Source organism: Ictidomys tridecemlineatus, chromosome 16 (assembly GCF_052094955.1).
Source record: "Ictidomys tridecemlineatus isolate mIctTri1 chromosome 16, mIctTri1.hap1, whole genome shotgun sequence".
NCBI lineage: Eukaryota > Metazoa > Chordata > Mammalia > Rodentia > Sciuridae > Ictidomys > Ictidomys tridecemlineatus.
Window position 1 is genome coordinate 29137910 of NC_135492.1, and position 144179 is coordinate 29282088.

At 37.3% G+C, this 144179-nt stretch overlaps 1 protein-coding gene and 1 pseudogene across 1 annotated transcript; both read right to left on the minus strand.

Moving 5' to 3' along the window:
- Positions 1-8353: 8353 nt before the first annotated feature.
- LOC144371404 (uncharacterized) lies at positions 8354-102017 on the minus strand (annotated as a pseudogene).
- Positions 102018-110641: 8624 nt separating this feature from the next.
- Positions 110642-111769, minus strand: LOC144371405 (uncharacterized). The gene has a single exon (XM_078033730.1). The coding sequence runs from the start codon at positions 111767-111769 to the stop codon at positions 110642-110644; it is 1128 nt and encodes a 375-aa protein (XP_077889856.1).
- Between the last annotated feature and the right edge of the window lie 32410 nt (positions 111770-144179).

Sequence of the window (144179 nt, forward strand, 5' to 3'; positions counted from 1 at the left end):
GAAGGAGTCATGTCAGATATGGTGCTGTCACTAAAGTCAGGGGTGGCTCTATGATACATGCACCATCATCTGTGTTGCAACCATCTAGTGAGGACTGCTCAGACAGTGGACACGAGCTGGTGGTCAGGACAGCAGTAGAGAGAATTACAGGAGCAGGACACCCCACTGAAAGTCAGGGTTATCTGGACTCTCTGGGTGGGCACATTCCAGGGTAAAAGTGAGAGGAAGAAACATCTCTTCTCCCATATGCAGTGTGAGCACCATCCTGTTCATAACGGGAGAGAAATAGGATCTGTCACCCCTAACAACACATGTGCAGACTTAATGCTTGGGGTTCACTTCTACAGTGAAGTTCAGCTTCACCACTACTGCCAACCCTCCCCATGTCCTTTTTGTATAAACTAACAGACAAAAGGGAGATAGGGAATTGAGACTAGTCTTGCTTCAAGCAAGTGAGCTTGGGACTGATCACAGCTTTGGCAGAAACCTCTTACTTGTGCCTCTTTGTGTGCTGGGAATCTATAAATAGCACCAGGGAGAAATGACTGACACCTCAGAGGGGCGACACCATCACCCAGCACCTCTGTTGCAAAACACACTCTCCAGTAACACGACGAGCAAACCCTGGGAAAGACTTGACTGAATGAATGGCAACTCTTTGTGAGAAGTAGATATGAGAACCATGGATTGCTTTTGTAAATTGTCAGGGTTTGAAAATACAGCTCAGGGTAAACACTTACAGCTATGATATTTATATTACAATCATTTTAAATTTGTTCTGAGAAAAGCCACTAGAAGAGAAATTGTTCTTTAAAGTCAAGAAAGAAGAAGCCCCAGAGGTGCTGTGCTTCTCTGTGGGCACAAGTGCATGGAGTACTGCATACAGGGCATAGGTTAAGGGTGTCTGCATGGCAGGCCACTCCTCATGCTAGGCGTGTGAGTGGTAAACTGCTTACCCTATCGGCACAGCTCTGGGCATGAGGCCATGTGTTGCAGTCCCACTCTTTAATTGTTCAATGCAAGGACGATTAGACATTGCATTGGTGGCCGCCTATATTTTGCTTAGGCACTGCCTGAGTACATATACATGGTAACTGCACAATAAAATCAGGCCTTCTTCTTGATTGGTCTCTGGAGGTCTTGATTAGAGACTCCACAGCCACTCTCTCCTCTACCCTGTTCTGTGGACCTTCTCAGGGATGAGAGAGCCCAAGCACTTCTCTGCAGACCCCAAGCTCTCATTCTGGAAAACCTACACGATCCTGCAGGAGGGTCTTTTTCCCTCCTGCAGGAAGGGTCAAGTTCAGCTTTCAGCTTTCCTGCGTTATATTGCTCTGTGTGTCTAGGGTCACATTTATCTGTGCATGGTAATGACATGAAAAATTGAATTTTGGAAAAAAATCTGAAAGTGACCAGGGCAAGATGGGTTTCAAGTGTCCCGAATGTTCCTCTAAGCAAAATTGAATTTACACATTTCCATTATTAGATATTTCAAAAGGTTTTTAGTGATTAAAACAGAATGGACTAATACATAAAAATATTCTTTCAAATTCTTGTGAATTATATTCACGAGCCTATAATTTGGCACCATGAATTTGAACTTACCAATATATTTATTTGATTTTTTAAAATATTTAATGTACTTCCTTCTGATCATTGTCCATTGTTTGACACTTACCAACTGAAAATTCTTAACCATGAGAGATTCCATTCTATAAAATGAGGTTTTGAACATAGAACCTCATTTCCCTCTAAAGATTTCAAAATGTACAATTACTCAAACCATAATTGTTCTATGAGTTATGAAGATGACCAAAGCAAGATTATCAATGAAAATATTAAAACTTATCAATTCCATGGTAATGAGTATAAAATTAGTAGTGTTTAAAATCTCTACATGACATACCATATGTCATGTCCCATGGAGTTATTAAATTGAAAAATGAAGAAGTAAAACTGACATTCCCTATAAGAAAAATTGACACATTTTAGCAGGATCTCAAAAAGCAAACATCTTTAGAAGACAATATCCTCATTACACCACACAGAATATGATCCTCTGGGATCCAACAGTTCTAATAAGCCCAGAGGACCATGTTCTGTGTGGTGTAATGAGGATATTGTCTTCTGAAGATTTTTTCTTCTTTGAGAAGCAAAGAAGCTACTGGAAAAGCTCACTAGTAGATTGAATTCCCTCCTCCAATGCCCTTTTTAGAATCCACACAAACTCTGCTTCTGAGGACACAGAGGTACTTTGTAACCTGAATAAGCTGAGCAGAGCACAAACCCTTGTAAGTTTTTTGGAAAAGATATGTTTAAGTTCTGTCTCTGCAGATTTGTAATTTTAATGTCTGTAGAAAGGCAAGAAGTTCCCACTGGAGAACACAGAACTGTGGCTTCCCTAGTGAGACATGTCATCTCTCTTAATTTTATTGTCTTCTCTAATGGACAACAGCAATCCAAGAGATCTGGGCTTCAAACCCTTAAAGTTTCCTGGACAGATCTAGAAAAGGATCTTGATTGAAATTATTTTCTGATGTTTATAAGGAAACTTAAATTACTCTAATTCTGGTCCTAAAATAAAATTAGTCCAATCCTGTCCCACAACCTATAATGCCTCTACTTTAATGTGACGGACTCCTGGCACCCCCATAATTTCCCTGAAGCTCTGAAATGTGTGATGGGCCCCTCTTTCCTAGTTTGTACATGGAGAACACCTTTTTGGGGGTAGTGATGGTTTGGTACGTCATCCTTTCGAAAGTGACAGTCCTGTGGCTCAAGTTCTAAGTGAAATATTAAAATTAAGAAAAGAAGAGGAAGACCTATAGGTCACATGTTGTAGAAATCACAGGCAGATGGAATCTCGTTAGAGCCTAGGCAGAGTCCAAGCTGGAGTCCACTCTTAAAAAACTACATGATCAACTCCACCTTCTCTGAGAGAAAAACCATGTAAAAAGCAGGCTCAGTCTTCTGGGTACTGTATATAAATATACATAAAAGCATTAAAGCACTGTATTAAAAAAGGATTCCGACTATCTAGAGTCAAAAAAATGGACAGTCATTTCAAGCAGACCCACTTATGTTCCAATTGTAGAAATCAGAAGATAGTTCTTGAACACTGCCATTATCAACATGTGAAGGGTAAGTACAAGCATGATAGTGAATTAAACATTTATTTTTTCTAGAGGTAATGGAAATTTGGACTAAATGGAAATATATAAAATGAAAACTAATATCCACAGACAGAAATGAGGGATGAGGGAGGTTGTAAAACTGAAGAAGAGAGTCACAATAATTGCCAAAGCAGGAGACCTCCAAAGCCACATGAGAGAGAAACATAAAACAGGAAAAGGGTACAAGTCATTGAACAAGTATTTCAGCATATGAACAGTTAGGAAAGACACATCAGGGGTGGAGGAAAAGAATCCCCTCATGCAGCCCCCATCCTGGACCAGCCACATGAAAGTTTTGTGCCTTCAGTAGATTGGGCTCTGCCTTACTCCCTGGCATAGCCTATTAATCAACAACGTGCCACCTGGTATTCTGTCCCTCATACACACTGACTTCCTTGGAGGCTTCTGAATGTGCCATGGCAGAAGGTTGGCCAGTACTCTCAACTTTGTGTAGCCAAGGAGAGCTCTTTGGAGAGGTGAAGAATTGCATACCACACCTTTGTTGTAATGTGGACATGCTCTGTAATTAGGTGTTGTTGAGTCTAGTCTCTTTGTAGCCATGATTTTTCATAGAGAGGAAAATAATTTCATCTCTAATTGTGAGGATTAGGACAAAACATACTGAACAAGTGGGTTCCAACCAGTTGAAGAAGGATCTCTGGGGAGCTCACATGGTGGTATTTGCCTGTAATCTCAGCAGCTTGGAAGGCTGAAGAAAAAGGGTCATGAGTTCAGAGCCAGCCTCAGTGAAAAAAATTTACTAAGCAGATCAGTGAGATCCTGTCTCTACATAAAATAAAAATAGGGATGTGGCTCAGGGGTTGAGTGCCCCTGAGTTCAATATAACCATTAACAAATATATGAAAAAAACATTCCACCTAACTAGCAATTAGGGAAACGTAAATCAAAATTACTTTAAGATTTTATCTCACTTCAGTCAGAATGGCAATCATTAATAATACAGGCAACAATAAATGTTGGTGAGGTTGTAGGTGAAAAGGAACACTCACACATTGCTCATGAGATTGACTCCAAATTGGTGCAACCACCATGGAAAACAGTATGGAGATGCCTTGAAAAACCAGAATGGAAACATCATTTGACCCAGCTATCCCTCTTTTTGGACTATACCCACAAGACTTAAAAACAGCATACTACAGGGAAACAGCTGCACCAATGTTTACAGCAGCACATTTCACAATAGTTGAACCATAGAACCAACCTATGTTTTCTTCAACAGATGAATGGATAAATAAAATGTGATATGTGATATATATATATATATATATATATATATATATATATATATATATATATATATATATAATTTCCCCCACCAATGGAATATTACTTAGCTTTAAAGATGAATGAAACTATGCCATTTGATGGTAAAAGGATAGAGTTGAAGAATATCATGCTAAGTGAAATAAGCCCCACCCCCATCTCCCTACACACAGAAACACAAAGGCCAAATGTTCTCTCCAATAAGTGTATGCTAATTCACAATGGGGATGGGGAAGAGTAGTTATTTAGATTAAGTAGAGAGGATTGCAGGGAGGGGAAGGAATATGGGGATAGAAATGATAGTAGAATGAAACAGACATTACATATAATACATAATATACATAGATGCTAAAGCAGTCAACAAGGGCAGGGGAGAGAATAGAAATTCAGTGGATTAGACAAAGTTGGATTGAAGAAAAGAAAAGGGAAATAGGAGTACAAATGACAGTAGAATAAATCAGACACAACTTTTCAATGTTTATATATAAATACACCACCAGGGAAGGTCCACACCATGTACACCTCAAGAATGGAATGCTAACTAAAATGAGTTTTACTCCATGTATAATATGTCAAAATTTGCTCTACTATCATGTATACCTAAAAAGAGTAATAAATTTTAAAAATGACAAGGGAAAATTTGTATACCAAGAAGTTTTGTCAGTTAAAAACTATTCAGTGAATGGTAATGTCATTAAGGTTAAATAAAAGTATAAAAGAGTACCTTGAGCCCATACAAAACAACAATGGTAAATAGAGTTGCTCAAGTAAGTCTGCCCAACTATCAATTACCCCAAAATTTTTGGTTTCCACCTTTTTTCTATTTGTTTTAACAATCATCATAAGAACAATACTAGCAAGTTGATCAGAGAGGAAACATTACATAGCAGTGTTAAGAATACTATTAATAGTGCTGTGTGCACTCAAAGCATTCTAAATTTCCTCCCCCATGCAATAAAAAATGATGCAGTTGAAAGATACATTACTTACTGACGACATAACACATACATGTGTTTGTGACATTCAGTATGTGGGCAGCTGCTAAACTTGGCAGGTCAGATCCAATAGATAAGGAAGACTCTCTTCACACCAGACAGTGTTTCCTTGAATAATACTATGAAAGCAAGAGAGAAAGCAAAAGTGAAAGACACAGGCAACTGTATTGCCAGACTAGGAAAACCCAACCACTGAATCTATCTACTGGAGAGTCCCAAAGAGCTTTTCAGGGTCCTGATTGGGAAGTTCTGGGCAGAGCATCCTCTCCAGAGGTGAGAGTCTGAAGTCTTGTTCTCACTTGTATTGAAAGTGAGGCCGAATAAATACAAGTTAGAACAAAAAAAACTTCATTCTAACATCTTGCATGACCTGGTGATCTCCTGAAGAACACCAAGTCCTCCCAAGAACAGGTCAGATCCTAGAGGAGGGAGTGATAGCCTTGAGATTACTAAATAAATTAAGATTCCAATGAGTGAGCCACCCAGGCAGATGAATTGAGAAATCAGCATTCTTTATCTATTTCATCAAGGACTGCAGACATCATTCAATCAGGAAAAGGGAAGATCTTTAGTATTTTCTTTATACCCCTAGGACTGAATCTTCTCTCCTGGCCTTATAAATAGTTTAAACTCTCATATGTAAAATGAAGCAGTTTTCTGCATAAAATAATGTGGAGATAAGCAAGAAACCTAGATATTTTACACTTTGGAATAAAGAATGGTATGAATATTATTCTCCTAGAACTTATCATTATATTTCAATATTTATTTTCCCCAATAAAGTTAAATGAAATGTTGGTGAGTGGTGTTTTGTTGACCCAAAAGGCTCACATATGCAGAGAATATTGTGTTTTTACTTTTTGAACAGGACTTGTAGATGAGAGTCTAAGGTTTATTTCAATCAAAATTGTGTTTCTCTCTCTGTGGTGTAATGGGCTCTTGGAGCTATAAGATCTGAGGAGGGACATCGTTAGTTTATAGTATCTTATAATTATTGGGTTGCAGAGGGTTCTGGGAGACCATAAAAATATTAACACAAACAACAAAATCTATCTATGATAGATATCTATGCTATCATATAATCCAATAAGTATAACAAACCTTATATTGAAAATTATTAAGTAGAATTAAAGGGTCTCTAAAATCAAAATATATAATGAAATAAAAAATGTGCAGGCATAAATGCTCCTACAGTATGACTTTTTTTTTACAGTCATCATTTTACATGTTTCTATTTAAATTTTCTACTGGGTATCCAAAACTAAAGAGTTGGTACCAAATTGTGATGTATTTCCTACACTAGAGGTGAGTATAGTCACCTCAGTAATGAAAGTCATAGAATTCATGAGGAACTGCATGGTTTCTTCAGTCCAAGAGTCAGGATGGGCCTATGGACCATGTGGATTCCTCAGAAAACATTAAGACTTTTTCCCCCTTCATTAATCCTCTTTATTGCCCGAATACGCATGTTGTCTCCTAGTCTCTTGGGTCTTTCTCCTCTCCCTGATTGGGAGCTTGTATAACTCTCCGAAGTTATAGATCCCTTAGGGTGTACTGCTACTCTATAAGGTGAAATGTTAAACTCATAATTCAAACTAGGAATATCTGGGTATTATTTTAGTATCCCTAGTATCCTTTCTATAACTCTCTTAATTTTCCCATAATTACAAACAAGAGAGTATATAATTTACATGAATAATATTCTGCAAATAATACTTGATTAAACATATGAAATAGTTATTGGAGACTTTATAGCATTATTTACCCAACAGAATGTGTTACTATTGCATCGATCCATTAGCAAAGTGAATCGTGGGAGATGTGTTACCTAATAACATCATTAAATGCATGACAAGGTTAACATTAAGAAATTCACACTTTATTTAGCAACAAATTGCATCTGTAATGAAATATAAGTAAAAACGCTCTGTAAAACTTGCATGGTGGACCATGCTGCAACCCTAGGGATGTGAGAAGCTTTACAAGTTCAAAGTCAGGCTCCATAATTAGTGAGGACCTATGCAACTTAGCAAACCCTATCTCTAAATAAAAAAGAAAAAAAAATCAGAGGATGTGGTTTACTGATTAAGTGCCCCTAAGTTTAAAGGGCTCTGAAAATTTTAAATTTTAAATTTAAAATTTCATATAAATCTTAAGAAACTTATGAAATAATCAACTCTGAGAATTATTATTTCTCCAGTTGTGAAAAATGAGACTCTTTAGTAATTGTTGATTTATACTAAAATTATATAGTTTTAAGGATGCACAATTCTATACTTGTATTTTCTTATTTCTACAATATCAGCTAAAAATGCTAGAAAAATTTCAGCAAATGTCCAAAGCAATTACCCATTTTCTACATTTAAATGATATTTTCCCTCCTAGGTCCCAAATACTTCAAGGGATGGGCTATAGATAAGAAACTTACTACAATCTTTATATTTGTAAAGGTGTTTTTGTAAATACTTTGCTGTTATCTAAGGTACACACTTTGGACAAATGCTACTCAACATTTGCTACAGATATGAGGTCAGTAATTAAAAAATGTCAGAAATTTGAATACAGACTTGAACACAATCTTTGGGTTTCTATATGCTATAAATCCTCCAGTGTTTTAAAAATGATGGATCAATGGCCAAAAGCTTTACAAAAATTTTTCCACATGTCCTCTTACTTATATGAATTCTGAGGTGCTGAGTAGGGTGTGAACAATTATTGGAGACTCTGTCACCTATTTTATATTTATATGATTTCTGTGCTATCATATCTCTGGTGTGAAATAGTATTGAACTACTGTGAAATACGGTTGATTCATCCTTAGAGACATTGATGCAATGTTTTCATTGTAAAATTCTCTCCAGTATAAAATCTATAATGTTTAGTAAGATGTGATCTTCAATATTAAAAGCTTTGCCATTCTTCATATTTATAGGACTTCTCTCTAGTATGGGTTCTCTGGTGTCCAGTAAGTGATGATTGTTGATTAAAATCTTTGCCACATTCTCTACATTTGTAGGGCTTCTCTCCAGTGTGGATTCGCTGGTGCTGAGTAAGTGGTGATATTTAACTAAAACTCTTGCCACACTCTTTACACTTGTAGGGCTTCTCTCCAGTGTGGATTCGCTGGTGCTGAGTAACTGATGATTTTTGACTGAAACTCTTGCCACACAATTTACATTTGTAGGGCTTCTCTCCAGTATGAATCCTGTTGTGGCTATCAAGATTTGAGTTTGTATTAAAACTCTTGCCACACACTTTATATTTCTAGGGCTTCTCTCCAGTATGAATCCTGTTGTGGCGATCAAGATTCGAGATTATATTAAACCTCTTGCCACACACTTTACATTTGTAGGGCTTCTCTCCAGTGTGGATTCACTGGTGCTGAGTAAGTGATGATATGTGATTAAACCTCTTGCCACATATTTTACATTTGTAGGGCTTCTCTCCAGTATGAATCCTGTTGTGGCAATAGAGATGTGAGATGCTATTAATAGCTTTGCCACACTCTTTACACTTGTAGGGCTTCTCTCCAGTTTGGATTCACTGGTGCTGAGTAACTGATGATTTTTGACTGAAACTTTTGCCACACAATTTACATTTGTATGGCTTCTCTCCAGTATGAATCCTGTTGTGGTGATCAAGATGCGAGTTTATATTAAAACTTTTGCCACACATTTTACATTTGAAGGGCTTCTCTCCAGTATGAATTCTCTGGTAATTTTTAAGGCTTGGTTTTTTGACTGAAACCTTTGCAAAATTGTTTACATATGTAGGGCATAACTCCAGGGTGTGTCCACGGGTGAAAAATAAGATTGGAGCTTTTATTAGAAGTTTTGTCACATTCTTTGCATTTGCATGGCATATCTCCTGTATGAAAACTGTGATGTTGAGTAAGGTTTTTGCGTGCATTGCATTCTTCACATTGGTAGGTCTTCTCTGCAGAATAAATATTTTGGTGTTGAGTAAGGGTTGAAAACCTCTTAAAGTCTTTCCACACTTTTTACATTTACAGGTCTCTCTTTCAGTATAAATCCTCTGATACTTAACAAGTTGTAACTTTTCACTAAAAGTTTTTTCACATTCTTTAAATTTGTAGAATTTATCACTGTTATACTACCTGCTGTGTTTAAAAAATATATCAAAGCATTTGCCTGCTCAATATCTTCTATATTTATAGGGCTTTTTTTCTCTATAAATTCTCTTGTATTAAGCAAGCTCTGCACTGTGGTTAAGAGCCCTTTCACATATCTTACACTTGCAGGTATTGTCTTGCCTAAGAATATTTTAATGAATACTAGTTTTTGATCACTGAAGCAAGACTTTCCTACATTTTTCATCTTGGTAAATTTTCTTTAGAAAAGAACTAGGATTTCTCTATATTCATAATTTTTATCACCAATGTAAATATACTGGTCATTACTGAGGGTAGAGACATGGATTTTGTGTTACTTCTAGCATTATCTATATAGTGCACTTTCCAGAAATCTGTATCAAAATTTTCATTGAGAAATAGTGGGGAATTAGAAATTTTTCTACAATTTTTATTTTATTTTTTTTTATTTTTTATTTTTTTTTTATTTTAATTTTTTTTTATTGATTGTTTAAAACATTACAGAGCTCAAGACATATCATCTTTCATACATTCGACTCAATTGAGTTTTGAACTCCCCAAATACATAATACAGACTCACTTCTGTTACATACTCACATTTTTACATAATGGCATATTAGTGACTGTTGTATTCTGCTACCTTTCCTATTCCCTACTATCCCCCCTCCCCTCCCCTCCCCTCCCATCTTCCCTCTCTACCTCCTCTGCTGTTGTTCAGTTCTCTAATATTTTATCCATTTGGGCACAAGGAGAAATTCAACTTTTGTTTCAGAAAAATGGACATTTTATAAAGAAACTCTCAAAAGGTTCACTTTTAGAAATATCTTTTCTGTGTAAATGTTTGACTGGAATTTTATCTCAGTGCTACTTTTATAATTGACCAAGTTAAAAACTAATGCATGGACTAGATTTCAAATTTTCCACTTTGCCTTTCAGTTCAAAAATGGCTATGGATTTATTCTTAAAATATATATAAAACTCCTCAAAATAATTGGAATACATTGAATTTTTGTTTCAGATATTAATTTTCTCTGGTGTCTTTTGACCATAAAATTTTTATCATAAATAGAAACTACTGATTGATTTTGTCTATTATAATACAATTTTTGAACTTTACTCTCACCTATATTTTCCCATTGTTTTCTTGGTTGTATATAGTCAAAGTCACACTTTCCACATCTTCCCTCTCTCTCTTTTACTCCCTGCTCTGGTAAAATTTGCTGAGGATGATGAGAAGTCATGGCTGTGATAAATAAAAAATAACAAACATGTTTACTTACTGTACTGGGCTGAGTATATTTTGCAAACCTAAGAAATTACAGCAAAAAATAACATCAGCAGGGGAGTGGATTATTAAATCCAAGCCCATCATTACTGTAGAAATAAAGAAATCAAATAAAAATACACACAGAAAATTATTTTGAAGATTTTCCTAATCATCTTTGTGTTCACAGTATCCAAGAGGAGTACATTATTATGGAGAGTAATATAGCAGAGAAAAATACATTGTGTTACACAAAGATTTTCCTCCTTCAGAATATATTTTAAAAATCTACCAACTTACTTCTGTTTCATTAAAGATAAAAATATAAAATATGTAAATATTTGGTGACTGTTCAAAAAGGGGTTCCTGCTTACCAACAGAAAAAAAAAATGGCTAAATCGACTGTAAGCAAAGTTATAAATCACTCAAAGGGAATAGTTAATTATCATTTAAAAGAAGTTTACTGAACTAAACCAACACACAAACAACAGAATAAAAATTCGTCAAGAATTGTTAATAGTAATAATGAGAAAATGTATGTTGAAAGACTTTCATTTGAAAAGGTCTGAAAGAGTCAAGGGTGGTTGTATATAGCAACATATGATGTTGAGCTAGAGGATTAAAATTTGAAGGCCAAAGTAAAAAATTCAAAGTGTTAAATCGCCCTTTATTCCTCTTTCCAGTACTAATAAACACATCTCAGAAAATAGAAAATATGAAACATCCAAGAAGCTCAGTTTTCTCCAAGTTGTAAAGACTCAAAGTAGGTTGTAATCCAAGTTTAAAAACTCAGGATACCAAGAGCATCTAGGAGAAAAAGATGGGTCACCTAGAAATGTGTAACTATATAATTGTGAAATTCTTAGTCAAAACTTCACTAGAAAGGAAGGAATTCGAGACTATCTATATACAAGGGATAAAAGAATAAAATTATCAACCAAGACATTATATTCACAGCTACTACCTTTAAAAAGAGAAGGAAAATGAAGTCTTTAAACATATAAAAATATACACACTATTCATCAACACTGGATCTGTTCTCCAATAAGTACTAAAGGTAATTTTTCATAATAAAATGTAAGTGCACACCATCATAAGTCATATAAAATTTTAACATTTCTTGGCAAATACAATTCTATTTTATTGTAATTACGGGTCTCGAAACATGTAATTTTGCAATAGAATTTGAAAGAAAAAAACATACCAACAATACTGTTAATAGGCATATATACCTGTAACAAAAATATAATCTTAAAAGGACACATAAATATATTCAATTTTTTAACAAAGTGAAGTCAAGTTGATACTCATACAAAGTATGAGAAGGAGATTCTTCATTTTTAGAGATTTTGTTGGTAAATGCAAGATTACAAAATTCTGATCAAAACAAAACTTGGATATCTGAATTAACTCTAAATATTGCAACTGTAGGTAGTCTACAGGATACTCTAAATCTAAGAACACACACATACTGAAAGCAAAAGTATATAATAATGACACAAAAGTGATTGAACAAAACCTGGGCTCTCTAAATTATAGTACACAAATCATGGTTTAAGACAGTTATAGGAAATAGAAGACATTTTAAATTTAAAAAAAGAAACTATAAAAAGAGGCAAAAGAGAGAAAAGGACCCTTTCCCTAAGTTCTGAATTAAGAGTAAATACATTTGCTACATACTTCATACTTTGCAAACACACAAAGTAAACACTGAGAGGGTTGAATGAAAACAAAGAATCACTGTCATACTAAGAGACATCAATCCCCACTTACTGAAAAGGGAAATACAGTGAAGCAAAATGGTAATTGCAAAGCATAAGACTTTGAAAATATTTTGAAACTACTATAGACTTATAGAATCCCTGTTCTTAATCACAAGTGGGATACTATGCTGGTTAGATCAATTTTATATATTAAAAAAAGGTTAATAAATATTTAAGTGATAGTTATTTTGTAACCAACATGGAATAAATATTTGAAATCAAAAGTTGTAGGAATTTTCAAAAATCCCTAAATATGTGTCAGATGATTGAACACTCTTTTGCATGCTGTTGTTCAAAATTGAAAGATTAAATTTAAAGATGTTTATACTACTTAAAGTTAACTAGAGGCTCCATGTAGTATTCATCAACCTTCTATTGTTAAAAAAATTTTCCAGAGAAATTTATCCTTTAAATTGTATGAATATCTTCTAAATACAAATAAGACTATTTCCGTGCTAAAAAATATACTAAATGTTACAGTATTCAATTGTAAATGCAAACATGGAGTCAGGTAGACGGAGTTCTTGGTGAGTGTGGCAATAAGCCCTCATATCAATAGCAAATTAAAAACATTGCACACCAGTGTTGTTACATTGTTGTTCAAGAAAGCTATCATGGGGGACACAAACCAAATATCTCTTGAAAAGAAAGATGAGCCATATTGGAATATAGAAATTATAGAACTTTGAAGTCAAAGAATTTATTCTAATTATATATTTTACAATATGTATGTACACTAGGTTAACTGAAATGTCACAGAAAGAATACTGCAGAATTCTATGAACATAACATCTCTAAACTAAAAATGAAGCTTTCTTAAAAAACAGAATAGTTTTGTGATGAGGAGACAAAAATAAGCCCTTGCTTCCTAGGCATTTTTTTTTTGAGATGTAAACTTTGTAGACATATATTGCATAACAATTTGAATTACTGTTACTGAACTGTATATTTAAAATTTTGGAGACAGAAGGTTTTATTTTGTGGTTTTGATTACAATGAAAATTAAAAGAAAGAGAATTGCAAGATTTCTCAAAGCTACATTTAAAAGAATGTGGTCTTTATCCTTGAAATAAGAACAAGCTCATCAATATACAAATGATGAGCATGCAAGTAATCTCAGCTACTAAGAAGTCTGAGCAGACGAATTGCAAATTCAAGACATCCTCAATAACATAGTGAGAACCTCTCTTTAAATATGAGTGAAAAGGAGCTTGGGTTGTAGTTCAGCATGAGAGTATCACTGCCATCAATCCCCATTACACTTGTACATAGAAAACTTCAATTTCTATGTACATGGGCAAAAAGAAAAGCCAATCAACATAAAATTAAAAAAAAAGTCATCGACAAAAAATGTTTAATATTTATGAAAGCAAAAGCACATATAATATTATTGGCAATACAAACAAGAATCATACATATCTCAGTTTGTGAAGCAATTAACTGATATGAGGAAACCCAGTCCTTAAGAGGGAACCTACTGTATACAATTAAAAAAGAAAAAAAACCAATAAAATTGTAAATATCTACCAATGTATTATTTTACAAATCCTCTAACTCAAATAACACTTACACCATCTCTCAAAACAGCAGTCTTTGTCCAACTTGGCATTCATTCCATGGCAGATAATTTCACAGAAAATCCATTACACATATCAGAAAAAAACACTGATAAGGAAAATTTAGTGAAAAAATGTACAAATAACATTAGAGAAAATGACTTGTGATAGAAATGTATTACAATGGGTGGACCTAGAGGTCTTCACAAATGTGCAAAACTTTCCTGCAAATAATGGAAAAAGGGCTGGAGTTGTAGAGTATTGTTAGAGAGCTTGCCTAGCATGTGTGAGGCCCTGGGTTCAATTCTCAGTGCCATATATGGATAAATAGGAAATTTATTAACAACTAAAAATATTTTTAAATTATGGAAGACCTGTCAGATAATATTGAAACTCAAAAGGCAAAGGGAGTGTTTTGTTGTTAATTTGAATTTATGGAGGAAAAGCAGGATACTATATAATTTTAAAGCACAAAACACAAGACAGGGTTTTCTATGATAACAAGAGAAAGAATTCAAAGCTTCTCGAAAATATTTTCTGCTGGATAATGTCTCAATGAACCTTTTTGAATTTAGGCTTCCTCCCCTACCTCAACTATGTCCTCTGCTATATGTGGGCCACAGGATTTGACATCACTGCATTCCTCTAAGTCAACCATATGTCAAGTGAAAGATATATATCATGCCACCAAAGGTAAACATTAAGGATGAAAATAAACATCATTAACATTGTCTTGTCAGCACCAAGAACTACCCCATCTTCTTTATTGAAAGCATAAATCTGCAACACATTCTTGTGGAGAAGTTCCCAAAAGATATACTTCAAGGGAAGAAAACTAAATAATGATAATTAGGAATTTTGAAGGAAAGTTATGCTCACCCACAAAGACTAGGTTGCTGTAGTTCTCCAACATCACTTCTCTATATAAATTCTGCTGAGCAGGATCCAGGAATTCCCATTCCTCCTCAGAGAAATCAATAGCGACATCCCCAAATGTCAATGGATCCTGAAATAAAAATTGTTAGATAAATAGAACATGGACCAAACCATTATTCAGTTTTTAATATGAATTAAGAGTTAGTAGAACTGACTGTCATGTAGGAGAGTGAATTTAATTATGTAATAAGATACTTTGCATTATCTAATTCAGAGGAAAATACATGAGTCCAAAAAAAGTATATATATTCCATACCAGAGTGAAGTAAAGGATATATACCATAATCCAAGCAATGAATAAAAGCCCAACTTTTTTACTTTTCTGCCATCAGTGAATGTGAAATTTGGCAGAAATTCCAGATGCAGATCAGACTTTTCAGAGATATTCTCATAAGGTGATTGTGCACAAGGGAGACAAAAAGAATGGTAAAAAAGCTTTTGAAAACAGTCTGGTTCCTATTCTCTCTGCTTTCTATCCATGAGATACATTGAACTCCCCAATACAATTAGTTTCAAGTATCATGCATGACACATTCCCAATGTGTAAAATATTCATAAAATAACAACATTTGAAGACAAGTAAAGTGACACTTCCACCTCGTGAAAAGACAAACTTGAATTATTTCAAGTTCTATAAGAAGTTGAACGAGTGAATCAATTTGGTACAATAGAATGAACAATGGGTTACAAAAGACTTCAAGGAGGAGATTAAAAAATTCTTAGAGGTAAAAAAGAACACAGACACAACATATCAAACTCTCTTGGACACTATGAAAGCAGTACTAAGAGTAAACTTCATTGCATGGAGTTCATTCCTTAAAAGAAGAAAAAGTCAATAATTGATCTCATACTTCATCTCAAAACCCTAGAAGAACAAATCAACAGAAAAAGCATTAGATGGCAAGAGATAATTGAAATTAGAACTGAAATTGAATTAAAGGAAACAATTAAACCTTGACAAAAAGTTGGCTCTTTGACAGACCCTATGCTAATGAATACAAAGAGAGAGAAAATTCAAATTACCAGCGTACATGATGAAAAAGGCAATATCCCAACAGACACTATAGAATTATATATTTAAAAATTATCTTGAAAATGTATACCCAAATGAAACAGAAGACACTGAAGGCATCAACAAATTTTTTAAGTCATATGATATGCCCAGATTGAATCAGGAAGACATACACAATTTAAACAGACTAATATTAAATGATGAAATACAAGATGCCATAAGAAGCTTACCAACCAAGAAAGCCCAGGCCCAGATCGATACACTGCCAGTTAAACAAGATCTTTGAAAAACAATTTCAAAAATACCAATATCCTTAAATTTATTTCAGAAAATACAGAAAGAAGCAGCACTTCCAAACTCATTCCATGAGGCCAATATCACCCTGATCCACAAACCAGGCAAAGACAAATAAAAGAAAGAAAATTTCAGGCCAATATCTCGAATGAACAGAGATGAAAAAAATCTGAATAAAATTCTGCCAAATTAAATACAAAAACATATTAAAAAGGTCGTGCACCAAGATCAAGTGGGGTTCGTCCAGGAATACAGGGTTGGTTCAACATATAAAAATCAATAAAGGTAATTCATCACATCAATATACTTAAAAATAAGAATCATATGATCATCTCAAGAGACACAGAAAAACCATTTGACAAAATACAGCACTCTTTCATGTTCAAAAAATTAGAAAAACTTCAGATAACAGTAAAATACCTCAACATCATACTAGCTCTCTACATTAAGCCTAAGGCCAACATCATTCTAAAGGGAGAAAAACTAAAGGCATTCCCTCTAAAAACTGGAACAAGACAGGGGTACTCTCTCTCACCATTTCTATTCAACCTATTTTTTGAAACACTGGCCAGAGCAATTAGACAGATGAAAGAAATTAAAGGAATAACTACAGGAAAAGAACTTAAATTAGCACTATTTGCTGACAATACGATTCTATACCTAGAAGACCCCAAAGCACCACCAGAAAAATTCTAGAACTAAAAATGAATTCAGCAAAGCAGCAGGATATAAAATTAACCCACATTAAAAAAAGGCATTTCTGTATATCAGTGGCAAAGCCTCAAGAAAGAAATAAGAAAACCTACCCCATTTACAGTAACTTCAAAAAAAGAAAACATAAGATACTTGGGAAACAACTTAACGAAAGAGGTGAAAGATCTATACAAGGAAACCTACAGAACCCTAAAGAAAGAAATCAAAGAAGACCTTAGAAGATGGAAAGATCTACCTTACTCCTGCATAGGCAGAATAAATATTATCAAAACGACCATACAACCAAAAGCACTATACTGATTGAATACAATTATGAACAAAATCTCAATGACATTTCTCATAGAAATAAAAAAGCAATCATGAAATTCATCTGGAAAAATAAGAAGCCCAGAATAGCTAAAGCAATTATAAGCAGGAAGAGCAAAGCAGGTGGTATGACTATACCAGACCTTAAACTATACTACAGAGCAATAGTAACAGAAACAGCAAGGTATTGCCACTAAAACAGGTCAGTAGACCAATGGTTCAGAATAGAGGACACATAGACTAACTCACAAAATTACAATTATTTTATATTAGACAAAGGTGCCAAGAACATGCATTGGAGAAAAGATAGCCTCTTCAACAAATGGTGCTGCGAAAACTGGGAATGCATTTTCAAAAAAATAAAATTAAAACCCTATCTCTCACCATGCACAAAACTCAACTCAAAGTGGATCAAGCACATACAATTTAAACCAGACACTCTGCATCTAATAGATGAAAAAGTAGGCCATAATCTTCATCACATGGGGCTAGGCCGCCCCAGCTTCCTTAATAAGATGCCTATAGCACAAGAATTAAAATCAAAACTCAACAAATGGGATGGATTCAAACTAAAAACTTTCTTCTCAGAAAAAAAAATCTGAGGTGAACAGATACCCTACATCCTGGAAGTGGATTTTTACCCCTCACACATCAGATAGAGAACTAATATCTAATATATAAAGAACTCAAAATGCTAAGCACCAAAAAATCCAATAATTCAACCAACAAATTGGCCAAGGATCTGAACAGACACTTCTCAGACAAGGATGTAGAATCAATCAACAAATATTTTAAAAAATGTTCATTATCTCTTGCAATTAGAGAAATGCAAATCAAAACCACTCTAAGATATCATCTCACTCCAGTCAGATGGCAGCTATCATAAAGACAAACAACAAGTGTTGGCAAGGATGTGGGGGAAAAGGCACACTCATACACTGCTAGTGGGACTGCAAATTGGTGCAAACAACATGGAAAACTGTATAGAGATTCCTTGGAAATCTGGGAATTAAAACACAGTTTCACCCAGCTATTCCTCTTCTCGGACTATTCTCAAAGGTCTTGAAAACAGCATACTACAGGGTCACATCCATGTCAATGTTTATAGCAGCACAATTCAGAATAGCAAACTGTGGAGCCAACCCAGATGCCCTTCACTGGATGAATGGATAAAAATATGGGACATATATACACAATGCAATTTTACTCAGCAATAATAAAATCATGGCAAATGCAAGTAAATGGATGGTATTGGCAAAATGAAGTTAGGGCAAACCCAAAAAATAAATGTTGAATGGTTTCTCTGATATAAGGAGGCGGACTATAGTGGGGTAGGGAGGGGGAGCATAGGAGGAAAAATGAATTCTATATAGGGCAGAGGGGTTGGAGGGGAGGGGAAGAGGCAGGGGATAGCAGTGATTGTGGAATGTAATGACACCGTTATCCAAAGTACATGTATGAAGACCCAAATTGGTGCCAACATACCTTATATAGAACCAGAGATATAAAAAAAGTGTGATATATATGGGTTAAGAGTTGTATTGCAGAAAGAAATGAGTACATATATAATGGCATAAATTAGCATGAATATACTTTCTGTACAGAGATACAAAAAATTGAGCTCTATGTGTGTAATAAGAATTGTGATGCATTCAACTGTTGTCATGTATTTAAAAAAAATTTTAAAAAGAAAGGTATTGAAACCCATTGGGGAAACGATGAGCCTACTTGGCTATATATCTTAAAAACACAGAGCTGGAAGGGAAGATGCATGAACAACATGAGAAACCAAGAAAGAATGTGCCCCAAACAAAGATACTACATTATTAGAATCCATGGTCAGAATAGCAGGATAAATGGGAGAAGGTACATAATTTTCTGTGAATTAAAGGATAATATGAGAGAAAATACAGAAATACAGGCAGCAAAGGATCATTTTGATACAGAGCTACATAAGGAAATACAGAAAGAAAAAGATTCCTTCAATAAAGAGATAGAGGTTTTGAAAAAAAAAAAAACACCACAAAACAGAGATCCTTGAAATAAAGGAAACAGTAAACCAAATTAAGAACTCAATAGGAAGCATCTGCAACAGAATAGATCACTTGGAAGACAGAACCTATGACATTGAAGGCAAAATATATAATCTTGAAAAAATTAAGTTGACCTCAGTGAAGATGGTAAGAAACCATGAGCACAAGATTCAAGAATTGTGAGATAATATGAAACTACCAAATTTAACAACTATTGGAATAGATGAAGGCATAGAGGTCTAAACTACAGAAATGGACAATCTATTCAATAAAATAATACCAGAAAAATTTCCAAACATGTAGAGTGAATTCGAAAATAAAACACAAGGATCATATAGGACACCAAATGAACAAGATCACTACAGGTCTACACCAACGCAAATGATAATAAAAACACCTAGCATACAGGAGAAGCAGAGCATTTCAAAAGCCACAAGAGAAAGGAATCAAATTACATATGGGGAAAACCAATCAGGATCTCTGATTTCTGAACTGAGACCCAGAAATCTACAAGATCCTGCAACAATATAAACCAAGCTCTGAAAGAAATGGATGCCAACCAAGAATCATACCCAGCAAAATTAATTTTTGATTAGCAATTAGATTTCGATTCAGATGTTATTTTATGACTAAATAAAAACCTTCCATCATACACAAAATTAAAAGAATTTACAACCAGAAACCTACACTATAGAACACCCTTGGCAAAATATTCCACGAGGAGAAAATGAACAACAATAAAAAAATCAGAAAAGGGTAGTTTCACTCTAAAGGAAAAACAATGAAAATTATGAAATAGTAAAGAGTAATCAAAGACCTTAGAAGATGGAAAGATTTAACTTGATCTTGAATAGGCAGATTAATATTATCAAAATGACCATACTACCAAAAGCACTATACTTGATGAAAAAAATGTGGCTTATATACACAATGGAATATTACTCATGATTAAAAAAAAATCATGGCACTTGATGGCACTAAATGGATGGAGTTGGAGAAGATAAATCTAGGTGAAGTCAGCCAATCACCCCCCAAAAAAATGCCGAATATTTTCTCTGATATAAGGAGGCTGACTCATAGTGGGTTAGGGAGGGGGAGCATGGGAGGAATAGATGAATTCTAAATAGGGCTGAGGGGAAAGGGAGGGCACAGGGGATTAGCAAGGATGATGGAATGTGATGAACATCTTTATACAAAGTTCATGTATGAAGACTTGAATTTAGTGTCAATATACCTTATATACAAAGAGACGAAAAATTGTGATATATATGTGTATTAAGAGTTGTAATACTAAAAAGTACATGTATAATGGCATAAATTGATGTGAACATACATTATATACAGAAATATGAAAAATTGTGCTCTATGTGAAATAAGGATTATAATGCATTCCACTGTTGTCGTGTATTTAAAAAAATAATAAAAACCATTAAAAATCATGATCTAAAAAACATCTAAAAAAAAGAAAACAAACAAACAAACTAACTAACTAACTAAGATAGGATGCACTTGGTGCTACACACCTGATATATCCCGTGGTCTGGAGGCGGAGGCAGGGGGATCACAATTGTGAAGCTTACCCTAGCAACCAAGTGAAACCCTGCCTAAATTTAAAAATAAATAGGCAGTAGTAATTTTAAAAAATTAAGAAAAAATTAGAATTTTTAAATGAAAATTTTAAAAGGACTGAGGATAGTGTTCAGTAATAGGGCACCCTGGTTCCAATCCCCAGTTTCACAAAAGGAAAAAAGAATGAAAAAAAGGTCCATTTCAAAGTTACAGAAAAAATATTTTTAAATTTATAAATTATATATATGAAAACAAAAATTCTATTCCTCAAATGACACCATTAAAGAGAACAAGGAGAAGTGACCGATGAAAGAAACAAATTGCCTCACCTTTAACCCAACTTTTCTAAGAAAGGAGAACAGAGACTGCTAGAGAAACGCAGGTAAGAGCCGTGAACAGCTCCTTCAAATAGCAGGTATCTAAATGTCCCTTTATCACAAAGCAATCAACGTCTTTAGAAAGGAGGGACTGCACCATAAAGTCACAATGAACACAAATTGAGATAGTGTTGAAGAACATGTGGGGTTATCATGAAGGTCCAAAGAAACAGATGTGGACCCTACAGCACCTGTCCATATGGGGACACAGCACGCTCCTCCAGAGTCGAGACCCAGGGCCTGGTGACAGAGAATGTGCATTTGGTAATAGATAAATTATAAACTATGAAAAATAACTATTTCTGGCAATCAGCCACATTTTGTTTGCCATATTGCATACAGTTTGACCAATACTATAAAACACCATGTCAGTTTTATATAGCTGTCACATAAATGTCACATTTCACATATAAGCATACTTAAATAGTACATCTGCAGAATTTGAAAAAAAATACAAATTCAGATAAGCAAAAGACTAAATTACACATCCTGAGTATAGATGATAGGACTCCTCATTATAAAGAGGACGGCTTCCCTCAGTTTCATCTATGACAACACCCCATCAAAATTTCACCATGATTTCCTTGTAATTGAAGAAGGCACCAAAGCAAACAGTGTGAAAATTTTCCTGGAAGGTTAAATCCATATAAAATTAGCCAAGAATTCTGAACTCTAAGAGCAAAAGCAGGAGCTATCATTACCAGGCACTAATGCATGATATAAAATTATCATATTGCAGTAATTTGAGGACCAAAAAACAATTACAAAGCAGAAATTTCATAGATGACTCCATATGTATGTAAATGTCATTTTTATTATGAAGTGACATGAAAATGCCTAGATAAATGCCACCATCTCCAGCAAAGGATTTGATGTGAATGAACAAGACAACCCAACGTGAAGGGAGGTGTGGGAACTGAAGGTGCAGAGCACTGGTAGGGCTTGGGTGCAGGACGTGCGTGGTACTGGATTATACTCCAGCATCCCAAAGAAGCACATATTGAGTAGGATTATGTTTCAAAATTATACCAGAATAGGAGGCTCCTAAATTCCCTTCACACATGGATACACCAAATAAACACCTACTTCTGTTTTGAGTCTCTCTTAAATAAAGTTATAATGGACTCAGAGACCTATGCATTGGACCACTCAGAAAATCTCTACCATCCAAAGGGCAGGCAAAGTTGGGGGACACGTGGGCATTAGTCCTGCCTTGAGCAATGTGCCACATAATTGGGACAGAATACCCCAATCCAGTGGCACCCAGAGTAGAGGAAAACTGATTGGCGTCACAAATGGAGCACATGGGACACAAAATGACTTGTGGCTGGGAACACAATTTGTCTGGTGCTCATAGAAGAAAGAGCTGGATATACACAAGTATGAGGATGAGAGAAAAGGGGTGGTTTTTTATGGCTGTGGAGGGTCACGAGCTTTATCCATGGGACAATGGCAGAAGGGTAGTGAGATCAAGGGTCCCAGTTTATTCCTAGAAGAGATTTGCAGCATGATCTGCAACCTGTGGTTGCTAACAGTTGAGCTCATCCCTAGCCAGTCCCTAAGGGTAGACAGTACAAATGCAGTCCACCCAGCAGCCCTGCCTGAGCCCTCTCCCCCCGACTTCAGTAATAAATCCAGGTCTAACCAGTTCTTTCTGGAAGAAGGATCTTCAGGCACTCAGGGTCCCAATATTTTTCCCATTCCATGAACTCCATCCTAACCCACCAAGCTTTGGGAGCAGTGGCAACTGTGCATGTGCATATCTCAGAAAGGAGGGGCTTCACATTAGTGTGCAAGCACTTCCCTGGACTATGATCCCCCCTCCCAGGAGGGAAGCAAAAGCTGTCAAAAGCACAGCTCCCTGTTTCTTTCTAGAACAGGCTCACACCACCTTCTTGCAGTGAGCACAGGCAGCCTGGGTTCTAACCAATTGCATCAGGAATTCAGCCCCCAGCCAAGTAGGACAGCTTCTCAGTCTGAGTGCAGCTGTGGGAAAGTCTCCTATAAAACAGTCAAAGGAACCAGTCCTCCAATGACATGGATATGGAGAAAGAGACCCGCTCACCTGGGGCTAGAATATAAGCTCAGTGCAGGCATTTTTGAAAACATCATGGAGTTCTTTAAAAGCTAACAGAAAAAAAACAACTCTGGATGCACTCCCAGAGAAACTTGAATCAGTGTGTTAATAAATGGCTGCATGCCCATCACTGTTCCAGGATCCACAGGAGCCAGGTTGAAAGAACTTCTGAAGTGGCTTCTGAATAAGGAGACTCCTCCCAGTCACAGGGCTATCACCTACTCTCCTGAGAAACTGCTTCCCCTAAATGCACCTGCTCGTAGGTCAACAGGTGGATGATATATACCAGATGTTTAAGAGAACTCAGATGAGCCAGGTGTGGGATGCTCATGTCAGGCAGAGCCAAAACAGGACCAGAAAAATATCACAAAGGGCAGGAGACCCCTGGGACATGCAGTCCACAGGGGAAAACCTAAGCCCAAAGACATTCTGACAAGGTGTCTGGCCTGGGAGAGAAAGAGGGAATACACACACACACACACACACACACACACACACACACACACAAACTCACACATTTTTTCAAATGTCAAGTGGTTTTGGGTGTACTTTTCTCTCATGTAAAATGCTCATAAACAGAAAACAAAACCTTTGCTTTTTATTTTATTACAGTGGGGACAGGGGACTGGAATTTGAGGAATTCATTGATACAAGTGTACAGATTTCATCTGGGAGACGGGATTGTGGAACTGACATTTTTCTTCCCTTTTATTTAGAACATTCAGGGGGCCCAGGCAGAAGGGCAAGACCTGTAATCCCAGCCACTCAGGAAGCTGATGTATAAGTTCAAGGCCAGACTCAGCATCTCAGCCTCTGTCAGGAGATAAATGATAAAAAGTACGAGAGATATAGCTCTGTGGGAAAAGACCTCTGCATTCAATCTACTATGCTCCCCATGCCCCCCCAAAAGAATGAAAACCTCAGGGGTGAAAAAAACCTGAGACCCCTGCAGATCCCAGCCCGCTTCGGTAGGAAAAGGGCCCATGAAATGGTGATTCTCACGGTCCCAACACTCTGAAATCCACCACAGAAGAAATTCAGGGAGAAGACTTGAGCTGCCAATTTGTACAGGAGATACCCATGTGTTTAATAATGAGAATAAAAAGAATTCAACATCTTTAAAAACCCAAGAAATGTAAACTAAAATCCTATCAGAGACAAAATTAAATAGTATCAATGATGATAGGAAACAAAAGAATTCTAATAAACTGAAAGAGTTTAAGTGCTTCTTAACTATTTGTAGAAACTCTTTTGCTAATAAAGACACATGATACACCCCCGCCGCAGGGACTTGCTGAATCAGTTCATAGGAACAGGATAATAAATTAATAGTCATGGTACGTTCAGCTTAAAAATAGTACAAAATACCATGGGTAAGTTTTACACGGGTGCCATATGCATGTGGTATTATGTATAATTATGATGCACTAATAAACAATCCAGCATGCTTTACTCTTAATGGAAGCATCCAGTCCTACAATTCATCCACAAAATTAAATATATATAAACTTAACCAAGAAACTTTTGAATTATAAGAGAAAAAGAGTTATTACCTAACATGTACATTGTGGAGCTGTACTGTTACAATTATCATCTAGGAATCACGACGTAAATAAAGTCCGCCCATGAACCCACGTGGATGTGAAAATCCTATACTTAATTGCAACGGAAAAGTCATTATCAATCAAACCCTAACAAGGACAATCTAAGCAACTTAGCTAGACCCGCAGTCAGAATAAAAACTAAAAACTACCAGGGACATGGCTGAGTGGTAAGGCACCCTTCTGTTAACTACAAAACAAAAAAACAAACTCCACAAAACTAGCTCAGGAATAAGCAAGGTCCCTGTTCACCATAGCTCCCCTCCTGCATGAAAAGGGTGTTTGGAGATTAGAATTTTTATTTATTTATTTATTTATTTATTTATTTATTTATTTTATTATTTATTTATTTATTTATTTATTTATTGTTACTGGGCATTTAACTCAGAGGCCTTCAACCACTGAACCCCATCCCCAACCCTATTTAGAATTTTATTTAGAGGCAGGGTCTCCCTGAGTCTCTAAGTGCCTCATCCATTTGCCTAGGCTGGCCTTGACCTCACAATCCTTGTGCATCGGCCCCCTATCCCCAGCCACTGAAATGACAGGTGTGCGCCATCCCCTGGCTTGTAGATGATTATCCTCTGGTTCCACCTGTCAATCACCACAGCCCAGGAAGAGGCCAGGCAGCCAGGCTCACCTGCCACTTAGGACTGGAGCAGGGGCTGAGGCTGGCCCAGGGGATGGGGAGCCTGGAGGGGTCTCTGCCACTGTCACGCTCTCCACCCGGCTGGCCACGGGGACTTAGGGGCGCTGTCCCCAATGGGCTCAGGCCTGTGGACGCGGAGAGCCCCTGGAGTCGGGGTTGGCCAACTCAGGTTCTGCCACAGTGGGTCCCACCTGATGGCCTCCCTGCCCCGCCTCCCTCCGAGCCTCCCTGTCCAGGCACCAGATGCCACTGCACACTCACCTTTTCCTGGTGCCCAACAGACAAGCCTTCCCTGGGAAGCTTCAGCTTCTGCATGGCAGGGCCAACCAGGATCCCGGGCACCGAGCCAAGCCTGGATGCCAACTGCTGCCTGTAGGTAAACTGCGCAGACCCGGGAGAAATAAATCCCATCCCGAGCGCAGGGGCCCGCCCGCCCCCTGTTCGCTGGAGGCGCTCATGATTGGACGATGCTCAGCACGGGGGCTTCTGATTGGACAGGGCGTCAGTCTCCGCTCTCCCCAGCCTGAGCCCAGCAAACCTTCTTTTTGAGTGACAGCGGCAAGAAGGAGGCCAGAATGGCGGGGTTTGTGTGCAGCTTTTTTTTTTTTTTTTTTTTTTTAGATTTGGGCATTGGGTTAGGGTTAGGGTGACCACATTTCTAAGTTCTGTTGGGTTTTGATGTTAGGAAATTGAAGTCATTTCTTGAAAGTTTCACCACCTGGGCCTCCTCCTATAATAAGACCACACAGAGCGTCTTCGGGGTGCTGACTTTTCCTCTGTTCATCTGTGCAAAATTCTCCAAGCAGAACTGGCCTTTCGCCCCGTGGGAACTCTCCAGTGCATCATGGCCAGCACTGGTGGAGGCTCATGGTGGTGGTGGTGGTGGTGGGGGCTGGCATGCGTCTTGGAGGAGTTTCCCACCGGGTTGGCAGCATGAGAGCTGACTTTCCTCCAGCTGAGTTGAATCTGTGTCTGGAGCCCACATTAAGCTGGAGGCAGAATAAGGAGATCAGCACAGAAGAGACCCCCAGAGCGCAGACCTGGGTAAACCCCAGCTGCACCATGGCTCCCTCTCCCTCTGGCCACTGGGGGTTGAATTCAGAGGCCTCAACCTCTGAGCCCCTTCCCCAGCCCTAGCTTGAAGTTTAGAGACAGGGTCTCATTGAGTTGCTTAGCACCTTGCTATTTGCTAAAGCTAGCTTTCCATTCGCCATCCTCATCCTCAGCCTCCCTAGATGCTGCAATGACAGACGTGTTACATTCTTTTTTCTTTCTTTCTTTTTGAGAGAAATGCCTGTGGTAGCCACAGGATAACAGCCTTGCACAGATCAAGGCCACCCTGGGTGCTCTCCCTGGTTCCCAAAAGTCCCCTGGATCCCAGGCAATAAAATCCTGCCTCCTCCAAAAACCAGAGACCCCTGCCCAGGTGTGCATCCTTATATCAGCTGAATACTCTGCACTTGACAAAAAAAAAAAAGAAAAGAAAAAAGAGAGACCCTACCTGCTTGTCTTGATGCAAACGAAGCCAATGTGTTTCCAAAGCGAGCTCTGGTCTTGTCCCCCCAATTCAGTGGTGCAAAAAGTCACATAATACAGAGAAGACTTCGTGTTAAGGGGGGCTCCAGGGTCTGTCTATTAATGAAAAACAATTTGGGCTTGATTGGGAGTCTAGGAAAGCCAATTCCAGGTTTTCCTAATTTGGTAAATAACTGCATAGATTCGAATGCACCCTGCTACTTTCTGCCTTAATTAATCATGGAGGCCTCAAGGTTACCTGCCCCCTAGGACCCCAGCTCCTGCAGATATTAGCCTGGGAGATTTTTTTCTCCATACAGCACCCTGAAACTCCAACTTCCCTTCTGACTCCAACATCTTTGGCAGTATCCAATGGGGGAGCGATTTAGAAAATTCTGTAATGTACCTAAAGATATTTCCTCATCCGACTGTGATGCTATCAATTTGGTCCTATGGTCCTGTTTAGTATGTTTTATGTTTTTCTATTTTGTTGGTTTTTCTTAGTTATACATGACCAGAGAGTCCATTTTGGTAAAATTATCCAAGCATAAAATATACCTTATTCTCCTTAGGACCCCATACATGTGGGTGAGTATGATTGTTACTGTATTCTGGATAAATGCCATTTTGACTTGAGTGAAAGGGAATCTCAGTGCAGTTTTAATTTGCATTTCCCTAATTGCGAGATACATTGCCTTTTCAATATTTATTTTTTAAAATATATTTTATAGTTGGAGTTGGACCCAATACCTTTAATCTATCCATTTATTTTTCTGTGGTGCTGAGGATGGAACCCAGTACCTTGCACGTTCTAGGTGAGCACTCTATAGATGAGCCCCAGTCCCAGCCCCCATTTTCAGTATTTTTTACTTTTGTTTCTCAGTAACAACAGACTAGGTCTTCGGGGAACCAGTTTTGCTGCAATTGTGAATTGGGAACATTTTTTTTTGAAGAAAGACTGAGAAGGTCAATGCACATGCCCATGATTCCAGGGATGATTAGTACACAGTTGTCTTTCCCAGGATGGGGAGAAGATTATGTGGGTTAGAAGAGGGAAAGATCTGGGGACACTTTTGGGCCAGAAACTCTCCTTCCCCCATGAGGGAAATTATTCTTGCTGTTAGTTTTCTTAACCCAAATGAGAGATTTTCCTAAGCTACCAGTGCCACTAGATATAATTTCCTGGATAAAGCTCAGATTTGTCTTGAGAGGCAAGGAAAAGTGAATAACCATCCTAGTGGTTCCAATACCAGCAAGCTAGACCTTGGGGCAAAACACTGGGATTTACCCAATAATTAACAATCCAACAGCACCCGACACCCAATTAATGGGGGACAGAGAATTGGATCAGTGGGTGTGGAGGTCTGTAGGTGGCCACCTGCAGGAGCTTGCCTCTGGGGTGCATTCCTTGCATCTGGAAGGTTTTTCAACAACAATGAGATAAACAAAGTGGTGAGAACACAAGCAAAACCCTCTGCAATATTCTAGCCAGGAAAATTCATGAGCACTTTAAAAGCATCTTAATGTTTACCCTCAGTCAAATGTGCCTCAATCCGAATGAAACCATTTGAAAAGAGTTGTCAACATGAAAAGTTTCTGAAATCTGCTGGTTTGTGGATCACTGCAAATCCATATGAGTCCATGGCAAAATACATAAGTAAAAAGAAAAATCTAATAGTGAGCATTTTTTTAAAACTTCTCTCCTGAAAACACTGCGCTATTTGCTTTCATAACTAAATGATCATTTAATTATCCCTCTCGCAACACTTGAGGTCCATAAAGAACTATGGAACACGTCTGGTAGGGTCAGAAATGCTGGGATACCAAGAAGAATGTTACTCTGAACCTCAAAGGAAAAGAAGTAATAAATCACCACAATGCAGGAATGCCCACAAAAACTTGAAATTAAAAACAAGGGACTGGCATTGTGGCTCAGTGACAGAGATCCTGCCTAGCTCGTGTGAGGTACTGGGTTCAATCCTCAGCACAACATTAAATACAAATATGTAAAATAAAGGTATACTGTCCAACTAAAACCTATTTTTAAAAATAAACATCAGATTTTAAAACAAAAAATAAAGCAACTCCCTGCAATGCAGCATTTCTCCTAGAACAGCTTCCTGGACCCCCAAATACTAGCATGATATGAGAAAGCTTAAAAAAATGGGTGAGAAATTACAGAAGTCTGATCTGGCCTTATCTCTAGTCCAGCCCCACTTAAAAGTCCCTCTCCAAATAGCAACACCTCAGACCACGTATTTGCTGTTTCTCCCTTTAGGGCTTCCTCATATTTTGTCCCTTTTTTTTTCTTGTGGTGCTGGGGATTGAACCTGGGACCTTGTGCATGTAGGGCAAGCACACAACCGACTTCACTGAATCCCCAGCTCTTCATTTTCTTTCCTGAATATAGATCTGTTTTCTAAATGGGACTGTCCATGCGCCTGACAAATGAAGTTCTTTTCTGCAATGAAAACCAAAAAAAATACTTTTCTGAGCTGTCTCTCTCTCTCCCTGGAATCCCTTCCCATCAAAGAACCTCTCACAGCCAGAGTCAGACTTGAGCTTTGGAATTGTGTGGGGTTTTTATTGTTTGGGGTGTGATATCACATACATCACTGGAGGGAGGTAACCAGCAGCTATGCATTTGTTTAATAAGCAAAGGACAAGGTTTGGTAGCACATGTCTGTAAGGCCAGGCATTTAGGAGGCTTCTGCAGGAGGATCTCAAGTCTGAGGCCACAGTTGGCCTGTTAGCAAGACCCTGCCTCAAAATCAAATATTCAAAGTTCTGATATTGGGTGAGTCTTCATGAACCATGAAGGGTCAGAATTCCTGTTTCAACAGTCTCCCCTTATGATGCTGTGTGTAGGTGTGTGACTGTTACCTTCCAACTGGACTTAGAGAAGTTGCTGGTGTCCACCTATATTAATAAATAGGTCAAATGAAGAGAGTAAATAACTAAAGCAATAAAAATCTGACATTGTTGCTAGTTGTGATCCCAGAGATACAAAGGTTATGTTGTGTTTCTTGGATCTTGTGTTCTTGAAAGAGTGGATTTTAGATAATACATAAAATGTAATCAAAGTAGAGCAAAGCTTATCGGCCCAGAAATCACTATCAAGAAAGAGGGAGGAAAACAGTGAGTCTTCTCTGACATCTCTAGGCCTCACACCCCTTTGATCCTCAAGTTTATGGGAGATGCTGTGGGTGATTCCAGAATTCTGCCCATGGACCAATTCCTACTCTTAACTGGCAGTAGGATGACATTGTGTTTGTAGGTTCCTACTCCACATGGTCTTGTGGAGAGACACCAAAGAAAAACCCACGTGTGTGTGTGTGTGTGTGTGTGTGTGTGTGTCTTTCTGAATTTTACTATAATAAAAATTTTATTAGGGCAGCTGTTATGAAGACAAAAAACAGCAAGTGTTGGCGAGGATGTGGGGAAAATGTACAGTCATACACTGCTGGTGGGACTGGTAATTGGTGCAGCCAATATGGAAAGCAGTATGGAGATTCCTTGGAAATCTGAGAATGGAACCACCATTTTACCAGATATCCTATGGAGCCAACCTAGAGGCCTTTCAGTGGATGAATGGATAAAAAAGTATGCATTATTTATACACAATGGAATTTTATTCAGCACTAAAAGAATAAAATCTTGTGTGTGGGGGAGATTATGGTCTTGTTCTCTTAGTTTCTGACATTTAGGAAATAGAGTTTTCTGAGATTCTAACCAGTATCTTTGCCTTTGTCAAAGGGGTATGGCAACTTACTTCTGTTTCTTGCTGTCTAACTTTTGTGGTTTTCCAATATGAGGTATGAGGTAGAAGTTAATTTTAAGTGTATATTTTTAATGGAGGAGTTCACTAATTACTATTAGAAGCATCAGGTGAGCTCAGAACAATAATAAAATTTAATATCATCAGTTATTTATGTGCATAATAAAATAAGTAGCAAACATAAAATTAAAGACAGTTCTAATGACCATAATATCAAAAGCAAAATACTTGGGAATATTTCAAGAAATGTAAACACTTGAACATTTAACATGGCTTGTTTTTAGAAAAATATAACATTATCTCTAAGTCACCTTCTTTTTAGTGGTTACCTTAACTCATAGAAAAAAAGATAGGAATTAAAAATTTCCCCCTGTGATCCTGAGGACAAGACTTGGGTATGGTCTAGCAGTGAGCTCTATCATCATCCCATTCTTATTTTTCTTTGAGATATGGTCTTGCCAAGTTAGTGAGGCTAGACTCAAAGTTGTGACCCTCAAGGCTCGACTTCCAGAGAAGCTGGGGTTACATGCATGTGCCATCACAACTCTGGGAGGGATTAGCCTTTTTTGTTTTTTTTTAGTTGTAGTGGACAGAGTACCTTTATTTAATATATTTATTTTTATATGGTGCTGAGGATTGGACCCAGTGCCTCACATGTGCTAGGCAGGCGCTCTAAATCTGAGCCCCAGCCCCAGGGATTAAATTCTTGAATTTAATATTACAGGTTGGCTCAGGATAATATCTAGGTTTGCAAACGTGAATAATGTCCCCATTTTGTGAGTAGAAGGTAGAGGCCACAATGAGAGAAAATGTCTATCCTTATCCTTGGAAGAGGAACATCAACTGTGGGTTCACCTGCAACTTAGTATTTGAGGATTTCCCAGATATTAAAAATATAAACAAAAGAGACATGACGTCAAGGCTCTGAGGGAGGGGACTAGGTATTTCAAATTGTGAGGCATCAGACTGAGAAATACAATGCTAATGTAGCTGGGTATGGAGAATAGGGTCCCTCACATTTAACTGTAGGATCACAGAAAATATATAAGAAAACAAACCATTTACTGGGTACATTTTAAAAAGATGATCATGGGTAGGACTTGGTCAGAAGTCATCATTATCACACTCCACCCACATGCTCACACACATAACTTCCCTTTTACCTCTTCCCTACTTTAGCAGTCAAGTCAACATCCACTCTACAAGGTGCATCCTTGCATGAAGAGAGAGGACTGAGCCACAGTACCCTGGGGATCACAATGGGCACTTCTTTGCCTAGCTTATGGCAGAAACTAGCAAAGGAATGGCAGAGTTCAGGAACATCTTTGTCTCTTTTCTCTCACAAATAACTAGAGATTTCAATTATAAATTGATGGATGAAGTGAACTTGGGAGTATTGGGCCAAATATTTGCAACACTAAAAATATAAATGTTCAGCAGCCTAATGTTTTATTTCTTTTTTATCTTTTTGTTTTTAATGCTGTGCATTTACCCCAGGGGCACTCAACCTCTAAGCAACATTCCTGATATTTTTTTGTAATTTAGTTAGAGACAGGGTTTCACTGAATTGCTTAGTCCTTTCCTAAGTTTTTGAGGCTGGCTTTGTATCAGCCTCCAGAGACACTGGGATTACAGTCATGCACCACCACACCTGTCTAAGGTTTTATTTCACTATTTGCACAAGAGCAGTTTTTCATGTAATATAACCTACTGAATGCTCTCAAAATATTACACTTTGTGAAAAATTCAAAGAGAGAGCTTATTAACTTTATATTAACAAACTTAAAGAATGTTTTTCTTATGCCTTGGTTTCTTTTCACTTGATAAAATCAGGTTAGGACATAGTTTTCTAGTTTCTTTATTCTCTTTTTTTTAGGGGGAGGTATACTAGGGATAGGTCCCAGTATCACTCAACCACAAAGCCACTTCCCCAGTCATGTTTAATTTTTTTTAAGAAATAGAGTCTAACTGAGTTGTATAGTTCCCTATTAATTTGCTGAGTCTGTCTTTGAACTCGTGGATTTCCTGCCTTAGCCTCCGAAGCCATTGAGATTGCAGGTATGTTCCCCCACTTTCAGTTTCTTCATTCTTTTGTAGTTGTTGCTTTCTTTTGTTACATAAATTCAAGTTGAATAACAGTATGTTTAACAATACAGACATAGAGAAAAGCCAGTGATGTAGGTAAGCAATTGAACATATCCACAAGAAAGTACATTATATATTCACCATGGTGTATTACTCAGCCATCAATACAAACTCCTCTAATGGTCAGCAAAATAGATGGAATTGGATGATGTCATGCTAAGGGAAGAAGTACACAATAGTGTCACATCTCATAAGTTAACTAATATCATGTGCAAGTACAATAGTGGTTAGTATGGCTGAGGAGTGTGTGGGGGCATCAAGGGCAGAAGAGGGTGTTTGGATATTATGAATACATGTATCTGCATATGTATAAACATCACACTGAATCCCATTAGTATGTACAATTGCTATGTGATGATAAAACCCACCATCTCTCATAATTATCCGTTTTGCACTAAGAATAGAATCCTTCTGTCTTTTGTAATTTCCAGTATATGATGCAATATTATTGATGATGCTCCCTGATAACAACCCGGCTCTTCCTACACATCCATTCTATTTTTTTCCAGGCTCTGAACATAGAGTATACAATGTATTTCTGCATCTGGATCATCTCACTTAGCCTAAAGTCCTCCAGCTTGTTTGTGTTATTGGAGAATATTCTTTTGTTTCTGGGGTTTGGACCCAAGGTTGCCTTACCAGTGACAGAGATCCACCATCATTTTCTTTTTTAGTCTTAAGACAGAATGTTACCAAACTACTAAGGCTAGCCTTCACATTTTGGCAACACTGCCATATACATTATCCTTATTTTAAAGTTGAGCAATAAGTGAGGTGTGGAGGCACATTTCTTTTGTCATGCTAGGGATTCGATAGGTTGAGGGATGAGAATCATGATCTTGGAGCTAGCTTCACATCTTGGTGACACCCACTGCACCTTAAAAGACCTTGTCTCAAAAAAATTTTTTAAAAATTGAAAAGGTTATATATGTATGTTGATACATTTGTGTGTAAACACAATGATAAATCTCTCTATCGCTATTATCTGTAATATACCAAAGGTTTTTCTTCCTGAGTTACTCTTTGGAAATTTAGGTTGTGATAGTATTGCAGTTAACTTGGGAGGGCAGATATTCCTAAAGATGGATTTTATTTCCTTCAATTGTTGAAGTCGTTAATGGCACCTGTCCATTTGAGTAGATTGAGATACCCAGAGAATTGGTGTGGACGATCTCTGCAGGTGTCTATGAGTGTGCTTCCAGAAGGCTGAGTCAGAAAGCATGGGAAATCCCTGTAATGAACATTTATATTGGTGTTCAATAGGTTTGATTTGAAAAAAAGCAAGAGAAGCAGTCACTCACTTATGCTCCAAGCTTCTTGAAGTCCCCTTTGGGGACTTGCACCTTTGGCTCTACTGGGGTCATTTAAAAATTTTTTATTTGTTTTAATTAGTTATCCATGACAGTAGAAAGCATTTATATACTTTGATATATCATACATAGATGAGATACAATTTCTCATTTTTCTGAGTATACATATTGTAGAATCACATGGGTCACACAGTCACATACATACATAAAGAAATATTGTCTGTTTCATTCTCTTTCTTATTCCCACATCCCCTGCCTTCCCCTCCTTTCATTTTTCTCTACCTAATGTAATTTAATGCTATTCTTTTTTTCTTTTGCATAACAATACTTAATACACATATATACCAGAGTTTTTGTATGATTTTATGTAACGTTATGTTGACACCCAATTCAAGTCTTCATACATGTACTTTGGATGATGTTGTCCATTATATTCTACCATCCCTGCTAATCCCCATCCCCTTCCCTTTTCCTCCCACCCCTCTGCCCTATCTAGAATTCATTTATTCCTTCTATGCTTCCCCTGCATACTCCAGTATGAGTCAGCCCCCTTATGTCAGGGAAATATTCAGCATTTGTTTTTAGAGGGGGGACATTGGTAGCTTCACTTAACATTATCTTATCTAACTCCATCCATTTGCATGCAAATGCCATGATTTTATTCTTTTATTGCTGAGTAAAATTCCATTGTGTATATATGCCACATTTTTTATCTATTCATCCACTGAAGGGCATCTGTGTTGGCTCCATAGTTTAGGTATTTTGAGTTGTGGTGCCATAAACATTGATCTGGCTGTGTCCCTGTAGTATGTTGTTTGTAAACCTTTGTGCTTAGACTGAGGAGAGGGATAGGAGGGTCAAATTGAGATTTTATTTCCATATTTCCAAGGAATCTCCATACTACTTTCCAAATTGGCTGCACCAATTTGCAGTCCCACCAGCAGTGTATGAGTGTACCTTTTCCCCACATCCTCACCAACACTTATTGTTGTTTCTTTTCATAATTGCTGCCATTCTGGTGAAGTTACATGAAATCTTAGAGTACTTTTGATTTGCATTTCTCTGATTCCTAGAGATGATGAGCATTTTTAATATATTTATTGACTGTATATCCTCTCCTGAGAAGTATCTGTTCAGGTCCTTAGGCCACTTGTTGACCAGGTTATTCGTTTTTTCATCTACCAGGATCATTTAAGTCCTCTATCCTGGACCACAGCTGCTTCATTTGCTTCCTCATATTGTGAAGCTTCCAGCTTCTTGGACTGAGCTGTTACCAGTTTCCCAGTGTTGCCATCTTGTAGGCAAACATTTGGTGACTATTCCTCTCATGATTATGTGAGTAAATATAATAAGCTCTTATCTGTATACACATGTACATTTTGTGTGTATTTTATTTTTCTGAAGAATCCTAAATATACAGGCATATTCACAAGGTCTATGTCATATTGCATCTCTAGTTATAATTTTTTGAAAAAAACCCCTTATAGATTTTTTAATGTCTATTCAAATTTATATTCCTGGCAAGGATGTCCAAATGTTTTCTTTTCTGCATATCCACTGCAGTATTTGTTACCTACTAACATTTTGAGGATTGAGCCCACAAGCGTGTGGTTATATCTCATTGTGATATAACCTGAAAGCATAAAAATTCCAGAAGAAAATGAGAATTATTTTGCATTGGTGTTGGCAATGGTTTTAGATAGAATAGGCAAGAGACTAGGCAAAGAAAAACAGCTGAGACTATATAAAGCTAAAAATGCTTCTATACAGCAAAGGAATCAATCAATGAAATGTAAAAGTAGACTTGGTTAAAGAAAACCGTTTCTAGCCCCATGTCTGAAAAAGCTCAACATCCAAAATATAAGAAACTTACACAACTCACCAAAATTTAATATAAACCCCTCATAACCTAATTTAAATATGGTAAAATACTTAGATTCTGCCCTAAAAATTAAACAAGTGTGTAAAGACATATGAAAATTACTCAAGATCACATATTAGGCTACATAAACTGATAATTTAGCTTTTCTGCTTCATTTTTCTCACACGAGTATGGGTGCACACTCTCCATCTTTCACAGGGCGTCTTGAGATTAGTTAGCAAAATGCCAGGTTCTCATTTTCCCACATTATGCTTTCTCATTATTCCATCTTAATTGCCAAGAAAATCTCGAGTCTGGAAAACAACAAAATGTAGATAAATTGCTAGATAATCATCAACTTTGAAATTACTTCAGAAATAATAAATACATTACTAGACTCAGATGTGAAGAAATATAAAATAGACCTACAAATCAACATTTAACTTTACAGCTGCTCAAAAAATACTTGCAGTTATGCTGATATGGAAACACATGCCACTAGTCTTCACTACCTGGAGGCCACAGCAGGAGGAAGATTTAGGCTAAGGAATTTGAGGCCAACCTGGCAACCAGCTCTAAAAATTGACCCACAAAAAAAAACCAAACTGTAATAACATTTTTAAAAGGTGCCTTCACAGGTGATTTCTACCAAACATGTAATAAGGAATCAGTAACAATAATTCATGATCACGTCTAAATGTAGAAGAAAACTGACTAATTCTGTAAGAACAGAATTACCAGATAACACAGCATAAGAATAGAAATTGCTGACCATCTTCCTATAGATGTTGACCCAGATATTCAAAACCCCTAGCAAACTGAGAACAACAACAAAAAGTATTATTTGACTTCACGACCAAGAGAGACATTGTCATATGGTAAGTTTCCAAAAATCATTTTGATAGAGAAAAGCTTTTGGCAAATCACTTACCAAATTACTGTAAAACCTATGGCCAATTACAACCAGGGGAAAATTCTTTTTAAATCCACTTAAGGGCAGCTATGAAATATTTTCATACTTAAAGGTGTGAACTGAAGTTTTTATCAATTTATTTTTAGAAAAAGAAAAAATGTATGCTTTACTAACTTCTAAATATGGTTTGAGAATATTAAAAGGAATTTTATACATCAAAAATCAAATAGCATATGCAGATGATACTATTATTTCTATAATGTTTCTAAGCAATATCCATGAACTAATGAAACATAAGAATTAGTTCAATAATGTCATGGGTAAAGTGGTCAACAATAAATCATTTAAATTATATACAGTAGCATTGAGCAGTGTTAAAATCGAGGCACAATCCATTCACAAATATATGGATAATAATCTAAATAATAGTATTATCAAAATAACTGTTCATTGCAAAGTAAAAAGTAAAGGTGAAAGTAAAATGCAAAAAAGATCATGGAAACAAAATGTGAAAACCTTTAATATTCAATGATTAAAAGTTTGATTTTGGGTTTTAAGGGTCGATAGGCTTCCTCCAGACTAGCGCGTTGGGTGGGGCCAGGCTTCCTCCTCTGGTCTGGCCTGGCACGGTGCCGGGTTTCCTCCTCGGATCTGATATGTATTCTATATATGTGAGTTAAGTTATTAATTGAGTTATTGAGCTCCATAGTTTCTTTATTCAACTTTCGTTTGGAAGATCTATCCAGTGGTGAGAGAGGTGTGTTAAAGTCACCCCAGATCACGTTGTGGTCAATTGGACTCTTGAACTTGAGAAGAGTTTGTTTGAACATAGGTGCCCCATTGTTTGGGGCATATACATTTATGATTGTTATGTCTTGTTGGCGTATGGTTCCCTTGAGCTGTATGAGATATTCTTCTTTATCTATTTTGATTAACTTTGGCTTAAAGTCTACTTTATTTAATATAAGTATGGAGACCCCTGCTTGCTTTCAAGGTTCATGTGAGTTGTATGTGTTTTCCCAATCTTTCACCTTCAGTCTGTCATTTCCTGAGTCTCCTGGAGGCAGAATAATGTTAGATTTTTTAAAATCCAGACTACTAGCCGATGTCTTTATATTGGTGTGTTTAAGCCATTAATATTTAAGGCTATTATAGAGTAATGGTTTGTATTTCCAGCCATCTTTGTTTATTTTTGCTACTTGACTTGAAGTGTTAATTATTGTTTAATTTGTAATGTGTATCTACATATTGATACAAGTTAAAAATTAATTTAATTTTAATTGAACATGTGTAGTGATTAAATCAGTGCAATTTCTACCTTCTAAAATATCATTTTGATGTTTGAAACCTGTGAAATCTTTTTAGAATGTTCAGAGTCTAATAATTACTTATACAATTCAAACTATGGGCTATAAAACCCTCTTAATTGCTTTTTGGCACTCCTTGCCAACTGTCTCTTGAAACAGATGTAAAAAGCTTTTCTCTTTTGTGGTTCTTTGTTATCAACTTTTTCAGCTTCAACATATGAGGGCAAACATACAGGATTTGTGAAATATGAAAAATCACTAGAAAAAGACAGTCTCCCATGGTAAATCCAGAAAAAAGGAATATACATTTAAAAATTGTAGACTATATTCCCAGTGACTTGTGAGGCTAAGACAGGAGGATGATGAGTTCAAATCCAGCAACAGCAAAGCCCTGAGCAACATCGTGAGATGCTGTCTCTAAATAAAATATAAAATAGGAGTGAGGATGTGGATCACTGGTTGAGTGCCCCTGAGTTTAATCTCTGGTACCCCCCAAATATTTTAAATAACTAGGCCTTAGTTATTTTTGAAAGATCTATATATAAATGGCACATGCCAATTCTTATGAATTTATTTTATGTAAGTCAAATATTATATGAATATTTTTTGTAGTATAAGCTTAAATTGATCTATATTATCATGTAAAAAATAACTTAAAAATTGTTTTAGGTGAAGCTGAATGCCTGCAATCCCGTTGGCTCAGGAGTCAGACTGCAAGGCCAAAGTTCAGTAACTTAGCAATATTTTTCCCCAATATAAAAAAATGGCTGGTGATATAGTTTAATGACTAAGTGCCCTGGGTTAAATCTGTGGTACAAATGAGAGGAGGAGGGTTTTAAAATTGCCTTGTCTCAACAACAAAAACAAATGTGAAATTTAAAACCAAAAACTGCATTCTATCACTTTTCTGTGACACACAGAATCTGCTTTAATTCATTTTAAACATTTGAATCTTACACAATCCAAGTTTTCTAACACTCAATAAATGACATGTTTTAATCAAGCGGGTCTCCAGGCAATTGGATGAATTTAAGGTCAGTGTAGCTGAGGAATCTGCAGACATACAAACTGGAGTGTGCAGGTGCCATGAATTTGCAGTAATAGTCAAGATCTCATGGATGGACTGTTTATTGCCTTGAAACTGTTGGAAAATTGTTTTCTGATGGTAAATTTATATATCAGTATTGGGAAAAACTTAGACCCTTTCCTGATTCTATGCTTCAAAGAAAGGGACACAATTTCATGCAATAATGAGGAGAACTAATCTACATACAGGTAGTGGCCAGAAGAAAGCACAGTCTGGTCATTCTGCTAGCTCCAGTTTTGAACCACAATCATCACTAAATGATACACATCAAGTATATATGGTTAAAATTGTGTAAATGTACCATGGTAGTGTTGTGAAGAAATATCTATAGTAATGTCCATCCTAAGTTACTATTGTTAGAAAGCATCCTAGAGAATGGGAATGATTCACAGATGACTGAAATCCTGAGCTATGTACTTTCCGAGCTGTGCACATTATGCCTGGCACAACATAGTCCAGGAGATCATGATACATAACACAAGCTCTCAGACATCAAGGACGTAATTTGAGAAACACCCCTCAAACAAGGGTCTAAAGAGTGATACTTCTAGCTTGGTCCACGGGTGCCCTATCGTACTGGGCACTCATGTCCTTTATGCACTTGAGAAATCAAGCTGCTTCTTAGAGTGGGCATTATGTGTGGAAGGATATGTAAATCACAGGGAATCTAACACAGATTTCTGAAATAGGTTACATTTGAAGAATTCACATATGGTAAGAAGAAGGAAAGACCAAGGGAGGAGATGAGAAAAAACAGATCGCACATGAAAAAGAAATTTTCAGAAAAAAATCACAAGTTTTGTTTCTTAGAGCTGATAGTAAAGACTCCCTCTAGTATCTGGATCCAGGAAGGAGTCATGTTAGATATGGTACTCTCACTAAAGTCAGGGGAGGCTGTGTGAACCATGCACCATCATCTGTGTTGCCACCATCTAGTGAGGACTGCTCAGGCAGCAAACACGAGCTGGTGGTCAGGACAGAAGTAGAGAGAATTACAGAAGTAGGACACCCCACTGCAAGTTAGGGTTATTTGGACCCTCTGTGTGGGCACATTCCACAGTGAAAGTGAGAGGAAGAAACATCTCTTCTCCCCTATGCAGTGTGAGCACCATCCTGTTCATAACGGGAGAGGAAATAGGATCTGTCACCCCTAACAACACATACGTAGACTTACAGCTTGGGGTTGTCCTCATCTCACAGCTCAGCTTCATCACTACTGCCAACCCTCCCCATGTCCTCTTGGTATTCACTAACAGACAAAAGGGAAATGGAGAATTGAGACTGGTCTTGCTTCAAGCAAGTGGGCTTGGGACTGATGTCAGCCTCGGCAAAAACCTTATACATGTGGCTCTTTGTGTGCTGGGAATCTATGAAGAGCACCAGGGAGAAATGACTGACACCTCAGAGAAGGCGACACCATCACCCAGCCCCTCTGCTGCAGAACACACCCTCCAGTAACACAACGAGCAAACCCTGGGCAAGACTTGACTGAATGAATGGCAGCTCTTTGTGAGAAGTAGATATGAGAACCATGCTTTACTTTTATAAATTGTCAGGGTATTAAAATACAGCTCAGAATTCACACTTACAGCTATGACATTTATATTACTATTATTTCTCTAGTGAGAAAAGCCACTAGAAGAGAAATTGTTCTTTAAAGTCAAGAAAGAAGAAGCCCCAGAGGTGCTTCTCTGTGGGTACAAGTGCATGAAGTACTGCATACAGGGCATAGGTTAAGGGCGTCTGCGTGGAAGGGCTCTCCCCATGCTAGGCGTGTGAGTGGAAAACTGCTTACCGCATCAGCACAACTCTGGGCACGAGGCCATGTGTTTTAGTCCCACTACTTTATTGTTCACTGCAAGGACAGTTAGCAGACATTGCATTGGTGGCTGTCTATATTTTGCTTAGGCACAGCCTGAGTACATATACATGGTAACTGCACAATAAAATCAGGCCTGCTTCCTGATTGGTCTCTGGAGGATTTGATTAGAGACCCCACAGCCACACTCTCTTCTACCCTGTTCTGTGGACCGCCTCAAGGATGAGAGAGCCCATACACTTCTCTGCAGACCCCAAGCTCTCATTACTGAAAAATCCACATGATCCTGCAGGAGAGTCTTTTTCCCCCTGACTGATATTGCGATGGAAGAGTCAAGTTCAGCTTTCAGCTTTCCTGCTTTATCTTGTTCTCTGTGTCTTGGGGTCACATTTATCTGTGAATGATAATGACATGAAAAATTGAATTTTGGAAAAAAAATCTGAAAGTGACCAGTGCAGGATGGGTTTCAAGTGTCCTGAATGTTCCTCTAAGCAAAAATGAATTTACACATTTCCATTATTAGATATTACAAAAGGTTTTTAGTGATTAAAACAGAATGGACTAATACATAAAAATATTCTTCCAAATTCTTGTGAATTATATTTCTAAGCCTATAATTTGGCACCATGAATTGGAACTTAACATATTTATTTGAATTTCTAAAATATTTAATGTACTTCCTTCTGATCACAGTCCCTTGTTTGACACTTACCAACTGAAAATTTTTAACCATGTGAGATTCCATTCTATAAAATGAGGTTTTGAACTTGTTTGACACTTACCAACTGAAAATTTTTAACCATGTGAGATTCCATTCTATAAAATGAGGTTTTGAACATAGAACCTCATTTTTATCTAAAGATTTCAAAATGTACAATTATTCAAACCAAAATTGTTCTATGAGTTATGAAGATGACCAAAGCAAGATTATCAATCAAAATATTATAACTTATTAATTCCCCGGTAATAAGTATACAAATTAGTAGTGTTTAAAATCTCTACATGACATACCATATGTAAGTTATGTCCCATGAAGTTATTAAATTGAAAATTGACGAAGTAAAACTGACATTCCCTATAAGAAAAATTGACTCATTTTAGCAGGATCTCAAAAAAAGCAAACATCTTTAGAAGACAATATCCTCATTACACTATACAGAACATGGTCCTCTGGGCTCCAACAGTCTTAATGAGCTCAGAGGACCATGTTCTGTATGGTGCAATGAGGATATTGTCTTCAAAAGATGTTTGATTCTTTGAAGAAGCAAAGAAGCTACTGGGAAAACTCACTAGTAGATTGAATTCCCTCCTCACATGCCCTTTTTAGAATCCACACTAACTCTGCTTCTGAGGACACAGAGGTACTTTGTCACCTGAATAAGCTGAGCAGAGCACAAACACTTGTAAGTTTTATGGAAAAGATGTGTTAAAGTTCTGTCTCTGCAGATTTGTAATTTGAATGTCTGTAGAAAGGCAAGAAGTTCCCACTGGAGAACACAGAACTGTGGCTTCCCCAGTGGGACATGTCATCTCTCTTAATTTTATTGTCTTCTCTGATTGATAACAGCAATCCAATGTATCTGGGCTTCAAATTCTAAAACTTTCCTGGACACATCTGGAAAAAAATCTAGATTGAGATCATTTTCTCATGTTGATAAGGAAACTTAAATTACTCTAATTCTGGTCCTAAAATCAAATTAGTCCAAACCTTTCCCACAACTTATAATGCCTCTACTTTCATGTGAGGGATTCCTGGCACCCCCATAACTTCCCTGAAGCCTGAAGTATGTGATGGGCCCTTCTTTCCTAGTTTGCACATGGAGCACACCTTCTTGTGGTTAGTGATGGTTTGGTAAGTCATCTTTTCCAAAGTAACAGTTCTATGGCTTAAGCTCTAAGTGAAATGTTAAAATTTAAAAAAGAAGAGGAAGACCTATAGGTCACATGTTGTAGAAATCACAGGCAGATGGAAGCTAGTCAGAGCCGAGGCAGAGTCCAAGCTGGAGTCCACTCTAAGAAACTTACATGATCAACTCCACCTTCTTTGAGAGAAAACTATGTAAAAAGCAGGCTCAGTATCCTGGGTACTGTATATAGATATACATAAAAGCATTAAAGTGCTATATTAAAAAGGATCCCCGTTATCTAGAGTCAAAAGAAAGGACAGTCATTTCAAGCAGACTCATTTATATTCCAGTTGTAGAAATCAGAAGATAGTTCTTGAACACTGTCATTATCGACATGTGAAGGGTTAGTACAAGCATGATAATGAATGAGACATTTGTTTTTTCTAGAGGTAATTGCAAACTTGGACTAAATGAAAATATATAAAATTAAAACTAATATCTACAGACAGAAATTCCACATGGATGGGATGAGGGAGGTTGGAAAACTGAAGAAGCAAGTCACAATAATTGCCGAAGTATGAGACCTCCAAGGTCACATGAGAGGGAAACATAAAACAGGAAAAGTGTGCAAGTCATTTAACAAGTATTTCAGCATATGAACAGTTAGGAAAGACATATCAAGGGTGGAGGAAATGTATCCCCTCATACAGCCCCCATCCTGGACCAGCCACATGAAAGTTTTGTGCCTTTGGTGAATTGGGCTCTGCCTTACTCCCTGGCATAGCCCATTAATCACCAAGGTGCCACCTTGAATACTGTCCCCCATATACACTCACCTCCTGGGAGGCTTCTGAATGAGCCATGGCAGAGAGTTAAAAAGTACTCCCAACTTTGTTGAGCCAAGAAGATCTCTTTGGAGGGGTGGAGAATTGCATACCACACCTTTGTTGTAATGTGGACATGCTGTGTAATTAGATGTTGTGGAGTCCAATCTCTTTGTAGCCCTGATTTTTCATAGAGAGGCAAATAATTTCATCGCTAATTGTGAGGATTAGGCCAAAACATACTGAACAAGTGGGTTCCAACTAGTTTAAGAAGGCTCTCTGGGGAGCTGGGCATGGTGGTATTTGCCTCTAATCTCAGCAGCTTGGAAGGCTGAGGAAGGAGGATCATGAGTTCAGAGACAGCCTCAGTGAAAAAAATTTACTAAGCAGATCAGTGAGATCCTGTCTCTACATAAAATAGGGATAGGGAAGTGGCTCAGGGGTTGAGTGCCCCTGAGTTCAATCTTCGTCATCGTACCCCCCCAAAAGAGAATGTCTAGGGAGTGAGTCTCAGTCTTTTGATTTATAACAACTTTCATGAAGTTCTAAAGTGTAGAACTAGTAGAGAATAAGTGTTATGGGCCAAGCTCTGGGTTGGATGTGCATCCATTTGAATCAAGGATTTTATATATATTTATATATATTATAGATTTGATGTTGATCTACTGATGGAATATTTTCTACAGAAGGCATGTATTTGCGTTAGTTAAAGTCTGAAATAGTAGACATATATTTTAAACCATCTGCAGCTACATATTGAAAAATAATAGTCATCAGAAAATCATGTATGTGAAGCTAGCTCATTTCATGATTCTTTAGAACATGTAGATCTATAAGGAAAGATAGTAAGAGAAACAATAAAAGTGAAACATTCATTAACTTGGGATACCATTTAAAAATCTGAGGTGAATCTTGGTCCACAATCTGAGTTCCATAACAAGACCCCTAAGGCACAAATATTAAAAATCAAGAATAAATAAAGGGGATAGATTCAAACTAAAAAGCTGCTTCTCAGCAAAAGAAACAATAATTGAGAAAAGAATCTACAGATTTTATACAAATCTTTACTACACATAATTCAGAAAAAAGCACTAATGTCTAGGGAATATAAAGAACTCAAAATTTACAACCAATAAAAAAAAGGACTCAAAATTAACACAAACAACAACAACAAAAACCAATTAACAAATTGACTCACTAACTGAACAGACAACTTCACAGAAGAAATATAAGCCATCAACAAACATAAGAAAAAACATTCCAACTATCTAGCAATTAGGAAAATATAAATCAAAATTACTTAAAAATTTTATCTAATTTCAGTCAGAATGGCAATCATTAATAATACAGGCAACAATAAATGTTGGTGAGGTTGTGGGGAAAAAGGAACACTCACACATTGCTCATGAGATTGACTCCAAATTTGTGCAACCACCATGGAAAGCAGTATGAAGACGCCTTGAAAAACCAGAATGGAAAGATCATTTGACCCAGCTATTCCTCTCTTCAGACTATACCTAAAGGAATTAAAAACAGCATACTACAGGGAAACAGCTGCACCAATGTTTATAGCAGCACAATTCACAATAGATAAACAATAGAACCAACCTATGTTTCCTTCAACAGATGAATGGATAAATAAAATGTGAGATATATATATATATATATATATATATATATATATATATATATATATATATATATATAAATTTCCCCCACCAATGGAATGTTACTTAGCTTTAAAGATGAATGAAACTATGCCATTTGGTGGTGAAAGGATAGAGTTGAAGAATATCATGCTAAGTGAAATAAGCCCCAACCACCCCCCCCCACACAAACACAAAGGACAAATGTCCCTCTAAAAAGTGTATGCTAATTCACAATGGGGGTGGGAAAGAGTAGTTATTTAGATTAAGTAAAGAGGATTGCAGGGTGGGGAGGGAATATGGAGATAAAAATGATAGTAGAATGAAACAGACATTACATATAATACATAATATACATAGATGCTAAAGCACTCAAAAAGGTCAGGGGAGAGAATAGAAATTAAGTGGATTAGACAAAGTTGGATTGAAGAAAAGAATAGGGAAATAGGAATACAAATGACAGTAGAATGAATCAGGCACAACTTTTCAATGTTTATATATAAATACACCACCAGGGAAGGTCCACACCATGTACACCTCAAGAATGGAATGCTAACTAAAATGAGTTTTAGTCCATGTATAATATGTCAAAATTTGCTCTACTATCATGTATACCTAAAAAGAGTAATAAATTTTAAAAATGACAAGAAAAAATTTGTATACCGAAAAGTTTTGTCAGTTAAAAACTCTTCAATGAATGGTAATGTCATTAAGGTTAAATAAAAGTATAAAAGAATACTTTGAGCCCATACAAAACAACAATGGTAAATAGAGTTGCCCAAGTCAGTCTGTGAAACTAGCTATAATTACAAAATTTTTGGTTTACAACTCTTTTCTATTTGTTTTACAAAGCAGCACAAGAACAATACTTACAAGTTGAGCAGAGAGGAAACATTACATAGCAGTGTTATGAATACTATGAATAGTGCTGTGGGCACTCAAAGAAAGCATTCTCAATTTCCTCCCCCATGAAATAAAAAAATCATACAGTTGAAAGACACACTAGTTACTGATTAGATAACACATATATGTGTTTGTGACATTCAGTATGTTGGCAGCTGCTCAACTTGGCATGTCAGATCCAATAGATAAGGAAGACACTCTCATCACACAAGACAGTGTTTCCTTGAGTAATACTATGAATGCAAGAGAGAAAGCAAAAGTGAAAGACACAGGCAACTGTATTGCCAGACTAGGAAAACCCCAACACTGAACCTATGTACTGGGGAGTCCCAAAGAGCTTTTCAGGGTCCTGACTTGAAAGTGCTGGGCAGAGCATCCTCTCCACAGGTGAGAGTCTGAACTCTTGTTGTAACTTGTATTTAAAGTGAGGCCAAATAAATACAAGTTAGAACAAAGAAAACTTCATTCTAACATCTTGCATGACCTAGTGATCCCATGAAGAACACTACGTCCTCCCAAAAACAGGTCAGATCCTAGAGGAGGGAGTGATAGCCTTGAGATGACTAAATAAATTGGGATTCCAATGAGTGAGCCACTGAGCCAGATGCATTAAGAAATCAGCATTCTTTATCTGTTTTATCAAGGATTGCAGACATCATTCAATCAATAAAAGGGAAAATCTTTAGTATTTTCTTTAGACCTCTAGGACTGAATCTTCTCTCCTGGCCTTATAAATAGTTTAAACTCTCATATGTAAAACGAAGCCAGTTTTCTGCATAAAATAATGTGGAGATAAGCATGAAACCTAGAGATTTACCCTTTGAAATAAAGAATGGTGTGAATATTATTCTCCTAGAACTTATCATTATATTTCAATATTTATTTTCCCAAATAAGTTAAATGAAATGTTGGTGAGTGGTGTTGTGTTGACCCAAAAGGCTCACATATGCAGAGAATATTGTGTTTTTACTTTTTGAACAGGACTTGTAGATGAGAGTCTAAGGTTTATTTTAATCAAAATTGTGTTTCTCTCTGTGTGCTGTCATGGGCTCTTGGAGCTATAAGATCTGAGGAGGGACAAGGTTACTTTATAGTATCTTATAATTACTGGGTTGCAGAGGGTTCTGGAAGACCATGACACATGCTATCTATTGTATAATCCAATAAGTATAAGAAACATATTGTAAATTATTTAGTAGAACCAAAGGGTCTATAAAATGAAAATATATAATAAGATGTAAAATGTGGGGGCATAAATGCTCCTATAGTATGTCTTTCTCTTTTTACAGTCATCATTTTACATGTTTCTAGTTACACTTTTGTCTGGGTATGCAAAACTAAAGAAGTGGTCCCAAATTATGATGTTTTTCCTACACTAGATGGGAGTATAGTCACCTCAGTGATAAAAGTCATAGAATTCATGAGGAATTGCATGGTTTCTTTAGTCCAAGAGTCAGGATGGGCCTATGGACCATGTGGATTTCCAAGGAAACATTAAGACTCTTTCCCCCTTCAGCAACCCTCCTTTATTTCCTGAATACACACCTTGGATCCTAGTCTCTTGGGTCTTTCTCCTCTCCTTGATTGGGAGCTTGTATAACTCTCTGGAGTTGTAGATCCCTTAGGGGAGTACTGCTAGTCTATAAGGTGAAATGTTAACCTTATGATGAAAACTTGGGATATCTGGGCATTATTTTAGTATCCCTAGGTCCTTCGTATAACTTTCTTAATTTTCCCAAAATTACATACAAGAGAGTATATAATTTACATAAATAATATTCTCCAAATAATACTTGATTAAACATATGAAATAATTAATGGAGACGTTATAGCATTATTTACACAATAGAATGTTTTACTATTGCATCGATCCATTAGCAAAGTGATTCGTGGGAGATGTGTGACCTAATAACATCATTAAATGCATGACAAGGTTTACATTAAGAAATCCACACTTTATTTAGTATCAAATTGCATCTGTAATGAAATACAAGTAAAAATGCTATGTAAAACGGGCATGGTGGACCATGCCGTTACCCTAGAGATGTGAGAAGCTTTGCAAGTTCAAAGTCAGGTTCCATAACTTAGTGAGGACCTATACAACTTAGCAAAACCTGTCTCTAAATATAAAAGAAAAAAATCTGAGGATGTGGTTTACTGATTAAGTGCCCCTAAGTTTAAGAGACTCTTAAAAATTTAAATTTTAAATTTCATATAAATCTTAAGAGACTTCTGAAATAATCAACTCTGAGTATTATTATTTCTCCAGTTGTGAAAAATGAGACTCTTTAGTAATTGTTGATTTATACTAAAATTATATTCTTTTAGGGATGCACAATTCTATACTTGTATTTTCTTATTTCTGCAATACCAGCTAAAAATGTTAAGAAAATTTTCAGCAAATGTCCAAAGCAATTACCCATTTTCTACATTTAAATGATTCTTTTTTCCACCTAGGTCCCCAATACTTCAAGGAATGGGCTATACATAAGAAACTTACTACAATCTTTATATTTGTCAAGATGTTTTTGTAAATATTTTGCTGTTATTTAAGGTACACACTTTGGACAAATGCTACTCCACATTTGGTACAGATATGAGGTCAGAAATTAAAAAATGTTGAAAATTTGAATACAGTCTTGGACACATTCTTTGGGTTTCCATATGCTATAAATCCTCCAGTGTTTTAAAAATGTTTGATCAATGGCCAAAAGCTTTGCAAAAATTTTTTCCCATGTTCTCTCACTCGTATGAATTCTGAGGTGCTGAGTAGGCTGTTAACAACTATTGGAGACTCTTTCACCTATTTTAAATTTATATGATTTCTGTGCTATCATGTCTCTGGTGTGAAATAGTGTTGAACTACTGTGAAATAACTGTTGACTCATCCTCAAAGCCACTGATGCAATGTTTTCATTGTAAAACTTCTCTCCAGTATAAAATCTATAATGTTACTAAGATGTGATCTTCAATATTAAAAGCTTTGCCATTATTCACATTTATAAGACTTCTCTCTAGTATGGGTTCTCTGGTGTCGAGTAAGTGATGATTGTTGATTAAAATCATTTCCACATTCTCTACATTTGTAGGGCTTCTCTCCAGTGTGGATTCTTAGGTGCTGAGTAAGTGATGATTTTTGACTGAAACTCTTGCCACACATTTTACATTTGTAGGGCTTCTCTCCTGTGTGGATTCGCTGGTGCTGAGTAAGTGATGATATGTGATTAAAACTCTTGCCACACACTTTACATTTGTAGGGCTTCTCTCCTGTATGAATCCTTTTGTGACAATTAAGCTGTGATGTGCTATTAAACGCTTTGGCACACTCTTTACATTTGTAGGGCTTCTCTCCAGTGTGGATTCGGTGGTGCTGAGTAAGTGATGATATTTGACTAAAACTCTTGCCACACACATTACAATTGTAGGGCTTCTCTCCAGTATGAATCCTGTTGTGGCGATGAAGATTTGAGTATATATTAAAACCCTTGCCACACACTTTACATTTGTAGGGCTTCTCTCCAGTGTGGATTCGCTGGTGCCGAGTAACTGATGATTTTTGACTGAAACTCTTGCCACACACTTTACATTTGTAGGGCTTCTCTCTAGTATGAATCCTGTTGTGGCTATCAAGATTTGAGTTAGTATTAAAACTCTTGCCACTCACTGTACATTTGTAGTGCCTCTCTCCAGTATGAATAATGTTGTGGAGATTAAGATTCGAGTTTATATTAAAACTCTTGCCACACACATTACATTTGTAGGGCTTGTCTCCAGTGTGGATTCGCTGGTGCTGAGTAACTGATGATTTTTGACTGAAACTCTTGCCACATACTTTACATTTGTAGGGCGTCTCTCCAGTATGAATCCTGTTGTGTTGATTAAGCTGTGAGTTTGTATTAAAACTTTTGTCACACACTTTACAAATGTAGGGCTTCTCTCCCGTATAAATGCTCTGGTAATTTTTAAGGCTTGGTTTTTGACTGAAACCTTTGCAAAATTGTTTACATATGTAGGGCATTACTCCAGGGTGTGTCCACTGGTGACAAATAAGATTGGAGCTTGTATTAGAAGTTTTGTCACATTCTTTGCATTTGCATGGCATATCTCCTGTACAAACACTGTGATGTTGAGTAATGTTCTTGAGTGCATTGCATTCTTCACATTGGTAGGTCTTCTCTGCAGATTAAATTTTTTGGTGTTCAGTAAGGGTGAAAAACACTTTAAGGCTTTCACACACTTTTTACATTTACAGGTCTCTCCTTCAGTATAAATCCTCTGTTACTTAACAAGTTATAACTTTTCACTAAAAGTTCTTTTACAGTCTTTAAATTTGTGGAATTTATCACTATCAGTGCTGTGTTTAAAAAATATATCAAAGCATTTGCCTGCTGAATATCTTCTATACATATGGGGCTGTCTTTCCCTATAAATTTTCTTGTATCAAGCAAGCTTTGCACTGTGGTTAAGAGCCCTTTCACATATTTTACACTTGCAGGTTTTGTCTTGCCTAAGAATATTTTAATGAATAATAGTTTTTGATCACTAAAGCAAGACTTTCCTACATGGTCATCTTGGTAAATTTTTTTTAGAAAAGGATTAGGATTTCTCTATATTCATAAATTTTATCACCAAGGAAAATACACTGGTCATTACTCAGGGTAGAGACATGGCTTATTGTGTTACTTATAGCATTATCTATATAGTGCACTTTCCAGAAATCTGTATCAGAATTGTCATTAAGCTATAGTGGGGAAGTAGAAACTTTTCTACAATTTTTAATATTGTCCATTTGGGCACAAGCAGAAATTATTTTTTTGTTTCAGAAAAATGGATATTTTATAAAGAAACTCCCAAAAGAATCACTTTTAGAAATATCTTTTCTGTGCAAATATTTGACTGGAATTTTAAATTAGTGCTACTTTTATAATTGGCCAAGTTGAAAACTGATGCATGGACTAGATTTCAAATTTTCCACATTGTCTTTCAGTTCAAAAATGGCTGTGGATTTATTCTTAAAGACATATAAAACTCCTCAAAATAATTGGAATACATTGAAATTTTTTCAGATATTAATTTTCTCTGGTGTCTTTTGACCAAAATTTTTTTATCATAAATAGGGACTACTGATTGATTTTGTCTATTATAATACAATTTTTGAACTTTACTCTCACCTATATTTTCCCATTGTTTTTTTGGTTGTAAATAGTCAAAGTCGCACTTTCCATATCTTCCCTCTCTCTCATTTATTCCCTGCTCTGGGAAAATTTGTCGATGATGATGAGAAGTCATGGCTGTAATAAATAAAAATAACAAACATGTTTATTTACTGAACTGGGCTGAGTGTATTTTGTAGACCTAAAAAATTACAGCAAAAAATAACATCAGCAGAGGTGTGGATTATTAAATCCAAGTCTATCATTACTCTAGTAATATATATATATCAAATAAAAATACACACAGAAAATTACTTTGAAAATTTTCCTAATCATCTTTATGTTCACAGTATTCAAGATGAGTACATTACAATGAAGAGTAATATAGTAGAGAAAAATCCATTGTGTTACACAAAGAGTTTCCTCTTTCAGAATATATTTTCAAAATCTACCAACTTTCTTCTGTTTCATTAAAATATAAAAATATGAAACATGTGAATATTTGAAGACTGTTCAAAAAGGGGTCCCTGCTTACCAACAGAAAAAAACATGGCTAAATCAACTGTAAGCAAAGTTATGAATCACTCAAAAGAAATAGTCAATTATCACTTAAAAGAAATTTACTGAACTAAACCAACACACAAAAAACAGAATAAAAATTAGTCAAGAATTGTTAATAGTAATAAGCAGAAAATGTATGTTGAAAGACTTTCTTTAGAAAAGGTCTGAAAGAGTCAGGGGTGGTTGTACATAGCAACATAGGAGGTTGAGCTAGAGCATCAAAATTTGAAGGCCAGACAAAGTAAAAAATGCAAAATGCTAAATCGCCCTTAAGTTCTCTTTCCAGTACAAATAAACACACCTCAGAAAATAGGAAAAATGAAACATCCAAGCAGCTCAGTTTTCTACAAGTTGTAAAGATTAAAGTAGGTTGTAAATCCATGTTTAAAAACCCAGGATACTGAGAGCATCCAAGAGAAAAAGAAGGGTCACCTAGAAATGTGTAACTATATAATTGTGAAATCCTTAGTCCAATCTTCACAACACAGGAAGGAATTCAAGTCTATCTATATTCAAGGGATGAAAGAATAAAATTATCAACCAAGAAATTATATTCACAGCTACTACCTTTCAAAAGAGAAGGAAAATGAAGACTTTAAACATGTAAAAATATACACACTATTCATCAACACTGGATCTGTTCTCCAAAAAGTACTAAAGGTAATCTTTCATAATAAAATGTAAGTGCACAGCATCATAAGTCATATAAAATTTTAAAGATTTCATGGCAAAAATAATAATATTTTATTGTAATGACAGGTCTCCAAACATGTAATTTTGAAATAAAATTTGAAAGAAAAAAGCATACCAACAATACTGTTAGTAGGCATATATAACTGTAACAAAAATATGATTTTAAAAGGACACATAAATATATTCAGTTTTTTAATAAAGTGAAGTCAAGTTGATACTCATACAGTATGAGTAGGAGATTCTCCATTTTTAGACTTTTTTGTTGGCAAATGCAATATTACAGAATTCTGATTAAAACAAAACTTAGATATCTTAATTCACTCTAAATATTGCAATTGTAGATAGTCTACAGGATACTCTAAATCTAAGAACACACACATACTGAAAGCAAAGAGATATAATAATAACAAATACAAAAGTAGTTGAACAAAACTTTGGCTGTCTAAATTATAGTACACAAAACATACTTTAAGATAGTTATAGGACATAGAAGACGTTTTAAATTAAAAATAACTTTGAAAAGACGCAAAAGAGAGAAAAGGACCCTATTCCTAGGTTCTGAATTAAGAGTAAATACATTCACTACGTACTTCATACTTCCCAAGCACACAACAAAAACACTGAGAGGGTTGAATAAAAACAAAGAATCACTGTCATGCTAAGAGACATTAATCCCCACTTACTGAAAAGGGAAATACAGTGAAGCAAAATGGTAATTGCAAAGCATAAGACTTTGAAAATATTTTGAAACTACTATAGACTTATAGAATCCCTGTTCTTTATCACAACTGGGATATTATGCTGGTTAGATCAATTTTATATATTAAAACAAAGGTTAATATAAATTTAAGTGATAGTCATTTTGTAACGAACATGGAATAAATATTTGAAGTCAAAAGTGGTAGGGATTTTCAAAAATCCCTAAATATGTGTCAGTTTATTGAACACTCTTGGGCATGCTGTTGTTCAAAATTGAAAGATTAAATTTAAAGATTTTTATAGTATTTAAAGTTAACAAGAGGCTCCATGTAGTATTCGTTAACATTCTATTGTTATAAAAAATTTTTGCAGACAAATCCATCCTTTAAATTGTATAAATATCCCCCTAAATACAAATAAGACTATTTCCCTGCTAAAATAATATATTAAAAGTTACAGCATTCAATTGTAAATGCAAACATGGAGTCAGGTAAACGGAGTTCTTAGTGAGTGTGGCAAAAAGCCCTCACATCAATAGCAAATTAAAAACATTGCACACTAGTGTAGTTAGATTGTTATTAAACAGAGCCATCATGGGGAACACAAACCAAATATCCCTTGAAAAGAATGATGAGCCATATTGGAATATAGAAACTATAGAACTTTGAAGTCAAAGAATTTATTCTAATTATATATTTTACAAAATGTATGTATACTAGGTTAACTGATATGTAACAGAAAAAATACTGCAGAATTCTAGAACGTGAAAACATCTGTAAACTAAAGAAGCAGCTTTCTGAACAAAAGAGAATAGTTTTGTGATGAGATGACAGAAATGAGCCATTGCTTTCTAAGCATTCTTTATTTTTTTTTTGAGATTTAAACTTTTTAGAGATCTATTGCATGAAAAATTGAATTAATGTTACTGAAATGTATATTTAAAATTTTGGAGACAGTAAGTTTTATTTTGTGGTTTTGATTACAATGCAAATTAATAGATAAAGAGAATTGCAACATTTCTCAAAGCTATATTTAAAATAATGTGATCTTTATCCTATAAATAAGAACAAGCTCATCCATATACAAATGATGGGCATGCATGTAATCTCAGCTACTAGGAAGTCTGAGGCAAGTGAATTGCAAATTCAAAATATCCTCAATAACTTAGTGAGAACCTCTCTCCAAATATGAGGTAAAAAAAGCTTGGGGTGTAGTTCCGCATGAGAGTATCACTGCCATCAATCCCCATTACACTTATACATAGAAAACTTCAATTTCTATGTACACGGGCAGAATCAAAAGCCAATCAAGATAAAATACAAAAGTCATGGACAAAAGAGGCTTAATATTTATACAAGCAAAAGCACATATAATATTATTGGCAATACAAACATGAATCATACATATCTTAGTTTGTAAAGCAATTAACTGATATGAGAAAACCCAGTCCTTAAGAGAGAACATACTGTATACAATTAAAAAAAAAAAAACAATAAAATTGTAAATATCTACCAATGTATTATTTTACAAATCCTCTAACTCATATAAAACTTACACCATCTCTCGAAACAGCAATCTTTGTTCAACTTGACATTCATTCCATGGCAGATAATTTCACAGAAAATCCATTACACATATCATACAAAACCCTAATAAGGAATTTTTAGTGAAAAAATGTACAAATAAGATTAGAGAAACTGACTTATGATAATAAGGTATTACAATGGGTGGACCTAGAGGTCTCCAGAAATGTGCAAAACTTTCCTGCAAATAATGGAAGAAGGGCTGGAGTTGTAGAGTAGTGTTAGAGAGCTTTCCTAGCATGAGTGAGGCCCTGGGTTCAATTCTCAGAACCATATATGGATAAATAAAAAATTCATTAACAACTAAAAATATTTTTAAAATTATGGAAGAGCTGTCAGATAATATTTACACTCACAAGGCAAGGGGAGTGTTTTGTTGTTTATTTGAATGTATGGAGACATTACTGAAGAAAAAGCAGGATACTACATAATTTTAAAGCACAAAACACAGGACAAGTTTTTCTGATAACAAGAGAAAGAATTCAAAGCTTCTCGAAAATATTTTCTGCTGGATAATGTCTCAATGAACCTTTTTGAATATAGGCTGCCTCCCCTACCTCAACTATGTCCTCTGCTATATGCGGGCCACAGGATTTGACATCATTGCATTCCTCTAAGTCAACCATATTTCAAGTGAAAAATATATATCTTGCCACTAAAATAAAACATTAATGGTGAAAATAAACATCATTAACATTGTCTTGTCAGCACCAAGAACTACCCCATCTTCTTTATTGAAAGCATAAATCTGCAACACATTCTTGTGGAGAAGTTCCCAAAAGATATACTTCAAGGGAAGAAAACTAAATAATGATAATTAGGAATTTTGAAGGAAAGTTATGCTCACCCACAAAGACTAGGTTGCTGTAGTTCTCCAACATCACTTCTCTATATAAATTCTGCTGAGCAGAATCCAGAAATTTCCATTCCTCCTCAGAGAAATCAATAGCGACATCCCCAAATGTCAATGGCTCCTGAAATAAAAATTGTTAGATAAATAGAACATGGACCAAACCATTATTCAGTTTTTAATATGAATTAAGAGTTAGTAGAACTGACTGTCATGTAGGAGAGTGAATTTAATTATGTAATAAGATACTTTGCATTATCTAATTCAGAGGAAAATACATGAGTCCAAAAAAAGTATATATATTCCATACCAGAGTGAAGTAAAGGATATATACCATAATCCAAGCAATGAATAAAAGCCCAACTTTTTACTTTTCTGCCATCAGTGAATGTGAAATTTGGCAGAAATTCCAGATGCAGATCAGACTTTTCAGAGATATTCTCATAAGGTGATTGTGCACAAGGGAGACAAAAAGACTGGTAAAAAAGCTTTTGAAAACACTGTGGTTCCTATTCTCCCTGCTTTCTATCCATGAGATAGATTGAGATCCCCAATTCAATTAGTTTCAAGTATCATCCATGACACATTCCCAATGTGTAAAATATTTATAAAATATTAATGTTTGGAGACAGGTAAAGTGACACTTCCACCTCGTGAAAAGACTAACTTGTAATATTTCAAGTTCTATAAGCAGTTCAACGAGTGAATCAATTTGGTACAATGGAATGAACAATGGGTTAAAGAAGACTTCAAAGAGGAGATTAAAAAATTCTTAGAGGTAAACAAGTTCATAGACACAACATATCAAAATCTCTTGGACACTATGAAAGCAGTAGTAGGAGAAAACTTCGTTGCATGGAGTTCATTCTTTAAAGAAGAAAAAGTCAATAATTAATCTCATACTTCATCTCAATGCCCTAGAAAAACAAATCAACAGCAAAAGCAGTAGAAGGCAAGAAATAATTGAAATTAGAACTGAAATTGAATTAAAAGAAACAATTAAACCTTGACAAAAAGTTGGTTCTCTGACAGACCCTATGCTAATGAAGACAAAGAGAGAGAAAATTCAAATTACCAGCATACATGATGAAAAAGGCAATATCCCAACAGACACTACAGAAATAGAGAGGATATTTAGACATTATCTTGAAAATGTATACCCCAATAACATAGAAGACATACAAAGCATCTACAAATTTCTTAAGTCATATGATATGCCAGATTAAATCAGGAAGACATACAAAATTTAAAAAAACCAGTATTAAATGATGAAATACAAGATGCCATCAGAAGCTTATCAACCAAGAAAAGCCCAGGCCCAGATCTATACACTGCCGAGTTAAACAAGACCTTTAAAGAAGAAATTCAAAATACCAATATTCTTCAATTTATTTCAGAAAATACAGAAAGAAGCAGCACTTCCAAACTCGTTCAATGAGACCAATATCACCCTAATCCCCAAACCAGGCAGGGACAAATAAAAGAAAAAAAACTTCAGGCCAATATCTCTAATGAACATAGATGCAAAAATTCTGAATAAAATTCTGCCAAATTAAACACAAAAACATATTAAAAAAGCTCATGCACCAAGATCAAGTGGGGTTTGTGCAGGAATATAGGGTTGGTTCAACATATAGAAATCAATAAAGGTAATTCATCACATCAATAGACTTAAAAATAAGAATCATATGATCATCTCAAGAGACACAGAAAAACCATTTGACAAAACACAGCACCTTTTCATGTTCAAAAAATTAGAAAAACTAGAGATAACAGGAACATACCTCAACATCATACTGGCTCTCTACATTAAGCCTAAGGCCAACATCATTCTAAAGGGAGAAAAACTAAAGGCATTCCCTCTAAAAACTGGATCAAGACAGGGGTGCGCTCTCTCACCATTTCTATTCAAAATATTTCTTGAAACACTGGCCAGAGCAATTAGACAGATGAAAGAAATTAAAGGAATAACTACAGGTAAAGAACTTAAATTAGCACTATTTTCTGAAAATATGATTCTATAACTAGAAGACCATAAAAGCACCACCAGAAAACTTCTAGAACTAAAAATGAATTCAGCAAAGCAACAGAATATAAAATTAACACATATTTTAAAAAAGGCCTTTTTGTATATCAGTGTCACAGCCTCAAGAAGGAAATAAGAAAATCTATCCCATTTACAGTAACTTCAAAAAAAGAAAACATAAGATACTTGGGAATCAACTTAATGAAAGAGGTGAAAGATCTATACAAGGAAACCTACAGAACCCTAAATAAAGAAATCAAAGAAGACCTTAGAAGATGGAAAGATCTACCTTACTCTTGCATAGGCAGAATTAATATTATCAAAACGAGCATACAACCTAAAGCACTGTACAGATTTAATGCAATTCTGATCAAAATCCCAATGACATTTCTCATAGAAATAGAAAAAGCAATCATGAAATTCATCTCGAAAAATAAGAATCCCAGAATAGCTAAAGCAATTATAAGCAGGAAGAGCAAAGAAGGTGGTATCACTATACCAGACCTTAAACTATACTACAGAGTAAGAGTAACAAAAACAGCATAGTATTGGCAGTAAAACAAGCTACTAGACCAATGGTACAGAATAGAGGAAACACAGACTAACTCACAATATTACAATTATCTTACATTAGACAATGTTGCCAAGAACATGCATTGGAGAAAAGATTTCCTCTTCAACAAACGGTGCTGGGAAAACTGGAAATCCATTTTCAAAAAAATGAAATTAATACCCTATCTCTCACCATGCAAAAAACTCAACTCAAATTGGATCAACGACCTAGGATTTAAACCGGAGACTCTGCATCTAATAAAAGAAGAAGTAGGCCATAATCTTCATCACATGGGGCTAGGCCACCCAAACTTTCTTAATAAGATGCCTATAGCACAAAAATTATAAACAAGAATCAACAAATGGGATGGATTCAAACTAAAAATTTTCTTCTCAGAAAATAAAATCTGAGGTGAACAGAGAGCCTACATCCTGGGAGTAGATTTTTAACCCTCACACATCAGATAGAGAACTAATATCTAGTATATAAAGAACTAAAAATGCTAAGCAAGAAGAAACCCAATAATCCAATCAACAAATTGGCCAAGGACCTGACACTTCTCAGAAAAGGATGTAGAATCAATCAACAAATATTTTTTCAAAAAGTTCATCATCTCTTGCAATTAGAGAAATGCAAATCAAAACCACTCTAAGATATCATCTCACTCCAGTCATAAAGACAAACAACAAGTGTTGGCAAGTATTTGGGGGAAAAGTCACACTAATACACTGCTAGTGGGACTGCAAATTGGTGCAAACAACATGGAAAACTGTATAGAGATTTCTTTGAAATTTGGGATTGAAAACATCATTTGACCCCACTATTACTCTTCTCAGACTATTCTCAAAGGACTTGAAAACAGCATACTATAGGGTCATAGCCATGTCAATGTTTATAGCAGCACAATGCAGAATAGAAAACTGTTGAGAAAACCCAGATGCCCTTCAGTGGATGACTGGATAAAAATATGGGGCATATATACACAATGCAATTTTACTCAGCAATAATAAAATCATGGCAATTGGAGGTAAATGGATGGTATTAAAGAGTGAAGTGAGGAATACCCAAAAAATAAATGTTGAATGGTTTCTCTGATATAAGAAGGCTGACTATAGTGGGGTAGGGAGGGGGAGCTTAGGAGGAATAGATGAATTCTACATAGGGCAGACGGGTGGCAGGGGAGGGGATGAGGCAGGGAATTAGCAGTGATTGTGGAATGTGATGACAACATTATCTAAAGTACATGTATGAAGGCCCAATTTGGTGCCAACATACCTTATATACAACCAGAGATATGAAAAATTGTGATATATATGGGTATTAAGAGTTGTATTGCAGAAAAAAAATGAGTACATATATAATGGCATTAATTAGCATGAATATACTTTCTATACAGAGATACAAAAATTGTGCTCTATGTATGTAATAAGAATGTAATGCATTCCACTATTGTTGTGTATTTAATAAATAAATTTTTAATAAGAAAGGTATTGAAACCCATTGGGGACACTATAAGCCTACATGGCTATATATTTTTAAAACACAGGGATGGAAAGGAAGATGCATGAAAAACCTGAGAAACCAAGAAAGAATGTGCCTCAAAAAAAGATGCTACATTATTAGAATCCATGGTCAGAATAGCAGGATAAATGGTAGAAGGTACATAATTTTCTGTGAATTAAAGGATGATATGAGAGCAAATACAGGCAGCAAAGGATCATTTTGAAAAAGAGTTACATAAGTAAATACAGAAAGCAAAAGATTCCTTCAATAAGGAGATAGAGATTTTGAAAAAAAACCAACAAAACAAAGATCCTTGAAATGAAAGAAACAGTAAACCAAATTAAGAACTCAATAGGAAGCATCTCCAACAGAATAAATCACATGGAAGAAAGAACCTCTGACATTGAAGGCAAAATATATAATCTTGAAAAAATAAAGTTGACCCCAGTGAAGATGGTAAAAAACCATGAGCAGAAGATTCAAGAATTGTGAAATAATATGAAAAGGCCAAATTTAACAACTATTGGGATAGACGAAGGCATAGAGGTCTAATCTACAGAAATGGACAATCTATTCAATGAAATAATACCAGAAAAAATTTCCAAACATGTAGAGTGAATTGAAAAATCAAATACAAGGATCATATAGGACACCAAATGAAAAAGATCACTACAGGTTTACACCAACACACATAATAATGAAAACACCTAGCATGCAGGAGGAGCAGAGCATTTCAAAAGCCACAAGAGAAAGGAATCAAATTACATATTGGGAAAACCAATCAGGATCTCTGATTTCTGAACTGAGACCCTGCAATCTACAAGATCCTGCAACAGTATAAACCAAGCTCTAAAAGAAATGGATGCCAACCAAGAAGCATACCCAGCAAAATTAAATTTTGATTAGCAATCGGATTTCAATTCACATTTTATTTTATGACAAAATAAAAACCTTCCATCATACACAAATTTAAATAAATTTACAACCAGAAACCTGCACTACAGAACATCCTTAGCAAAATATTCCATGAGGAGGAAATGAACAACAATAAAAAATCAGAAAAGGGTAGTATAACTCTAAAGGAAAAACCTATCAAAGAGAAACTGACTTAGTTAGATACCAAAAATAAACAAAAATAACTGAGAATACATATGTTGTCTCAATAATAACCCTGAAAGTTTAGTTCCAACTTAGCAATAAAAAGACAGGCAGATTTGATTAAAAAGACAAACAATATGCTGCCTCCAAGAGACTCATCTCATAGGAAAAGACACCCAGAGACTAAATGTGACAGGTTGGAAAAAAATATATTGCTCAGGCTGGGGCTGGGGCTCAGTGGTAGAGCACTAGCCTAGCACATGTGAGGTCCTGTATTTGATCCTCAGCACCAAATAAAACTAAATAATAAAGGTATTGTGTCCATTTACAAAAAATAAATATTAAAACACATACCACTCACATGAAATGTGGAGGCTAGCAGGGGTTTCCATTCTTATATAAAATAATGTTGACTTCAAGTGAAAGTTAATCAAAAGGAATAAAGAAGGACACTACATACTGCTTAAAGGAACTATACACCAACAAGACAGAACAATTATAAACATATACACCTTCAAATAAATAGAGAATCTATGTTCAAACAGACTCTTTTAAAGTTTAAGGGCCAAGTAGACCACAAGACAATAATTCTGGGTGACTTTAACACACCTGTTTTACCACTGGATTGATCGTCCAAACAATACCCAGACAGAAAGTATAGAACTCAATAAAACAATCAATAACTTAGATTTAACTGGCATACATAGACTATTTCATCCTTCAACAGGTGAAGACACTTTCTTCTCAGCAGCAAATGGATCTTTCTCTAAAATAGACCATATGTCATGCCAAAAAGGAACTCTAAGCAATACAGAAAAGAAAGGATACTACCCTGCATTCTATCAGATCATAATGGAATGAAATTAGAAAACAATGATAAAAATAGAAGCTACTCCAACACCTGGAGACTAAATAATATGCTAGTGAAGGAACAATTTGTTGCAGAAAACATCAAAGAGGAGATTTAAAAATTCTTAGAGGTGAATGAGGACACAGATACAACATATAAAAATCTCTGGGACACTATGAAGGCATTACTAACAGGAAAGTTCATTGCATGGAGTTTATTCCTTAAAAAAATAAAAAGTCAAATAAATGACCTAAAATTACATCTCAAAGCCCTAGGAAAAACAATTAATCAACTCCAAAAGAAGTAAAGGACAGAAAAGAATTAAAATCAGAGCTGAGATCAATGAAATTGGAACAAAAGAAGCAAATAAAAATTGACAAAGTTACTGGGAATGGTACCAACATTTGATCCAGCTATCCCACTCCCCAGTCTACACCTAAAGGACTTAAAATCAGCATAGTAGAGACACAGTCACAGTGTTTTTAGCAGCACAATTCACAAGAGTTAAACTGTGGAGCCAACATAGATGCCCTTTAGTGGATGAATGGATAAAGAAAACATTGCATTTGTACACAATGGAATATTACTCAGCAATAAAAGAAAATGAAATCATGGCATTTGCAGGTAAATGGATGGCATTGGAGAAGATAATGCTAAGTTAGCCAAACCCAAATAACAAATGCTGAATGTTTTCTCTAATATAAGGAGGGTGATTCATAGCAGGATAGGGAGGGGAAGCATGGGAAAAATAGATGAATTTTATTTTGGGCAGAGTGGTGGGAGGAATAGCGAGGGGAAAGGGATTAGTCAGAATGGTGGAATATAATAGACATCATTATCCAAAGTACACGTATGAACACATGAATTGATTTCAACCTACTTTATATACAGATATATGAAAATTGTGCTGTATATGTGTAATAAGAATTGTAATATATTGTGCTGCCATATATTTTAAATTTTTTTAAAATTTTCAAAATGAAAAGTTGGCTCTTTGAAAAACAAATACATTTGATAAAACCTTATCCATGATATAGAGCAGGAGAGAAATACTCTAATTACTAAAATCCATGATGAAAAAGGAAATATCACCATGAACATTAGAGACATAGAGACGATAATTAGAAATTATTTTGAAAATTTGTACTGCAATAAAACAGAAAATATTGAAGTCATCAACAAATGTCTAGAATCATGTGACTTACACAAACTGAGTAAGTTAAACAGATTATTTTCAAGCAATGAAATAGAAGACATCATCAAAAGCCTACCAACAAAAATAAATAAATAAATAAAGCCCAGGACTCAATAGATACAAGACCTTCAAAGAAGAACTAACACCAAAACTCCTCAAATTATTCCGTGAAATTTAAAAAGAGGGAGCACTTCTAAACTCACTCTATAAGGCCAATATCTCCTTGATTATAAAATCAGACAAACACAGAAAAGAAAGTATACTTCAGACCAATACCTCTAAAAAGCAGAAGCAAAAATTCTGAATAAAATTCTGGCAAATCAAATACAAAAAACATATCAAAAAGATGGTTCATCATGATCAAGTGGGATTCATCCCAGGGATGCAAGGTTGGTTCAACATACAGATATCAATAAATGTAATTCATCACATCAGTAGATTTAAAGATAATAAACTTATGATCATCTCAACAAATGCAGAAAAAATATTTGACAAAACACAGCACTTCTTCATGTTCAAAACACTATAAAATCTAGGGATAACAGGAACTTATGTCAACATTTAAAAGGCTATTTATGCCATGCCTCAGGCCAACATCATTCTAAATGGAGAAAAACTGAAGGCATTCCCTCTAACATCAGAAACAAGACAGGGATTCCCTCTCTCACCCCTTCTATTCAATATAGTTCTTGAAACACTTGACAGAGCAATTAGACAGATGAAAGAAATTAAAGAATAAATATAGGAAAAGATGAACCTAACCTAGTAGTATTTGCTGATGATATGATTCTGTACCTAGATGACTCAAAAACTCCACTAGAAAACTTCTAGAACTATAATTCAGCAAAGTAGCAGGATATAAAATCAACAACCGTAAATCAAAGGCATTTCTGTATATCAGTGACAAATCCTCTGAGAGAGAAATGAGCAAAACTACCCCATTCACATAATCCTCAATAAAAAACAATACTTGGGAATCAACAAGAGGTGAAGGATCTATACAATGAAAACTATGAAACACTAAAGATAAATCAAAGACCTTAGAAGATGGAAAGATTTAACTTGATCTTGAATAGGCAGAATTAATATTATCAAAATGGTCCTACTACCAAAAGCACTCTACAGATTTAATGCAATTCTGATCAAAATCCCAATGGCATTCCTCTTAGAAATAGAAAAGCAATTGTGAAATTTATCTGGAAAAATAAGAGACTCAGAAGAGCTAAAGCAATCCTTAGCAGGAAAAGGGAGGAAGGTAGCATTGCTATACCAGACCTTAAACTATACTACAGAGCCACAGTAATAAGAACAGCATGGTACTGGCATCAAAACAGGCTGGTAGACCAATAGCCCAGAGTACAGGACACACAGACCAACCCACAAAACCACAATTATCTTATATTAGACAAAGGTGCTAAAAATATGCACTGGAAAAAAGATAGCATCTTCAACAAATGGTTCTGGGAAAACTGGAAATCCATATGCAGCAAAATAAAATTGAATCCCTCTCTCTCACTATGCATAAAAGTTAACTCAAAATGGATCAAGGATCTAGGAATTAAACCAGAGACTCTCCAAATAGAAGATAAAGTAGGCCTTATCTCCATAATGTGGGATTAGGCTACAACTTCCTTAATAACACTCCTATAGCACAGGAATTAAAAGCAAGAATCAACACATGTGATGGATTGAAACTAAAGATTTTTATCAAAAAAAACCCCAATAGAATAGAGAGCCTACACTCTGAGAGCAATTTTTACCCCACATTCATCAGATAGAGCACTATTTTCTAGGGTATATAAAGAACTCAAACGTCTTAACACCTAAAAATAATCCAATCAATAAATGGGCCAAGAAGCTGAAAAAACACTTCTGAGAAGAGAATATACAATCAATCAACAATTATATAAAAAATGTTCATCATCTCTAGCAATCAGAGAAATTCAAATTAAAACCACTCTAAGATACCATCTCATTCCAGTCAGAAGGGCAGATATTAGGAAGACAAACAAGAGTAAGTGTTCGCAAAGATGTGAGGGAAAGGTACACTCATGCATTGCTGGTGGGACTGCAAACTGGTGCAGCCAATTTTGAAATGAGTATGGAGATTCCTTGGAAATCTGGGAATGGAACCACCATTTGACTCAACTATTTCTCTTCTCAGACTATACCAAGAAACAAAAAGAGCACACTACAGAGAAACAGCCAGGTCAATGTTTATAGCAGCACAATTCACAATATCTAAACTATGGAGTCAACATAGATGCCCTTCAGTGGATGACTGGATAAAATAAAATGTGGCTTATATATACAATGGAATATTACTCATCATTAAAAAAGAACAAAATCACGGCACTTGCATGTAAATGGATGGAGTTGGAGAAGATAATGCTAAGTGAAGTCAGCCAATCTCCTCCCAAAAAATGCCAAATATTTTCTCTGATATAAGGAGGCTGAATCATAGTGGGTTAGGGAAGGGGAGCATGGGAGGAATAGATAAATTCTAAATAGGGCAGAGGGGTGGATGGGAAAGGGAAGACACAGGAGATTAGCAAGGATGATGGAATGTGATGGACATCTTTATACAAAGTTCATGAAAATTTGAAACATGAAAAATTGTGCTCTATGTGAAATAATGATTGTAATGCATTCCACTGTTGTAATGTATTTAAAAAATAATAAAACCCATAAAAAATCATGATCTAAAAAACCTCTAGAAAAAAAGAAAGAAAGAGGAAAGAAAGAAAGAAAGAAAGAAAGAAAGAAAGAAAGAAAGAAAGAAAGAAAGAAAGAAAGAAAGAAAGAAAGAAAGAAAGAAAGAAACTGACTGAGATACAATGCATTTGGTGCTACATACCTGATATATCCAGTGGTCTGGAGGCTGAGGCAGGGGGATCACAATTGTGAAGCTTACCATAGCAACTGAGTGAAACCCTGGCTAAATTTAAAAATAAATAGGCAGTAGTAATTTTAAAAAATTAAGAAAAGATAAAAATTCTTAAATAAAAATTTTAAAAAGACTGAGGATAGTGTTCAGTAACAGGGCACCCTGGTTCCAATCCCCAGTTTCACAAAAGGAAAAAAAGAATGAAAAAAAGTCCTTTTCAAAGTTACCGAAAAAATATTTTTAAATTTATACATTGTATATATGAAAACAAAAATTTTATTTCTTAAATGACTCTATTAAAGAGAACAAGGAGAAGTGACAGACGAAAGAAACGAATTGCCTCACCCTTAAACAAACTCTTCTAAGAAAGAAGAACATAGACTACAAGAGAAACGCAGGCAAGAGCCGTGAACAGCCCCTTCAAATAGCAGGTATCTAAATGTCCCTTCATCACAAAACAATCAACGTCTATAGAAAGGAGGGACTATACCATAAATTCACAATGAACACAAATTGATATAGTGTTGAAGAACATGTGGGTTATCATGAAGGTTCACAGAAAAAGATGTGGACCCTATAGCACCTGTTCATGTGGGGACACAGCACGCTCCTCCAGAGCCGAGACCCGGGGTCTGGTGAAAGAGGATGTCCATTTGGGAATAGATAAATACTAAACTATGGAAAATAACCATTTTTGGCAATCAGACACATTTCGTTTGCCACATTGCATACAGTTTGACCAATACTATGAACACCATGTCAGTTTTATATAGCTGTCACATAAATGTCACATTTCACATATAAGCATACTTAAATAGTTCATCTGCAGAATTTGAAAAAATACAAATACAGATCAGCACATAAAAGACTGAATTACACACCCTGGGTATAGATGATAGGACTCCTCATTATAAAGAGGACAGCTTCCTTCAGGTTCATCTATGACAACACCCATCAAAATTTCACCATGGTTACTTTTCATTGAAGACGGGACCAAAGCAAACAGTTTGAAAATTCTCCTGGAAGGTTGAATCAATATGAAATGAGCCAAGAATTCGGAACTCTAAGAGCAAAAGCAGAAGCTATCATTACCAGGCACTAATGCATATTATAAAATTATCATATTGCAGTAATTTGAGGACCAAAAAAATCACAAAGCAGAAATTTCATAGATGACTCCATATGTATGTAAATGTCATTATGAAGTGCATTGAAAAGGCCTAGATAAATGCCACCATCTCTAGCAGAGGATTTGATGTGAATGAACAGGACAACCAAACGTGAAGGGAGGTGTGGGAACTGGAGGCGCAGAGCACTGGTAGCGCTTGGGTGCAGGACGAGTGTGGTACTGGATTACACTCCATCACCCCAAAGAAGCACATATTGAGTAGGATTATGTTTCAAAATTATACCAGAATAGGAGGCTCCTAAATTCCCTTCACACATGGATACACAAAATAAACACCTACTTCTGTTTTGAGTCCCTTTTAAATAAAGTTATAATGGACTGAGAGACCTATGCATTGGACCACTCAGAAAATATCTACCATCAGAAGGGCAGGAAAAGTTGGGGGACACTTGGGAATTAGTCCTGCCTTGAGCAATGTGCCACATAATTGGTACAGAATACCCCAATCCAGTGTCACCCAGAGTAGAGAAAAACTGATTGGTGTCACAAATGGAGCACATGGGACACGAAATGACTTGTAGCTGGAAAAATAATTTGTCTGGTGATCATAGAAGAAAGAGGTGAATATACACAAGTATCAGGGTGAGAGAAAGGGGGAGATTTTCAATGGCTGTGGAGGGTCACGAGCTTTATCCATGGGACAATGGCAGAAGAAGAGTAAGATCAAGAGTCCCAGTTTTTCCCTACAAGGAATTTGCAGTGTGATCTGCAACCTGTGGTTGCTAACAGTTGAGGTCCTCCCCAGCCAGTCCCTAAGGGTAGACAGGACAAATGCAGTACACCCAGCAGCCCTTCCTGAGCCCTCTTCCTCCTACCCCAGTAATAACTCCAGGTCTAACCAGTTCTTTCTGGAAGAAGGTTCTCCAGGCACTCAGGGTCCCAATATTTTTTCCTTTCCATGGACTCCATCCTAATGCACCAAGCTTTGGGAGCAGTGGTAACTGTGCATGTGCATATCTCCGAAAGGAGGGGCTTCACATTAGTGTGCAAACACTTCCCTGGACTATGATCCCCCCTCCTAGGAGGAAAGCAAAAGCTGTCAAAGGCACAGCTCCCTGTTTCTTTCTAGAACAGGTTCACACCACCTTCCTGCAGTGAGCACAGGCAGCCTGGGTTCTAACCAATTGCATTACGAATTCAGCCCCCAGCCAAGTAGGACAGCTTCTCAGTCTAAGTGCAGCTGTGGGAAAGGCTCCTATCAAACAGTCAAAGAAACTAGTCCTCCAATGACATGGATTTGGAGAAAGAGACCTGCTCACATGGGGCGAGAATATACGCTCAGTGCAGCCATTTTTGAAAACAGCATGGAGTTCTTTAAAAGCTAACAGAGTAACAACAACTCTGGATGCATTCCCAGAGGAACTTGAACCAGTGTGTTCATAAAAGCTGCATTCCCATTGCTGTTCCAGGGTCCACAGGAGCCAGGACGAGGGAACTTCTGATGTGGCTCTGGCTAAGGAGACTCCTCCCAGCCACAGGGCCATCACCTACTCCCATGAGAAACTACTATCCCTAAATGCACCTGCTCATAGGTCAACAGGTGGATGATATGCACCAGATGCTCAGGAGACCTCAGATGAGCCAGGTGTGGGATCCTCGAGTCAGGCAGAGCCAAAACACGACCAGAAAAATATCACAGAGGGCATGAGACCCCTATGACATGCAGTCCACAGGGGGAAACCTCAGCCCATAGACATTCTGAACAGGGGTCTAGCCTAGGAGAGGAAGACAGAATACACATGCACACACACACAAACTCACACATTTTTTCAAATGTCAAGTGGTTTTTGGTGTACTTTTCTCTCATGTAAAATGCTCATAATCAGAAAACAAAACCTTTGCTTCTTATTTTATTACAGTTTGGACAGGGGACTGGAATTTGAGGAATTCATTAATACATATGTACAGGTTTCATCTGGGAGACGGGGTTCTGGATCTGACATTTTTCTTCCCTTACATTTAGAACATTCAGGGGGCCTCAGGCAGGAGGGCCACACCTGAAATCCCAGCCACTCAGGAGGCTGAAGTATAAGTTCAAGACCAGACTTGGCATCTCAGCATCTGTCAGGAGATAAATGATAGAAAGTACAAGTGATGTAGCTCTGTGGGAAAGGACTTCTGCACTCAATCCACTATGCTCCCCATGCCACCCCCCCAAAAAATGAAAACCTCAGGGGTGAGAAAAACCTGAAACCCCTTCAGATCCCAGCCCATTTTGGAAAAAAAAGGGCCCACGAACTGATAATTCTCATGGTCCCAACACTCTGAAATCCACCACAGAAGAAATTCAGGGAGAAGACTTGAGCTGCCAATTTTTACAGAGATATCCATGTGTTTAATAATAAGAATAAAAGAATCCAACATCTTTAGAAACCCAAGAAATGTAAAATAAAATCCTATTAGAGACAAAATTAAATAGTATCAATGATGATAGGAAACAAAAGAATTCTAATAAACTGAAAGAGTTTAAGTGCTTCTTAACTATTTGTAGAAACTCTTTTGCTAATAAAGACACATGATAGACTGCAGGGACCTTCTGAAAACAGTACCAGGATAATACATTAATAGTCATGGTACATTCAGCTTAAAAATAGTATAAAATACCATGGGTCAGTTTTACATGGGTGCCATATGCCGGTGGTATTATGTGTAACTCTAATGCACTAATAAACAATCCAGCATGCTTTACTCTTAATGGAAGCATCCAGTCCTAAAATTCATCCACAAAGTTAAATATATGTAAACTTAATCAAAAAACTTTTGAATTATAAGAGAAAAAGAGTTATTACCTAACATGTACATTGTGAAACTGTACTGTTACAATTATCATCTAGGAATCACGACGTCAATAAAGCCCACCCATGAACCCAGGTGGATGTGAAAATCCTATACTTAATTGCAACGGAAAAGTATTTATCAATCAAACCCTAACAAGGTCAATCTAAGCAACTTAGCTAGACTCGCGGTCAGAATAAAAACTAAAAACTACCAGGGACATGGCTGAGTGGTAAGGCACCCTTCTGTTAACTACAAAACAAAAAAACAAACTTCAGAAAACTAGCTCAGGAATAAGCAAGGTCCCCGTTCACCATAGCTCCCCTCCTGCAGGATTAGGGTGTTTGAAGATTGGAATTTTTTTTTTTTTTTTTTTTTTTTTTAGTACTGGGCATTGAACTCAGAGGCCCTCAACCACTGAGCCCCATCTCCTGCCCTATTTTGAATTTTATTTAGAAGCAGGGTCTCCCTGAGTCTCTAAGTGCCTCACCCACTTGCCTAGGCTGGCCTTGACCTTGCAATCCTTCTGCATCAACCCCCTACCCCCAGCCACTGGGATGACAGGTGTGCGCCATCCCCTGGCTTGCAGTTGATTATTCTCTGGTTCCACCTGTCAATCACCAGAGCCCAGAAAGACACTGGGCAGCCAAGTTCACCTGCCACTTAAGACTGGAGCAGGGGCTGAGGCTGCCCCAGGGGATGGGGAGGCTGGAGGGGTCTCCTCCACTGTCACCCTCTCCACCTGGCTGGCCATGGGGACTGAGGGGCACTGTCCCCAATGGGCTCAGACCTGTGGACGCGGAAAGCCCCTGGAGTCAGGGTTGGCCAACTCAGGTTCCGCCACAGTGGGTCCCACCTGATGGCCTCCCTGCCCCGCCTCCCTCCCCAGCCTTCCTGTCCAGGCACCAGGTACCACTGCACACTCACCATTTCCTGGTGCCCAGCAGACAAGCCTGCCCTGGGGAGCTTCAGCCACTGCATGGCAGGGCCAACCAGGATTCTGGGCACAAGGGAAGCCTGGAGGCCAAGTACACAGACCTCAGAGAAATAAATCCCATCCAGAGCATGGAGGCCCTCCTCCTGTTTGCTGGCTGCCCTCAGGATTGGACAGCTCTCAGCATGGGGGCTTCTGATTGGAAAGGGCGTCAGTAAGTCTCTGCTCTCCCCTGCCTGAGCCCAGCAAACCTTCTTTTTGAATGACAGCGGCAAGAAGGAGGCCAGAATGGCAGGGTTTGGGTGCAGCTTTTTTTTCCTTTAATTTTGGGGTCTGGGCATTGGGTTAGGGTTAGGGTGACCAAAATTCTAAGTTCTGTTGGGTTTTAATGTTAGTAAATTGAAGTCATTTTTTGAAAGTTTCACCACCTGGGCCCCCTCCTATAATAAGACCACCCAGAGCGTCTTCGGGGTGCTGACTTGTCCTCTGTTCATCTGTGCAAAATTCTCCAAGCAGAACTGGCCTTTCGCCCCGTGGGAACTCTCCAGTGCATCATGGCCAGTGCTGGTGGAGGCTCACGGTGGTTGGGGGGGGCAGGACCCCTGGAGGAGGTTCCACAGGGGTTGGCAGTATGAGAGCTGATGTTCCTCCAGCTGAGTTGAATCTGTATCTTGAGCCAACATTGAGCTGGAGGCAGAATAAGGATATCAGCACAGAAGAGACCCCCAGAGCGCAGACCTGGGTGAACCCCAGCTGCACCGGGCTGCTTCTCCCTCTGGCCACTGAGGGTTGAATTCAGAGGCCTAGACCTCTGAGCCCCTTCCCCAGCCCTAGCTTGAAGTTTAGAGACAGGGTCTCATTGAGTTGCTTAGCACCTTGCTTTTGCTGAAGCTGGCTTTCAATTAGCCATCCTTTTGCCTCAGCCTTCCTAGACGCTGCAATGAGGGGCGTGTGACACTTTTTTTTCTTTCTTTCTTTTTGAGAGAAATACCTGCGGTGGCCATAGGATAACAGCCTTGTGCAGATCAAGGCCACCCTGGGTGCTCTCCCTGGTTCCCACCAGTCCCCTAGATCCCAGGCAATGGAATCCTGCCTCCTCCAAAAACCAGAGACCCCCCTGCCCAGGTGTTCATCCTTATATCAGCTGAATACTCTGCACTTGACAAAAAGAAAAGAAAATAAAAGAAAAGAAAAAAGACAGACCCTACCTGCTTGTCTTGATGCAAACAAAGCCAATGTGTTTCTAAAGAGAGCTCTGGTCTTGTCCCCCCAATTCAGTGGTGCAAAAAGTCACATAATACAGAGAAGACTTCTCGTTAATGGGGACTCCAGGGACTGTCTATTAATGAAGAACAATTTGGGTTTGATTGGGAGTCTAGGAAAGCCAATTCCGGGTTTTCCTAATTTGGTAAATAACTCCATAGATTCAAATGCATTCTGCTCCTCTCTGCCTTAATTAATCATAGAGTCCTCTAGGTTACCTGCCCCCTGCAGATAAAATTGGGGGGGGATACTTTTTTCTCCATACAGCACCCTGAACCTCCACCTTCCCTTCTAACTCCAACACCTTTGGCAGTATCCAATGGGGGAGCGATTTAGAAAATTCTGGAATGTACCTAAAGACATTTCCTCATCTGAGTGTGATGTTATCAATTTGGTCCTATGGTCCTGTTTAGTAAGTTTTATGTTTTTCTATTTCGTTGGTTCCTTTTAGTTATACATGACCATAGAGTCTATTTTGGTAAAATTATCCAAGCATAAAATATACCTTGTTCTCCTTAGGACCCCATTCATGTGGGTGAGCATGATTGTTACTGTATTCTGGATAAATGCCATTTTGACTTGAGTGAAAGGGAATCTCAGTGCAGTTTTAATTTGCATTTTCCTAATTGCTAGATACATTGCCTTTTCAATATTTATTTTTTAAAATATATTTTATAGTTGGAGTTGGACCCAATACCTTTAATCTATCCATTTATTTTTCTGTGGTGCTGAGGATGGAACCCAGTACCTTGCATAAGCTAGGTGAGCACTCTATGGCTGAGCCTTAGTCCCAGCCCTCATTTTTAGTATTTTTTACTTTTGTTTCTCAGTAACAGCAGCCCAGGTCTTTGGGGAACCGATTTTGCTGCAATTGTGAATTGGGAACATTTCTCTTGAAGAAAGACTGGGAAGGTCAAGGCACATGCCCAGGATTCCAGGAATGAGAAGTACATGGTTGTCTTGACCAGGATGAGGAGAAGATTATGTGGGTGAAAAGAGGGAAAGAGCTATGGACACCTTTGGGCCAGAACCTCTCCTTCCCCCACTAGGGCAATTATTCTTGCTGTTAGTTTTCTTATCCCAAATGAGAGATTTTTCTAAGCTACCAGTGCCACTAGATATAGGTCCCTGGATGGAGCTCAGATTTGTCTTTAGAGGCAAGGAAAAGTGAATAACCAACCAAGTTCTTCCAATACCAACAATCTAGACCTTGGGCTCTTTGGGAACAAAACCCTGGGGTTTACCCAATAATTAACAATCCAACAGCACCCGACACCCAATTAATGGGCGACAGAGAATTGGATCAGTGGGTGTGGGGGTCTGTGGGTGGCCAGCTGCAGGAGCTTGCCTCTGGGTGCATTCCTTGCATCTGGGAGGTTTTTCAACACCAATGAGATAAACAAAGTGGTGAGAACACTGGAAAAACCCTCTGGAATATTCTAGCCAGGAAAATTCATAAGCACTTTAAAAGCATCTTAATGTTTACCCTCAGTCAAATGTGCCTCAATCCGAATGAAACCATTTGAAAAGAGCTGTCAACATGAAAAGTTTCTGAAATCTGCTGGTTTGTGGATCACTGCAAATCCATATGAGTCAATGGCTAAATAAATAAATAAAAATAGAAATCTAATAATGAGCATTCTCTTAAGACTTTCGTCCTGAAAACACTGCCCTATTTGCTTTGATAACTAAATGATCATTTAAGCGTTCCTCTAGCAACACTTGAGGTCCATAAAGAACTGTGGAACATTTCTGGTTGGGACAGAAATGTTTGGACACCAACAAGAAAGTTTTACTGAACCTCAAAAGAGAAGGTTCATAAATAACCAGATTGCAGGAAAGCCCACAAAATTTGATATTTGAAACAAGGGACTGGGTTCGTGACTCAGTGACAGAGCACCTGCCTAGCACCTGTGAGGAACTGAGTTAGATCCTTGGCACCACATAAAAAAGAAATATATAAAATAAAGGTATCCTATCCAAATAAAAACTATTTTAAAAAATAAAGATCAGATTTAAAATACAAAAGAAAACCAACTCCCTACAATGGAGCATTTCTCCTAGACCAGCTTCCTGGACCCCCATATACTAGCATGATATGAGCAAGCTTAGAAAAATGGGTGAGAAATTACAGAACTCTCCTCTGGCCCCATCTCTAGTCCAGCCTCACTTAAATTTCCCTCTCCAAATAGCAACACCTCAGACCACATATTTGCTGTCTCTCTCTTTAGAGCTTTCTCACATTTTTTCTTTCTTTCTTCTTGTGGTGCTGGGGATTGAACCTGCGACCTTGTGCATGCAGGGCAAGCACACTACCAACCTCACTGAATCCCTCTCCCCTCACGTTCTTTCCTGAATGTGCATCTGTTTTCTAAATAGGTCTGTTCATGCACCTGACAATGATGAAGTTGTTTTCTGCTTTGAAAACCAAGGAACCTACTAATTTCCCTCTCTCTCTCTGAAATCCCTTCCCATTACACAACCCAACAAAGCAAAAGTCAGACTTAAACTTTGTAATTGTGTGGGGTTTTTTATTGTTTGGGGTCTGATATCACATATATCACTGGAGGGAGGTAACTAGCAGCCATGAACTATTCTTAATAAGCAAAGGACAAGGTTTGGCAGCACATGTCATTAAGGCCAGGGATTTGGAAGGCTGCTTCAGGAGTATGTCAAGTCAGTGGCCACAGTTGGCCTCTTAGCAAGACCCTGCCTAAAAATAAAATATTCAAAGTTCTGACACTGGGTGACTCTTCATGAACAATGAAGGGTCAGAATTCCTGTTTCAACAGTCTCCCTTTAGAATGCTGTGTGTAGGTGTGTGACTGTTACCTTCTAACAGGACCTAGAGCTGTTGCTGGTGCCCTCCCTGTATTAATAAATAGATCAAATGAAGTGAGAAAATAAGTAAAGCAATAAAAAATCTGACATTTTTGCTGATTGTGATCCCAGAGATAAAAAGGTTATGTTGTGGTTTTTGGATCTTGTGTTCTTACAAGAGTAAATTTTAGATAATACATAAAATGTAATCAAAGTAGAGCAAAGTTTATTGGCCCACAAATCACTATCAAGAAGAGAGGAGAAAAACAGTGAGTCTTCTCTGACATCTCTAAGCCTCACACCCCTTTGATCCTCTGGTTTATGAGAGATGCTGTGTGACTCTAGAGGCCTGCCCATGGTCGAATTCCTACTCTTAAGTGGCAGTAGGATGACATCGTGTTTGTAGGTTCCTAGTCCACATGGTATTGTCCAGAGACACCAAAGCAAAACCCGAGTGTGTGTGTGTGTGTGTGTGTGTGTGTGTGTGTGTGTGTGTGTCTTTGTGAATTTTACTATAATAAAAATTTTATTATGGCAGCTACTATGAAGACAAACAACAAGTGTTGGCGAGGATGTGGGAAAAATGGTACACTCATACACTGCTGGTGGGACTACAAATTGGTGCAGCCAATATGGAAAGCAGTATGGAGATTCCTTGGAAATCTGAATATGGAACCACCAATTTACACAGCTATCCTGTGGAGCCAACCTATATGCCCTTCAGTGGATGAATGGATTAAAAAATATGCATTATTTATACACAATGGAAATTTATTTAGCAATAATAGAATAAAATCATGTGTTGGGGAGAGATTATGGTGTTGTTCTCTTGGTTTCTGGCTTTTGGTTTCTGACTTTTAGGGAATAGAGTTTTTTCTAAGATTCTCACCAGTATCTTTGCCTTTGTCAAATGGTTATTGCAACTTACTTCTGTTTCTTGCTGTCTAACTTTTGTGGTTTTCCAATATGAGGTATGAGGTAGAAGTGGATTTTAAGTGTATATTTTTAATGTAGGAGTTCACTAATTACTATTAGAAGCATCAGATGAGCTCAGAACAGTAATAAAATTTGGTATCATTAGTTATTTATGTGCATAAGAAAGTAAGTAGCAAACATAATATTAAAGACAGTTCTAATGACCATAATATCAAAAGCAAAATACTTGGGAATTTTTTCAAGAAATGTAAACACTTGCACATTTAACATGGCTTGTTTATAGAAAATATACCATTATCCCTAAGCCACCTTTTTTTTGTGGTGACCTTAACTCATAGAAAAAAGGTAGGAATTAAAAGTTTCTTCTGTGATCCTGAGGACAGAACTTAGGTATGGTCTACCAGTGAGCTCTATCATCATCCCATTTTTATTTTTCTTTGAGATATGGTCTTGCCAAGTTAGTGAGGCTAGACTCAGAGTTGTGACCCTCAAGGCTCAACTTCCAGGGTAGGTGGGGTTACATGCATGTGCCATCACATCCCTGGTAGGGATTAGTCTTTTATGTTTTCTTTAGTTGTAGTGGACAGAGTATTTTATATACTTTATTTTATATACTTATTTTTATGTGGTGCTGAGGATTGAACTCAGTGCCTCACATGTGCTAGGCAGGTGCTCTAACCCTGACCCCAAACCCAGGGATTAAATTCTTGACTTTAATATTATAGGTTGGCTCAACTACACAGCCACTTTCCCAGTCATTTTTATTTTTTTTAAAAAAAACAGGGTCTCACTGACTTTTATAGGTCCCTATTAATTTACTGAGTCTGTCTTTGAACTCGTGAATTTCCTGCCTCAGCCTCCCAAGCCATTGGGATTGCAGGTATGTGCCCCAACTCCCAGTTTCTTCATTCTTTTGTAGTTGTTGCTTTCTTTTGTTACATAAATTCAAGTTGAATAACAGTATGTTTAACAATACAGATATAGAGAAAAGCCAGTGGTGTAGGTAAGCAATTGAACATATCCACCAGAAAGTATATTGCATATTCACCATGGTGTATTACTCAGCCATTAATACAAATTCCTCTAATGGTCAGCAAAATAGATGGAATTGGATGATGTCATGCTAAGTGAAGAAATGCACAATAGTGTCACATCTCATATGTTAATATAATATCATGTGCAAGTACATTAATGATTATTATGGGTGAGAAGTGTGTGGGGCGCATCAAGGGCAGAAGAGGATGTTTCGATATTATGAATACATGTATATGCATATATATAAACATCGCACTGAATCCCATAGATATTTGCAATTGCTATGTGATAATAAAAAACATCATCTCTCATAATTATAAAATTCTGGACTAAAAACACAATCCTGCTGTCTTTTGGAATTTCCATTATATGATGCAATATTATTGATGAAGCTCCCTGATAACAACCAGGCTCTCCCTACACATCCATTCTATTTTATTCCAGGCTCTGAACATAGAGTATACAATGTATTTCTGCATCTAGATCTTCTCACTTATCCTAAAATCCTCCAGCTTGTCTGTGTTATTGGAGAATATTCTTTTGTTTCTGGGGTTTGGACCCAGGGTTGCCTTACCTGTTACAGAGATCCACCATCATTATCTTTTTCAGTTTTTAGACAGAATATTACCAAACTACTAAGGCTAGCCTTCAAATTTTGGCAACACTGCCATATACACCATTCTCATTTTAAAGTTGAGTAATAAGTGAATTGTGGAGGCACATTTCTTTTGTCATGCTAGAGATTCAAACAATATCACTACAAGTCTATACACCCACACAAATCATAATGAAAATACCTAGCATACAGGAGAAGCAGAGCATTTCAAAAGCCACAAGAGAAAGGAATCAAATTACGTATGGGTAAAACCAATCAGGATCTCTGATTTCTGAACTGAGACCCTGAAATCTTCAAGATCCTGCAACAGTATAAACCAAGCTCTGAAAGAAATGGATGCCAACCAAGAATCATACCCAGGAAAATTAAATTTTGATTAGCAATCAGATTTCAATTCAGATGTTATTTTATGACAAAATAAAAACCTTGCATCATACACAAATTTAAAAGAATTTACAACCAGAAACCTGCACTACAGAACATCCTTGGCAAAATATTCCATGAGGAAGAAATGAACAACAATAAAAGATCAGAAAAGGGTAGTATAACTCTAAAGGAAAAACCTATCCAAGAAAAACTGACTTAGTTAAATACCAAAAATAAACAAAAATAACTGGGAATACAAAAGTTGTCTCAATAATAACCCTGAAAGTTTAGTTCCAACTTAGCAATCAAAAGACAGGCAGATTGGATTAAAAAGACCAACAATATGCTGCCTCCAAGAGACTCATCTCATAGGAAAAGACACCCAGAGACTAAACGTGACAGGTTGGAAAAAAATATATTTCTCAGGCTGGGGCTGGGGCTCAGTGGTGGAGCAATAGCCTAGCACATGTGAGGCCCTGTATTTGATCCTCAGTACCACATAGAACTAAATAATAAAGATATTGTTTCCATATACAAAAAATAAATATCAAAATCCTACCACTCACATATACTGTGGAGGCAAGCAGGGGTTTCCATTCTTATATCAAATAATGTGAACTTCAAGTGAAAATTAATCAAAAGGGATAAAGAAGGATACTACATACTGCTTAAAGGAACCATACACCAACAAGACAGAACAATTGTAAATATACACACCCCAAAAACAATGGAGCATCTATGTTCAAACAGACTCTTCTAAAGTTTAAGGGCCAAGTAGATCACAAGACAAAAATTCTGGGTGACTTTAACACACCTCTTTTACCACTGGATTGATCGTCAAAACAATATCCAGACAGAAACTATAGAACTCAATAATACAATCAATAACTTAGATTTAACTGACATACATAGAATATATCATCCTTCAACAGGCGAAGACACTTTCTTCTCAGCAGCAAATGGATCCTTCTCTAAAAGAGACCATATGTCATGCCAAAAAGGAACTCTAAGCAATACAGAAAAGTAAGGATACTACCCTGCATTCTGTCAGATCATAATGGAATGAAATTAGAAAACAATGATAAAAATAGAAGCTACTCCAACACCTGGAGACTAAATAATATGCTAGTTAATGAACAATGGGTTGCAGAAAACATCAAATAAAAGATTTAAAAATTCTTAGAGGTGAATGAGGACACAGATACAACATATAAAAATCTCTGGGACACTATGAAGGCATTACTAAGAGGAAAGTTCATTGCATGGAGTTTATTCCTTAAAAAAATAAAAAGTCAAATAAATGACCTAAAATTACATCTCAAAGCCCTAGGAAAAACAATTAATCAACACCAAAAGCAGTAAAGGACAGAAAAGAATTAAAATCAGAGCTGAGATCAATAAAATTGGAACAAAAGAAGCAAATTAAAAATTGACAAAGTTACTGGGAATGGTACCAACATTTGATCTAACTATCCCACTCCCTGGTCTATACCTAAAGGACTTAAAAACAGCATACTACAGGGACACAGTCACAATGTTTTTAGCAGCACAATTCACAAGAGTTAAACTGTGGAGCCAACATAGATGCCCTTCAATGGATGAATTGATCAAGAAAACATGGCATTTGTACACAATGGAATATTACTCAGCAATAAAAGAAAATAAAATAATGGCATTTGCAGGTAAATGGATGGCATTGGAGAAAATAATGCTAAGTGAAGTTAGCCAAGCCCGAAATAACAAATGCTGAATGTTTTTTCTGATATAAGGAGGCTGACTCATAGTGGGGATGGGAGGGGGAGCATGGGAGGAATAGATGAATTCTATTTAGGGCAGTGTGGTGGGAGAAATAGGGAGGGGAAAGGGATTTGCAAGGATGGTGGAATATAATAGACATCATTATCCAAAATACACATATGAACACACGAATTGATGTCAACCTACTTTATATACAGAGATATGAAAAATTGTACTGTATATGTGTAATAAGAATTGTAACATATTCCGCTGCCATATATTTTAAAATTTTCAAAATGAAAAGTTGGCTCTTTGAAAAACAAATACATTTGATAAAACTTTATCCATACTACTGTAGAGGAGAGAAATACTCCAATTACTAAAATCCATGAAGAAAAAGGAAATATCACCATGAACACTAGAGAAATACAGAAGATAATTAGAAATTATTTTGAAAATTTGTACTGCAATAAAACATAATATATAGAAGTCATCAACAAATGTCTAGAATCATGTGACTTACCCAAACTGAGTAAGTTAAACAGATCATTTTCAAGCAATGAAACAGAAGATACTATCACAAGCCTACCAACCAACCAACCAATAAATAAATAAATAAATAAATAAATAAAGCCCTGGACTCAATGGATACAAGACTTCAAAAAAGAACTAACACCAACATTTCTCAAATTATTTCATAAAATATAAAAAGAGGGAGCCCTTCCAAAATCACTCTATAAGGCCAATATCTCCTTGATGCTAAAATCAGACAAACACTGAAAAGAAAGTGTACTTCAGAGCAATATCTCTAAAAAGCAGAAGCAAGAATTCTGAATAAAATTCTGGCAAATCAAATACAAAAACATATCAAAAGGATGGTTCATCATGATGAAGTGCTATTCATCCCAGGGATGCAAGGTTGGTTCAATGTAGAGATATCAATAAATGTAATTAATCACATCAGCAGATTTTAAGATAAGAAACTTATGACCATCTCAACAAATGCAGAAAAAGTATTTGAAAAAAATACAGCATCCCTTCATGTTCAAAACACTAGAAAATCTAGGGATAAGAGGAACTTATTTCAACATTTAAAAGGCTATCTATGCCACGCCTCAGGCCAACATCATTCTAAAGGGAGACAAACTGAAGACATTTTCTCTAAAATTTAAAAAAGACAGGGATGCCCTCTCTCACCCCTTCTATTCAATATAGTTCTTGAAACACTGGACAGAGCAAGTAGACAGATGAAAGAAATTAAAGAATAAGTATAGGAAAAGATGAACCTAACCTAGCACTATTTGCTCATGATATGATTCTGTACCTAGAAGACTCAAAAAACTCCACTAGAAAACTTCTAGAACTAAAATTCAGCAAAGTAGCAGGATAGAAAATCAACACCGGTAAATCAAAGGCATTTCTTTATATCAGTGACAAATCCTCTGAGAGAGAAATGAGCAAAACTACCCCATTCACAATATTCTCAATAAAATAAGATACTTGGGAATCAAAAAGAGGTGAAGGATCTATACAATGAAAACTATGAAACTCTAAAGAGAAATCAAAGACCTTAAAAGATGGAAAGATTTAACTTGATCTTGAATAGGCAGCGTTAATATTATCAAAATGGACCTACTACCAAAAGCACTCTACAGATTTAATGCAATTCTGATCAAAATCCCAATGGGATTCCTCATATAAATAGAAAAGCAAATATGAAATTTATCTGGAAAAACAAGAGACCCAGAATAGCTAAAGAAATCCTTAGCAGGATAAGGGAGGCAGGTGGCATTGCTATACCAGACCTTAAACTATTGTACAGAGCCACAGTAACAAAAACAGCATGGTTCTGGCATCAATACAGGCTGGCAGACAAATAGCCCAGAATAGAGGACACAGAGACCAACCCACTAAACCACAATTATCTTATATTAGACAAAGGTGCTAAAAATATGAACTGGAAAAAAGAGAGCATCTTCAACTAATGGTTCTGGGAAAACTGGAAATCCATATGCAGCAAAATAAAATTGAATCTCTCTCTCTCACCATGCATAAAAGTTAACTCAAAATGGATCAAGGGTCTAGGAATTAAACCAGAGACTCTCCAAATACAAGAAAAAGTAGGCCTTATCTCCATCATGTGGGATTAGGCTACAACTTCCTTAATAACACTCCTATAGCACAGGAATTGAAACCAAGTATCAACACATGGGATGAATTGAAACTAAAGATTTTTATCAAAAAAACTCAATAGAATAGAGAGCCTACTTTATGGGAGCAATTTTTTACCCCTCATACATCAGATAGAGCACTAATCTCTAGGGTATATAAAGAACTCAAACGTCTTAACACCAAAAAAAAAATACTAATAATCCAATCAATAAATGGGCCAAGTACCCGAACAGACACTTCTCAGAAGAGGATATACAATCAATCAACAATTATATAAAAAATGCTCATCATCTCTAGCAATCAGAGAAATGCAAATAAAAACTAAGATATCATCTCGCTCCAGTCAGAATGGCAGCTATTATAAAGACAAACAACAATAAGTGTTGGCGAGGATGTGGGGGAACACCCCATCAAAATTTCACCATGATTTCCTTTTCATTGAAGAAGGGTCCAAAGCAAACAGTTTGAAAATTCTCCTGGAAGGTTGAATTGATATGAAATTAGCCCAAAATTCTGAACTCTAAGAGTAAAAGCTGGAGCCATTATTACTAGGCACTAATGCATGTTATAAAATTATCATATTGCAGTAATTTGAGGACAAAAAAATATCACAATGCAGAAATTTCATAGGTGACTCCATATGTATGTAAATGTCATTGTAAGTGCAATAAAAAGGCCTAGATAAATGCCACCATCTCCAGCATAGGATTTGATGTGAATGAACAAGACAACCCAACGTGAAGGGAGGTGTGGGAACTGGAGGCGCAGAGCACTGGTAGGGCTTGGGTGCAGGACATGCGTGGTACTGGATTATACTCCAGCACCCCAAAGAAGCACATATTGAGAAGGATTATGTTTCAAAATTACACCAGAATAGGAGGCTCCTGGATTTTCTCCACACATGGATACACCAAATAAACACCTACTTATGTTTTGAGTCCCTCTTGAATAAAGTTATACATGGATTGAGAGACCTATGCATTAGACCACTGAGAAAATATCTACCATCTGAAGTGCAGGCAAAGTTGGGGGACACTTGGGCATTAGTCCTGCCTTGAGCGATGTGCCAAATAATTTGGACAGAATACCCCAATCCAGTGTCACCCAGAGTAGAGGAAGACTTCTTGGGGTCACAAATGGAGCACATTGGACACTAAATGACTTGTCGCTGGAAACACAATTTGTCTGGTGCTCATAGAAGAACAAACTAGATACACACAAGTATCAGGACTGGAAAAGGGATGGTTTTCTATGGCTGTGGAGGTTCATGAGCTTTATCCATGGGACGAGGGCAGAAGGGAAGCGAGATCAAGGGTCCCAGTTTATCCCTAGAAGGGATTTGCCCACATGATCTGCAAACTGTGGTTGCTAACAGTTGAGCTCCTCTCTAGCCAGTCCCTAAGGGTAGACAGGACAAATGCAGTCCACCCAGCAGCCCTGCCTGAGCACTCTCCCCCTACCTCAGTAATAACTCCAGGCCTGAGCAGTTCTTTCTGGAAGAAGGATGTCCAGGCACTCAGGGTCCCAACAGTTTTTTTCTATTCCATGGACTCTATCCTAACCCACCAAGCTTTGAGATCAATGGCAACTGTGCATGTGCAAATCTCCCTGGGTCAAAAACAAGTGGCTTCACATTGATGTGCAAGCACTTCCAGGGACTATTATCACCCCCCCACCCCGGAGTGAAGGAAAAGAATGAAAACCACAGCTCCTTGTTTCTTTATAGAATAGGCTCCCACCACCTTCTTGCAGTGAGCACTGGCAGCCTAGGTTCTAACCAACTGCATCAGGAATTCAGTCCCCAGCCAAGTAGGAGAGTTTCTGCTGTCTGAGCCCAGCTGTGCGGAAGGCTCCTATCAAAGAGATGAAGGAGTTAGTCCTCCAATGACATAGATATGGAGCAAGAGACATGCTGATGACATGGGGCTAGAATATAAGCTTAGTGCGGACAATTTTTAAAAATAGCATGGAGTTCTTTAAAAGCTAACAGAACAAAAACCACTCTTGATTTATTTCCAAAGGAACTTGAACTAGTGTGTTCATAAATGGCTGCATGCCCATCGCTGTTCCAGGATCCACAGGAGCCAGGATGAAGGAACGTCTGAAGTGGCTTCTGGATAAAGAGACTCCTCCCAGTAACAGGGACATCTCCTACTCCCCTGAGAAACTACTTCCCCTCAATGCACCTGCTCATAGGTCAACAGGTGGCTGATATGCATCAGACGCTCAGGAGACCTCAGATGAGCCAGGTGTGAGATCCTAGTGTCAGGCAGAGCCAAACCAGGACCAGGAAAATATCACAGAGGTCATGAGTCCCCTGGCACATGCAGTCCACAGGGGAGACACTCAGCCCAAAGACATTCTGAAAAGGTGTCTGGCCTGGGAGAGGAAGGGAAAATACACACACGTACGCATTTTTACAAATTTCAAGTGGTTTTTAGTGTACTTTTCTCTCATGTGAAATGCTCAAACAGAAAACAAAACTTTTGCTTCTTATTTTATTACATTGGGGAGGAAAATTGTCACTGGAAATGGGGACAGGGGACTTGAATTTGAGGAATTCAATGATACATATGTACAGGTTTCGTCGGGGAGACGGGTTCTGGATCGATCTGACACTTTGCTTCCCTTACATTTAGAACTTTCAGGGGGCCCCAGGCAGGAGGACCACACCTGTAAACCCAGCCACTCAGGAGGCTGAGGCACATGTTCAAGGCCAGACTCAGCCTCTGTCTCAAGATAAATGATAAAAAGTAGGAGGGATGTAGCTCAGTGGAAAAGAAGCTCTGCATTCAATCCACTATGACCCCCTGCCCCCCCCCCCAAAAAAAAAAAGCTGAGGAGGAAGAAAAACCTGAGACCCCTGCAGATCCCAGCCCCCTTGGGTAGGAAAAGGGCCCATGGAGTGGTGATTCTCAGGGTCCCAACACTCTGAAATCCACCACAGAAGAAATTCAGGGAGGAGACTTGAAATGGCAATTTGTCCAGGAGATACCCATGTGTTCAAAAATAAGAATAAAAAGAATCCTACATCTTTAGAAACCTGAGAAATGTAAACTAAAACCCTATCACAGAGAAAAATAAAGTATATCAATGAAGATAGGAAACAAAAGAATTCTAATAAACTCAAGGAGTTTTAGTGCTTCTTAACTATTTGTGGAAATTGTTTTTCTATTAAAGACACATGAGAGTCCCCCACCGCAGGGACTTGCTGCAATCAGTTCATAGGACCGAGATAATACATTACTAGTCATGGTACATTCAGCTTAAAAATAGTATAAGATACCATGGGTAAGTTTTACAGGGTGCCATATGCAGTTGGTGTTATGTATAACTGATGCACCAATAAACAATCCAGCATGCTTTACTCTTAATGGAAGCACCAAATCCTAAATTTCATCCACAAAGTTAAATATATGTAAACTTAACCAAGAGACTTTTGAATGATAAGAGAAAAAAATAATAAGAAAAAGTTATTAGCTAACACGTGCATTGTGAAGCTGTTCTGTTACAATTGTCATCAAGGAATCACGACGTCAACAGAGTCCACCCACGAACTCACGTGGTTGTAAAAATCATACTTAATTGCAATGGAAAAGTCATTATCAATCAAACCCTAACAAGGCCAATCTCAGAAACTTAGCTAGACCCGCGGTCAGAATAAAAACTAAAAACTACCAGGGAGAGAGCTCAATGGTAAAGCACCCTTCTGATAACTATCAAAACAACAACAAAAACAAACAAACAAAAAAAAACAATAAACTCCACAAAACTAGCTTAGGAATAGGCAAGGTCCCTGTTCACCGCAGCTTCCCTCCTGCAGGATAATGGTGTTTGGAAATTTGATTTTTTTTTTTGGGGGGGGTGCTGGGCATTGAACTCAGGGGCACTCCACCACTGAGCCCCATCCCCAGCCCTATTTTGCATTTGATTTCGAGGCAGGGTCTCCCTGAGTCTCTAAGTGCCTCACCCACTTGCAGAGGCTGGCCTTGACCTTGCAATCCTCCTGCATCAGCCCGCACCCCCAGCCGCTGGGAATGACAGGTGTGTGCCACTGTCTGGCTTGGAGATTGGATTCTTCTTATGGTCCCACCTGTCAATCACTACAGTCCGGGAAGACGCCAGGCTGCTTCGCTCACCTGCCAGAGAGATAGGACTTGAGCAGGGGCTGAGGCTGCCCCAGGGGATGAGGAGGCTGCCAGGAGTCTTCGCCATGTCAATGCTCTCCACCTGGCTGGCCAGGGGGACAGAGGGGCACTGTCTGCAATGGGTTCAGGCCTGTGGTTGCAGAGAGCCCCCTGAATCAGGGTCGGCCAACTCGGGTTCCCCCCACAGCTGGTCCCGCCAGATGGATTCCCTGCCCCGCCTCCCTCTGGAGCCTCCCTGTCCAGGCACCAGGTGCCACTGCACACTCACCATCCCCTGGTGCCCAGCCCCCAAGCCTGCCCTGGGGAGTTTCGGCTCCTACATGGCAGAGCCACCCGGGATCCTGGGCACCAGCGAAGCCTGAGTCCAACTACAGGAATCTGAGTGCAACCCAGGACCTCAGAGAAATAAATCCCATTCCGAGCGCGGAGGCCCGCCCCCTGCTGCTGGCTACGCTCAGGATTGGTCAGCGCTCAGCACGGGGGCTTCTGATTGGACAGGGAATCAGTCAGTCTCCACTCTCCACAGCCTGAGCCCAGAGAGCCTTTTTTTTGAGTGACAGGGGGGTGATATCTGCTCCAGGCAAGGAGGATACAAGAATGGCAGGGTTTGGGTGCAACTTTTTTCTTTTCCTTTTGAGGTCTCGGCATTGGGTTAGGGTCAGGGTGACCAGAATTCTAAGTTCTGTTGGGTTTTGATGTTAGGAAATTGAAGTCATTTCTTGGAAGTTTCACCACCTGGGCCTCCTCCTATAATAAGACCACCCAGAGCGTCTTTGGGTGCTGACTTGTCCTCTGTATATCTGTTCAAAATTCTCCAAGCAGAACTGGCCTTTCGCCCCTTGGGAACTGCCCAGTGGTGGAGGCTCTGGACTGGGCATGGCAGGCGCCCTGGAGGAGGCTCCGACCAGGTTGGCAGCATGAGCGCTGATGTTCCTCCAGCTGAGTTGAATCTATCTGGAGCCCACGTTGAGGCTGGAGGCAGAGTAAGGAGATCAGCACAGAAGAGACCCTGAGAGCGCAGACCTGGGTAAACCCCAGCTGCACCCAGGCTCCCACACTCTCTGGACACTGGGCGTTCAATTCAGAGGACTCGACCTCTGAGCCCCATCCCCAGCCCTAGTTTGAATATTGTTTAGAGAGACGGTCTCACTGAGTTGCTTAGCACCTTGCTTTTGCTGAGGCTGCCTTTGAATTCCCCATCCTCCTGCCTCAGCCTCCCCAGCCGCTGCAATGAAAGGCGTATGCCACTTTTTTTTCTTTCTTTTTGAGAGAAATACCTGCAGTGGCCACAGGATAAAAGCCTTGCACGGATCAAGGCCATCCTGGGTGCTCTCCCTGGTTCCCAGGCAATGGGATCCTGCCTCCTCCAAAAACCAGAGACACCCTGTCCAGGTGTGCATCCTTAGTATCAGCTGAATATGCTGCACTTATCAAGAAAAAAAAGAGAGAGACCCTACCTGCTTGTCTTAATGCAAACAAAGCTGATGTGTTTCCAAAGAGAGCTCTGGTCTTGTCCCACCAGTTCAGTGGTGCAAAAAGTCACATAATAATAAGAAGACTTCTCCTTAAGAGGGGCTCAAGGGTCTCTCTCTTAACGAATAACAATTTGCGTTTGACTGGGGTCCAGGAAAGACAACTCCAGATTTTCCTAATTAGGAAAATAACTCTATAGACTCAATGCAACCTGCTCCCCTCTGCCTTAATTAATCATGGAGGCCTCGAGGTTACCTGCCCCCTGGGACACCTGTAGATGAAGGGGGAGGGGTACTATCTTCTCCATGCAGCACTCTGAACCTCCACCTTCCCACAGGCTCCAACACCTTTGACAGCATCCAATGGGGGAGCGGTTTAGAAAATTCTGGAATGTACCTAAAGACATTTCCTCATCCGGCTATGATGCTATCAATTTGGTCCCATGGTCCTTTTCAGTACTCTTTATCTTCTTTTGTTTTATTGGTTCATCTTAGATATAGATGACCATAGTGTCCATTGTGGTAAACTTATCCAAACATAAAAATATACCTTATTCTCTTTAGGACCCCATTCGTGTGGGTGGCATGATGGGTGGATTCACTTAGGTATTTTCATACAATTAAATAGAAACATTATAGTCACTTCATGCTACTCTCTTTCTGGTTCTTATGTCCCCTCCCTTCCTGTTGCTCCCCCTTTCTCACATCTAGTGAACTTCTCTTCTTGACCCCCATTCCTTGTGAGGTAGATAACACATATCAGGGAAAACATGTGCCCTTTGGTTTTGGGGGATTGCCTTATTTTACTTTAGCATGATAATCTCCAGATCCATTCATTTACTGGCCACTGTTATGAAGTCATCCTTTTTTAAAGCTGAGTAATATTCCACTGTGTATACACACCACAATTTCTCTATCTATTCATCTGTTGGTGGGCATTTAGGCTGGCTCCATAGCTTAGCTAGTGTTAGTTGTGCTATCATGAACATGGATGTGGCTGTGTCCCTGTAGTATGCTGATTTTAAGTCCTCTGGATATATTCCAAGAAGTGGGATAACTGAGTCAAATGGTGGTTCCAGTCCTAGTTTCTTGAGGATTCTCCATCCTGCTTTCCAGAGTGGTTGCCTCAATGTGCAGTTTCTCCAACAAGGTGTGAGCATTCCCTGTCCCCCACATCCTCACCAATTTATTGTTATTGTATTCTTGATAATTGCCATTCTGACTGGAGTGAAAGAGAATCTCAGTGTAGTTTTAATTTGCATTTCTCTAATTGCTAGAATATGATGCCTTTTCAGTATTTTTAAAAAATCTTTTCTATTGGAGTCGGACACAATACATTTATTCTACCCGTTTATTTTTCTGTGGTGCTGAGGATGGAACCCAGTGCCTGCACATGCTAGGTGAGCACTCTATAGCTGAGCCCCAGCCCCAGCCCTCATTTTCAGTATTTTTTACTTTTACTTGTCAGTAACAGCAGCCCAAGTATTTGGGGGACCAGTTTTGCTGCTTTTGTGAAATGGGAACATTTCTCTTGAAGGAAGACTGGGAAGGCCAAGCCACATGCCCAGGATTACAGGGATGAGCAGTACATAGTTGTCTTGTCCAGGATGAGGAGATTATGTGGCTGAGAAGAGGGAAAGAGCTGGGGACACCCTGAGGCCAGAACCCTTCCTTCCCCCATGAGGGAAATGGTTAATTATTCTTGCTGTTACTTTTCTTCACCAAAATGTGAAATTTCCCTAAACTACCAGTTCCACTAAATTTAGGTCTCTGGATGGAGCTCAGATTTGTCTCGAGAGGCAAGGAAAAGTGAATAACCAACCCAGTGGTTCCAAAACCAACAAGCTAGACCTTGGGCTCCTTGGAGACAAAACACTGGGTTTTACCCAATAATTAACAATCCAACAGCACCCGACACCCAATTAATGGGGGATGGAGAATTGAATCAGTTGGTGTGGGGTTCTGTGGGTGGCCAGCTGCAAGAGCTTGCCTCTGGGGGCATTCCTTGCATCTGGGAGGTTTTTCAACACCAATGAGATAAACAAAGTGGTGAGAACACAAGCAAAACCCTCTGCAATATTCTATCCAGGAAAATTCATAAGCACTTTAAAAGCATCTTAATGTTTACCCTCAGTCAAATGTGCCTCAATCCGAATGAAACCATTTGAAAAGAGTTGTCAACATGAGAAGTTTCTAAAATCTGCTGGTTGTGGATCACTGCAAATCCATATGAGTCCATGGCTAAATACATAAGTAAAAATAGAAATCTAATAATGAGCATTTTCTTAAGACTTCTCTCCTGAAAACACTGCCCTATGTGCTTTGATAACTAAATGACCATTTAATCATTCCTCTGGCAACACTTGAGGTCCATAAAGAACTGTGGAACACGTCTGGTTGGGGCAGAAATGTTGAGACACCAACAAGAAAGTTACTCTGAACCTCAAAGAAAAAGATTCATAAATCACCAGAATGCAGGAATGCCCACAAAATATTTGTAATTAAAAACAAAATACTGGGTTTGGTGTTCAGTGACAGAGCACCTGCCAAGCACCTGTGAGGCACTGGGTTTGATACTCAGCACCACATTAAATAGAAATATGTAAAAAAAAAGGTATCCTGACCAACTAAAAACTATTTTTAAAAATAAAGATTAGATTTATGAAAAAGCAACTCCCTGCAATGCAGCATTTCTTCTAGAGCAGCTTCCTGGACCCGCAAATACTAGCATGATGTAAGCAAGCTTAGAAAAATGGGTGAGAAATTGCAGAAGTCTGATCTGGCCCCAACTCTAGTCCAGCCCCACATAAATGTCCCTCTCCAAATAGCAACACCTCAGACCACGTATTTGCTGTCTCTCCCTTTAGAGCTTTCTCACATTTTTCCTTTCTTTCTTCTTGTGGTGCTGGGGATTGAACCTAGGACCTTGTGCATGCAGGGCAAGCACACTACCAACCTCACTGAATCCCTGGCCCCTGACATTCTTTCCTGAATGTGCATCTGTTTTCTAAATAGGTCTGTTCATGCACCTGACAATGATGAAGTTGTTTTCTGATTTGAAAACCAAGGAACCTACTTTTTCTGAGCTGATGTCCCTCTCTCTCCCTGAAATCCCTTTTTATTTCACAACCTCACCCAGCAAAAGTCAGACTTGAGCTTTATAATTGTGTTGGGTTTTTTATTGTTTGGGGTCTGATATCACATATATCACTGGAGGGAGGTAATTAGCAGCCATGCAGTTTTTTTTTTTAATAAGCAAAGGACAAGGTTTGGTAGCACATGTCATTAAGGCCAGGAATTTGGAAGGCTGCTTCAGGAGGATATCAAGTCAGAGGCCACAGTTGGCCTCTTAGCAAGACCCTGCCTGAAAATAAAATATTCAAAGTTCTGACACTGGGTGAGTCTTCATGAAAAATGAAGGGTCAGAGTTCCTGTTTCCACAGTCTCCCCTTAGGATGCTGTGTGTAGGTGTGTGACTGTTACCTTCCAACAGGACCTAGAGCTGTTGCTGGTGTCCACCTGTATTAATAAATAGATCAAATGAAGTGAGAAAATAAGTAAAGCAATCAAAGATCTGACATTGTTGCTGGTTGTGATCTCAGAGATACAAAGGTTATGTTGTGTTTCTCGGATTTGTGTTCTTGCAAAAGGGAATTTTAGATAATACAAAAATCTTAATCAAAGTAGAGCAAAGTTTATTGGCCCAGAAATCACTATCAAGAAGGGGGGAGGAAAACAGTGAGTCTTCTCTGACATCTCTAGGCCTCACACCCCTTTGATCCTCTGGTTTATGGGAGATGCTGTTGGTGATTCCAGAGGTCTGCCCATAAACCAATTCCTACTCTTAACTGGCAGTAGGATGACATTGTGTTTGTAGGTTCCTACTCCACATGGTCTTGTCCAGAGACACCAAAGCAGAACCCGAGTGTGTGTGAGTGTGTGTGTGTGTGTCTTTGTGAATTTTACTATAATAAAAATTTTATTATGGCAGCTATTATGAAGACAAACAACAACAAGTGTTGGCGAGGATGTGGGGAAAATGGTACACTCATACACTGCTGGTGGGACTGGTAATTGGTGCAGCCAATATGGAAAGCAGTATGGAGATTCCTTGGAAATCTGAGAATGGAACCACCATTTTACACAGCTATTCTGTGGAACCAAACTATATGCCCTTCAGTGGATGAATGGATTAAAAAATATGCATTATTTATACACAATGGAATTTTATTCAGCAATAAAAGAATAAAATCATGTGTGTGTGGGAGATTATACTCTTGTTCTCTTGGTTTCTGACTTTTGGTTTCTGACTTTTAGGGAATAGAGTTTTTCTGAGATTATCACCAGTATCTTTGCCTTTGTCAAATGGTTATCGCAACTTACCTGTATTTCTTGCTATCTAACTTTTGTGGTTTTCCAATATGAGGTATGAGGTAGAAGTGGATTTTAAGTGGATATTTTTAATGTAGGGGTTCACTAATTACTATTAGAAGCAACAGATGAGCTCAGAAAAGTAATAAAATTTAGTATCATCAGTTATTTATGTGCATAAGAAAATAAGTAGCAAACATAAAATTAAAGACAGTTCTAATGACCATAATATCAAAAGCAAAATACTTGGGAATTTTTCAAGAAATGTGAACACTTGAACATTTAACATGACTTGTTTTTAGAAAATATACCATTATCCCTAAGCCACCTTCTTTTTTGTTGTGACCTTAACTCATAGAAAAAAGATAGGTATTAAAATTTTCCCCTGTGATCCTGAGGACAGGACTTAGGTATGGTCTACCAGTGAGCTCTATCATCATCCCATTTTTATTTTTCTTTGAGATATGGTCTTGCCAAGTTAGTGAGGCTAGACTCATAGTTGTGACCCTCAAGGCTTGGCTTCCATGTCAGCTGGGGTTACATGCATGTGCCATCAGAACCCTGGTAGGGATTCACCTTTTTTGTTTGCTTTAGTTGTAGTGGACACAGTACTTTTATTTTATATATTTATTTTTATGTAGTGCTGAGGACTGAACCCAGTGCCTCACATGTGCTAGGCAGGTGCTCTCACCCAGAGCCCCAGCCCCAGGGATTAAATTCTTGACTTTCATATTACAGGTTGGCTCAGGATAATATCTAGGTTTGCAAACGTGAATAATGTCCCCATTTTGTGAGTAGAAGTTAGAGGCCACAATGAGAGAAAATGTCTATCCTTATCCTTGGAAGAGGAACATCAACTGTGGATTCACCTGCAACTTAGTATTTGAGGATTTTCCAGATATTAAAAATATAAGCAAAAGAAACATGAGGTCAAGGCTCTGAGGAAGGGGGAGTAAATATTTCAAATTGTGAGGCATCAGATTGAGAAATGCAATGCTAAGGTAGCTGGGTATGGAGAATAGTGTCCCTCACATTTAACTGTAGGATCACAGAAGACATAGAAGAAAATAAACCATTTACTGGGTACATTTTTAAAAGATGATCATGGGTAGGACTTGGTCAGAAGTCATCATTATCACACTCCACCCACATGCCCACACACATTACTTCCCTTTTACCTCTTCCCCACTTTAGCAGTCAAGTCAACATCCACTCCTCAAGGTGCATTCTTGCATGAAGAGAAAGGACTGAGCCACAGTACCCTGGGGATCACAATGGGCACATCTTTGCCTAGCTTATGGCAGAAACTAGCAAAGGAATGGCAGAGTTCAGGAACATCTCTGTCTCCTTTCTCTCACAAACAAATAACTAGAGATTTCAATTATAAATTGATGGATGAAGTGAAATTGGGAGTATTGGGCCAAATATTTGCAACACTGAAAATATAAATGTTCAGCAGCCTAATGTCTTATTTTTTATCTTTGTTTTTGTTTTTTAATGCTGTGGATTGAGCCCAGGAGCACTCAACCTCTCAGCAACATTCCTGATCTTTTTTATAATTTAGTTGGAGACAGGGTTTCACTGACTTGCTTAGTCCCTCCCTAAGTTGTTGAGGCTGGCTTTGTATCAGCCTCCAGAGACAATGGGATTACAGTCATGCACCACCACACCTGGCTAAGGTTTTATTTCATTATATGCAGAAGAGCAGTTTTTTGCGTAATATAACCTACTGAATGTTCTCAAAATATTGCACTTTATGAAAGATTCAAAGAGAGATATTATAAACTTTATATTAACAAACTTGAAGAATATGATTTTTCTTATGTCTTTTCTTTTTTTCATGATATAATCAGGCTAAGACATAGTTTTCTAGTTTATTTTTTTTGGGGGGGGATGTATACTAGGGATTGGTCCCAGTATCACTCAACCACAAAGCCACTGCCCCAGTCATGTTTAATTTTTTTTAGAAACAGGGTCTCACTGAGTTGTATAGGTCCCTTTTAATTTGCTGAGTCTGTCTTTAAACTCGTGAATTTTCTGCCTCAGCCTCCAAAGCCATTGGGATTGCAGGTATGTGCCCCCACTCCCAGTTTTTTCATTCTTTTGTAGTCGTTGCTTCCTTTTGTTACATAAATTCAAGGTGAATAACAGTATGTTTAACAATACAGACATAGAGAAAAGCCAGTGATGCAGGTAAGCAATTGAACATATCAACCAGAAAGTAGATTATGTATTCACCATGGTGTATTACTCAGCCATCAATACAAACTCCTCTAATGGTCAGCAAAATAGATAAAATTGGATGATGTCATGCTAAGTGAAGACATACACAATAGTGTCACATCTCATACGTTAACTAATATAATATCATGTGCAAGTTCAATAGTGAATAGTATGGCTGAGGTGTGTGGGGGGGCATCAAGGTCAGAAGAGGGTGTTTGAATATTATGAATACATGTATATGCATATATATAAAAATCACACTGAATCCCATTAGTATGTGCAATTGCTATGTGATGATAAAACCCATCATCTCTCATAATTATCCATTTTGCACTAAGAACAGAATCCTGCTGTCTTTTGGAATTTCCAGTATATTATGCAATATTATTGGTGATGCTCCCTGATAACAACCTGGCTCTCCCTACACATCCATTCTATTTTCTGCCAGGCTCTGAACATAGAGTATACAATGTATTTCTGCATCTGGATCATCTCACTTAGCCTAAAGTCCTCCAGCTTTTCTGTGTTATTGGAGAATATTCTTTTGTTTCTGGGGTTTCAACCCAGGGTTGCCTTACCTGTGACAGAGATCCACCATCATTTTATTTTTCAGTTTTAAGACAGAATGTTACAAATCTACTAAGGCTAGCCTTCAAATTTTGGCAACACTGCCATATACACCATCCTTATTTTAAAGTTGAGTAATAAGTGAGGTGTGGAGGCACATTTCTTTTGTCATGCTAGGGACTCGATAGGCTGAGGGAGGAGAATCATGATCTTGGAGCCAGCCTCGCATCTTGGTGACACCCACTGCACCTTAAAAGACCTTGTCTCAAAATAATGTTAGAAAAACTAAAAAGGTTATATATGTATGTTGATACATTTGTGTGTAAACACAGTGATAAATCTCTCTTTATTATCTGTAATATACCATAGGTTCTTCTGCCTGAGATACTCTTTGAAAATTTAGGTTGTGATAGTATGGCAGTTAACTTGGGAGGGTAGATATTCCTAAGGATGGATTTTATTTCCTTCAATTGTTGAAGTGGTTAATGTCAGCTGTCCATTTGAGTGGATTGAGATACCCAGAGAATTGGTGTGGACGATCTCTGCAGGTGTCTCTGAGTGTGCTTCCAGAAGGCTGAGTCAGAAAGCATGGGGAATACCTGTAATGAACATATGTATTGGTATTCAATAGGTTTGATTTTAAAAAAGCAAGAGAAGCAGTCACTCACTTATGCTCCAAGCTTCTTGAAGTCCCCTTTGGGGACTTGCACCATTGGCTCTACCTGGGTCTTTTAAAAATTTTTTATTTGTTTTAATTAGTTATCCAAGACAGTAGAATGCATTTATATACTTTGATATATCATACATGGATGGGATGTAATTTCTCATTTTTCTTAGTATACATATTGTAGAATGACATGGGTCACACAGTGACATACATACATAAAGCAATCATGTCTGTTTCATTCTTTCTTATCCCCACATCCCCTGCCTTCCCCTGCTTTCACTTTCCTCTACCTAATGTAAGTTAATGCGATTCTTTTTTTATTTTCCATTACAATTCTTAATACACATATATTCCACAATTTTTGTATCTTTTTTATGTAACATATGTTGACACCCAATTCATTCTCCATACAAGTATTTTGGATGTATGACACATTCCACCATCCTTGCTAATCCTCGTCCCCCTCCCTTTTCCTCCCACCCTTCTGCCTTATCTAGAATTCATCTATTCCTCCTATGCTCCCCCTGCATACTCTACTGTAAGTCAGCCCCCTTATGTCAGAGAAATATTCCGCATTTGTTTTTTTGTTTTTAAAGGGGGGTGGCATTGGCTAACTCTAGTTATTATCTTCTCCAACTCCATCCATTTACATGCAAATGCCACGATTTTATTCTTGCATTTCTGAGTAAAATTCCATTGTGTATATATGCCACATTTTTTTTTATCCATTCATCCACTGAAGGGCATCTATGTTGGCTCCATAGTTTAGCTATTGTGAATTGTGGTGCCATAAACTTTTATGTGGCTGTGTCCTTGTAGTATGATGTTTTTAAACCTTTGTCCTTAGACTGAGGAGAGGGATAGGTGGGTCAAATGGAGTTTTCATTCTCATATTTCCAAGGAATCTCCATACTACTTTCCAAATTGGCTGCACCAATTTGCAGTCCCACCAGCACTGTATGAGTGTATCTTTTCTCCACATCCTCACCAACACTTATTGTTTTTTGTCTTCATAATAGCATCCATTCTGACTGGAGTGAGATGATATCTTAGAGTAGTTTTGATTTGCATTTCTCTGGTTCCTAGACATGATGAGCATTTTTTCATATATTTATAGATTGTATATCCATCATCTCCTGAAAAGTATCTGTTCAGGTCCTTAGCCCACTTGTTGACCAGGTTATTCATTTTTTCATCTACCAGGATCATTTAAGTCCTCTATCCTGGAGCACAGCTGCTTCATTTGCTTCCTCATATTGTGAAGCTTCCAGCTTCTTGGATTGAGCTGTTACCAGTTTCCCAGTGTTGCCATCCTGTAGGCAAACATTTGGTGAATATTCCTCTCATGATTATGTGAGTAAATATAATAAGCTCCTTTCTGTATACACATGTACATTTTGTGTGTATTCTATTTTCTGAAGAATCCTAAATATACAGGCATATTCTCAACTTCTAGGTCATATTGCATCTCTAATTATAATTTTTTGAAAAATCCCTTATAGTTTTTTAATGTCTATTCAAATTTATATTCCTGGCAAGGATGTCCAAATGTTTCCTTTTCTGCATATCCACTGCAGTATGTGTTACCTACCAACATTTTGAGGATTGAGTCCACAAGCGTGTGGTTATATCTCATTGTGATATAACCTGAAAGCATAAAAATTTCAGAAGAAAATGAGAAAAATTTTTTGCCATTGGTATTGGCAATGATTTTAGTTAGAATATGCAGAGACTGGGCAAGGAAAAACAGCTGAGACTATATAAAGCTAAAAATGCTTCTATACAGCAAAGGAATCAATCAATAAAATGTAAAAGTGGACTTGGTTGAAGAAAACCATTTCTAGCCACATGTCTGAAAAAGCTCAAAATATACAAAATATAAGAAACTTACACAACTCACCAAAATTTAATATAAACCCCTCATAATCTAATTTAAATATGGTAAACTACTTGGATTCTGCCCTAAAAATTAAAAAAGTGTGATATATGAAAGTACTCAAGATCACATATTAGGCTACATAAACTGATAATTTAGCTTTTCTGCTTTATTTGTCTCACATGATTATGGGTGCACACTCTCAATCCTTCACGGGGCATCTTGAGATCAATTAGCAATATGCCAGGTTCTCATTTTCCCCACATTAGCTTCATCCTTATTCCATCTTAATTGCAAGAAAATCCGAGTTGGTAAACAACAAAAAAATATAGATAAATTGCTAGATAATCATCAACTTTGAAAATTACTTAAGAAATCAATAAATACATTAGTAGACCCAGATGTGAAGAAATATAAAATAGACCTACAAATCGACATTTAACTTTACAGCTGCTCATAATAATACTTGCAGTTATGCTGATATGGGAGCACATGCTTCACTACCTTGAGGCCACAGCAGGAGGAGGATTTAGGCTAAGGAATTTGAGGCCAACCTGGCAAAAATCCAGCTCTAAAAATTGACCCACCAAAAAACCAAACCATAATCACATTTTTAAAAAGGAGCCTTCACATGTGATTTCTATGAAACATGTAATTAGGATCAGTAACAATAATTCATAATCACGTCTAAATGTAGAAGAAGAAAATTGACTAATTCTTTCTGTAAGGCAAGAAATACCAGCTAACAAAGCATAAGAATGGAAATTTCAGACCATCTTTTTATAGATGTTGATGCAGATATTCAAAACCCCTAGCAAACTGAGAACAACCACAAAAAGAATGATTGGACTTCATGACCAAGAGGGACATTGTCATATGGGAAGTTTCCAAAAATCATTTTGATAGAGCAAATCTCTGGCAAATCACTTACTAAATTATTGTAAAACCTATGGCCAATTATGACCAGAGGAAAATTCTTTTTCAATCCACTTAATGGCAGCTGTGAACTGTTTTCATACTTATTGATGTGAACTGAAGTGTTTATCAATTTATTTTTAGGAAAAGAAAAAAAATGTATGCTTTTCTAACTTATAAGTGTTGTTTGAGAATATTAAATTGTATTTTATACATCAAAAATCAAATAGCATATGCAGATGATACTATTATTTCTATAATGTTTCTAAGCAATTTCCATGAACTAATGAAACATAAGAATTACTTTAATAATGTCATGGGCTAAATGGTCAACATTAAATCATTTAAATTATATACAGTAGCAGTGAGCAGTGTTAAAATCGAGGCACAATCCATTCACAAATATAGGGAAAACAATCTAAATGAAAATATTAACAAAAGAATTGTTCACTGCAAAGTAAAAAATTAAGGTGAAAGTAAAATGCAAAAAAGATCATGGAAACAAAATGGGAAAACTGTTAATATTCAATAAATAAAAGTCTGATTTTGGGTTATAAGGGTTGATAGGCTTCCTCCAGATTAATGCGTGGGGTGGGGCCAGGCTTCCTCCTCCAATCTGATATGTATTCTATATATATGAGTTAAGTTATTAATTGAGTTATTGAGCTCTATAGTTTCTTTATTCAACTTTTGTTTGGAAGATCTATCCAGTGGTGAGAGAGGTTTGTTAAAGTCACCCCAGATCACGTTGTGGTCAATTTGACTCTTGAACTTGAGAAGAGTTTGTTTGAACATAGGTGCCCCATTGTTTGGGGCATATATATTTATGATTGTTATGTCTTGTTGGCATATGGTTCCCTTGAGCAGTATGAGATGTTCTTCTTTATCTATTTTGATTAACTTTGGCTTGAAGTCTACTTTATTTAATATAAGTATGGAGACCTCTACTTGCTTTCAAGGTTCATGTTAGGGGTATGTTTTTTCCCAATCTTTCACCTTCAGTCTGTCTTTTCCTGAGTCTCCTGGAGGCAGAATATGGATGGATTTTATTAAAATCCAGGCTAATAGCCTATATTTTTTGATATATCTTTTGATTGGTGTGTTTAAGCCAGTAACATTTAAGGTTACTATTGAGACATGGTTTGTATTTCCAGCCATCCTTGTTTATTTTTTTCCACTTGACTTGAAGTGTTATTTATTGTTTAAGTTTTAATTGGTATCTACATTTACGATCCAGCATTTTAATTGAACATGTGTAGTAATCAAATCTGTGCAATTTCTACCTTCTAAAATATCATTTTGATGTTTGAAACCTGTGAACTCTTTTTAGAATGTCCACAGTCTAATAATTACTTGTACGATTCAAACTATGGGCTATAAACCCTAAGAGTTACTTTTCCCTCTTAACGGCTTTTTGGCACTCTTTGCCATCTGTCTCTTAAAACAGATATAAAAAGCTTTTCTAGTTTGTGGTTCTTTGTGATCAACTTTTTCAGCTTCAAAATATGAGTGCAAACATACAGGATTTGTGAAATATTAAAAATCACTAGATAAAGACAGTCTCCCATGGTAAATCCAGAAAAAAAGAATATAAATTTAAAAATTGTAGACTATAATCCCAGTGCCTTAGGAGGCTAAGACAGGAGGATGGTGAGTTCAAATCCAGCAACAGCAAGATCTTGAGCAACTTAGTGATTTGCTGTCTCTAAATAAAATACAAAATAGGAGTGGAGATGTGGCTCACTGGTTGGGTGCCCATGAATTTAATCACTGGTACCCCCCCAAATATATTAGGGTTCACGTTTAATCACTAGGCCTTAGTTATTTTGGGGTGAGATCTATATATAAATGGCAAATGCCAATTCTTATGAATTTATTATATGTAAGTGAAATATTAAATATTTTTATATTATAAGCTCAAATTGATCTATATTAACATTTAAAAATAACTTAAAAATGCTTTTAGGTGAGGCTGAATGCCTGCAATCTCATCAGCTCAGGAGTCAGAGGATTACAAGGCCAAAGCTCAGCAAGATTTTGTCCCAATATAAAAAAAAAATGGCTGATGAGATAGTTTAATGACTAACTTCCCAGGGTTCAATCTGGGGTACAAAGGAAAGGAGGAGGGTTTTAAAATTGCCTTGTCTCAACAACAAAAACAAATGTGAAATTTAAAACCAAAAACTGCATTCTACCACTTTTCTGTGACACACAGAATCTACTTTGATTCATTTTAAACATTTGAATCCTACACCATCCAAGTTTTCTAAATCTCAATAAATGACATGTTTTAATCACGTGTGTCTCCAGGCCATTCGATGAGTTTAAGATCTGTGTATCTGAGGAATCTGCAGTCATAGAACTGGAGTGTGCAGGTGCCATGAATTTGCAGTAATAGTCAAGAACTCATGGATGGGTTTGTTTATTGCCTTGAAACTGTTGGAAAATTGTGTTCTGATGATCAACTTCTATACAAATATTGAGAAAAACTTAGACCCTTTCCTGATACTATGCTTCAAAGAAAGGGACACAATCTCATGCAATAATGAGGAGAACTAATCTTCATACAGGTAGTGGCCAGGAGAAAGCACAGTCTGGTCATTCTGCTAGCTCCAGTTTTGAACCACAATCACCACTAAATGATGTGCATCAAGTATGATTAAAATTGTGTAAATGTACCATGGTGGTGTTGTGAAGAAATATCTATAGTAATGTCCATGCTAAGGTACCATTGTTGTTAGGAAGCATCCTGGGGAATGGGAATGATACACAGATGACTGAAATCCTGAGCTATGTACCTTCCCAGCTGTGCACATTATGCCTGGCACAACATAGTCCAGGAGATCATGAGACATAACACAAGCTCTCTGACATCAAGGAGGTATTCTGAGAAACACCCCTCAAACAAGTGTCTACGGAGTGATACTTCCAGATTGGTCCACAGATGTCCTATTGTACTGGGCACTCATGTCCTTTATGCACTGGAGAAATCAAGCTGCCCCCTAGAGTGGGCATTCTGTGTGGAAAGATATGTATATTACAAAAAATCTAACACAGATTTCTGAAATAGGTTACATTTGAAGAATTCACATATGGTAAGAAGAAGGAAAGGCCAAGTGAGGAGATGAGAAAAAACAGATCACACATGAAAAAGAAATTTTCAAAAAAAAAAATCACAAGTTTTATTTGTTAGAGCTGATAGTAAAGACTCCCTCTAGTATCTGGATCCAGGAAGGAGTCATATTAGATATGGTGCTGTCACTAAAGTCAGGGGAGGCTGTGTGATACATGCACCATCATCTGTGTTGCAACCATCTAGTGAGGACTGCTCAGGCAGTAGACATGAGCAGGTGGACAGGACAGAAGTAGAGAGAATTACAGGAGAAGGACACCCCACTGCACGTCAGGGTTATTTGGACCCTCTGGGTGGGCACATTCCAGGGTAAAGTGAGAGGAAGAAGCATCTCTTCTCCCATATGCAGTGTGAGCACCATCCTGTTCATAAGGGATGAGGAAATACGATCTGTCACCCCTAACAACACATGTGCAGACTTACACCTTGGGGTTGTCCTCATCACCCAGCTCAGCTTTACCACTACTGCCAACTCTCCCCATGTCCCCTTGGTATTCACTAACAGACAAAAGGGAGATGGAGAATTGAGACTGGTCTTTTTTCAAGCAAGTGTACTGATGTCAGCCTTGGCAGAAACCTCTTACTGGTGGCTCTTTATGTGCTGGGAATCTATGAAGAGCACTAAGGAGAAATGAATGACACCTCAGAGAGGGTGACATTATCACCCAGCCCCTCTGCTGCAAAACACACCCTCCAGTAACATGACGAGCAAACCCTGGGAAATACTTGACTGAATGAATGGCAGCTATTTGTGAGAAGTAGATATTAGAACCATGGGTTGCTTTTGTAAATTGTCAGGGTGTGAAAATACAGCTCAGGGTTCACACTTACATCTATAGTATTTATATTACTATCATTTTAAATTTCTCCTGAGAAAAGCCACTAGAAGAGGAATTGTTCTTTAAACTCAAGAAAGAAGCAGCCCCAGAGGTGCTTCTCTGTGGGGACAAGTGCATGGAGTACTGCATATAGGGCATAGGTTAAGGGTGTCTGTATGGCAGGCCACTCCCCATGCTAGGCGTGTGAGTGGCAAACTGCTTACCCCATCGGCACAGCTCTGAGCAGGAGGCCATGTGTTGCAGTCCCACTCTTTAATTGTTCACTGCAAGGACAGTTAGCATACATTGCATTGGTGGCAGTCTATATTCTGCATAGGTACTGCCTGAGTACATATACATGGTAACTGCACAATAAAATCAGGCCTGCTTCCTGCTTGGTCTCTGGAGGTCTTGATTAGAGACTCCACAGCCACACTCTCCTCTACTCTGTTCTGTGGACCTTCTCAGGGTTGAGAGACCCCAACCTCCCATTACTGCGAAACGCACATGATCCTGCAGGAGGGTCCATTTTCCCTGACTGATATTGCGATGGAAGAGTCAAGTTCTGCTTTCATCTTTCCTGCTTTATCTTGTTCTGTGGGTCTTAGGGTCACATTTATCTGTGCATGCTAATGACATAAAAAATTGAATTTTGGAAAAAAATCTGAAAGTGACCAGGGTAGGATGGATTTCAAGTGTCCTGAATGTTACCCTAAGAAAAATTGAATTTACACACTTCCATTATTAGATATTAAAAAAGGTTTTTAGTGATTAAAACCTAATGGACTAATACATAAAAATATTCTTCCATATTCTTGTTAATTATATTCACAAGCCTATAATTTGGCACCATGAATTGGAACTTACCAGCACAGTTATTTGATTTTCTAAAATATTTAATGTACTTCCTTCTGATCACGGTCCCTTATTTGACACTTACCAACTGAAAATTCTTAACCATGTGAGATTCCATTCTATAAAATGAGGTTTTGAATGTAGAACCTCATTTCCCTTTAAAGATTTTAAAATGTACAATTACTCAAACATAATTGTTCTATGAATCATGAAGATGACCAAAGCAAGATTATCAATCAAAATATTAAAACTTATTAATTCCCTGGTAATAAGTGTACAAATTAGTAGTGTTTAAAATCTCTCCATGACATACCATATGTATGTTATGTCCCATGAAGTTATTAAATTAAAAAATGAAGAAGTAAAACTGACATTCCCTGTAAGAAAAATTGACTCATTTTAGCAGGATCTCAAAGAAGCAAATATCTTTAGAAGACAATATCCTCATTACACCATACAGAACATAGTCCTCTGGGCTCCAACCATCCTAATGAGCTCTGAGGACCATGTTCTGTATGGTGCAATGAGGATATTGTCTTCTAAAGATGTTTGCTTCTTTGAGAAGCAAAGAAGCTACTGGGAAACCTCACAAGTAGACGGAATTTCGTCCTCCAATGCCCTTTTTAGAATCCACAGTAACTCTGCATCTGAGGACACAGAGGTACTTTGTCACCTGAATAAGCTGAGCAGAGCACAAACACTTGTAAGTTTTATGGAAAAGATGTGTTTAAGTCCTGTCTCTGCAGATTTGTAATTTTAATGTCTGTAGAAAGGCAAGAAGTTCCCACTGGAGAACAAAGAACTGTGGCTTCTCCAGTGGGACATATCATCTCTCTTAATTTTGTTGTCTTCTCTGATGGATAACAGCAACACAAGAGATCTGGTCTTCAAACTCTTAAAGTTTCCTGGACACATCTGGAAAAGGATCTTGATTGAGATCATTTTCTCATGTTGATAAGGAAACTTAAATTACTCTAATTCTGGTCCTAGAATCAAATTAGTCCAAACCCTGTCCCACAACCTATAATGCCTCTACTTTGATGTGAGGGACTCCTGGTACCCCCATAATTTCCATGAAGCCCTGAAGTGTGTGATGGGCTCCTCTTTCCTAGTTTGCACATGGAGCACACATTATTCGGGGTAGTGATGGTTTGGTAAGTCATCCTTTCCAAAGTGACAGTCCTGTGGCACAAGCTCTAAGTGAAATATTAAAATTAAGAAAATAAGAGGAAGAGCTATAGGTCACAGGTTGTAGAAATCACAGGCAGATGGAATCTAGTCAGAGTCGAGGCAGAGTCCAAGCTGGAGTCCACTCTAAAAAACCTACATGATCAACTCCACCTTCTCTGAGAGAAAACCATGTAAAAGCAGGCTCAGTCTTCTGGGTACTTTATATAAATATACATAAAAGCACTAAAGTGCTATATTATCTAGAGTCAAAACAAAGGACAGGCATTTCAAGCAGACCCAATTATGTTCCAGTTGTAGAAATCAGAAGATACTTCTTGAACACTGCCATTATCAACATGTGAAGGGTAAGTACAAGCATGATAATGAATGAAACGTTTGTTTTTTCTAGATATGGCTGGAAACGTGGACTAAATGGAAATATATAAAATGAAAACTTATATCCACAGACAGCAATTCCACATGGATAGGATGAGGGAGGTTGGAAAACTGAAGAAGAAAGTCACAATAATTGCCAAAGCATGAGTCCTTCAAAGCCACATGAGAGGAAAACATAAAACAGGAAAAGGGCACAAGTCGTTGAACAAGTATTTCAGCATATGAACACTTAGGAAAGACACATCAAGGGTGGAGGAAAAGAATTCCCTCATGCAGCCTTCATCCTGGACCAGCCACATGAAAGTTTTGTGCCTTTGGTGAATTGGCCTCTGCCTTACTCCCTGTCATAGCCCATTAATCACCAACGTGCCACCTGGAATACTGTCCCTCATATACACTCACCTCCTGGGAGGCTTCTGAATGAGCCATGGCAAAGGGTTGGCCAGTACTCCCAACTTTGTGGAGCCAAGAAGAGCTCATTGGAGAGGTGGAGAATTGCAGACCACACCTTTGTTGTAATGTGGACATGCTGAATAATTAGGTGTTGTTGAGTCCAATCTCTTTGTAGCCATGATTTTTCATAGAGAGGAAAATAATTTCATCTCTAATTGTGAGGATTAAGACACAATATACTGAACAAGTGGGTTCCAACCAGTTCAAGAAGGCTCTCTGGGAAGCTGGGCATGGTGGTATTTGCCTGTAATCTCAGCAGCTTGGAAGACTGAGGAAGGAGGGTCGTGAGTTCAGAGCCAGCCTCAGTGAAAAAAATTTACTAAGCATATCAGTGAGATCCTGTCTCCACATAAAATAAAGATAGGGATGTGGCTCAGGGGTTGAGTGCCCCTGAGTTCAACCTTTGTCATCGTACCATTCCCAAAAAAGAAGAATGTCTGGGGAGTGAGTCTCATGCTTTGGATTTATAAGAGCTTTCATGGAGGTTCAAAAGTGTAGAACTAGTATAGGGTAAGTGTTATGGGCCATACTCTGGGTTGGATGTGCATGCATTTGAATCCAGGCTTTTATATATATCTATATATATTATAAATTTGATGTTGATCTATTGATGGAATATTTCCTACACAAGGCATGGATGTGCTTTATTTAAAGTCTGAAATAATAGATTTATATTTTAAACCATCTGCAGCTACATATTGTAAAATAACAGTCATCAGAAAATCATGCATGTGAAGCCAGATCATTTCATGACTCTTTAGAACATGTAGATCTATAAGGCAAGATAGTAAGAGAAACAATAAAACTGAAACATTCATGAACTTGGAATACCATTTAAAAATCTGAGGTGAATGTTGGTCCACAATCTGACTTCCGTAACAAGACCCCTACAGCACAAAAATTAAAAATCAAGAATAAATAAAAGGGATAGATTCAAACTAAAAAGCTGCTTCTCAGCAAAAAAAAAAAAATAATGTGAAGAAAGAACCTACAGATTTTATACAAATATTTACCACATGTAATTCAGAAAAATCACTAATGTCTAGGGTATATAAAGAACTCAAAATTAACACAAACAACAACAACAATAACCAATTAACAAATGGACTCAGTAACTGAACAGACAACTTCACAGAAGAAATATAAGCCATTAGCAAATATATGAAAAAACATCCCACATATCTAGCAATTAGGAAAATGTAAATCAAAATTACTTTAAGATTTTATCTCACTTCAGTCAGAATGGCAATCATTAATAATACAGGCAACAATAAATGTTGGTGAGGTCGTGGGGAAAAGGAACACTCACACATTGCTCATGAGATTGACTCCAAATTCGTGCAACCACCACGGAAAGCAGTATGGAGACACCTTGAAAAACCAGAATGGAACCATCATTTGACTTAGCTATCCCTCACTTTGGACTATACCCAAAAGACTTAAAAGCAGCATACTAGAGGGGAAACAGCTGCACCAATGTTTACAGCAGCACAATTCACAATAGTTAAACCACAGAACCAACCTATGTTTCATTCAACAGATGAATGGATAAGTAAAATGCGATTATATATATATATATATATATATATATATATATATATATATATATATATATAAAATTTTCCCCATCAATGGAATATTACTTAGCTTTAAAGATGAATGAAACAATGCCATTTGGTGGTAAAAGGATAGAGTTGAAGAATATCATCCTAAGTGAAATAAGCCCCGTAAACACACACAAACACAAAGGCCAAATGTTCCCTTCAATAAGTGTATGCTAATTCACAATGGGGGTGGGGAAGAATACTTAGTTATATTAAGTACAAATGATTGCAGGGAGGGGAGGGAATATGGGGATAGAAATGATAGTAGAATGAAACAGACATTACATATAATACATAATATACATAGATGATAAAGGACTCAACAAGGGGCGGGGAGAATAGAAATTCAGTGGATTAGACAAAGTTGGATTGAAGGGAAAAAAGGGAAATAGGAGTACAAATGACAGTAGAATGAATCAGACACCACTTTTCAATGTTTATATATAAATACACCACCAGGGAAGGTCCACACCATGTACACCTCAAGAATGAAATGCTAACTAAAATGAGTTTTACTCCATGTATAATATGTCAAAATTTGCTCTACTATCATGTATACCTAAAAAGAGTAATAAATTTTAAAAATGACAAGGGAAAATTTGTATACCGAGAAGGTTTGTCAGTTAAAAACACTTCAATGAATCGTAATGTCATTAAGGTTAAATAAAAGTATAAAAGAGTACCTTGAGCCCATACAAAACAACAATGGTAAATAGAGTTGCCCAAGTCAGCCTGCACAACTAGCTATAATCACAAAATTTTTGGTTTACAACTCTTTTCTATTTGTTTTACAAACCAGCACAAGAACAATACTTACAAGTTGAGCAGAGAGGAAACATTACATAGCAGTATTATACTATGAATAGTGCTGTGTGCACTCAAAGCATTCTCAATTTCCTCGCCCATGCAATAAAAAACCATGCAGTTGAAAGATACACTAGTTACTGATTAGATAACGCATACATGTGTTTGTGACATTCAGTTTGTGGGCAGCTGCTCAACTTCACAGGTCAGATCCAATAGATAAGGAAGACACTCTCTTCACCCAAGACAGTGTTTCCTTGAGTCATACTATGAAAGCAAGAGAGAAAGCAAAAGTGAAAGACACAGGCAACTGTATTGCCAGACTAGGAAAACCCAACCACTGAAGCTATGTACTGGGGAGTCCCAAAGAGCTTTTCAGGGTCCTGACTGGGAAGTGCTGGGCAGAGCATCCTCTCCACAGGTGAGAGTCTGAAGTCTTGTTCTAACTTGTATTGAAAGTGAGGCCAAATAAATACAAGTTAGAACAAAGAAAACTTCATTCTAACATCATGCATGACCTGGTGATCCCCTGAAGAACACCAAGTCCTCCCAACAACAGGTCAGATCCTAGAGGAGGGAGTGATAGCCTTGAGATGACTAAATAAATTGGGATTTTAATGAGTGAGCCACCCAGCCAGATGCATTGAGAAATCAGCATTCTTTAGCTGTTTCATCCAAGATTGCAGACATCATTCAATCAAGAAAAGGGAAGATCTTTAGTATTTTCCTTAGACCTCTAGGACTAAATCTTCCATCCTGGGCTTATAAACAGTTTAAACTCTCATATGTAAAACGAAGCCAGTTTTCTGCATAAAATAATGTGGAGATAAGCATGAAACCTAGAGATTTACCCTTTGGAATAAAGAATGGTGTGAATATTATTCTCCTAGAACTTATCATTATATTTCAATATTTATTTTCCCAAATAGAGTTAAATGAAATATTGGTGGGTGGTGTTTTGTTGACCCAAAAGGCTCACATATGAAGAGAATATTGTGTTTTTACTTCTTGAACAGGACTTGTAGATGAGAATCTAGAGGTTTATTTCAATCAAAATTGTGTTTCTCTCTCTGTGGTGTCATGGGCTCTTGGAGCTATAAGATCTGAGGAGGGACATGGTTAGTTTATAGTAACTTATGATTACTGGGTTGCAGAGGGTTCTGGGAGACCATGACACATGCTATCTACCGTATAATTCAATAAGTATAACAAACATTATATTGTAAATTATTAAGTAGAAACAAAGGGTCTACAAAATCAAAATATATAATTAAATAAAAAATTTGGAGGCATAAATGCTCCTATAGTATGTCTTTTTCTTTTTACAGTCATCATGTTACATGTTTCTAGCTACACTTATTTACTGGGTATGCAAAACTAAAAAGGTGGTCCCAAATTGTGATGTTTTTCCTACACTAGAGGTGAGTATAGTCACCTCAGTGATGAAGGACATAGAATTCATGAGAAACTGCATGGTTTCTTCAGTGCAAGAGTCAGGATGGGCTTATGGACCATGTGGATTCCCCAAGAAACATTAAGACTATTTCCCCCTTCAGCAACCCTGCTTTATTGCCTGAATACGCATTTTGGCTCCTACTCTCTTGGGTCTATTTCCTCTCCCTGATTGGGAGCTTGTATAACTCTCCGGAGTTGTAGATCCCTTAGGGAGTACTGCTACTCTATAAGGTGAAATGTTAAACTCATAATTCAAACTAGGGATATCTGGGCATTATTTTAGTATCCGTAGGTCCTTCCTATAACTGTATTAATTTTCCCATAATTACATACAAGAGAGTATATAATTTACATAAATAATATTATCCAAATAATGCATGATTAAACATATGAAATAATTAATTGAGAGGTTATAGCATTATTTACCCAACAGAATGTTTTACTATTGCATCCATCCATTAGCAAAGTGAATAGTGGGAGATGTGTGACATAATAACATCATTAAATGCATGACAAGGTTTACATTAAGAAATTCACACTTTATTTAGCAACAAATTGCATCTGTATTGAAATATAAGTAAAAAAGCTCTGTAAAACTGACATGGTGGACCATGCTGTGACCCTAGGGATGTGAGAAGCTTTGCAAGTTTAAAGTCAGGCTCCATAATTAGTGAGGACCTATGCAACGTAGCAAACCCTATTTCTAAATAAAAAAGAAAAAAAATCTGAGGATGTGGTTTACTGATTAAGTGCCCCTAACTTAAGGGGCTCTGAAATGTTTAAATTTTAAATTTCATATAAATCTTAAGAAACGTCTGAAATAATCAACTCTGAGAATTATTATTTCTCCAGAAAAATGAGACTCTTTAGTAATTGTTGATTTATACAAAAATTATATCCTTTTATGGTTACACAATTCTATACTTGTATTTCCTTATTTCTACAATATCAGCTAAAGATGCTAGAAAATTTTCAGCAAATGTCAAAAGCGATTACCCATTTTCTACATTTAAATGATTTTTTCCCTCCTAGGTCCCAAATACCTCAAGGGATGGGCTATAGATACGAAACTTACTACCATCTTTATATTTGTCAAGGTGTTTTTTCTAAATATTGTGCTGTTATCTAAGGTACACACTTTGAACAAATGCTACTCCACATTTGCTACAGATATGAGGTCAGTAATTTAAAAAATGTTGGAAATTTGAATACAGTCTTGGACACAATCTTTGAGTTTCTATATGCTATAAATCCTCTAGTGTTTTAAAAATGTTGTTTCAATGGCCAAAACATTTACAAAAATTTTTCCACATGTCCTCTCACTCGTATGAATTCTGAGGTGCTGAGTAGGGTGTGAACAATTATTGGAGACTCTGTCACCTATTTTATATTTATATGATTTCTGTGCTATCATATCTCTGGTGTGAAATAGTATTGAACTACTATGAAACAGGGTTGATTCATCCTTAAAGACACTGATGCAATGTTTTCATTGTAAAACTTCTCTCCAGTATAAAATCTATAATGTTTAGTAAGATGAGATCTTCAATATTAAAAGCTTTGCCATTCTTCACATTTACAGGACTTCTCTCTAGTATGGGTTCTCTGGTGTCGAGTAAGTGGTGATTGTTGATTAAAAGCTTTGCCACATTCTCTACATTTGTAGGGCTTCTCTCCAGTGTGGATTCGCTGGTGATGAGTAAGTGATGATTTTTGACTGAAACTTTTGGCACACACTGTACATTTGTAGGGCTTCTCTCCAGTGTGGATTCTCAGGTGCCGAGTAAGTACTATTTTTTGATTAAAACTTTTGCCACATTCTTTACATTTGTAGGGCTTCTCTCCAGTGTGGATTCTCAGGTGCTGAGTAAGTGATGATTTTTGACTGAAACTCTTGCCACACCCTGTACATTTGTAGGGCTTCTCTCCAGTATGAATCCTTTTGTGGTAATGGGGATGTGAGTTTGTATTAAAACTTTTGCCACACACTTTACATTTGTAGGGCTTCTCTCCAGTATGAATACTTTTGTGCCAATTACGCTGTGAGATGCTATTGAAAGCTTTTCCACATTCTTCACAGCTGTAGGGCTTCTCTCCAGTGTGAATTCGCTGGTGGTGAGTAAGTGATGATGTGTGACTAAAACTCTTGCCACACACATTACATTTGTAAGGCTTTTCTCCAGTATGACTTCTTTTGTGACAATTACGCTGTGATATTCTACTAAAAGCTTTGCCACACTCTTTACATTTGTAGGGCTTCTCTCCAGTGTGGATTCGCTGGTGCTGAGTAAGTGATGATTTTTCACTAAAACTCTTGCCACACGCTTTACATTTGTAGGGCTTCTCTCCAGTATGAATCCTGTTGTGGCGATCAAGATTTGAGTTTCTATTAAAACTCATGCCACACACTTTACATTCGTAGGGCTTCTCTCCAGTGTGGATTCGCTGGTGCTGAGTAACTGATGATTTTTTACTGAAACTCTTGCCACACACTGTACATTTGTAGGCCTTCTCTCCCGTATGAATTCTCTGGTAATTTTTAAGGCTTGGTTTTTGACTGAAACCTTTGCAAAATTGTTTATATATGTAGGGCATCACTCCAGGGTGTTTCCACTGGTGACAAATAAGATTTGAGCTTTTATTAGAAGTTTGGTCACATTCTTTGCATTTGCATGGCATATCATCTGAATGAACACTGTGATGTTGAGTAAAGTTCTTGAGTGCATTGCATTCTTCACATTGGTAGGTTTTCTCTGCAGAATAAATTTTTTGGTGTTGAGTAAGGGTTGAAAAACTTTTTAAGGCTTTCCCACACTTTTTACATTTACAGGTCTCTCCTTCAGTCTAAATCTTCTGATACTTAACAAGTTGTAACTTTTCACTAAAAGTTTTTTCACATTCTTTAAATTTGTAGAATTTATCACTGTCATAGTATCTGCTGTGTTAAAAAAAAATAGCAAAGCATTTGCTTGCTCAATATCTTCTATACATAGAGGGCTCTCTTTCTCTAAAAGTTTTCTTGTATTAAGCAAGCTCTGCACTGTGGTTAAGAGCCCTTTCACATATCTTACACTTGCAGGTTTTCTCTTGGCTATGAATATTTTAATGAATAATAGTTTTTGATCACTAAAGCAGGACTTTCCTACATTTTTCATCTTGGTAAATTTCCTTCAGAAAAGGACTAGGATTTCTATATATTCATAAATTTTATCATCAAGGTAAATATACTGGTCATTACTCAGGGTAGAGACATGGCTTTTTGTGTTACTTATAGCATTATCTATATAGTGCACTTTCCAGAAATCTGTATCAGAATTGTCATTGAGCAATAGTGGGGAAATAGAAACTTTTCTACAATTCTTAATATTGTCCATTTGGGCACAAGGAGAAATTAATCTTTTGTTTCAGAAAAATGGACATTTTATAAAGAAACTCCCAAAAGGATCACTTTTAGAAATATCTTTTCTGTACAAATGTTTGACTTCGATTTTAACTCAGTGCTACTTTTATAATTGGCCAAGTTAAAAACTGATGCATGGACTAGATTTCAAATTTTCCACATTGCCTTTCAGTTCAAAAATGGCTGTGGATTTATTCTTAAAGACATATAAAACTCCTCAAAATAATTGGAATACATTGAATTTTTGTTTCAGATATTAATTGTCTCTGGTGTCTTTTGACCAAAAAAATTTTATCATAAATTGACTACTGATTGATTTTCAAATTGTTGAACTTTACTCTCACCTATATTTTGGCATTGTTTTTTTTGGTTGTAGATAGTCAAAGTCAAAGTTTCCATATCTTCCCTGTCTCTCATTTATTCCCTGCTCTGGTAAAATTTGTCGAGGATGATGAGAAGTCATGGCTGAAATAAATAAAAATAACAAACATGTTTACTTACTGTACTGGGCTGAGTATATTTTGGAAACCTAAGAAATTACAGCAAATAATAACATCAGCAGGGGAGTGGATTATTAAATCCAAGTCTATCATTACTGTAGAAATATATAAATCAAATAAAAATACACAAAAAAAATTACTTTGAAGATTGTCCTAATCATCTTTGGGTTCACAGTATCCAAGATGAGTACATTACTATGGAGAGTAATAAAGTAGAGAAAACTACATTGTGTTACACAAAGATTTTCCTCCTTCAGAATATATTTTCAAAATCTACAACTTTCTTCTGTTTCATTAAAGATAAAAATATGAAACATATGAATATTTGGGGACTGTTCAAAAAGGGGTTCCTGCTTACCAACAGAAAAAACATGGCTAAATCAACTGTAAGCAAAGTTATGAATCACTCAAAGGAAATAGTCAATTATCATTTAAAAAAAGTTTACTGAACTAAACCAACACACAAAAAACAGAATAAAAATTAGTCAAGAATTGTTAATAGTAATAAGCAGAAAATGTATGTCTAAAGACTTTCTTTAGAAAATGTCGGAAAGAGTCAGGAGTGGTTGTACATAGCAACATAGGAGGTTGAGCTAGAGCATCAAAATTTGAAGGCCAGACAAAGTAAAAAATGCAAAGTGCTAAATTATTCTTTAGTTTTCTTTCCAGTACTAATAAACACGTCTCGAAAAATAGAAAAAATGAACATCCAAACAGCTCAGTTTTCTCCATGTTGTAAAGACTTAAAGTAGGTTTTAATCCAAGTTTTAAAACTCAGAATACTGAGAGCATCCAAGAGAGAAAGATGGGTCACCTAGAAATGTGTAACTATATAATTGTGAAATCCAATCTTCACAACACAGGAAGAAATTCGAGTCTATCTATATTCAAGGGATGAAAGAATAAAATTATCAATCAAGACATTATATTCACAGCTACTATCTTTCAAAAGAGAAGGAAAATGAAGACTTTAAAGATATAAAATACACACACTATTCATCAACACTGGATCTGTTCTTCAAAAAGTACTAAATGTAATCTTTCATAATAAAATGTAAGTGCACAGCATCATAAGTCATATGAAATTTTAAACATTTCTTGGCAAAACAATTCTATTTTATTGTAATGATGGGTCATAAAACATGTAATTTTGCAATAGAATTTGAAAGAAATAAAGCATAACAACAATACTGTTTATAGGCATATATACCTGTAACAATAATATAATTTTAAAAGGACACATAAATATATTCAGTTTTTTAATAAAGTGAAGTCAAGTGGATACTCATACAAAGTATGAATAGGAGACTCTTCAGTTTTAGACTTTTTGTTGGCAAATGCAAGATTACAAAATTCTGATCAAAACAAAACTTGGATATCTGAATTAACTCTAAATATTGCAACTGTTGGTAGTCTAAAGGATACTCTAAATCTAAGCACACATACATACTGAAAGAAAAAGGATATAATAATGACACATACAAAAGTGATCGAACAAAACCTGGGCTGTCTAAATTATAGTACACAAAACATAGTTTAAGACAGTTATAGGACATAGAAAGCATTTTAATTTAAAAAAAACTTTGAAAAGAGGCAAAAGAGTGAAAAGTACCCTTTCCCTTAGCTTCTGAATTAAGAGTAAATACATTCGCTACATACTTCATACTTCCCAAACACACAAAAAACAACACTGAGAAGGTTAAATGAAAACAAAGAATCACTGTCATACTAAGAGACATCAATCCCCACTTACTGAAAAGGGAAATACAGAGAAGCAAAGTGGTAATTGCAAAGCATAAGACTTTGAAAATATTTTGAAACTACTATAGACTTATAGAATCTGTGTTCATAATCACAAGTGGGATATTATGCTGGTTAGATCAATTTTATATATTAAAACAAAGGTTAATAAATATTTAAGTGATAGTTATTTTGTAACCAACATGGAATAAATATTTGGAATCCAAAGTGGTAGGGATTTTCAAAAATCCCTAAATATGTGTCAGTTGATTGAACACTCTTGGGCATGCTGTTGTTCAAAATTGAAAGATTAAATTTAAAGATGTTTATACTACTTAAATTTACCTAGAGGCTCCATGTAATATTCATCAACCTCCCATTTTTAAACAATTTTTTTTGCAGAGAAATATATCCTTTAAATTGTATGAATATCTCCCAAAATACAAATAAGATTATTTCCCTGCTAAAATTATACTAAAATTTACAGCATTCAATTGTAAATGCAAACATGGACTCAGGTAGATGGAGTTCTTAGTGAGTATGGCAATAAGCCCTCACATCAATAGCAAATTAAAAACATTGCACACCAGTGTTGTTACATTGTTATTCAACAGAGCCATCATGGGGCACGCAAACCAAATATTCCTTGAAAAGAACTATGAGCCATATTGGAATATAGAAACTATAGAACTTTGAAGTCAAAGAATTATTCTAATTATATATTTTACAAAATGTATGTACAAGAGGTTAACTGAAATGTCACTGAAAGAATACTGCAGAATTCTATGAACATGACATCTCTAAACTAAAAAAAGAAGGTTTCTGAACAAAAGAGAATAGATTTGTGATGAAGAGATAGAAATGAGCCCTTGCTAGCTAGGCATTGTGGTATTTTTTTTTTGAGATATAAACTTTGTAGAGATATATTGCATAACAATTTGAATTAATGTTACTGAACTGTATATTTACAATTTTGAGACAGTAAGTTTTACTTTGTGGTTTTGATTACACTGAAAATTAATAGATAAAGAGAATTGCAACATTTCTCAAAGCTACATTTAAAATAATGTGGTCTTTATCCTATAAATAAGAACAAGCTCATCAATATACAAATGATGAGCATGCATGTAATCTCAGCTACTAGGAAGTCTGAGGCAGGCGAATTGCAAATTAAAGACATCCTCAATAACTAAACGAGAACCTCTCTCCAATTATGAGTGAAAAGGAGCTCGTGGTATAATTCCACATGAGAGTATCACAGCCATCAATCCCCAATAGAATTACACATAGAAATTTTCAATTTCTACGTACATGGGCAGAATGAAAAGCCAATCAAAATAAAATACAAAAGTCATGGACAAAAGAGGCTTAATATTTATACAAGCAAAAGCACATATAATATTTTTGGCAATACAAACAAGAATCAGAGATATCTTACTTTGTGAAGCAATTAACTGATATGAGGAAACCAAGTCTATAACATGGAACCTACTGTACAGAATTTAAAAAAAGAGGAAAAAACAACTAAATTGTACATATCCACAGATGTATTATTTTACAAATCCTCTCACTCAAATTAAACTTACACCATCTCTCAAAACAGAAGTCTTTGCCCAACTTGACATTCATTCCATGGCAGATATTTCACAGAAAATCCATTACACATATCAGAAAAAACACTGATAAGAAAATTTTAATGAAAAAATGTACAAATAAGATAAGAGAAACTGACTTATGATAGTAATGTATTACAATGTGTGGACCTAGATGTCTCCAGAAATGTGCAAAACTTTTCTGAAAATAATGGAAGAAGGGCTGGAGTTGTAGAGTAGTGTTAGAGAGCTTGCCTAGCATGTGTGAGGCCCTGGGTTAAATTCTCAGCACCATATATGGATAAATAGGAAATTCACTAACAACTAAAAATATTTTTTTTAAATTATGGAAGAGCTGTCATATAATATTGACACAAGGCAAGGGGAGTGTTTTGTTGTTAATTTGAATGTATGGAGAAAAAGCAGGATACTAAATAATTTTAAAGCACAAAACACAGGACACGTTTTTCTATAATAACAAGAGAAAGAATTCAAAGCTTCTCGAAAATATTTTCTGCTGAATAATGTCTCAATGAACCTTTTCAAATTTAGGCTTCCTCCTCTACCTCAACTATGTCCTGTGCAATATGTGGGCCACAGTATTTGACATCAGTGCATTCCTCTAAGTCAATCATATGTCAAGTGAAAGATATATATCATGCCACCAAAGGAAAACATTAAGGGTGAAAATAAACATCATTAACATTATCTTGTCAGCACCAAGAACTACCCCATCTTCTTTATTGAAAGCATAAATCTGCCACACATTCATGTGGAGAAGTTCCCAAAGATATACTTCAAGGGAAGAAAAGTAAATACTGATAATTAGAAATTTTGAAGGAAAGTTATGCTCACCCACAAAGACTAGGTTGCTGTAGTTCTCCAACATCACTTCTCTATATAAATTCTGCTGGGCAGGATCCAGGTATTCCTATTTTTATTTAGAGAAATCAATAGACACATCCCTGAATGTCAATGGCTCCTGAAATAAAAATTGTTAGATCAATAGAACATGGACCAAACCATTATTCAGTTTTTAATATGAATTAAGAGTTAGTCGAACTGACTGTCATTTAGGAGAGTGACTTTAATTATGTAATAAGATACTTTGCATTATCTAATTCAGAGGAAAATACATAAGTCCAAAAAAGTATATATATATTCCATATCACAGTGAAGTTAAGGATATATACCATAATTTAAGCAATGAATAAAAGCCCAACTTCTAATTTTTCTGCCATCAGTGAATGTGAAATTTGGCAGAAATTCCAGATGCAGATTAGACTTCTCAGAGATATTCTCCTAAGGTGATTGTGCACAAGGGAGACAAAAAGAATGGTAAAAAAGCTTTTGAAAACAGTCTGGTTCCTATTCTCTCTGCTTTGTATCCATGAGATAGATTGAACTCCCCAATACAATTAGTTTCCATTATCATCCATGAAACATTCCCAATGTGTAAAATATTCATAAAATATTAATGTTTGGAGACATGTAAAGTGACACTTCCACCTTGAGAAAAGACAAACTTGAATTATTTCAAGTTCTATAAGCAGTTCAACGAGTGAATCCATTTGGTACAATAGAATGAACAATGGTTTACAAAAGACTTCAAAGAGGAGATTAAAAAATTCTGAGAGGTAAACAAGAACATAGACACAACATATCAAAATCACTTGGAAACTATGAAAGCAGTACTAAGAGTAAACTTCATTGCACGGAGTTCATTCCTTAAAAGAAGAAAAAGTCAATAATTGATCTCATACTTTATCTCAAAGCCCTAGAAGAACAAATCAACAGCAAAAGCATTAGATGGAAGAGATAATTGAAATTAGAACTGAAATTGAATTAAAGAAAACAATTAAACCTTGACAAAAAGTTGGTTCTCTGACAGACCCCTAGCTATGCTAATGAAAAGAAAGAGAGAAAATTCAAATTACCAGCATACATAATGAAAAAGGTATTATCCCAACAGACACCTCAGCAATAGAGAGGATATTTAGAAATTATCTTGAAAATGTATACCCCAACAAAATAGAAGACATTGAAGGCATCAACAAATTACTTAAGTCATATGATATGCCCAGATTGAATCAGGAAATATACACAATTTAAACAGACCAATGTTAAATGATAAAATACAAGATGCCATCAGAAGCTTATCAACCAAGAAAAGCCCAGGCCCAGATGGATACACTGCCGAGTTACACAAGACCTTTAAAGAAGAAATTCAAAATACCAATATTCTTCAAATTATTTCAGAAAATACAGAAAGAAGCAGCACTTCCAAACTCATTCAATGAGGCCAATATCACCCTGATCCCCAAACCAGGCAGGGACAAATGAAAGAAAGAAAACTTCAGGCCAATATCTCGAATCAACATAGATGCAAGAAGTCTGAATAAAATTCTGCCAAATTAAACACAAAAACATATTAAAAAGCTCGTGCACCAAGATCAAGTGGGGTTTGTCCAGGAATATAGGGTTGGTTAAACATATAGAAATCACTAAAGGTAATTCATTACATCAATAGACTTAAAAATAAGAATCATATGATCATCTCAAGAGACACAGAAAAGCCACTTGACAAAACACAGCACCTTTTCATGTTCAAAAATTAGAAAAACTTGAGATAACAGGAACATACCTCAACATCATACTGGCTCTCTACATTAAGCCTAAGGACAACTTCATTCTAAAGGGAGAAAAACTAAAGGCATTCCTTCTAAAAACTGGAACAAGACAGGGGTGCTCTCTCTCACAATTTCTATTCAACATATTTCTTGAAACTCTGCCCAGAGCAATTAGACAGAGGAAAGAAATTAAAGGAATAACTACAGGAAAAGAACTTAAATTAGCACTATTTGCTGAAAATACGATTCTATACCTAGAAGACCCCAAAAGCACCACCAGAAAACTTCTAGAACTAAAAATGAATTCAGGAAAGCAGCAGGATATAAAATTAAAACACATTAAAAAAAGGCATTTCTGTATATCAGTGGCAAAGCCTCAAGGAGGAAATAAGAAAACCTACCCCATTTACAGTAACTTCAAAAAAGAAAACATAAGATACTTGGGAAACAACTTAACGAAAGAGGTGAAAGATCTATACAAGGAAACCTACAGAACCCTAAAGAAAGAAATCAAAGAAGACCTTACAAGATGGAAAATCTACCTTCCTCTTGCATAGGCAGAATAAATATTATCAAAACGACCATACAACCAAAAACACTATAGTGATTGAATGCAATTATGAACAAAATCCCCATGACATTTTTCATAGAAATAGAAAAAGCAAACATGAAATTCATCTGGAAAAATAAGAAGCCCAGAATAGCTAAAGCAGTAATAAGCAGGAAGAGCAAAGCAGGTGGTATCACTATACCAGACCTTAAACTATACTACAGAGCAATAGTAACAAAACCAGCATGATAATGGCACTAAAACAGGCCAGTATACCAAATGTACAGAATAGAGGACACATAGACAAACTCACAAAACTAAAATTATCTTATATTAGACAAAGGTGCCAAGAACAGGCATTGGAGAAAAGATAGCCTCTTCAACAAACGGTGCTGCGAAAACTGGAAATCCATTTTCAAAAAATGAAATTAAAACCCCATCTCTCACCATGCACAAAACTCAACTCAAAGTGGATCAAGGACCTACAATTTAAACCAGAGACTCTGAATCTAATAGATGAAAAAGTAGGCCATAATCTTCAACACATGGGGCAAGGCCACCACAACTTCTTTAATAAGATGCCTATAGCACAAGAATTAAAACCAAGAATCAACAAATGGGATAGATTCAAATTAAAAATTTTCTTCTCAGAAAATAAAATCTGAGGTGAACAGAGAGCCTACATCCTGGGAGTAGATTTTTACCCCTCACACACCAGATAGAGAACTAATATCTAGTATATGAAAAACTCAAAATGCTAAGCACCAAAAAACCCAATAATCCAACCAACAAATTGGCCAAGGATCTGAACAGACACTTCTCAGAAAAGGTAGTAGTATCAATCAACAAATATTTAAAAAAATGTTCATCATCTCTTGCAAGTAGAGAAATGCAAATCAAAACAACTCTAAGATATCTTCTCACTCCAGTCAGAATGGCAGCTATCATAAAGACAAACAACTAGTGTTTGCAAGGTTGTGGGGGAAAAGGCACACTCATACACTGCTGGTGGGACTGTAAATTGGTGCAAACAACATGGAAAACTATATAGAGATTCCTTGGAAATCTGGGAATGAAAAAACTATTTCACACAGCTATTCCTCTTCTCGGAAGATAATCAGAAATTATTTTGAATCCTTATACTTCAATAAAATAGAAGATAGTGAAGGCATCGATATATTTCTTAAGTCATATAATCTGCCTAGATTGAGTCAGGAGGATATAGACAACCTAAACAGACCAAAATCAACTGAGGAAATAGAAGAAACCATCAAAAGATTACCATCTAAGAAAATCCCATGACCGGATGGGTATACAGCAGAGTTTTACAAAACCTTTAAAGAGGAACTAATACCAATACTTTCCAAGCTATTTCAGGAAATAGAAAAAGAGGGAGAACTTCCAAATTCATTCCACGAGGCCAACATCACCCTGATTCCGAAACCAGAGACACTTCAAAGAAAGAAAACTACAGACCAATATCTCTAATGAACCTAGATGCAAAAATCCTCCATAAAATTCTGGCGAATAGGATTCAAAAACATATGAAAAAAATTGTGCACCATGATCAAGTAGGATTCATCCCTGGTATGCAAGGCTGGTTCAATATACGGAAATCAATAAATGTTATTCACCACATCAATAGACTTAAAAATAAGAACCATATGGCCATCTCGATAGATGTGGAAAAAGCATTTGACAAAGTACAGCATCGCTTTATGTTAAAAATTCTCAAAAAACTAGGGATAACAGAATCATACCTCAACATTGTAAAATCAATCTATGCTAAGCCTCAGGCTAGCATCATTCTGAATGGAGAAAAACTGAAGGCATTCCCTCTAAAATCTGAAACAAGACAGGGATGCCCTCTCTCACCACTTCTGTTCAACATAGTTCTTGAAATACTGGCCAGAGCAATTAGACAGACGAAAGAAATTAAAGGCATAAAAATAGGAAAAGAAGAACTTAAATTATCACTATTTGCAGATGATATGATTCTCTACCTAGCAGACCCAAAAGGGTCTACAAAGAAACTATTAGAGCTAATAAATGAATTCAGCAAAGTGGCAGGATATAAAATCAAAACGCATAAATCAAAGGCATCCCTGTATGTCAGCGACAAATTCTCTGAAATGGAAATGAGGAAAACCACTCCATTCACAATATCCTCAAAACTAATAAAATACTTGGGAATCAACCTAACAAAAGAGGTGAAAGACTTATACAATGTAAACTACAGAACCCTAAAGAGAGAAAATGAAGAAGATCTTAGAAGATGGAAAAATTTAACCTGTTCATGGATAGGCAGAACCAACATCATCAAAATGGCGATATTACCAAAAGTTCTCTATAGGTTTAATGCAATGCCAATCAAAATCCCAATGGCATTTCTTGTAGAAATAGAGAAAGCAATCATGAAATTCATATGGGAGAATAAAAGACCCAGAATAGAAAAAACAATTCTAAGCAGGAAGTGTGAATCAGGTGGTATAGTGATACCAGACTTCAAACTATACTACAGAGCAATAGTAACAAAAACAGCATGGTACTGGTACCAAAACAGGCGGGTGGACCAATGGTACCGAATAGAGGACACAGAAACCAACCCACAAAACTACAACTTTCTTATATTTGATAAGGGGGCTAAAAGCATGCAATGGAGGAATGATAGCATCTTCAACAAATGGTGCTAGGAAAACTGGAAATCCATATGCAACAAAATGAAACTGAAGACCTTTTCTCTCGCCATGCACAAAAGTTAACTCAAAATGAATCAAGGTGCTTGATATCAAATCAGAGACATGGCATCTGATAGAAGAAAAAGTTGGCTATGACCTACATACTGTGGGGTCGGGCTCCAAATTCCTCAATAGCACACCCATAGCACAAGAGTTAACATCTAGAATCAACAAATGGGACTCAAACTAAAAAGTTTTTTCTCAGCAAGAGAAACAATAAGAGAGGTAAATAGGGAGCCTACATCATGGGAACAAATCTTTACTCCTCACACTTCAGATAGAACCCTAATATCCAGAGTATATAAAGAACTCAAAAAATTAGACAATAAGATAACAAATAACCCAATCAACAAATGTGCCAAGGACCTGAACAGACACTTCTCAGAGGAGGACATACAATCAATCAACAAGTATATGGAAAAATGCTCACCATCGCTAGAAGTCAGAGAAATGCAAATCAAAACCACCCTAAGATACCATCTCACTCCAGTAAGATTGGCAGCCATTATGAAGTCAAACAACAACAAGTGCTGGTGAAGATGTGGGGAAAAGGGTACACTTGTACATTGTTGGTGGGACTGCAAATTGGTGCAGCCAATTTGGAAAGCAGTATGGAGATTTCTTGGAAACCTGGGAATGGAACCACCATTTGACCCAGCTATTCCCCTTCTCGGTCTATTCCCTAAAGACCTAAAAAGGGCATACTACAGGGACACTGTTGCATCAATGTTCATAGCAGCACAATTCACAATAGCAAGACTGTGGAACCAACCTAGATGCCCTTCTATAGACGAATGGATGAAAAAAATGTGGCATTTATACACAATAGAGTATTACTCTGCATTAAAAATAGACAAAATCATAGAATTTGGAGGGAAATGGATGGAATTAGAGCAGATTATGCTAAGTGAAGCTAGCCAAGCCCTAAAAAACAAATGCCAAATGTCTTCTTTGATATAAGGAGAGTAACTAAGAACAGACTAGGGAAGAAGAGCACGAGAAGAAGACCAACATTAAACAAGGATGAGAGGTGGGAGGGAAAGGGAGAGAGAAGGGAAATTTAATAAAAATGGAAGGAGACCCTCAGAGTTATACAAAATTAAATACAAGAGGAAGTGAGAGGAAAGAAAAAAATAATACAAGGGGGAGGAACTAATTACAGTAGAGGAAGTAGAGAGAGAAGAGGGGAGGGAAGGGAGGGAGGGGGGATAATAGAGGATAGGAAAGGCAGCAGAATACAACAGACACGAGTATGTCAATATGTAAATCAATGGAAGTGTAACTGATATGATTCTGCAATCTGTACACGGGGTAAAAATAGAAGTTCATAACCCACTTGAATCAAAGTGTAAAATATGATATATCAAGAACTATGTAATGTTTCGAACTACCAACAATAAAAAATAGAAAAAACCATTTCACCCAGCTATTCCTCTTCTTGCACTATTCACAAAGGACTTAAAAACAGCATACTATAGGGTCATAGCCATGTCAATGTTTATATCAGCCCAATGCAGAATAGCAAACTGTGGAGCCAACCCAGATGCCCTTCAGTGGATGAATGGATAAAAATATGGGGCATATATACACAATGCAATTTTACTCAGCAGTAATAAAATCACGGAAATTGCAAGTAAATGGATGGTATTGGAGAAGTGAAGTGAGGCAAACCCAAAAAATAAATGTTGAATGGTTTCTCTGATATAAGGAGGCTGACTATAGTGGGGGAGAAAGGGGGAGCATAGGAGGAATAGATGAATTCTACATAGGGCATAGAGGTTGGAGGGGAGGGGAAGAGGCAGGGGATTGTGGAATGTGATGACATCGTTATCCAAAGTACATGTATGAAGACCAAAATTGGTGCCAACATACCTTATATAGAACAAGAGATATGAAAAATTGTGATATATATGGGTATTAAGAGTTGTATTGCAGAAAAAATGAGTACATTCATAATTGCATAAATTAGCATGAATATACTTTCTGTACAGAGATACAAAAAATTGAGCTCTATGTATGTAATAAGAATTGTAATGCATTCCACTGTTGTCATGTATTTAAAAAAATAAATTTTTAAAAAAGAAAGGTATTGAAACCCATTGGGGGAAACGATAAGCCTACATGGCTATATATCTTAAAAACACAGAGTTGGAAGGGAAGATGCATGAACAACACGAGAAACCAAGAAAGAATGTACCCCAAACAAAGATGCTACATTATTATAATCCATGGTCAGAATATCAGGATAAATGGGAGAAGGTACATAATTTTCTGTGAATTAAAGGATGATATGAGAGAAAATACAGGCAGCAAAGGATCATTTTGATAAAGAGCTACATAAGCTAATACAGAAAGAAAAAGATTCCTTCAATAAAGAGAGAGAGATTTTGAAAAAAAAAACACCACAAAACAGAGATCCTTGAAATAAAGGAAACAGTAAACCAAATTAAGAACTCAATAGGAAGCATCTCTAACAGAATAGATAACTTGGAAGACAGAACCTCTGACATTGAAGGCAAAATATATAATCTTGAAAAAATAAAGTTGACCTCAGTAAAGATGGTAAGAAACCATGAGCAGAAGATTCAAGAATTGTGAGATAATATGAAAACACCAAATTTAAAAACTATTGGAATAGATGAAGGCATAGAGGTCTAAACTACAGAAATGGACAATCTATTCAATGAAATAATACCAGAAAAATTTCCAAACATGTAGAGTGAATTGTGAAATCAAATACAAAAATCATATAGGACACCAGATGAACAAGATCACTATAGGTCTACACCAACGCACATAATAATGAAAACACCTAGGATACAGGAGAAGCAGAGCATTTCAAAAGCCACAAGAGAAAGGAATCAAATTACATATGGGAAAAACCAATCAGGATCTCTGATTTCTGAACTGAGACCCTGAAATCTACAAGATCCTGCAACAATATAAACAGAGCTCTGAAAGAAATGGATGCCAACCAGGAATCATACCCAGCAAAAATAAATTTTGATTAGCAATTAGATTTTGATTGAGATTTTATTTAATGAGAAAATAAAAACCTTCCATCATACACAAAATTAAAAGAATTTACAACCAGAAACCTGCACTACAGAACACCCTTGGCAAACATTCCATGAGGAAGAAATAAACAACAATAAAATATCAGAAAAGGGTAGTATCACTCTAAAGGAAAAACCTATCAAAGAGAAACTGAATTAGTTAAATACCAAAAATAAACAAAAATAACTGGGAATACAAATCTTGTCTCCATAATAACCCTGAAAGTTTAGTTCCAACTCAGCAATCAAAAGACAGGCAGATTGGATAAAAAAAAAAGACCAACAATATGCTGCCTCCAAGAGACTCATCTCATAGGAAAAGACACATACATACTGAAGGTGACATATTGGAAAAAAAATATATCACTCAGGCTGGGGCTGGGACTGGGGCTCAGTGGTAGAGCACTCATGTAGCACATGTGAGGCCCTGTATTCGATCCTCAGCACCACATAAATCTAAATAATAAAGGTATTGTGTTCATATACAAAAAATAAATATTAAAACACATACCACTCACATGGACTGTGGAGGCAAGCAGGGGTTTCCATTTTTATATCAAATAATGTGGACTTCAAGTGAAAGTTAATCAAAAGGGATAAAGAAGGACACTACATACTGCTTAAAGGAACCATATACCAACAAGACACAACAATTATAAATATACACACCCAACACAATGGAGCATCTCTGTTCAAACAGACTATTCTCCAGTTTAAGGGCCAAATAGAACACAAGACAATATTTCTGGGTGACGTTAACACACCTCTTTTACCACTGGATAAATATTCCAAACAATATCCAGACAGAAACTATACAACTCATAATACAATCAACAACTTAGATTTAACTGACATACATAGACTATTTCATCCTTCAACAGGCGAAGACACTTTCTTCTCAGCAGTAAATGGATCTTTCTCTAAAATAGACCATATGTCATGTCAAAAAGAAACTTTAAGCAATAAAGAAAAGTAAGGATACTACCCTGCATTCTATCAGATCCTAATGGAATGAAATTAGAATTCAATGATAAAAATAGAAGCTACTTCTATACCTGGAGACTAAATAATATTCTAGTGAATGAACAATGGGTTTCAGAAAACATCAAAGAGGAGATTTAAAAATTCTTAGAGGTGAATGAGGACACAGATACAACATATCCAAATATCTGGGACACTATGAAGGCATTACTAAGAGGAAAGTTCATTGCATAGAGTTCATTCCTTAAACAAAGAAAAAGTCAAATAAATGACCTAAAATTACATCTCAAAGCCCTAGGAAAAACAATTAATTAACACCAAAAGCAGTAAAGGACAGAAAAGAATTAAAATCAGACCTGAGATCAATGAAATTGGAACAGAAGAAGAAAATAACAATTGACAAAGTGACTGATAATGGTACCACCATTTGACCCAGCTATCCCACTCCCTGGTCTATACCTAAAGGACTTAAAAACAGCATACTACAGGGACACAGTCACAATGTTTTTAGCAGCACAATTCACAAGAGTTAAACTGTGGAGCCAACATAGATGCCCTCCAGTGGATGAATGGATAATAAAAACGTGGCATTTGTACACAATGGAATATTACTCAGCAATAAAAGAAAATAAAATCATGGCATTTGCAGGTAAATGGATGGCATTGGAGAAGATAATGCTAAGTGAAGTTAGTCAAAGCCAAAATAACAAATGCTGAATGTTTTCTCTAATATAAAAAGGCTGACTCATAGTGGGGAAGGGAGAGGGAGCATGGGAGGAATAAATGAATTCTATTTTGGGCAGAGTGGTGGTAGGAATAGGGAAGGTGAAGGGATTAGCAAGGATGGTGGAATATAATAGACATCATTTTCCAAAGTACACATATGAATACACGAATTGATGTCAACCTACTTTATATAGAGAGATACGAAAAATTGTGCTGTATGTGTAGTAAGAATTCTAACATATTCCGCTGTCATATATTTTTAATTTTTTAAAAAAATTTCCAAAATGAAAAGTTGGCTCTTTGAAAAACAAATATATTTGATAAAACCTTATCCATAATACTGTAGAGAAGGAGAGAAATACTCCAATTACTAAAATCCAAGATGGAAAAGGAAATATCACCATGAACATTAGAGACATACAGAAGATAATTATAAATTATTTTGAAAATTTGTACTGCAATAAAACAGAAAATATTGAAGTCATCAACAAATGTCTAGAATCATGTGACTTACACAAACTGAGTAAGTTAAACAGATCATTTTCAAGCAATGAAATAGAAGACATCATCAAAAGCCTACCAACCAAAAAATAAATAAATAAAGCCCGGGACTCAATGGATATAAGACCTTCAAAAAAGAACTAACACCAACACTCCTCAAATTATTCCAAGAAATATAAAAAGAGGGAGCACTTCCAAACTCATTCTATAATTCCAATATCTCTTTGATGCTAAAATCATACAAACACAGAAAAGAAAGTGTACTTCAGACCAATACCTCTAAAAAGTAGAAGCAAAAATTCTGAATAAAATTCTGGCAAATCAAATACAAAAACATATCAAAAAGGTGGTTCATCATGATCAAGTGGGATTCATCCCAGGGATGCAAGATTGGTTCAACATACAGATATCAATAAATGTAATTCATCACATCATCAGATTTAAAGATAAGAACCTATGACCATCTCAACAAATGCAGAAAAAGCATTTGAAAAAATACAGCATCCCTTCATGTTCAAAACACTAGAAAAACTAGGGATAACAGGAACTTATTTCAACATTTTAAAGGCTATCTATGCCATGCCTCAGGCCAACATCATTCTAAATGGAGAAAAACTGAAGGCATTCCCTCTAACATTAGAAACAAGACAGGGATGCCCTCTCTCATGCCTTCTATTCAATATAGTTATTGAAACACTGGCCAGAGCAATTAGACAGATGAAAGAAATTAAAGAATAAGTATAGGAAAAGATGAACCTAATCTAGCAGTATTTCCTGATGATATGATTCTGTACCAAGAAGACTCAAAAAACTCCACTAGAAAACTTCTAGAAATAGAATTCAGCAAGTAGCAGGATATAAAATCAACACCCATAAATCAAAGGCATTTCTGTATATCAGTGACAAATCCTCTGAGGGAGAAATGAGGAAAACTACCCCATTCACAATATCCTCAATAAAAAAGGATACTTGGGAATCAACAAGAGGTGAAGGATCTATACAATGAAAACTATAAAACACTAAAGAGAAATCAAAGACTTAAAAAGATGGAAAGATTTAACTTGATCTTGAATAGGCAGAATTAATATTATCAAAATGGCCCTACTACCAAAAGCACTCTACAGATTTAATGCAATTCTGATCAAAATCCCAATGGCATTCCTCATAAAAATAGAAAAGCAATCATGAAATTTATCTGGAAAAATAAGAGACCCAGAAGAGCTAAAGCAATCCTTAGCAGGAAAAGGGAGGCAGGTAGCATTGCTATACCAGACCTTAAACTATACTACAGAACCACAGTAACAAAAACAACATGGTATTGCCATCAAAACAGGCTGGTAGACCAATAGTACAGAATAGCGGACACAGAGACCAACCCACAAAACCACAATTATCTTATTTTAGACAAAGGTGCTAAAAATATGCACTGGAAAAACGAAAGCATCTTCAACAAATGGTGCTTGGAAAACTGGAAATCCATATGCAGCAAAATAAAATTGAATCCCTCTCTCTCACCATGCATAAAAGTTAACTCAAAATGGATCAAGGATCTAGGAATTAAACTAGAGAGTCTTCAAATAGAAGATAAAGTAGGCCTTATCTCCATCATGTGGGATTAGGCTACAGCTTCCTTAATAACACTCCTATAGCACAGGAATTAAAACCAAAAATCAACACATGGGATGGATTGAAACTAAAGATTTTTATCAAAAGAAAAAACCAATAGAATAGAGAGCCTACTTTTTGGGAGCGATTTTTTTCCCCCTCATACATCTGATAGAGCACTAATATCTAGGGTATATAAAGAACTCAAATGTCTTAACACCAAAAAAATAATCCAATCAATAAATGGTCCAAGAACCTGAAAACACACTTCGGAGAAGAGGATATACAATCAATCAACAATTATATAAAAAATGTTCATCATCTCTAGCAATCAGAGAAATTTAAATTAAAACCACTCTAAGATAGCATCTCATTTCAGTCAGAAGGGTAGATATTAAGAAGACAAACAACAGTAACTGTTGGTGAGGATGTGGGGGAAAGGTACACTCATACATTGCTGGTGGGACTGCAAATTGGTGCAGCCAATTTGGAAATCAGTATGGAGATACCTTGGAAATCTGGGAATGGAACCACCATTTGACACAACTATTTCTCTTCTCGGACTATACCAAGAAACAAAAAGAGCACACTACAGGGACACAGCAAGGTCAATGTTTATAGCAGCACAATTCACAATAGCTAAACTATGAAGTCAACCTAGATGCCCTTCAGTGGATGAATGGATAAAATAAAATGTGGCTTATATACACAATGGAATATTACTCATCATTAAAATAGAACAAAATCATGGCAGTTGCATGTAAATGGATAAAGTTGGAGAAAATAAATCTAGGTGAAGTAAGCCAATCCCCCCCAAAAAAATGCTGAACGTTTTCTCTGATATAAGGAGGCTGAATCATAGTGGGTAGGGAGGGGGAGCATGGGAGGAATAGATGAATTCTAAATAGGGCAGAGAGATGGAAGGGAAAGGGAGGGCACAGGGGATGAGTAAAAATGATGTAATGTGATGGACATCTTTATATAAAGTTCATGAAAATTTGAAATATGAAAAATTGTGCTCTATGTGAAATAAGGATTGTAATGCATTCCACTGTTGTCATGTATTTAAAAAAATAATAAAAATCATAAAAAATCATGATCTAAAAAACATCTAGAAAAAAGAAAGAAAGAGGAAAAAAGAAAGAAAGAAAGAAAGAAAGAAAGAGGGGATCCATCATGGCGGCCGGCGAGGAAGCAGCGATTCCAATGTCTCCCCCTTAACGGGACCAGAACGACCCACTGCAACAGCCGCAGTCTACCTACAGAGGAACTTCTAACAAAATTCCCTTAAGAGGAGAGCAGCCGAGAACTGGTAGGTTTATTAGAAGTGACAGTTTGTCCCAGAGAAGTGGATCTTGGCTGGCCACGCGGGCACAGAGGTACAGTCCTGCAGCCATCAGCCACTCCTGCAAGCGGCTCTCACGGGAAGCCCATCTCTGACTCAGCGAGCGGCTGCCCCACCCACTTGCCTGGCCCTTGACCATGCGGCCGCAGCTACCCGGCTCCACAGGCGGCTCCATGACGCGGGCAAGAGTTTAGTCCCACAGCCAGCACGCGCTTCGACAAGCAGCTGGCACCTGGAGCTGCCCCTTCCAAAACCGGCAGGTGCCCTCCACCATCTGGGCTCTCACGGGAGGTCCATCTCTCGCTCTGCGAGTGGCTGCCCCACCCGCCCGGCTCTTAACCACACGGCAGTATGAAAAGACAAAGAAAGAAAGGACCACAAGCAATGCAGGTCAACTCAACTTTAGAAGAGGCAATAGCTGCATCAGATGGAATGTCAGATAAAGAATTCAGGATATACATGCTTCAGATGATCTGGAGTCTCAAGGAAGACATGAAACAGCAAAATCAGACAATGAAAGATCACATTGACAATGAATTACATAAACAAATCCAAGAAGCAAAAGATCAATTACACAGGGAGATAGAGGTAATAAAAAACAAACAAATAGAAATCCTAGAAATGCAGGAAGCAATAAACCAACTTAAAAACTCAATTGAGAATACTACCAGCAGAGTAGATCACTTAAAAGATAGAACATCAGATAATGAAGACAAAGTATTTCAACTTGAAAAGAACATAGACAGCTCAGCAAGACTGCTAAGAAACCATGAGCAGAACATCCAAGAATTATGGGATAATATCAAAAGACCAAATTTAAAGGTCATTTGGATACAGGAAGGCACAGAGCTCCAAACCAAAGAAATAAATAATCTATTCAATGAAATAATACGAGAAAACTTCCCAGACTTGAGGAATGAGACAGAATCCCAAATCCTAGAAGCCTACAGGACGCCGAATGTGCAAAACCATAAGAGATCCACACCTAGACATATTATAATGAAGATGTCCAAAATACAGAATAAGGAAAGAATTTTAAAAGCTACAAGAGAGAGGAAGCAGATTACATTTAGGGGTAAACCAATCAGGATAACAGCGGATCTCTCAAAACAGACTCTGAAAGCTAGAAGATCCTGGAATAACATATTTAAAACACTGAAAGAAAATGGGTTCCAACCAAGAATCATGTATCCGGTGAAATTAAGCTTCAGGATGCAAGATGAAATTAAAACCTTCCACGATAAACAAAAGTTAAAAGAATTCGCAGCTAGAAAACCTTCTCTTCAAAAAATCCTTGGCAAAACATTACAGGAAGAGGAAATGGAAAATAACATTGAAAACCAACATTGGGAGGTAGGACAGTAAATGGGGGAAAGTAATCAAAGAGGAAAACAAATCAGGTGTAGTATCATCAATAAACAAATATGGCTGGAAGAACAAACCATATCTCAATAGTAACCCTAAATGTTAATGGCTTAAACTCACCAATTAAGAGACACATGCTAGTTGAATGGATCACAAAACAAGACCCAACAATATGCTGCCTGCAGGAGACGCATTTGATAGGAAAAGATATACATAGACTGAAGGTGAAAGGTTGGGAAAAATCATACCACTCATATGGACTGTGGAAACAAGCAGGAGTGTCCATACTCATATCTAATAAAATAGATTTCACTCCAAAGTTAATCAAAAGGGATAAAGCGGGACACTACATACTGCTCAAGGGAACCATACACCAACAAGACATAACAATCATAAATATATATGCCCCAAATAATGATGCAGCTATGTTCATCAAGCAAACGCTTCTCAAGTTCAAGAGTCTAATAGACCCCCATACAATAATCATTGGAGACTTCAACACACCTCTCTCACCACTGGACAGATCTTCCAAACAAAAGTTAAACAAGGAAACTATACAACTCAACAACACAATCAACAACCTAGACTTAATTGACATATATAGAATATACCATCCAACATCAAGTAGTTACACTTTTTTCTCAGCAGCACATGGATCCTTCTCAAAAATAGATCATATATTATGTCACAGGGCAACTCTTAGACAATATAAAGGAGTAGAGATAATACCATGCATCTTGTCTGATCATAATGGAATGAAACTGAAAATCAATGATAAAAGAAGGAAGGAAATATCAAGCATCACTTGGAGAATGAACAATAGGCTACTGAATGATCAATGGGTTTTAGAAGACATTAAGGAGGAAATTAAAAACTTCTTAGAGTTAAACGAAAACAAAGACAAAACATATCGGAATCTATGGGACACATTGAAAGCAGTTCTAAGAGGAAAATTTATTGCTTGGAGTTCATTCCTTAAAAAAAAAAAAAAAAAAAAAAAAAAAAAAAAAAAAAAAAAAAAAACCAACAAATAAATGATCTCATACTTCATCTCAAAATCCTAGAAAAAGAAGAGCAAAACAACAGCAAAAGGAGTAGAAGGCAAGAAATAATTAAAATCAGAGCTGCAATTAATGAAATCGAAACAAAAGAAACAATTGAAAAAATAGACAAAACTAAAAGTTGGTTCTTTGAAAAAATAAATAAAATCGACAGACCCTTAGCCATGCTAACGAAGAGAAGAAGAGAGAGAACCCAAATTACTAACATAGGGGATGTAAAAGGCAATATCACAACAGACACTTCAGAAATACAGAAGATATTCAGAAATTATTTTGAATCCTTATACTCCAATAAAATAGAAGATAGTGAAGGTATAGATAAATTTCTTAAGTCATATGATCTGCCCAGATTGAATCAGGAGGATATAGACAACCTAAACAGACCAATAACAATAGAGGAAATAGAAGAAACCATCAAAAGACTACCAACTAAGAAAAGCCCAGGACCAGATGGGTATACAGCAGAGTTTTACAAAACCTTTAAAGAGGAACTAACACCAATACTTTTCAAGCTATTTCAGGAAATAGAAAAAGAGGGAGAACTTCCAAATACATTCTACGAGGCCAACATCACACTAATCCCTAAACCAGACAAAGACACTTCAAAGAAAGAAAACTACAGACCAATATCTCTAATGAACCTAGATGCAAAAATCCTCAATAAAATTCTGGCAAATTGGATTCAAAAACATATCAAAAAAATTATACACCATGATCAAGTAGGATTCATCCCTGGGATGCAAGGCTGGTTCAATATACAGAAATCAATAAATGTTATTCACCACATCAATAGACTTAAAAATAAGAACCATATGATCATCTCAATAGATGCAGAAAAAGCATTCGACAAAGTACAGCATCCCTTTATGTTCAAAACTCTAGAAAAATTAGGGATAACAGGATCATACCTCGACATTTTAAAAGCAATCTATGATAAGCCACAGGCCAACATCATTCTGAATGGAGAAAAATTGAAGGCATTCCCTCTAAGATCTGGAACAAGACAGGGATGCCCTCTCTCACCACTTCTGTTCAACATAGTTCTCGAAACACTGGCCAGAGCAATTAGACAGACGAAAGAAATTAAAGGCATAAAAATAGGAAAAGAAGAACTGAAATTATCACTATTTGCTGATGATATGATTATATACCTAACAGACGCAAAAGGGTCTACAAAGAAACTATTAGAGCTAATAAATGAATTCAACAAAGTGTCAGGGTATAAAATCAACACGCATAAATCAAATGAATTCCTGTTTATCAGTGACAAATCCTCTGATACAGAAATGAGGACAACTACTCCATTCACAATATCCCCCCAAAAAATAAAATACTTGGGAATCAACCTAACAAAAGAGGTGAAAGATTTATACAATGAAAACTACAGAACTCTAAAGAAAGATATAGAAGAAGACCTTAGAAGATGGAAAAATATACACTGTTCATGGATAGGCAGAACCAACATCATCAAAATGGCGATACTACCAAAAGTTCTCTATAAGTTCAATGCAATGCCAATCAAAATCCCAACAGCATTTCTTGGAGAAATAGATAAAACAATCATGAAATTCATATGGAATAATAAAAGACCTAGAATAGCAAAAACAATGCTAAGCAGGAAGAGAGAATCAGGCGGTATAGCGATACCAGACCTCAAATTATACTACAGAGCAATAGTAACAAAAACAGCGTGGTACTGGTACCAGAACAGGCGGGTGGACCAATGGTACAGAATAGAGGACACAGTAACCAATCCACAAAACTACAACTATCTTATATTTGATAAAGGGGCTAAAAGCATGCAATGGAGGAAAGATAGCATCTTCAACAAATGGTGCTGGGAAAATTGGAAATCCATTTGCATCAAAATGAAACTGAATCCCTTTCTCTCACCATGCACAAAAGTTAACTCAAAATGGATCAAGAAGCTTGATATTAAATCAGAGACATGGCGTCTGATAGAAGAAAAAGTTGGCTATGATCTACATACTGTGGGGTAGGGATCCAAATTCCTCAATAGGACACCCATAGCGCAAGAGTTAAGAGCTAGAATCAACAAATGGGACTTACTCAAACTAAAAAGTTTTTTCTCAGCAAAAGAAACAATAAAAGAGATAAACAGGGAGCCTATATCCTGGGAACAAATCTTTACTCCACACACTTCAGATAGAGCCCTATTATCCAGAGTATACAAAGAACTCAAAAAATTAGACAATAAGAAAACAAACAACCTAATCAACAAATGGGCCAAGGACCTGAGCAGACACTTCTCAGAGGAGGACATACAATCAATCAACAAGTACATGAAAAAATGCTCACCATCGCTAGCAGTCAGAGAAATGCAAATTAAAACTACCCTAAGATACCTTCTCACTCCAGTAAGATTGGCAGCCATCACGAAGTCCAACAACAACAAGTGCTGGAGAGGATGTGGGGAAAAGGGTACACTTGTTCATTTTTGGTGAGACTGCAAAATGGTGCAGCCAATTTGGAAAGCAGTATGGAGATTTCTTGGAAAGCTGGGAATGGAACCACCATTTGACCCAGCTATTCCCCTTCTCGGTCTATTCCCTAAAGACTTAAAAAGAGCATGCTACAGGGACACTGCTGCATCGATGTTCATAGCAGCACAATTCACGATAGCAAGATTGTGGAACCAACCTAGATGCCCTTCAATAGATGAATGGATAAAAAAAATGTGGCATTTATACACAATGGAGTATTACTCTGCATTAAGAAATGACAAAATCATAGAATTTGGAGGGAAATGGATGGCATTAGAGCAGATTATGCTAAGTGAAGCTAGCCAATCCTTAAAAAATAAATGCCAAATGACTTCTTTGATATAAGGGGAGTAACTAAGGACAGAGTAGGGACGAAGAGCAGGAGAAGAAGATTAACATTAAATAGGGATGAGAGGGGGGAGGGAAAGGGAGAGAGAATGGAAACTTCAGGGAAAGGGAAGGTGATCCTCAGGGTTATATAAAATTACATAAAAGAGGAAGTGAGGGGTAAGGGAAGAAGTACACAAGTGGAATAAATGTTTTACAGTAGAGGTGGTCGAGAGAGAAGAGGGGAGGGGAGGGGAGGGTTGGGGGGATAGTAGATAATAGGTTAGAGAGCAGAATTCATCAGACACTAGAATGGCAATGTGTAAATCAATGGAAATGTAACTGATGTAACCGATGTGATTCAGCAATCTGTATATGGGGTAATAATGGAAGTTCATAACTCTTCTGAATCAAATTGTGAAACATGATACATTAAGAAAGATGTAATGTTTTGAACGACCAACAATAAAAAAAAGAAGAAAAAGAAAACTTAAATTCAACAGTTAAAAAATTGTGAAAATAGGCAAGATGTGTTTTACTGAAGAGAATTCACAGATGACAAATAAGCACATCAAAGACTTGTTCAACATCATTAGCTGTTAGGAAAATGCAAATTAAAGTTACAAGGAAATATCATTACACACCTATCAGAATAGGTGAATCAAATAAATAATGAGGACAAAATAAAAAACCGTGGGGACACCATATCCTGGCAAGAATGACAGGTAAATAGATCACCATAAACTGTAGGTGGAAATGTAAAATGGTACAATGGTAAAGTCACTCTGGAAAAAACTGATACTTTCTTACAAAACACAATAAACTTATTATACAGCCTAGCAATAGCACACCTGGGCATTTATCCCAGAGGAAAAAAAACCTAGGTTCACATAAAAACCTATGTATAAGTGTCCATAGCAGCTTTATTCACAATAACTGAAAACTGGAAATTACCCAACATCCCTCAGTGGGTAAATGGCAAAACTGTGGTATAGTCATACCATGAAATATTCTCAGCAATAAAAAAGAGCAATTGGATAGAGCTCAAGGAAATACTGCTTAGTTTTTAATAATATTCATTCTAAAAACATACACACAAAAGTATGCCATTAATGTAACACTGTTAAAATGACAAAATTATAGAGATAGAGAACAAATTAGCAGTTGCCCTGAGTTAGTGATAGGAGAGTTCAGTTACTTTAAAAGTTATTAAAAGAGCTTTATGATGAAAAAAAAAGAAAGAAAGAAAAAAACTGACTGAGATAGGATGCATTTGGTGCTACATACCTGATATATCCAGTGTTCTGGAGGCTGAGGCAGGGGGATCACAATTGCGAAGCTTACCCTAGCAACTGAGTAAAACCCTGCCTAAATTTAAAAATAAATAGGCAGTAGTAATTTTTAAAAATTAAGAAAAAATTAAATTTTTTAAATAAAAATTTTAAAAGAACAGAGGATAGTGTTCAGTAACAGGGCACCCTGGTTCCAATCCCTAGTTTCACAAAAGGGAAAAAAGAATGAAAAAAAAGTTTTTTTCAAAGTTACAGAAAAAAATATTTTTAAATTTATAAATTGTATATATGAAAACAAAAATTCTATTTCTCAAATGACTCCATTAAAGAGAACAAGGAGAAGTGACTGATGAAAGAAACCAATTGCCTCACCTTTAACCAAACTCTTCTAAGAAAGGAGAAAAGAGACTACAAGGGAAACGAAGGCAAGAGCCGTGAACAGCCCCTTGAAATAGCAGGTATCTAAAACACACAAAGCAATCAACGTCTTAAGAAAGGAGGGACTGCACCATAAAGTCACATTGAACAAAAATTGAGACAGTGTTGAAGAACATGTGGGGTTATCATGAAGGTCCACAGAAACAGATGTGGACCCTACAGCACCTGTCCATATGGGGATACAGCATGCTCTTTCAGAGCCGAGACCCAGGGCCTGGTGACAGAGGATGTCCATTTGGTAATAGATAAATAATAAACTATGGAAAATAACCATTTCTGGCAATCAGCCACATTTTGTTTGCCATATTGCATACAGTTTGACAAATGCTATGAAACACTGTGTCAGTTATATACAGCTGTCACATAAATGTCACATTTCACATATAAGCATACTTAAATAGTACATCTGCAGAATTTGAAAAAATACAAATACAGATCAGCACATAACAGACTGAATTACACACCCTGGGTATAGATGATAGAACTCCTCATTATAAAGAGGACAGCTTCCCTCAGGTTCATCTATGACAACACCCCATCAAAATTTCACTATGATTTCCTTGTAATTGAAGAAGGAACCAAAGCAAACAGTTTGAAAATTCTCCTGGAAGGTTGAATCCATATGAAATTAGCCAAGAATTCTGAACTCTAAGAGCAAAGGAAGGAGCTATCATTACCAGGCACTAATGCATATTATAAAATTATCATATTGCAGTAATTTGAGAACCAAAAAACTCACAAAGTAGAAATTTCATAGATGACTCCATATGTATGTAAATGTCATTTTTATTATGAAGTGACATGAAAATGCCTAGATAAATGCCACCATCTCCAGCAGAGGATTTGATGTGAATGAAGAGGACAACCCAACGTGAAGAAAGGTGTCGGAACTGGAGGCGCAGAGCACTGGTAGGAATTGGGGGCAGGACATGTGTGGTACTGGACTATACTTCAGCACCCCAAAGAAGCACATATTGAGTAGGATTATGTTTTAAAATTACACCAGAATAGGAGGCTCCTGGATTCTCTTCACACATGGATACACCAAATAAATGCCTACTTCTGTTTTGAGTCCCTCTTAAATAAAGTTATAATGGACGGAGAGACCTATGCATTGGACCACTCAGAAAATCTCTACCATCCAAAGGGCAGGCAAAGTTGGGGGACACGTGGGCATTAGTCCTGCCTTGAGCAATGTGCCACATAATTGGGACAGAATACCCCAATCCAGTGTCACCCAGAGTAGAGGCAGACTGAATTGGGGTCACAAATGGAGCACATGGGACACGAAATGACTTGTAGCTGGAAACAGAATTTGTCTGTGCTCATAGAAGAAAGAGCTGGATATACACAAGTATCAGGGTGAGAGAAAGGGGGAGATTTTCAATGGCTGTGGAGGGTCACGAGCTTTATCCATGGGACAATGGCAAAAGGGGAGTGAGATCAAGGGTCCCAGTTTATCCCTACAAGGGATTTGAAGCATGATCTGCAAACTGTGGTTGCTAACAGTTGAGGTCCTCCCTAGCCAGTCCCTAAGGGTAGACACGACAAATGCAGTCCACCCAGCAGCCCTGCCTTAGCCCTCTCCAATCTACCTCAGTAATAACTCCAGGCCTGACCAGTTCTTTCTGGAAGAAGGATGTTCAGGCACTCAGGTTCCCCATATTTTTCCCATCTCATGGACTCCATCCTAACTCACCAAGCTTTGGGAGCAGTGGCAACTGTGCATGTGTATATCTCAGAAAGGAGGGGCTTCACATTAGTGTGCAAGCACTTCCCTGGAGTATGATCCCCTCTCCCAGGAGTGAAGCAAAAGCTGTCAAAAGCACAGCTCCCTGTTTCTTTCTAGAACAGGCTCACACCACCTTCTTGCAGTGAGCACAAGCAGCCTGGGTTCTAACCGATTGCATCAGCCCCCAGCCAAGTAGGACAGCTTCTCAGTCTGAGCCCAGCTGTGGGAAAGGCTCCTACTAAACAGTCAAAGGAACCGTCCTCCAATGACATGGATATAGAGAAAGAGACCTGCTCACATGGGGCTAGAATATAAGCTCAGTGCACCCATTTTCAAAAACAGCATGGAGTTCTTTAAAAGCTAACAGAACAACAACAACTCTAGATGCATTCCCAGAGGAACTTGAACCAGTGTGTTCATAAATGGCTGCATGCCCATCGCTGTTCCAGGATCCACAGGAGCCAGGACAAGGGAACTTCTGAAGTGGCTTCTGGCTAAGGAGACTCCTCCCAGCCACAGGGCCATCACCTACTCCCCTGAGAAACTACTTCCCCTAAATGCACCTTCTCATAGGTCCACAGGTGGCTGATATGCACCAGATGCTCAGGAGACCTCAGATGAGCCAGGTGTGGGATCCTCGTGTCAGGCAGAGTCAAACAAGGACCAGGAAAATATCACAGATGGCATGAGACCCCTAGGACATGCAGTGCACAGGGGGAACCCTCAGCCCAAAGACATGCTGACCAGGGGTCTAGCCTAGGAGAGGAAGGGAGAATTCACATGCACACACACATGTGCACACATTTTTCAAATGTCAAGTGGTTTTGGGTGTACTTTTCTCTCATGTGAAATGCTCATAAACAGAAAACAAAACCTTTGCTTCTTATTTTATTACAGTGGGGACAGGGGACTGGAATTTGAGGAATTCATTGATACATATGTACAGGTTTCGTCTAGGAGACAGGGTTGTGCATCTGACATTTTTCTTCCCTTACATTTAGAACATTCAGGGGGCCCCAGGCAGGAGGGCCACACCTGTAATCCCAGCCACTCAGGAAGCTGAGGTATAAGTTCAAGGCCAGACTCAGCATCTCAGCATCTGTCAGGAGATAAATGATAAAAAGTACGAGGGATGTAGCTCTGTGGGAAAGGACCACTGCATTCAATCCAGTATGCTCCCCATGGCCCCCAAAAAGAACGAAAACCTCAGGGGTGAGAAAACCTGAGATCCCTGCAGATTCCAGCCCATTTTGGAAGGAAAAGGGCCCATGAACTGGTGATTCTCACGGTCCCAACACTCTGAAATCCACCACAGAAGAAATTCAGGGAGAAGACTTGAGCTGTCAATTTGTACAGGAGATACCCATGTGTTTAATAATGAGAATAAAAGAATCCAACATCTTTAGAAACCCGAGAAATCTAAAATAAAATCCTATCAGACACAAAATTAAATAGTATCAATGATGATAGGAAACAAAAGAATTCTAATAAACTGAAAGAGTTTAAGTGCTTTTTAACTATTTGTAGAAACTGTTTTGCTAATAAAGACACATGATAGACCCCTGCTGCAGGGACTTGCTGAAATCAGTTCACAGGACCAGGATAATACATTACTAGTCATGGTACATTCAGCTTAAAAATAGTATAAAATACCATGGGTCAGTTTTACAGGGTGCCATATGCATGAGGTATTACGTATAACTATGATGCACTAATACACAATCCAGCATGCTTTACTCTTAATGGAAGCATCCAGTTGTAAAATTCGTCCACAAAGTTAAATATATGTAAACTTAACCAAGAAACTTTTCAATTATAAGAGAAAAAGAGTTATTACCTAACATGTACATTGTGGAACTGTACTGTTACAATTATCATCTAGGAATCACGACGTCAATAAAGTCCACCCATGAACCCACGTGGATGTGAAAATCATGCACTTAATTGCAACGGAAAAGTAATTATCAATCCAACCCTAACAAGGCCAATCTCAGCAACTTAGCTAGACCCGCGGGCAGAATAAAAACTCAAAACTACCAGGGACATGGCTGAGTGGTAAGGCACCCTTCTGTTAACTACAAAACAAACAAACAAACTCTACAAAACTAGCTCAGGAATAAGCGAGATCCCTGTTCACCATAGCTCCCCTCCTGCAGGAAAAGGGTGTTTGAAGATTGGATTTTTTTTTTTTTTTTTTTTTTTTTGGTACTGGGCATTGAACTCAGAGGCCCTCAACCACTGAGCCCCAGCCCCAGCCTTATATTGAATTTTATTTAGAGGCAGGGTCTCCCTGAGTCTCTAAGTGCCTCACCCACTTGCCTAGGTTGGCCTTGACCTCACAATCCTTCTGCATCAGCCCCCTACCCGCAGCCACTGGGATGACAGGTGTGCGCCATCCTCTGGCTTGCAGTTGATTATTCTCTGGTTCCACCTGTCAATCACCACAGCCCAGGAAGACGCTGGGCAGCCAAGCTCACTTGCCACTTAGGACTGGAGCAGGGGCTGAGGCTGCCCCAGGGGATGGGGAGGCTGGAGGGGTCTCCGCCACTGTCACGCTCTCCACCTGGCTGGCCATGGAGACTGAGGGGCGCTGTCCCCAATGGGCTTGGGCCTGTGGACACGGAGAGCCCCGGAGTCGGGGTCAGCCAACTCAGGTTCACCCACAGTGGATCCGACCTGATGGCCTCCCTTCCCCGCCTCCCTCCCGAGCCTCCCTGTCCAGGCACCAGCTGCCACTGCACACTCACCATTTCCTGGTGCCCAGCAGACAAGCCTACCCTGGGGAGCTTCAGCCCCTGCATGGCAGGGCCAACCAGGATCCCGGGCACCCAGCGAAGCCTGGAGGCCAACTGCACAGACCCGGGAGAAATAAATCCCATCCCGATTGCAGAGGCCCGCCCCCTGTTCGCTGGCTGCGCTCAGGATTGGACAGCGCTCAGCATGGGGGCTTCTGATTGGACAGGGCGTCAGTCAGTCTCTGCTCTCCCCAGCCTGAGCCCAGCAAACCTTCTTTTTGAGTGATAGTGGCAAGAAGGAGGCCAGAATGGCAGGGATTGGGTGCAGCTTTTTTTTTTTTTTCCTTATGGGGTCTGGGCATTGGGTTAGGGTTAGGGTGACCAGAATTCTAAGTTCTGTTGGGTTTTGATGTTAGGAAATTGAAATCATTTTTTGAAAGTTTCACCACCTGGGCTTCCTCCTATAATAAGACCACCCAGAGCGTCCTAGAGAATCTGACTTGTCCTCCCTTCATCTGTGCAAAATTCTCCAAGCAGAACTGGCCTTTTGCTCCATAGGAACTGTCCAGTGCATCATGGCCAGCACTGGTGGTGGCTGGGGGGAGGGCGGGGGTGTGTGGCTGGCAGGCCCCTTGGAAAAGGTTCCCACCGAGTTGGCAGCCTGAGAGCTGATGTTCCTCCAGCTGAGTTGAATCTGTATCTGGAGCCCACATTGAGCTGGAGGCAGAATAAGGAGATCAGCAGAGAAGAGACCCCAAGAGCACAGACCTGGGTAAACCCCAGCTGCACCGGGCTCTCTCTCCCTCTGGCCACTGAGGGTTGAATTAGGAGGCCTCGACCTCTGAGCCCCTTCCCCAGCCCTACCTTGAACTTTAGAGACAGGGTCTCACTGAGTTGCTTAGCACCTTGCTTTTGCTGAAGCTGGCTTTCAATTCGCCATCCTCCTGCCTCAGCCGCCCTAGACGCTGCAATGACAGGCGTGTGACACATTTTTTTCCTTTCTTTCTTTTTGAGAGAAATACCTGCGGTGGCCACAGGATAACAGCCTTGCACAGATCAAGGCCACCCTGGGTGCTCTCCCTGGTTCCCACCAGTCCCCTGGATCCCAGGCAATGGAATCTTGCCTCCTCCAAAAACCAGAGACCCCCTGCCCAGGTGTGCATCCTTATATCAGCTGAATACTCTGCACTTGACAAAAAAAAAAAGGAAAGAAAGAAAAGAAAGAAGACAGACCCTACCTGCTTGTCTTGATGCAAACAAAGCCAATGTGTTTCCAAAGAGAGCTCTGGTCTTGTCCCCCCAATTCAATGGTGCAAAAAGTCACATAATACAGAGAAGACTTCTCATTAAGGGGGGCTCCAGGGTCTGTCTATTAATGAAAAACAATTTGGGTTTGATTGGGAGTCCAGGAAAGCCAATTCCAGGTTTTCCTAATTTGGTACATAACTCCATAGATTCGAATGCACCCTGCTCCTCTCTGCCATAATTAATCATGGAGGCCTGGAGGTTACCTGCCCTCTGGGACCCCAGCTCCTGCAGATAACAGCGGCGGGGGGGGTGTCCTTTGTTTTCCATGCAGCACCCTGAACCTCCACCTTTCCTTCACACTCCAACATCTTTGGGGGAGCGATTTAGAAAATTCTGTAATGTATGTAAAGACATTTCCTCATCCAAGTGTGATGCTATCAATTTTGTCCTAAGGTCCTGTTTAGTATTTTTTTATGTTTTTCTATTTTGTTGGTTCTTCTTAGTTATACATGACCATAGAGTCAATTGTGGTAAAATTACCCAAGCATAAAATATACCTTATTCTCCTTAGGACCCCATTCATGTGGGTGAGCATGATTGTTACTGTATTCTGCATAAATGCCATTTTGACTTGAGTGAAAGGGAATCTCAGTGCAGTTTTAATTTGCATTTCCCTAATTGCTAGATAAATTGCCTTTTCAGTATTTATTTTTTAAAAAATATATTTTCTAGTTGTAGTTGGACCCAATACCTTTAATCTATCCATTTATTTTTCTGTGATGCTGAGGATGGAACCCAGTACCTTGCATGTGCTAGGTGAGCACTCTATGGATAAGCCCCAGTCCCAGGCCACATTTTCAGTATTTTTTACTTTTGTTTCTCAGTAACAACAGAATAGGTCTTTGGGGAACCAGTTTTGCTGCATTTGTGAATTGGAAACATTTCTTTTGAAGAAAGACTGAGAAGGTCAAGGCACATGCCCACGATTCCAGGGATGAGCAGTACACAGTTGTCTTTCCCAAG

Coding starts and splice junctions, on each gene's coding strand:
- LOC144371405 (XM_078033730.1), bottom strand. CDS start 111,769: ATGCCATGCAAATGCAAAGAATGTGACCAAACTTCTAATAAAAGCTCA.